Source organism: Oreochromis niloticus, linkage group LG7 (assembly GCF_001858045.2).
Source record: "Oreochromis niloticus isolate F11D_XX linkage group LG7, O_niloticus_UMD_NMBU, whole genome shotgun sequence".
Lineage (NCBI taxonomy): Eukaryota > Metazoa > Chordata > Actinopteri > Cichliformes > Cichlidae > Oreochromis > Oreochromis niloticus.
The window spans coordinates 42,714,039-42,831,213 of NC_031972.2; the positions used below are offsets into that span (position 1 = coordinate 42,714,039).

The 117,175-nt window shown below is 38.8% G+C and overlaps 9 protein-coding genes, 3 long non-coding RNA genes and 1 other non-coding gene across 29 annotated transcripts; 6 read left to right on the forward strand and 7 right to left on the reverse strand.

Annotated features, from left to right (window-relative positions):
• Positions 1-358: 358 nt before the first annotated feature.
• Positions 359-8,274, reverse strand: wee1 (WEE1 G2 checkpoint kinase). 3 transcript variants are annotated; one of them, XM_005459939.4, is made up of 11 exons: positions 7,951-8,274; positions 7,282-7,855; positions 6,616-6,830; positions 6,165-6,231; positions 5,040-5,212; positions 4,473-4,741; positions 3,148-3,237; positions 2,969-3,054; positions 2,710-2,880; positions 2,015-2,160; positions 1,446-1,599 (listed from the first exon to the last, which is right to left on the reverse strand). In XM_005459939.4, exons 2-11 carry the CDS (start codon positions 7,768-7,770, stop codon positions 1,446-1,448), a joined length of 1,860 nt encoding a protein of 619 aa, XP_005459996.1. In that variant the 5' UTR covers positions 7,771-7,855; positions 7,951-8,274. The 3 variants fall into 3 exon arrangements, with proteins under 3 accessions (XP_003455430.1, XP_005459996.1, XP_005459995.1); XM_005459938.4 differs by having other exon boundaries at positions 7,282-7,858; XM_003455382.5 differs by having other exon boundaries at positions 359-1,599; positions 7,282-8,273.
• Positions 8,275-9,424: 1,150 nt separating this feature from the next.
• Positions 9,425-22,095, reverse strand: znf143b (zinc finger protein 143b). 2 transcript variants are annotated; one of them, XM_005459940.4, is made up of 15 exons: positions 21,668-21,932; positions 19,557-19,672; positions 19,120-19,308; positions 18,844-18,924; positions 18,142-18,338; positions 16,393-16,461; positions 16,191-16,307; positions 15,972-16,047; positions 15,289-15,414; positions 14,516-14,695; positions 13,703-13,930; positions 13,396-13,544; positions 12,566-12,718; positions 12,111-12,239; positions 9,425-9,783 (listed from the first exon to the last, which is right to left on the reverse strand). In XM_005459940.4, the coding sequence occupies exons 2-15, from the start codon at positions 19,660-19,662 to the stop codon at positions 9,700-9,702; spliced, it is 1,884 nt and encodes a 627-aa protein (XP_005459997.1). In that variant the 5' UTR covers positions 19,663-19,672; positions 21,668-21,932; the 3' UTR covers positions 9,425-9,699. The 2 variants fall into 2 exon arrangements, with proteins under 2 accessions (XP_005459997.1, XP_003455458.1); XM_003455410.5 differs by having other exon boundaries at positions 9,700-9,783; positions 19,557-19,669; positions 21,668-22,095.
• A 2,466-nt stretch (positions 22,096-24,561) lies between these two features.
• Positions 24,562-27,830, forward strand: LOC100694546 (nuclear receptor-interacting protein 3). 2 transcript variants are annotated; one of them, XM_019361671.2, is made up of 7 exons: positions 24,562-25,069; positions 25,652-25,813; positions 25,937-26,019; positions 26,119-26,258; positions 26,360-26,412; positions 26,626-26,714; positions 27,152-27,830. In XM_019361671.2, the coding sequence occupies exons 1-7, from the start codon at positions 24,854-24,856 to the stop codon at positions 27,180-27,182; spliced, it is 774 nt and encodes a 257-aa protein (XP_019217216.1). In that variant the 5' UTR covers positions 24,562-24,853; the 3' UTR covers positions 27,183-27,830. The 2 variants fall into 2 exon arrangements, with proteins under 2 accessions (XP_019217216.1, XP_019217215.1); XM_019361670.2 differs by having other exon boundaries at positions 24,574-25,069; positions 25,649-25,813; positions 27,152-27,826.
• On the reverse strand, positions 25,357-30,499 carry LOC109202913 (uncharacterized). Its single transcript, XR_002062906.2, has 4 exons — positions 29,510-30,499; positions 26,374-26,496; positions 26,072-26,281; positions 25,357-25,449 (listed from the first exon to the last, which is right to left on the reverse strand). It is a non-coding gene; the product is annotated as an uncharacterized LOC109202913 (long non-coding RNA).
• Positions 28,023-38,717, forward strand: lg7h11orf16 (linkage group 7 C11orf16 homolog). 4 transcript variants are annotated; one of them, XM_025909309.1, is made up of 9 exons: positions 28,023-28,241; positions 32,783-32,959; positions 34,712-34,748; positions 35,143-35,505; positions 35,599-35,723; positions 35,793-35,946; positions 36,434-36,665; positions 36,889-37,368; positions 38,121-38,717. In XM_025909309.1, the coding sequence occupies exons 1-9, from the start codon at positions 28,171-28,173 to the stop codon at positions 38,312-38,314; spliced, it is 1,833 nt and encodes a 610-aa protein (XP_025765094.1). In that variant the 5' UTR covers positions 28,023-28,170; the 3' UTR covers positions 38,315-38,717. The 4 variants fall into 4 exon arrangements, with proteins under 4 accessions (XP_025765094.1, XP_019217218.2, XP_019217217.2 ...); XM_019361673.2 differs by having other exon boundaries at positions 35,799-35,946; XM_019361672.2 differs by having other exon boundaries at positions 28,023-28,237.
• On the reverse strand, positions 38,393-40,597 carry akip1 (A kinase (PRKA) interacting protein 1). 6 transcript variants are annotated; one of them, XM_025909311.1, is made up of 6 exons: positions 40,472-40,593; positions 40,221-40,307; positions 39,544-39,728; positions 39,338-39,412; positions 39,119-39,250; positions 38,393-38,743 (listed from the first exon to the last, which is right to left on the reverse strand). In XM_025909311.1, the coding sequence occupies exons 3-6, from the start codon at positions 39,697-39,699 to the stop codon at positions 38,594-38,596; spliced, it is 513 nt and encodes a 170-aa protein (XP_025765096.1). In that variant the 5' UTR covers positions 39,700-39,728; positions 40,221-40,307; positions 40,472-40,593; the 3' UTR covers positions 38,393-38,593. The 6 variants fall into 6 exon arrangements, with proteins under 6 accessions (XP_025765096.1, XP_003455459.1, XP_013119675.1 ...); XM_003455411.5 differs by having other exon boundaries at positions 39,544-39,773; XM_013264221.3 differs by lacking the exon at positions 40,221-40,307 and having other exon boundaries at positions 39,544-39,773; positions 40,472-40,597.
• A 704-nt stretch (positions 40,598-41,301) lies between these two features.
• Positions 41,302-62,444, reverse strand: LOC109194511 (60S ribosomal protein L27a-like). Of its 3 annotated transcripts, XM_025909197.1 has the most exons (6): positions 62,395-62,422; positions 51,158-51,262; positions 50,491-50,554; positions 50,320-50,395; positions 42,167-42,323; positions 41,302-41,467 (listed from the first exon to the last, which is right to left on the reverse strand). In XM_025909197.1, exons 2-6 carry the CDS (start codon positions 51,257-51,259, stop codon positions 41,339-41,341), a joined length of 528 nt encoding a protein of 175 aa, XP_025764982.1. In that variant the 5' UTR covers positions 51,260-51,262; positions 62,395-62,422; the 3' UTR covers positions 41,302-41,338. The 3 variants fall into 3 exon arrangements, with proteins under 3 accessions (XP_025764982.1, XP_025764983.1, XP_013119669.2); XM_025909198.1 differs by lacking the exon at positions 51,158-51,262 and having other exon boundaries at positions 62,395-62,444; XM_013264215.3 differs by lacking the exon at positions 62,395-62,422 and having other exon boundaries at positions 51,158-51,456.
• On the forward strand, positions 53,721-56,507 carry LOC112847495 (uncharacterized). The gene is made up of 3 exons (XR_003221056.1): positions 53,721-54,030; positions 55,811-56,015; positions 56,269-56,507. It is a non-coding gene; the product is annotated as an uncharacterized LOC112847495 (long non-coding RNA).
• A 1,792-nt stretch (positions 62,445-64,236) lies between the features above and the next one.
• On the reverse strand, positions 64,237-71,006 carry LOC100702758 (60S ribosomal protein L27a). The gene is made up of 6 exons (XM_019361675.1): positions 70,902-71,006; positions 68,656-68,760; positions 67,989-68,052; positions 67,819-67,894; positions 65,514-65,688; positions 64,237-64,413 (listed from the first exon to the last, which is right to left on the reverse strand). The coding sequence occupies exons 1-6, from the start codon at positions 70,989-70,991 to the stop codon at positions 64,285-64,287; spliced, it is 639 nt and encodes a 212-aa protein (XP_019217220.1). The 5' UTR covers positions 70,992-71,006; the 3' UTR covers positions 64,237-64,284.
• LOC112847619 (small nucleolar RNA SNORA3/SNORA45 family) lies at positions 65,871-66,001 on the reverse strand. The gene has a single exon (XR_003221255.1). It is a non-coding gene; the product is annotated as a small nucleolar RNA SNORA3/SNORA45 family (small nucleolar RNA).
• A 3,106-nt stretch (positions 71,007-74,112) lies between the features above and the next one.
• Positions 74,113-83,113, forward strand: LOC102082122 (E3 ubiquitin-protein ligase TRIM33). 3 transcript variants are annotated; one of them, XM_025908563.1, is made up of 10 exons: positions 74,113-74,195; positions 77,902-78,106; positions 78,382-78,565; positions 78,707-78,846; positions 79,249-79,429; positions 79,521-80,092; positions 80,182-80,305; positions 81,196-81,270; positions 81,441-81,593; positions 82,151-83,113. In XM_025908563.1, exons 3-10 carry the CDS (start codon positions 78,398-78,400, stop codon positions 82,352-82,354), a joined length of 1,617 nt encoding a protein of 538 aa, XP_025764348.1. In that variant the 5' UTR covers positions 74,113-74,195; positions 77,902-78,106; positions 78,382-78,397; the 3' UTR covers positions 82,355-83,113. The 3 variants fall into 3 exon arrangements, with proteins under 3 accessions (XP_025764348.1, XP_025764349.1, XP_025764350.1); XM_025908564.1 differs by lacking the exon at positions 82,151-83,113 and having other exon boundaries at positions 78,380-78,565; positions 81,441-82,134; XM_025908565.1 differs by lacking the exons at positions 74,113-74,195; positions 77,902-78,106 and having other exon boundaries at positions 78,431-78,576.
• Positions 83,114-91,727: 8,614 nt separating this feature from the next.
• Positions 91,728-99,125, forward strand: rerglb (RERG/RAS-like b). Its single transcript, XM_013264216.3, has 5 exons — positions 91,728-92,022; positions 95,233-95,289; positions 96,059-96,132; positions 97,528-97,676; positions 98,497-99,125. The coding sequence occupies exons 1-5, from the start codon at positions 91,971-91,973 to the stop codon at positions 98,780-98,782; spliced, it is 618 nt and encodes a 205-aa protein (XP_013119670.1). The 5' UTR covers positions 91,728-91,970; the 3' UTR covers positions 98,783-99,125.
• A 5,573-nt stretch (positions 99,126-104,698) lies between these two features.
• LOC112847525 (uncharacterized) lies at positions 104,699-105,757 on the forward strand. The gene is made up of 2 exons (XR_003221102.1): positions 104,699-105,138; positions 105,350-105,757. It is a non-coding gene; the product is annotated as an uncharacterized LOC112847525 (long non-coding RNA).
• Positions 105,758-117,175: the final 11,418 nt, after the last annotated feature.

Sequence of the window (117,175 nt, forward strand, 5' to 3'; positions counted from 1 at the left end):
GTTATTTTATGCAAAATTTTTGATATAATGAATTTTTAGTTTTTACACAGCGAATTTTTACTTGGGTTTAAAAATGAAGCAGTTCTGATTAAAACTCCAGGGAAATTAGTTTGTGCCAAATTTGTGACCAATTCTAGATGGCCTGAGCTGTAATACCATGTGACTCAGAAGTGTCACATTCTATTGCCCAAACATCTTTGGTGTGAGAAATACTAATGCTGATATATGTATGTATCTATATCACCATGTTGAATGTTGTTTCTTTTTTTGTTAAACACAAATAATCATTTGTGCTTAAAGATTCATTTTCAATCTTTCTGAAAGTTTCTCTCATAAAAATGCCAAACTGAACACAAGGTGACGTGTAGATTGTGAGAATTTATTAAAAAGAACATATGTACATGGTACAACAACAGAACAGACAACAGAAAAGTTACTGTTATGGGGTTACAAGAACAAAAGGAATACTCGCCTAAACAGTAATAGAAGACAAGCGTTATGAAAAACAGACAGAAGAAAGAACAAACCAACAGAACACATGAGAATCGTAAGAACGGGACGATGATTGTAGTAATGCTACAGGCAGGGTTGGCAGCACTGATCAATAGGCAAGATTAAAAGCATGGATCAATTCTAACCTCATAGATAACAAGTTGGTTCACTGGTTGCGGTACTTCACAGACATTGGATAATTTTTATTTATTTATTTTAAGCATGATCCATTTCCATCCGACCAGATACAAAACGATGGAAATAGGGGCTCCTGCTACTTGAAAATAAGAGCCAGTGACAATTAATGACCCAACCTGAAACCGACCGAACCCTGACACACAAAAACATCGATAGCAGCAGGTTTCATTTTCTTTTTCTTTTCTTTTTTTTTTTTTCTCTCTTTTGAAACAATGTGGTAAGCTCCACATGTTACCTCCAAAGTGCTCCATTACAAACACAGAAACTGTAAGTTCTCAGATCCTCTAGTAGCCAGCATCAGGCATGCGACAGGCAGTAAGGTGCGCACGGCTACATTGAGTACATTCACACTGGGGAAGAAAAAAAAAAAGCTTCACTGCAGTTTTGATCTGCTGAAATGCGCATCGACTTAGTCGAGAGAAGTGCAAGGACAGGAACGGAGAGAAGTGTCTGACATCTATGCAAACTTAAAGAATGACAAAGTGTAAAAGGTAAAGCAACTACCTTCCTTTCAAAAAGAAAAAAGAAGTCCACTGGTGAAAGGACTGAACTATATTGGCAAAGAGTCTAGTGAGATGAGTTCAAGTCTGGTGCGTCAACACTCTACAGCTTTGATTGGACAGAGGAGCCCAACTCCTCAACTGACAGGGTTGTCCTCCAAAAAAAAAGTATTTTTTTCTTTTTTAAGTGATCAGGTCTGGTTAAAAGGTCCATAAGCCTTTGTGGTTCACTTCTTATCAGGATGGAATAAAGTCTCAGTAGATTGTGAGGCTGACCGATCGGCTCATTTTTTTCCCAATAAGCCTGGTGGTTCTGGAGTTCTGGACTGTGGAGCGGGTTAAGATCCTGTCCGTGGATAAAACTTTCTCCTCAGCTGCCGCTCTAGCCTGCTGGGCTTTCTTCAGCTCTCTGAGGAACATTAAAAGAAAAAGGGAATTAATGAGACAGGCAGGAGATGGTAGACAACACTAAGAACAGTCCTAGACTTAACTGAAAACTGTAACCAAATGAGCACCTCTGACCACGATGCTTTGGTTTCTCCCTCAAACTCACTATGCTCACTGTTTATTATTTTTTACTAAGGAATACAAACAAATTACTGAATACATATTTCTTCGAATGTGTTTGCTACTTCTATTTTTCAAAATGAGAGAGCAATGATTCCCAGCCTCCTCCTTTAACACTGGTGCAGGACAGATACTCCATAACTGGCTTATTTTCGGGCATCATAACTTGTCCAATCAAACTAGGAATTTTCAGACTCTGTCAAACCACTGACAAGTGAAGACATTAAACACTTGGTAAGCTTCTGTGCTGTACGTACTTTTGAAGCAGGGCGTTCTTAAACTTCTCTGCGTTGAGCTCCACTCTGAGCTGATCAGCACTCATTCTGGCAGTGGTCAGAAGTACCGGGTGTTTCATGAGGTCAGAGGTTGATGGGCGCCTTGTTGGATCAGGGTGGATCATAAGCTGGGGGAAAACAAAACAAAACAAACAAACAAACAAAATCAATAAATAAATTCACCAGAAAACTAAAAGCTGAGGTTGCCAGTGCTCAGATTTACAAAAAAAATAAATACATTAACTACAATTCAATTATTAGATCAATTGTTTGGTTAATAAAATAAATAACAACATTCAAGAAGCTTTTCCACAGGAAGGCTAATATAGCCTATCTGGTTGGTCAGTGACTCATGCCAGAGGCCAGGGTTTGAATCCACGTCGGCCCATCTCATGTGAAATTCCCTCTCACTCACTCCCTACTGACCTGTCTGCTCTCTCCTGTCCTATCAGAATGAAAGCTAAAATTTTAAAACTTTTCAGGCACCCAGTGAAGGTGCTTGAAAAACTTGAAATGGCCTGCACTGTCTCACAGAAAATAAAAGTTTATCTTTATACATTAAAGTAACTGGGAACATGCAGCTCGGCTCAGATTAGCACAAAAGCTAAGACATAATAACACCCATTCTTATAAACTCTAAAAGGATCTAAAAGGAAAGACAAGTGTTGTGGAGTTACCTTTAGAAGACTGAGAAACTCTGGAGAAAGCACTTGAGGAATGGCAGGGAGTTTGCCCCGTCTGATCTCATGCCACTTCTCTCCGTTGGTGGGTAGAGGTTCGGCCCCTGACGCGTTGACAACAGTCAGGGCCAAAGCAAAGATGTCTGCTTTTGTCAGGTTACTGTAGTCCTAAAGAGAAAACAAAAAATATGTTGGAAGTGCAGATGAATAAGTACATGCATTTTTTTGGTTTGTTTTTTTAAGCAGGAAAACAAACCTCTTGTAAGACTTCATTAGCCAGGTATCTGCTGTCGCCCTCTTCAACCTGTGGATTGTTCACTCTTGTCACATGACCGAGATCACCTGGAGAGGGAACGCAGGTGAATGTGAGAACGAGCTATCTAACATTTATTAAAATTACAAATTTGATTTTATAGAACTTTGGAGTGAGCTTACCAATTTTGTAGATAACAGTAGGAGTCAGTCCTTCATCCTCATCACATTCATCACAGCTCACTATGGATTTCCGTGAAATAAAGATGTTGCCTAAAACAAAGAAAGCTTCCATTAGTTTTGGACTAGGAAACTTTAATGTTAAATTCTCATCTGCTTTTCTATAAAATATAAAAATGAAGGCCAGTCGCAACCTCAAATACCTTAGTGTGGAATTTTCCTGTTTTAAAATTGACTTATTGGGGGGCAGCTATGTAGATCAGCATGAATGGGCCACATAAAGCAGGGGTACACATTTCTTAAAAGGGGCAAACTCATTTTACGCTGTGGGCTACATACAACCCACTTTCACTTCTAGTGGGCTAGGCCAGTTCAGTTCAATCCAGTTTACATAGCGCCAAATCACAACAATGGTCGCCTCAAGGCGTGGCCTCTGAAACTCCCCTGCTGTCAGTGTAAACCCATGAGACATTGTAATATAGAAAAGAAGTGCAATTTCAACTATACATCATAAAACAGTTTTTCAACATGATAAAGAAAAGCTGCTGTAGTCAATTAAATAGTAGCCATTATTATACAAATAGCTTAAATAGTAAGAAATATTTGTGTAAAAACTGTAGAAAAGGTTTTGACATCTCATTGCTCAGACTGTCTTGTAATTAGAAAACAAGAGGGTTTTAAGTTGTGAGTTTCTTTAAAGGAAAAAAAAAAAGCTAAAATTTCTAAGGTAGATTTCTAGTCCTAATTATTTAGATGTATCAAGAATATAGGAAAAACTGTAAAACTTAAGAAAATACAGTTAAAAGTCTAAAAATGTATGTCCGCTTTCACATTTTCCAAAGCCATGCAGTGAGCCAGATTGTTTTTCCTGGGCTGATTCTGGCCCCCAGGCCTCATGTTTGACACCCCTGGTCTAGGGTAAAGCTAAGGGACAGACTTTGAACAACTGAACTGAACCAGGAAACACAGCCCTGTCATAAGAGAGCCTGTCTTAATTTTGCCCATTCATGGCATATAGCAAAGATAAAAAGCCTAACGATCAAGTGATGACAGATAACAGTTATTTCCTGTTATTTAATAATAACAAAATGTATATTACTTTTGAGTAACAAACAAGTCATCAAGTCTGTAATGACTGATCGTTTTAACCAATGTGCATGATTTTTCTGGCTGTCTTGAACTTGCCGAGATCCCCAAAACATTTTTTCAAACAGGAAAGCCCAACAATCATACTTCTCAATAAGTTTGACGACCATTCTTTTTTGCTTTAAAATAATACATTAAATATTGCAACTCCCAATATTTTAACATCAAGATCAATTACTCACTTGGTTTGATATCCATGTGCACCAGAGAGGTTGAGTGGATGTACTTTAGTCCCTGTGTGACCTGCACAAGCAGATCTTTCAGCTCAAGCTCCGTCAGGTAGCTGAGCCGTCTGTAGTTCTCTGTGATGACGTCGGACAGCGTGCCGCCGTTGCAGTACTCATTCTGGATGAGCATGTGGTCGTCTTCAGCCCAGGCTGAGTAGTAGCGTACCACGTGGGGATGTTGGCCCAGCACGGCATGAGCATACACCTCCCGTAAGGCATTTTGCCTGTGAAGGAGAACAGACCGTTTTAATTAGGACGTGACTGGAGCTGGCTTTTTAGTTCACAGGAGTGGAGGTCAAAACTTTCCAGTAAAAGAACTTTTCGTGAGCTCCTTTAAAAACATGAAAGTAGAAACACAGGTGTCTTTGGGTATATACACATGTGTGACTTATTACAAACACAGTAGTACAGGTAAGTTTGAATAATCCGGCCAAACCTTCCACCCGTCCAATTTGTATCCAATATTCAACACAAATAAATATGATCTTCTTTTGCGTAGTTTAAACAAATCAATCTACTTACTCGTCTACTGATCCTGCCAGAGGTTTCTTTGACCTCTTGATAGCATACATGCAGCCGTCAAGCCTTTTCACGCACTTAAACACAGCACCGAACTCCCCGCAGCCGATTTTCTCCAACTCAAGGAACTCTGAAGCATACCGGGACGTCATGTTGCTTTCCATCATTGTGATCCTCTGAGGGCAGGAGAGGAGTTTTAACAAAAGAAAATCGGATACAATCACTTAAATCCGAATATCAACCAGCACGAAGCTCACTTTTCCAGTCCAGTTACCACCGAAACCAACAGGTTTACCCAGCTAATAGTTTTGAGGCAATTTACATATGAAATACACATGCGAATGAGCTTTTCTATGTTGTGTTTAGAATAACAACGAGCATTGTGCAACATACTCTGTGTGATACTCGTTTTGGAATTTCCATTTAAATCTCGTTCTACGACATTTATAACTTCAACAATTACCAAATTTTCCTCTTTGTTGTAGATTTGTTACTACAACAAAAGTTACTAAAAGTTTAATCTGTGTGGTTCGTGTGTTTTGGGTTTTTTTTAAACTTTTGTGGTATGTTTCACAAATTGTACATCTGTAGCTACAAAAAGGAACCAAATAAAATTTAAATAGCAGCAAACTTTTCTTCACATAATTTCCCCTATAAGAGCAATTCATTTTACTTATGTTTATATGTGGTTTCCATCCACAAGTTTAGGAACCACTGGTTTCAAAGAAAAAAACAAAACATAACCAAAACAGAATTCTAGACCTTTACTGTACAGATAGAAAACCATTTCTCGAAAAATATTCCCTCATTTGGTGTTCTGACTGATGGTGATGGAAACATGTATTTAACAAGGCCAAAATACACCACACATATATATAAGTTTGATATCTGGTGACTGAAGGCTTCAATATACGACTCACAATTGAGTAATTTATAAAACCTCAAATCTCTCAGACTCCTAGAAAACGCTATTCACACCCGGACAGAATAAAGGCAATTGTTCAGAAAACTTTTCTGGTTTGCAGTGCCAGCAACGTACCCCAACAATAAAACAGAGGCACTGAATCTGAGGTTTCTATAAATTTCACCCGTCTGTAATGACTAGAAATGACAAGAACATCTAAATACCTTAGATGGTGGCACCACTTCCTCCTCTCCTTCACCGTCACTTGCTTCCATGTCTTCTCCACAGGAGCTACAAGTTTAAAGATAAAGAATAATGTGGGTTAGCATTCTGTACAGCAGGGGGCAGTACTGAGGACTTCAAGAGCACATGGCAGAGTTCAGTGAGGTGGTAAACCTCGGGCCTTATACTGCCAAATGTGTAGATATTCTGAAAGTGCTGAAGGAAACAGGTAAAGTTTAACACTGTTCACTGCAGTGCGTGTTTAACGATTGTTGCATAGCTGTATTAACATTAAGGAAATTATAGACTAACTGCTATGGCTGGGAAATCAATAACAAAAATCATTGACACTAGTTTATCGACTCCAACAGCCACATTTCAACTACAATGATGAGTAACACAGGGTTTTTGAGGACGGGTGTAAAGATGTAAGATATAAAGTTATGAGCTTACTCATTCCAGTGTGCTCGCTTTCTGTTGATTCTCTGCTGCGTGGCAGACTGAATGAGGAGGGAGTCAGGGGTGAAGGGGTTAAAGTTGACCAGGGGAGTCTGCTGTCTCCTGCCACTGTCAATAAGTGACTTTCCTGAAACGTCCACTTTCTTGAATAAGGAAACTCTCCTGCTGGAGGACCCTGGGCCTGAGCTTCTAGCTCTGGACAGTAAACTCTGCAAAAGTCAGTTTTAGAGATGAGTGAATAACACAGCAGAAGAACTAAAAAACACTAAATGTCCATTTTTTTCAACAAAAATGCGTTTAAAATAAGTCAAGAACAGTAACTGGTATTTATAATGTAAAGGGACTTTAAATTAAATGCTCAGTCGTTGAAATACATGCCCAGACATACAACTGTTTGGATGACCATAACGTTATGCAATAAGTACAGTTATACATTAGGTAGGTCAGTGGGTGATTAACGGACTCTCCAGGAGTTCAAAATTTTGAATCAATGTTTTTGCTAAAAGGCCTGAACTTTTTCCACTTTTAGGCCTGAAAAGATGGAGAAACGATCGAAGCAGTAAGCTAAACTACTGAGACAAGACAAGAAAATGCACTCAAATGTTCGATTTTGCAAGAGTCTGATTATAAATATTGTCTCAAAAATTAAATTACATTTACCTTTGGTGTGTGCGGTGTGTCAAAAAGCCGCAGTTTCTTGAAGGTTTTGTGCGGAGGTGTGTCTGGACAGTCCGGGATCGGGGAGCTGGATCCCCCGTCGTCCGGAGATCCGGGACGACAGGGAGACCCTCCAAACAGCCGAGAGGTTTTCCGAGGGGATGGCGAGCAGTTGGCAAATATAACACTGCTGGGTGACTGCAGGTGAGTTGGGGATCCAAAACTCTCCTCCTCGTCCCATAGCTCCACGTCTTCATCCCCACCGGACTGATTCAGGGGGCTGCTGCTCCCGTCCAGGCATTTGTCGGCGATGATCCTTCGTACTGGCATCGGGGAATCCATCTCCGTGAAGCCAGACTCTCCCCCTGTGCTGTTGTTGATGTCCTCGATGAGATCGTCCTCTCCGTCGCTGCATGTGAACTGTAATTTCTGACGGATTGGCCGACTTTTTGGAGAAGGAGATCCGTGCCGATGGCGGCTGTAGCTCGACATTTTCAGGATTTAAAACCCGGCTTCGTTGACGCCGTAAAAAACCAACAAAAAAAACCCCTGAAAAGCACGCGGCGGATCCAAAGCACTGCTGAAATGACGTTTTTTGAAATGAGATACAACACTTCTATTTGCCTCAAATGAAAGGTACTGATCCAAAAGTCTGAAAAGAACGACTTTTACCTTCCGAAGCTTCGCCAACAAAGTTAACGTGTTTGCTGAAATCCTACACGCCCATCCAACGCTGAAAAATGGCCCCGTGAACAACGTCCGAAGTTGAGCTGATATTGAATTAATTCCGAAAAATAAAGCCCCCACCCGACGGGTGTGAGTGTCCGTCACTACCTTCTTGACGGCTCGCTGACAGAGAAACACGTCTTTAAACAATTAAACCATTCCAATGTTTACAAAAAGTTTGAATGAGTCAACTACCAACTCCTTCCTATCACGCGCGTGGGAAAGGACTTCCCGCGACCGTTGGTCACATGCCATCGCGCAGCCAATCAAAGCTCGTCTCTAAATTTTGAAAGATGGGCGTTCCAGTGTGGTTTCGGGAGACGTTACGTCATGAATAGCAAAGCAACAATCTGGCGCGAACGCGTGCCTTTACACGCTGATCTGAGACGCTATCATTAAGGACAGTTTATTCAGGCGGAAAGATCAAAGATTCTGCGATAGATAAAGATCAAGTAAACCATTAACATAAACACCAACCCGTTATATACAAGTTATGCGAGTTAGTATGTTAGTGCTTCATTTTAATGCATTAAAACGGATTCCAGGGGTTAAAACCCGTTTTAACCCGTTTAATTGCAAACATTTTTAGTAAAAACATTTTTGTCAAGTTTATTGACAAAGTTTTTTCAATAAATGCCTAATAATTTAAATATCTGAAACTGTCATTAAAAGTGTTAAAATTTTGAAAATAATTTAATGTTTGATCATTTTGAAAAGGGCTCAAGTTATTGTTGTATGAGGATTCTATGCCAGATTTTGTGCATCAAGGTGTCGAAAGGGTGCAAAATGCATCAGCAGAGTATAGGAGACTCGTAAAAGACACTAGATTTTTAAAAAATGTGGCTAAAAAGAAGATTTCGTGCAAAAATCCCATTCCCAACTTCTTCATGCAGCACCATTCTCTCTTGGCGTTGTCTGCTTTATCTACATCCACAAAGACACAATGAAACTCTTTCTGACCTAGGGTCCATCAACAGTCTCGAAGCAAACAACACATCTATAGTGTGCTTTCTCAGAATGAAGCCTCATAAATAATAAAAATTTTTTTTACATATCTTCACTGTATGGCTCATCAACTTTATTCCAGTGTAGTTACTACAGCTCAGTTGTTGCTCTTTGAAAATCAGTACCAGTACACCTCTTCTCCATTCCTCAGGGTACTTGGAAAAACAGTTTTCCATGTACTGTAATGTGTTTGCACAATGCTCTTTTTAACTATTCTGGATCTCTCTCTCTCTCGCTCTTAAAAAAAAAAAATCGTCCTTGTCATTCATATCTTTCTGTAATCTTTTATTAAAAAGTTGTGTTAATACAGTTTCCCTTTGTCCTCTAGGTATTTTTACCTTCTCAACGGAGCAAGGTTGAAAGGAGACAAAGTTGATAAGCATGTGGGTGTGGAAAATCAACTGCAGTCACACAATCACTTTTTTGTTTTTTTAATTAGAAATAGCATTAGCTGTACACTGCAGTACTGTGCACCATAAACATTAGAAAGCCCCACCGCCCCACCCCCCTCACCCTCTCACATTTTATGTAGAGGGACAAAATAGCACACCAGAACTCCAGTTATCAAAATTCTATGTACACATAAAAGCTAAATTATTTTGTGGAAAAACATTGAGGAAGACTCATGATTTCTCCCACTGACATAGTCCATTTGGAATAGTCTTAATTCATAATCACTGTCCTTATCGATCAATCATCCAGGCCTGGTGACTCTCCTTGCTGTATTCTTGATGCTATTCTGATGGCTTCCTCCAGCGAAGGCTGATCACTAAGCTATAAAAAAAAAAAGAGAGAGGAAAACAATGAAAATTATACAATATTGACATTTTGATGACCACAGGTGCTAGATACTAGAACTAGCACATACAACGGTTTTGGTCCATTCAAAATAAAGGAGCACATTTTAAAGGGCTATAATCCCTTGGGCATGAATATCCTTCAAATTACTTAAGAGAGTTGGTACTTTAATTGCAACTTCAGTAAAGGAGACAAAATAAAAGTAGAATCAATATCTAAACACATATGGAAGTAAATGCATTCACACTCCCAACCCTCTCAAAAACAATACCACCACCATTGCCCAACAGGCTGCTGGAGGATGACTGTCACATGATGACAGAAACAGTGCAATTTGTTAAATAAAGACAGTGGAGGGAAATAAAAAGGTTGTTACTAGCCCTTTGATGTAATCATAATACCCTTCAGGGTTTGGCCTTGATAGTAAATTAAGCATGATACTCTAAGACAGTGGTTCCCAAACTTTTTTTGCCAGGCCCCCCTTTGTTTTACAAGAAAAATGTTCGCGCCCCCCACCACCTAAACACCCCCCCGCACAAACGCATCCTCCAAACACACACACCCATATTTTGTTTACAAACTCCATTGCTGTTTATTTCACACCTCAAACATTTAGTAAACAATTAAGCAAATACAAGTAAACGGCAATAAATTACAGGTAGTAATAAAATACACTACTAACTCTTTTACGCTGCGTCCACACCTACACAGGTATTTTTGAAAACGCAGCTGTTTCTATGCGTTTGGGCCTTTCCTCAACACGTAAACGGCGTTGCGATTCACCGAAAACAGAGATTATTTAAAACTCCTTTTTTAAGTTTATGTGTGGACGAGGAATACAGAGTTCGTCACGCAACAACAAAGGTATGCCTCTTTTCACGTCACGCTGTGCGCCACGTTATTGTTTAAATGAGATGAATTGCAGAATGGCAGATAGAGACAAAATACTGTTAATCTGACTATCTGTGTAATAATATTCAACATTGCTATCAATAAATTTTTCAAAAAATGCCTCTCTGTGCAAAATGGGTTCAAAAACAAAAACAGCTGTAGGATACTGTTTGTCCGTGATTTGAACAGGGGGAACAAATCGTGGCAGGATCAGCCTGATATTATTTGTATCCCACTGTAACTTTACTGCATAATGAGCTAACATGTCCAAAATGTCAGGAGTAGTTAGTTATTACAAGAAGTGTTTGTGAACTAAAAATCAAGAATGTGGGATACTGTTTGTCCGTGATTTGGAGAGCCCAGCGCTGCTCCCGACGCAGGGAAAACTAATTTTGCAGGGGAGACCTACCTTGGCACTTGTGCAGGTGAAGCCAAAGGGAAGACATGCTTCACCATATTTTCTAGTCTTTGGCTTGGAAGGAAGTTGGTTTGGAAACATCTTTGGCGATGCTTCACCTGTCCATTATGCTAGCAGTGTCCAAGCTTTCTTTTTTGTTTTTTTTCTTTTCATACCGCGCCCCCCCCCCCCCCCCCTGCAATGGCTCTGCGCCCCCCCTAGGGGGCAGGCCCCACACTTTGGGAACCTCTGCTCTAAGACATAGCTAAAAAAAAAAAAAAAAGTATTTTAAGTGGCTAAATATTAGTGAATTTGTTAGATGTGTCCTCTTTAATAAAAGAAATCACCCTCCCATATGTGCAAAGAAAGAACTTAAAGGTATTTTTTTTAAAAAAAAAACTTTACTTTTCATAGTAAGATAGTGTGTCAATGAAAAACAAACAATTATTTACAACGCTGGGTTTCTTTTTTGCATAACAAGTTAGCAGTCACCATGAATTTGAATAACATGCATACTCACACATTCAGATATGTGAAGTTTTGGTTTGATCCTGAACTGACTGAACGAGTAAGAGGACAACAGCACACCTACCACTCCTGAGATGAACCCCACCTACTCATTATATATACAAAAGCCTTTAGGCAAATATATTTTCAGGGTGGGACAGTATTATTTTGGGAGTGTAACCATCAAGACTTTAAGACCCTTAGTCCTGATTGAAACTGCTGTCAGTATCACATTAAATATCTTTGTATTGTTCTTATTCACAAATTTCCCAACTTTGTGATAAATAATTTCCAATCTTTTCTTAAATAACAAATAACCAAAAGAAACACCAAATCTATAAAGGTATTCATGAATTTTAACATATTCAATGAGCCTCTGTACTGCAGAGCCTGTTCCAACCAGACTTAAAGATGTAACATTTTCCACATTTTTCCTTTATCTTTTTCCTAAAGTGAACAAAATAAATTTACTGACTGGAACTAGGTCCCTCTGATGATCTTTACCAACCTGTACAGCGATGTGAGTGCCGTTGGATGTGGCCAGTAATGTGACAGGATGAATATCATCTTGCTCTTGGCTGTAACCTGCCTCCTCTACAGTTTGGAAGGAAGCCATGTCAGGTGTCATGATGGCCACCTGGGGGCAACAAAAACGCTGTACTCAAATTACAGCTTCATTTTTGAGCCACAAATACATTTTTAAAACACATCTGATTCCATAATGGAAGTTTCCAAGAAAACAGAATAAATAATAAATTAAAATTGAAAACGTGATTTAAAAAAATAAAAATGCAAAAAATAAAAGCAACTGATCTTTCTTAAGTTACTTTTATAATATGTAGACTTGAGTTTCAGCTCAGTTATTTAAGCTGAACAGAACGCCACACAGAAGCGCTCTAAATAGAAAACAAAGCCATTCACATTATTCTGTGTGCAGTCTACTGAGCTATGAGAGTTGTTTACCTGTTCATCCGAGCCATCTGTTGTTACCATGGTGACTGAGTGAGCACCCTGAGTTGCCAGCTCATGGGCTGGGATAGTTATGGTTGTGCCTTCTTGGGTTACCATGGTAATTGTGCCACCCATAGCTTGAAGGTCTGCCTCGGAGATACTGACCTGAAAGAGAAAAGAACATCGAGCTGGAATTACACTGTGACAACTTATGATTACATTGTTTAGCCAGGTCAAAGTCCCACTGAGATTAAAAATCGTCTTTTCAATAGTGGACAAACAGGCATGAGACTTTGCAGCTGTCACCTGATACAAAAAAGCATATGCAATAAAAGTGCAAAGTTTAAACAGGAATAACCTGAAATGAATTTCAATGCTACTGTTACAGAAATCTCAACTTCCTATTACTGTGCTATATGTTCATTTTAATATTCACAAAATCTCTGCTGCAATTATCATCCACCATTAATATGTACGTTATATTTCTTCTACTATTTGTATACATTTTTCTTGCCAATTACCATCCTGGGCTTCCCTCCTTCCTGACTTGTAGAAAAAAATGAATTTAATGTTTTATTTAACATGACCCGACATTGGTGACTGATCCCACAAACTCATTAGGAAAACGTTTACAGAAGTCAGGGCAGAAGGCCGCTTTCCCTATATAGTTTTCAGGGATCAGATGTCATTTTGCACTCGAGGGTATCGCCACTAGTGACCATTAAAAAGAATGTAGTTTTAAGGGATTTCTGAAGCGTTTGCTTCACATATTGTATATGATGAGCATCCTCACTTGTTATTTGCAATATGTTTATATGCATGATGTCGTTGTATTCCCTTACCTGTTGTTGTGTTCCATCTTCCTGTGTTACCAAGGCAACATGCTGCTGACCAACCATATCGGAGCTTTCCACTGGAACCGGCTCTGATCCGGAGTCATCTGCCTCCACCACAGTTGTCGTGTAGCTCACACTGGGGTCATCGATGGCATCTGAATTGACATTTAGGATTCATTAGAATTTTGTAAGTTAATAAATAGACAGTTTTATCTTAACTATTGTTAACATCTGTTTCCATTCTAAATTCCTACATCCCTCACAGACTTATCAAAAAACATTTAAAACATTTGTTCTGTTACATTTTACTGACCTGTTGGGGGTTCAAAGTAGGCTTCCTGCTCCTCCTCAATGGGCTCTGTGTCGTTGTGCGCTGTTCGTTTGTGCATGGCAAGTGTGGAGATCTGCTTGTAGGTTTTCCCACAATGATTGCAGTTGTAAGGTTTACAGGGCGTATGAACAACATGGTGTTTGTAAAGGCTGGAGTATTCTGTGAAGCGTTTTTCACAGCCAGGCACTGTGCACACATACGGCTTCTCACCTGGAGTGGAAAAAACAGTAAGACAATGAGCTTTTGAATTCATTTATTAAACTCCGAGAGGAGTGAAGACCCCCATCTTTATTGGTGTGTTGTTTCAGCACTCAAGAATTAGTATGTGCTTTACTTGTACATCATGTTTCCTTTATATGTGAGATCACAATGTAGTGAAGAACAGTGAACAGAGGGATTGTTCTCGGATATAGTTTACTAGCTTATTTCCATCTGCACATATAGACAACATTAGAGCTAGCATTAAGCTATGAAATCCAAATACATATGCTATAAAGATATAAAGACTAAAGATCTAGATATTCTATAGATATCCTAGATAGTTTTAAACATATATGGAAATGACGTCTGTTTGTTCTTCCTAGTAAAACAGAGTCGCAGGTTTTTCAAACTTCAGTGTTAGACGTGATGATTTAAGCCGTCTTGAAACTTTATCAATTAACAGCTTAAAAGCTTTCTGCACAGATTTTGTGAAAAAAACAAAACTGTGTTGAGATCCAGGGGTTCAACTGGAGAGCACTTAGTGACTCACAATGACTCAGCAAGCTGAGTCATTATAAGGTAATGAAGACTCACCAGTGTGAATCCGCATATGATTCTTGTAGTTAGTGGCACTGGCAAATGACCGTCCACAGCTTGGTTCAGAGCAGTAGTATGGCCGTTCTCCGGTGTGTGTTCGGATGTGAACTTTACGGATGTTGGAGGTGGTAAATGACCTGCCGCAGCCTTCAACTGGGCATTTAAAAGGCTTCTCTCCTGCAAAACATGAAGTACGTCAACCTTGCAGCTTGAAATCTATAGAATTGTAAACCTGACAGAAATAGGACACAAAACTGTAAGCAGCTGTTTAACATGACTAATGCTGGTATGAAACTAGCCTTCATGCCTTTATAAATAATCAGTGTGATTCAAACTGCAAAATGTCTGCTGTATTTTAAAAAACAAGCAGGAGGAACTTGGCGTCATGCTTCTCGTGATGACCATGTGCCTGTGCTCCTGCAGCACTATGGTGGCTTTGAAAAATTTCAGCTCCCCTCATCCGTTGTTCAGGATTGGCTGAACAACTTGACACAACCCCCTCAAGTTGTTCAGCCAATCCTAGCTCTTCACCACCATGTGTTGTTTGTTTCAAAAAACAGTGCTGTGTGGCTAGTTAGTTCAATCCATTTTGATTCCAAACACTCTTTAAACAGCCCCTTCTGTATTAACAGCCCTGAAGCAATGTAGCTTTTACCAGCAGTAGCAAACAACAGTAAATCTCCTGTTTTTGTTTACAAACCTTATCAGGCTTATTGTGTGTTGCAACAACATTGTGACTTGTCACTGAGTTTCTGGGTGTGATTGTTTACCTGTATGTGTCCTTGTGTGTTTTTGAAGGTCTCCAGAGGTTTTGAAGGACTTGCAGCAGTTTAACTCCTGACATCTGTATGGCTTCTCCCCCGTATGTGTGCGTGAGTGACTCTTCAGCCCATAGCCTTAAAGAATCACACAATTTGACATTCAGCTAAATTATTATTCCATGCCTACAAGCAGCCTATTCCATATTTATATTGATCTCAGATATGGTCTTACATTTAATAGCAGGATTTTTTTCTAGCTCAAAACAGACCTTTAGGGATCTCTTTCGTTATATTACAATATAACATAACAGGCAACTGTTGTTGTGATTTGGTGCTATATAAAAAAGAATAGAATTTAATTGAATGGGGACTAAACTTGTGTTAACAAGTGGTAATTAAGGCAGTTTGTCTGGGGTGCTTTACTGAAGAGTCTGCATTTTCCAGACATTTCAAGTCATTTGATAAACAAAAAATGTATTTTTTGCAAGTAAATTAAATCCCACTCAATAACAGCCTTCACTAAAAGGAAAAAACTTACTTACACAGTAATAACCCGACTAGTTCAATTGTCAACATCACTATGGTGATAATGAGATTTTAATCAAGGGTTTAAAAAAAAAAATACATTTGGCAACAAAAATAAAAGAAATTAGCCATGAGTCAATTTGTAAAATTATATTATCCGTTGCTACCTGTTGCAAACTTCTTTCCACAGTTGGGATAGTCACAGATGTACGGTTTGTCTCCAGTGTGGGAGCGCTCATGTACCTGCAGGACACAAACAAAACTGTAAAGCATTGCATTTGAGTAAATGGCAAAATTTTACAAAATGTTATCTTTAAATAATCTATACTTGAGGAGGCAAAAAAAAAAAAAAAAACTTTTTAGAAAAACAAAGCACCCACACTTACCTTAAGATGGTGGGCAGTGGTGTACAGCTTTCCACAGCCTTCATATTCACAGCGAAAGGACTTTTCCCCAACATTTGAGACCCTTCCTGGCCTGTTGTCTTGTCCCTGTAACACAATCTGAAAGACAAGGCACAATTATGTATTCAATGTTAGACCTAATGTAAAGAAAAAAAAAGGAGAAATAAATAAAAAGAAACATTACCCGCATGTGGACACCATTGTCTGCTTCAACTCTGCCATAGGTCCCCAGGGGGTTCTCTATATTCTCCACCTTTAAGGGAAAAGAAAGGGTATTTTTATAGTCTACTGGATGATCATAAAGATATTAAACCAAGGGATATGAAATATGAAACTATAATATTTAAAATAGATAAACCATTATTACAGCAAAAATGGACCATTCAAAACAGGCAAATTTATAAAGCCTATGAATAAGACAATATTTCATCTCATATTCACAAGTGACCATCTTGCCAAGATGACGAGATAATAACTTTTTACATAAGCCAATTACTTGTGCGCAGAACACAATGGTATTAGTGATTTTCTTTTACCTAAAAATATTGTGTGACATGATAAAATGCCACTACATTGCAAGCTCATATCAATATTGCTCCTTGCATCCTCACTGTTACACCTGTCTCCCTCTTACTCACACATGTGTTCTGTCTCACTTCTACTGACATTCATTCCTCTTCTCTCCAGTGCATTCCTCCACCTCTCCGAGCTCTTCCACCTGCTCCCTACTCTCATTACAGAGCATAGTGTCATCTAGGGCTGCCACGATTAGTCGACTAGTCACGATTACGTCGACTATTAAAATCGTCGACGACTAATTTAATAGTCGACGCGTCGTTTGAAGCTTTGTAAGATCCCAAAAGACGCAGGAATAAGTAGTAGTATTTAAGAGTGTAATAACGGACTGAAACAGAAGATGGCAGCACTGCATGTACAAGGATGCCAGCTGCCGTTAAACCCCGAAGAAGAAGAAACTGTGTTCCAGAATTCATAGCGCGGCCCAGCGCAGTTGTCAACAATGGCGGCAGCTAGTTAGTTTTAATATTACAATTATTATTCTTTCTGGGTCACAAAATAAACGTTTAACATATTTTCAGGTGTACATTTTACGTCCAATGGATGCATGATCTGATTAGTCGACTAATCGCAAAAATAATCGGTGACTAGTCGACTATCAAAATAATCGTTTGTGGCAGCCCTAGTGTCATCTGTAAAAATCACAGACCACACAGCCTTCTGCCTGACCATCACCTTTCCAAACAGGAAGGGCCTCAGATGGTGCCACCCCACCCCCATCCTTGAATCCACCTGTCACTTATACTGCATACCCCACCACTTTCTCGCTGTCGTCATATGTGTCCCAAGTCACCCTCACATATGTCACTGCCACTCCTGACTTCCTCATGCAATAACACAGTTACTCTCTTGGCACCCTATTGTATGATTTCTATAGATCCACAAACACACTTTTGTCCTTATACTTCTCCATCAATAGTCTCAAACCAGTCACATCTCTACTGAGTTTTCTTAGCACAAAATCAACTGATCACACAGGGAATAAAAATAAATAAATAAATGTCACTGCAGTGTGGTACAGTATAGTTGCCAAGAAAACACTTTAAAACTAACACCACACTGTAAGATTAAAGAAGAGATATTAACTTTCCATTTTGTAACAGCTAACATGTTTGCCTTTTATGCAAAAGATCCCCAGTTTGATTCTGCAATAGACATAAACCCAGCTTCAGGGGACTCACCCAGATCCACCTGCTGTAGTGACCCTTGGAAACAAGGGTAAATACTGCATTAGCTTTTAATTCTGCATTAGCTTTTAATTTCCAAATTTTCAACATAATTCTGTGTCAACACACACACACACACAAAAAAAATGTAGGGCTGGTACCACACCAGTACAAAGACAAAGCACACGTACCTTAGTGGTATACTGTTCCAGCACGCTGATGGTCTCTGGGTCAATAGCTGCTGCCTCCGCCTGCAGGTCTGCGATGGTGCCATCAGCCTGGATTGCCAGGATGGTGTTGGACTGGGGCATGTGCACAGTGTGCTGAATGTAGGCAGTGCTCCCATCCTCCAGCTGTACCTCCTGCAGGCCACCCTGATCATATGTTTCTGCACAGAAATTAGGAGAAGGATGCAGAAACTGAAACTCACTGATGAAACTGAGCCTTGTTCCAGTAGAAATCTAAAAGTTCAGGGAGGGAAATAATAGTTTTCTGCATGTCTGGACCCAAACTTAATGTTTCTTTGTGGTAAAATCCCTCACCTTAAGAGTTTTTATTTATAAATGTTTTGTACATTTTCTAGTCCAATACTAACATTTACGTAACCATTTTTAATTCCCATGAATAGACAACAACTGGGTTTTTAAAAGAAGATACACATGCACATGAACATTTTTTAATGTCTGTGAACCAGCAGCTTAGCCAACCTCTGCAAATAAATTTATTAAAATTTATAAAAAGGAGTTTATAGGTAGGCAATATAATAAAGGATAAGCAGATGTCTTTTTGTTTATTTTCTTTTACTGATGCACAATAAATGAAACATTAAAATAATAAACTAAATAGATGAAAAATGCTTAAAATTCAATTCAGTTTGATTAGGTGTTATTTACCTTTGGGTGTGTGAATATAGGCGGTTGTTCCATCTTCTAACTGAACAGCCTGTCCATCTTCAAGCTGTAAACTGTCCCCCCCTAAAAATGCATTAAAAATAAACATTACTCACATTACTTCATTAGTGTGTTCTTGGTTACCTACTAGTGAGCGTTTTGTTACATAATATAGATGACATGCAATTAAATTACAGCCTTGCACTGTGCCACAAACACAGTACACAAAGAATAAGCTCTACTCTGCTATTGGTATTACAATATTTCCATTTTATTTACCCGCTTTAGGCATGGGCACATGCTGAACATAGGCAGCAGAGCCATCCTCCAGCTGGATCACTTGGCCATCCATAATCTGTCCATCTGAAAAGGAACCTTTGGTGTCATGCTGGATATATGCAGTGGATCCATCCGCAAGTGTAACAGCCTGCAGACTCACTGTGTCCATACTCTCCATCTGATCTCCATCTGGGAAATACGAGAGTAGTAAAACATAAACTTTCAGTTTAAGGAGTAATGGAGTAGATCGTCACAAAATGAAACAACAGGACTGCGATGTGATGCACTTTGTCCCAGCTAATACCCAATTACTTCTGGACACAGTTTTGCCATCCTCAACCAAAACTGGGACTGAAATTCAAATGTGATTAGATGTGCAGTTCTGCAGTGATGTCAGTACATTTCTTTTTATAACAATAGAAAGTTTAAAAGCTCACCTCCCACTGTCACAGCCTCTGTTAGACAGAGTGTGACCGGCTGCCCATCTGCATCATGAAACTCTGCCATTCCCTGGGAGTCCCGGTTTATCTGGGCCAAGAGCATGCTTTAGCTGCTGCGGGGGAAACAGGCAAGACACTCAAATGAAATGCATACCGACACAGGCACCAGAAATGCAGATACTGTGCAGCTATTTGTTAACTGGATGTAACCATTAAGTATCTTACTTAATGTTGTTGCTGTTGCAGTGCCCCCCATCATCTCTATTCCTCCAATATGTGCAATACATACATATGTAAAGGTTTTTTTCAGTGTCTAAACATACTCAGTAAATACAACCGACAAACTGGCAAACAACCATACAACTGCATAGAAATAATATGTTATAACTTAGTTTTGATTTACTAGAATAACCTAACCTAAGTGTGCAACAAAATAAGTGAAAGAGTAAAACAAATATAGATTTTTTATAAACAAAAAATAACTTGAGATTTTCTGCACTACATGAAATTTTTTGTATTGCCAGTTTCAGCGTGGTAACATGTGTGAACACAAACAACATTAGCACATATTTACCTACGAAGTGAGTCAAGTTTGTTTATGAAATGTCTGCAACATGTATTTCTTATTCTAAGCTCGGCCCCAGACAAATACCCCTCATTCAAACTAAAGATACACCACTTGTGAAATTTGAGCCAATGTAACAACCTGCTTCATATCAGGCTTCATAGTTAATCTATTTCTATTGACTCAATGGAATTGATACCAGCGTTAGGTGTTTGCATTGTTTTATTCATTTTCTTTTTTGTACCAAGGAAACAAAGTAATCTCATATATTTTGTTTCTTTTATCGTGATAAAAAAATAAACAAAATTTCAAATCTTCATCACACCTTTTAACATTTATTAAGTGGAAAATTTATGTTGCATAAAAGATAAACATCTGTAAATGTCATGTGTTTGCCAATAGGTGATATGAGTCAATAAGGCCGATACTGGTTGATAACATTGTTCAGCTGATATATTGCAACATCTCTAACAAAAAGTGAATCGAAACGAACAAAATAACTCTGGGAGTTAAATGAACAGAAAATCTAACACGATGTTCTATATAAAAATACAAAATAAAAATGTCAAGAAATACCTACAACTCTGGTGACCTAATCAGACATATTGTGGCTATTAAACGCAGAAAGAATAAGCATATTAAGATTCGTTATAGCGTTCTTCTGACTTGCTCTGTTTTCAAGTTCAAGTCATAAACATTACATCACTTATTATAATAGTTTATTATTAAACTATAATAAACCAGTCTAACAGTTCTGCTCAGCTCACACTTGGTAATTCAATCTTTTACTAGTGTCTTATCGACAAATTAACGTCAACATTACTTGCTTTTCCCCCCTTAACAGCTGAAGGGTTATTCTTATTTGACCTTACGTGAATTATAAGCATCTAATCTGACAGCTGATGTGCTTTTGGCGCTTGTTGATTTGGACTCAATACTTGGAGCTAGCTACTTATGATATTGCACAACTATGACTTGCCACATTTGTCAAGTCTATTGTATATCAAACAAGTGTATTTAACTGGCTTTGGTATCCCACGATTCAGTTATCACACTAACAGCCTGTCTAAACGCTCAGTTAACGACTACAGCCACAGAAACATGCCGTAATGGAGTAAGCTTGATAGCCGCTTCGTGGGCTAACAACATTGCTAACTATGACAAGCAGCGCTGTCACGACTTTCACAGCGGTTGTTGGCGAAGTGTTTCTCGATGACTGTGGTTATCGAGATCACAAAGACGTTGAAATGGTTTAGTGAAGTCTAAAAGGGCTCTGGAATGACAAATGGAGGGCTAGCTAACTCACTCCATACAGCTTCCAGTTTGACTAACTAGCGACGCAGTTGGAAAACAAGAGCGAGGAATCCGCGAGCTAATTAATGATAACATAAGCATTTTGGCTCGGTGGGTGTCAATTTTATTTTATGATTAAACAGCCGTCTCCCATTTTTGGACTGAATCCCCACCGCAGCCTGTCACTCCCTCTCGCAGAGATGGCTGAGGGAATAATGCACACTGGGTAAAAACCAATTTATATACTAACCTCCGAAAAATTTCCAACAATTCCTCCTGTTCGACCACCATGCAACAGTGCAGGAAACGGTCGGCGATGTTCACAACCCGGGAACGTGTAAGACAGAACTACCCTTCCCGTGTTGTCCCGCCCATTCTCTATTGAGGGATTGGTTACCGACTCGCAAAGCCCGCTCCTATTGGTTTAGGCGTGTGCCTGTTACGTTCATTCGAGTCTATACTGCTGTTATTCAGCCTCCCGGGCCCCTGGCAGACGCCATTCCGCGTCCGTTTTCGTATTGTCTCGGCTTTTTGACTGTAAATGCGCTGCTACGTCGTTCCAAAATAATTATTTAAGCATGAAAGTAAGACGATAGTCAGTCGACATTGTAGATTCCGAGCCACCGTGCTACACAAAATGTGGTTAAATGGGTTCGCCAGCGACATAAACTGCGCTGTGGTGGAAGAATTTTCGGCATCCATGTTGAAAACAAGGTCGTGTGGGTAAAAAAAGGGGGAATGTGGGCAATGCAGTGAAAAGAAGCTCGCTGGGATAAAATGACTCATGACACTACAAACTACACCCAGGACATCAGATAATCATCTTTTAAAAGTTGCACATACAATTTCACCTCAAGAACACCTACAAAAGAAACCGAAAAGATGTACAGATGTAGTCCTAAATAAGGCGAGAATGACTATAGACATGCAGTATTCAGCTCAGGGTTGTCTAACGATTTGCAATTCATGGACCAGATACTGCCCGATTAGTTCTGAAATTGAGCAGTTAATAACATCACTGCATAAGAAAATCCCATCAAATGTTCTCATTTCATTAAATGTAAAGAAGTACATCTGAATGAAAGTTCACCTGGTATAGGTAACTAAGATTTAAAAAATGTAAACCATAAGCCACAGTGACGGATATCGTTTACCCTCCCAAGTCTTCAAGATGACAGGACTGTTTACCAGAATAGATAATTAGCCTTGGATATCTTAAAAAAAACAACAACAAAAAACAATTTTCAAAAATACATCTCAGTTCTTTGACATTCATTGAGTCTACTATCATTACATTTTCATTCATTACAAGAAGACGAATTTCATTTCATTTAAAGATCACAGGAGAAAAGGCACCAAACGTTCACATGAATCATAACTTTGTAAAAATCTAGAAATACTTTTAAAGTGGAGCCGTTAATGACTTGGTGGCAGTTTTCAGACTTTGCAAAGTCATCCAGTGGGCCGCGTTGGACTCTGGTGGGGCAGATTTGGGATGTTGGAATGTTTGACAACCTTGAGTTTGACCCTGACAAAGATGCAATTAAAGTTAAAAAAAAATATCAAAATATATTGATATTACAATAACAATATTGATCTATATGTCATACTGAAAAAAGAAAATAAACTAGTAAAATTAATTTAAAAAGTAAAATAATAAAGAAAACAAACTGCTTAAAGTGATGGATATGGAATGGAGAAAAACTATATGTTAATTACACACATGCACAGAAAATAATGATTTAATTATCTGTAAGACTTTTTTTCTAATACTTTCAGTAAATGTTTTCACACTATAAACTTTGACCTCAGTGCAAAAATATGGAATTGTAAGGACAAATTATTTTTTTAGTCTTGTATTATTGCGTTTAAGTAACAACTACCTGTAGTTGCTGCAAGTGATGTCTATATTTAGGTTTCAAACACAACCAGCTTGGAACCGTTTTGAGCCTTGTTATCCGGGAAAACTACTTCTAACATCAGAGACACGAAACAAACACGAGGGGAACGCTTCATCGGCTATTTAATTGATATTAAGTAAGTATGAGGAATATCAGTCTATCCGGTTAGGAAGCATGAACCACTGTCTCCTGCTCGGATGCAAATGACAGTGACGGCAAAATGAGAGAGGGGATGGCTTTGTGGATATCCCTCCTTATTGGTGAAAGCATGGGTGAGCTGCTCACTGAAAGAACATTTGGACAATGCTGTCATATATATCTATTTTTTTCCCATTTGAATAGAGAGAATATTTTTGAATTATTTGCTGTAGCCCAGTGCTCGCGCTTTGTTTGATTCATATTTTCTAAAAACAATAAAATCTTACTAACAATGGAATTTAGAAAAAATGGATTTGATAAAAAGTTTTATTTCCTGTTATAACCCCTTATACCCCTCACCAAAAAGCCTTTGTTGTGCAAAATGTGAGTTAACTCTTACAGACTTGCTGCTCATAGAGCATCGCATCATTTTGTGCAAGTGGTTTCTCCACGTGAGAGCGTGTTATTGGAGTCACGCTGCAGCAAAGTGACGTATGTTTCCCTGTTTTCTTTCTACCTGCCTCAAGTAAAAGCAAAGTCACGCTAACAGACTGAATGAGACCGGAAGCTGCTGTCAAAATAAAACCGGTGAGAATTCAGAAAGTTGTAAAATTCTTGTCATCCCACTAAAGCGCTGGCAAAAACCCAAGAAATTCATACATGAATATAACATATTGTGGATTATGTGCAAGCGCTATCAGTCATTATTAAACATTCAGTGCACCACAGTGTTTCTTTTACTTTTTGATGTTTGCATCTGTTTTGTTCCAGTGAATTATTGGCCCATCATCTTTTCCGTTTTCTAATCATTGATGTTCTTTGAAGTTTATTTATATGAAACACAATACAAACACAATCTTGTAGTGCCCGCATATGCAGTACAGCTGGTCTTTGCAAAACAGCAAGCTGTAGGCATTTTAATAGACTGTAGTCTGAGTTATCTGAAGCAGATGAACGTAGCTTGCCAGATTCGCATTATAGCAGTTCTCAATCGTTTTCTGACATGCCACACTTAAGCAACCAAAGGAAAAAAAATCTTACTTTTAACTGAGGTATTTTTAATTCAGCATTTTGTACACAGAAAGAAACATTATTTTGAGTGTTTTTAAAGGTTGTAAAATAAAAACATAAATTCAGGGTTGTGTTAGTGGAAGAGCAAAGTAAATCTGCTTATCAGGGGTGAAAACATGAATCTGTAATGCAGCATTAAAAACACCCATCCGTGTTCATTGCGCGACGGGCTATGCAGCGTTTGGCAAATGGGTTTTATTTTGAAAATTCACAGCAGGATTCAGTTTTACAGTTTGGCCTGACTTAACTACCTGTCATGTTACGGGGGAGTCTCCTCTTCTCAAGTGGACTTGACGCATCGGGGATTCCTCATTAGGCTCGGTTGTATGCAGGCAGTCAGGGACCAGGGGCAACACACGCACACGCCCGCCATCATGTTTACAGGGATGCGGACAGAGAACCGCGGAGAAAAGGGGGTCCTGGATGCAGCGACTCTGAGGCAACAGAGGAGGCTGAAACAGGCGATCCAGTTCCTCCATAAGGACTCCGCTGATCTGCTTCCTTTGGATGGACTGAAGAAACTCGGGACCTCTAAGCAGGGGGTGAGCCTCACATCTAAGGCCTTCCATTATTATAGTTATAGACATTATTATCTAGACATTATATAGGTGATGGGGACCACTGCCTGTGTGTGTGTGTGTGTGTGTGTGTGTGTGTGTGTGTGTGTGTAATTTATCAATGATTTATACTCTAAAGTGAAAACCTCAATCTATATTGTTATCAGTCCATCCATTTTCCTAACCACATATCCCTCCTAGCGGGGTGGCTGGAGCACATCTGGGTGAGAGGCAGGGTATACCCTGGAGAGACTGCCAGTCCATCACAGGGCTAAAGAGACAGACAGCGATTTAATTTGCTTCCACAATTACACCTCGGGCCAATTTAGAATCACCAATGAACCAAACATGGATGAATCTGGATTCTGTGAAGAAACCATAACACAAAAATATGTCAAAGTCAGGCGATACAGTATTTTCTAAACTGTATACATGAGCTTAAAGATGGTCTTTATATCATAACGGCATTTTTAGCTCAGACTGTAGATCTGATCGTAGGCTTCGACAACACTGATGATATATATCCAGTAAGTGCGCTTATGTTATTTGTAATCTCTGTTTTAGCAGCCACACAATATTCTCCAGAAGCGCCTACTGGAGGCGAAGCTGTGCAGGGGCAGGATAAACATGTGTGGAGTAACACCAAACAATGGAGAAGTTCATCTGAGCTGTAGCCATGTAAATTCACAGGAGGATGAGGAGGATGATTTCATCCTTGTGCCCTGCAAGGTGGGTGGAAGTTGGGCTACTTAAAAATTCTTTTCAAGCACAAAAAATCCGTGAATTGTTTGTATAAAAGATTTTTTTCTTTCTTTTTTCTCCATCTTACATGCACCTCCCCTGTGTATACAGTGTTTAGGACAGGAAGTGAATTTGCTGATTGATACAGGTTGCAAGTTGAATCTGATGTCCTCTGTGACTGCGGAGAGATTTGGGTGAGATGACTTCACTAATTTTTCATTTTCCTGACACCAGTTCATTTTTCACCTGCAGCATGAGGTGAGAACTGTTGACTTATTTTGTTTCCCTTTCAGTTTAAAAGAACTGGTCGAAGAGATCAAAATGGAGACCGATGGCTTTCCATTTCAGCGCAGGCTCTGCATCGATGGTCACATCAAGGAGCTCGGCCTGACCGTCGGGCAAATCAGGATAACTTGCTCATTTGCCATAGTGGGTAAGGAAGACAACAATCGTTGCCTGAATGAAAAAGATAAGAACACTTTTATATGAAACAGTGTCATCATATTACTGTTCATCTATTACATCTATTTTCAGAAAGTAACAAGCACCTCATGTCCTTGGGCAGCAAGACTTTAAAGACACTCAAGGTAAATCTTCTGCTTTGCCACCACCATCCATCACCACCATCCATCACCACCATCCATCACCACCATCCATCACCACCATCCATCCTAGAGGGGAAACAACACAGTGGTGTAAACAGATACAAGATAAAAGCTAGATGATTAACTACACTAACTAAAATGGCTCTACTATAACCAACACAGTTATGTAATGTTTTGACATTTCTGTTTTTGCAGTGTGTGATCGATACAGAAAAGCAGATCATGGTGATTGGGACAACTGTGAGGGAGCAGATTCATTTTGCCAAAAAGCAGTTCAGTGAAGGGTAAGATGTTTTTTTCATCTTTTAGCTTTAAAAACATTTTTTTCTTGTGCAAATGATATTTATACCTTTCAAAATAAAGTATCATGCAGCTTATCATACCTACAAATTAGTATCATGAGGCGCAATTAAACATTTAAAACCTTCACAAAACTCTAATTTTTAAATTAGGGTGTAATCCACTACTTATAGAAAGTTGTGCATTGCTGGGAGTTTTTCACGCATAAAGAACCAGTGCAAAAATATATCCATACACTGCTTATTTTAAGCTCCACATTTTCACCATTGTAGCAGTATAGGAAAAACATAATAATGTTGACCTTCATTAATGTTAACACTTGTTTACCTTTAATTATGAATTAAGTTGGCAAAGCCAGATCATCTTTGTGTAGGTCTAACCAAATCCTTTCTGCTTCTTCTCCCCCTTTTTGTCTCTCCAGCTCCACAGACTTCAGAGACCTGTGTTACTAATCTTCTTACCCACAAATAAACCCACACTGACCAAAAGCAATAGGAACATTTACTCCTACAACCAGATGCCTCATTGGAGAACTTCAGATTTCTACCTTCACACACTCTCAGTTTCTGTCTGCCGGTTTGCTTACTGCGTTTAGAAATCCTGATGCTCCACAATGACTTCACTGATCTCGTTGGCAGCCGTTCTCACACTGCAGCTGCTTGCACCTGCAGCTGCTCGCACCTGCAGGTTAACATGTAGCGTTCTTGTAGCCCAGAATGTGTGAGTCTCGTATTAGCAGTCGCTACAGTAGTACGTGCTGTGCAGGTAGTTAACAGAAGCTGTAATCTTTAAGATTGTGATATAACTGTGATTTCTAGCTTTTTGTAATATCCAACAAATTAGTATTATGCTGCCAGACATAGTATTCTACAGCCGTGGAGGACAAATGTTAGTTTGCGTAGATTAGGAGCTCAGCACAATCTACTGAATACAGATTATGCGTATTCTCTATTATATTTGATAATGTTGTAAATGTATTTTCTAGTTGAATCGTGTATTTGCATTGAGGTCACTGCCTTTTAATGTTTACAGGATTGTAGTGACACTTGTAATAGGTTTTATCACCCAACGGAGGCAAAAGTGTACCACTGAATAAACAAATAAACGGTGACACTTTTGTGCCTTTGCTCATTTTTTCACATGAGCTGTAGCACCATGAAAATCTTATGTAACTAGAATCAGTGCCATTTTATCTGAGAGCCATTTATGAATGTGGGATCAGCTGAAGGTGACCTAATTAGAGCTTTTAATTAGAGGAAAAATCAAATAGAGTTAGGAGAAGAAAACTCCTGACACATCTGCAGAGATTAGTGTCATTTTTCACACCTGCTGTTTTTGTGTAGCTGTACCATAGCAACTGTAGCGTGACCCGGCCTGCCGACTGGCAGGTAAACAGGCCCTCCAGTGGTTACGAAGAGGGCCAGCTCGGGCTTGAACACCATGGAAACCGACATAAACAATGGGTTGAAGTTGTTGTCTGCAGCTGACTGTAATCAACACAAAAATTGTAGGTAATGTAATCTGTGTTTTAAATGTGTTATATTTCAATTTTAGTGACTCATGTTTGTAGCTGTTTTCTTTACTGCAGGAGGTTAATAACTGTGTTTGCTGTTTTTGCTAAAATAGAAGGAAATGTTTCAAGTTTCTCTGCATATTTGAGTCAACTTGATGGAAGTAGATTTACTTAAGTCCTCTAACTTTACATTTGATTAGACTACATGCTTTTATTCCACTACATTTATCTGATAGTATGGTGACTTTGTAGATTTAGGGTGATATTACAAAGTACAATAAAATAAGAAAAGATATATATAATATTAAAAAGAAAAAATTTTAAAATGTAAAAATCTACTACCCAACAAAATATAAAGTTAGTATATACAATATATATATATATATATACACAGTATATGTTCAGTATATATAGTCACACATGAAAGTAATTAAATGAGTCCCATCTTCACCTATTGCAACATTAAAGAGATGTACACATTAGTATATCAGTTATTCCAATATGATCCAGTGATACAGACAGTTCTAAAGTTGGCCTCTTTGCATTATGACTAATTGGCATAATTATTAAAAACATAACATTAAAAACAAAAACTGTAATTTATCTATAAAGCTATCTAATTTATCTATAGCTTTATAAAAGTGCATAAGCTGATTATTTTTCATAATCACACATGGACTAGTCGGGTGTATCTCGCCCTTTATGAGCCCCAAGACAAACTGATCATGCATGTACAGGTCGGCACGCCGAGGGTCTTGTGGCTCTTTTATCATGACCTATGTCCCTTAAATGTAAAGTGAACTTTCTAATAGGCTCTTCTGGCCTTTGTCTGCAGTCATAAAACATGGCACGCAAGGTACCCACAGCTGTTTTGTCCCCATACAGTTCTTTAAATTGAAGAAAGATCTTATCTGGCGTATCCCGCTCCACCTGCTCCAAAATAAGAATTTCATGTTGTGGTTCTCCTAATGCACTCAGCACAAAATCACACTGCTGTTCTATAGACCACTTTTGAGCATGGAGCATTGCACTAATCTGGCTCTCCCAGTCTTCATAATTAGTGTTAAGGCCACAAAATTCTGGTACCCAAAATGCACCAATAAAAAATGGTTCATCAGCCATATTGATCAGTCTAAGGCAGGTGGTTTTGTATGCTGGTCAAAAATCCTGTCGACAAACGCCAAATATTACGTACGGCTCAAAATGGCTCCCGTACAAGAACGTAGTAAGCTCTAATATTGACCAGTAAGAAACCACCACACTCACACTGCAGTGGGGTACACAAGATTTAGTTTTCTTCCTCCAAGTCAGACTACTGGCTGAGGACACAAGTCTGGCCTGGAATCCAAGGCCCAAAGCCACCAGGGTCAGGATTGTTAGCCTGGTTACAAACATAGAAAGGTGGTCACTCAGAAGAACATGTAGCCAAAAACATATCAATCCTGCATCTTCCTGAGAAACGCTTTCCATCCACTTTATTAGGCCTGGCGTTTGTTGGAGGATGGATCTCTACACCAGATCCTGGGGGTTCCACTCTCAAATTCAAACTTGTCCAAATCTTGACCAATTTCCTTTCCTTGGGCACAGACGGTCTCTAATCCAGTCTTTTTATCCCAGCAGATCCACATGAATCCTAATTAAAACGAGTCCTCCCTCCAGCATCATTAGATTCTTTTAAAAGCAAAACCAGGTTTTAAAAAAAGTCATTTAAAATGTGCACTTTACATCCTGGAGTCTCCAAGGTCAACTGGCTTCCCTGCTGCAACAGTGTCCCACAAACAAACAAAACAAAACAACAACCACCCCTTCCTTCCAGTTTCCTCTGCTCCCTGTACTCAACTCCAAATAGCTGGCAGCTGGACTAGAGTAGAATCTCCACTCCCATGGGTGTGGCCGACACCTCACAAAGACACAAAAACACCAAAGCAAGCAATTAGTAAAAAAAGAAAAGAAAAGTAATGCCAACCCAAATGTTTAGTGGAGAATTCTCTCAGTTCTTTTCCACCATGCCACACTCTGCAACATATACAAGAGTTAACACACCAGACACAAGAGCAGAAGACAAAATTAAATGGCAGTATTGGTAACTCGCTGCTCACTGAATACAAGGAAAATTCAGTCATTTTCATTAAGGTCTTATAGGCAGAGAGAGATTTAAGGTTGAAAACTGATTTATAACAAGTCCCCACACAAGTACAGATAAAGCATTAAAAGCACCTTACCAACAAACAAGAAGTGCAATAAATTAGTGAGATAAGATACACACTGTATGAGTGCAGAGGCCAGATAGGAAAAATTGTTGACAATTTACTTTTAAAATATGCAAAAGAATATCTTTATTGTGCGAGTCTTAAAATGTTAAGAACATTTTTTTTTCTCCTTCAGTCTGAACTAGAGATCCCCGTCACCATTACCATGTCTTCATGACCAGTTGATACCATGGGTGTATCTACTTGGATGATGAGGGGTAGCAGTAGCAGCCACCAATAGTTTTTGGGTTTGTTTTTTTTTTTCCATTATCTTGGTCTCCCAGGAATCATGGAATATGATGATGATGATCTGTGAGGTGACATTAAAATAGCCAGTCTTCCTTTTAACTGTAAACCAAAAGAGAGAAAAACTAAAGAGATGCCAGTTGTGTTCAGTTCTGACCCTTAAACCTGACTATCAGTCGTCCATCTTTAAAAAACTTGTACACAAAACCGTGTCTTGTCCTTGTAACCGTGTATTAAACACAGTTAGCTAATGATCAGAGATATGAGGAAGAAGGCTGTTGGCATCTGAGCAGCAGAGAATTTAAAAGCTTTGACTTTGAAAAAAGTCCAAAGGTGAGGTAGAGAGTAGTGGGTAACAGGCTGAAGGGGACTGCAGAAACTTTAACTGTCAGGTTAAGTATTATTTTCCAAAGACTTCATCTCATGGACATGCACCCAGTTTATTCCCAGGGGGACACAAGCTGTTTAAGGGTTTCTCCCTTTAAGCAAGCAACTAACTACTTTTTAAAGTAGTTAGTTACATTTCTACTGCTCCTATCCATGCTTTCATTCACTCGTCTCAGTTTTGCTGCAGGACACGCGTCACAACACCAGATGCTAAAGGAAAAATGAGACCCCAGCAGGTTTGATTAAACAGCAGAATCTGATGTTCTGATAATGAGAATGCATTAACTGCATCAGTCATGATATTTTAGAAAATGCCTCTTATCAGTGTTACCCAATCCTTAATTCCCCCGTAGAGAAGCAGGTCAGACATTTATGTCACGAAACATGCAACGCCCTGCAGTGAACTCACTGGTTCTCAGTAGTCAGTGTTCATGAAGGTACCCTACATATGCCACGTCGGTTTCAGGCCAGTAGCACAAAGCAGCACAGATTAAGTAAAAGAACAATGGTTATGTAAAGACTAAAGGAATTAGCGTGAAGAGACTCACAACTGCTTTATGGGAAGAAAACAAACAAGAGCATCATTTTCTGTCGCCTCTTTCTGCTCTGCATGTGTTCGATCCTCTTGTGTCAATACTGATATCTGACACGGGCAGTCCTCCACTCTGCCTCCAACCTTTGTCTAAGTCATGTTCTGCACCCATGTTCCCTTCCTGCTGCTTAAAACCTGACAAAAAATACACATGGATGTGGGAACCATCTCTGTTCTTGTTGTGTTTTCATTTCAGCCTTGCCAGCATGAGTGTAACACTCTAGCAAGTCATAAAAAATAAATAAATAAAAACATTCCCTGATATTTTCTTGGTTTCGGATTTTTGAGGCAGATATACAACATGTCCAAACCTACCTCAAATTTACCTCAGGGTGATATATTGATTAACGTGGAACAGAGCAGGGTAAATAAAAAATGTAGCGTATTTATTTATTTGAAGTTCTTCTCAGTAGCTGATGAAGATACAAGCAAAACAAAAACTACAAAGTCACCTTTCCAGCTACTATCCCTGACAACGCAGAAGAGGCTCCTTCTGATTTGTCAGAATGAGCTAAAAATAAAACAAAAAACCCCCCACACCCATTAGGGCAATATAATGTCAAGTCAGTATAATGTCAAAAGCAGTCTTGCTTGGTGATGTACCTCAACACTCTGAAATGTCACTCCTAAGTCTCCTACAATGGCAGCTGAGGTTGTTTTTGATAGTGTTATAATAAGCTCTGGCACAGTGCATTGACATAAACAGCTAAAGTGTTGCTGCGACATTTAACTAAACATTGCAAAGCGTGAATCTAATATTTCTTAATATTTTCTAATTTCATAATCAGCATGTGCTGATGCAGGTGCTCAGTTTAAAATTTGGTAAAGTGTGTTCTAAAACTAAAAAAAAATCTAAATAAAGATTAAAAATATGCTCACAAGATATGTAGATATTTTCATTGTTAGGTGTTTTGTGCTTTTTGATAATATGTTACATTTGGCCTAAAAATAGTTCAAAGATTTTCAGGTGATTCCTCGCCCTTTCTCACTGTCTTTTCACTATTACAGTTTACAAAAAAATTAAAAAATAAAAGAAAACTGTGTGATTCTTTCCCATTACCACAGTGTTACTATGACATCTGGACAGATGGTGACATGTGAGGCTGCACTGATACCACTGCTCCTGGGAAAGCAGGGATGCAACATCACGTTTGTCCTGGAAAGCTCTGAGAACATGAAAGCTGTTCTGGGGTCAGTGAAACACCTGCTGATCCAGACGTTACTGAATAAAGCGTCTCACAGGCAGTGGCGGTCCTAGCCTGTTTGGCGCCCTGGGCGAACACTCCCTCTGGCGCCCCCCCCCACATACACACACACACACACACACACACACACACACACACACACAAACACACACAAAACATATTAAGGATTGTACATTAACATAAAACTGTTGTACACACACATAAGGAGAGAGAGAGTATGCATAGTATGCAAACGGCTATAATGTGTCATACAATGAGAACAGAACAAATCAACAATTGACAATGACTAATTAATATTATAATGTATTGTTTGGAGTTTAGTCTGTTACTGTTACTATTTTTACCATTTCTTCTTGGAGCAACTGTAACCCACATTATTTCCTTATGGGATTAATAAAGTATTGTGGCGTGTTGGGGGAGCAGCTAGTTCTCTCCCATCATGCCTTGGAACATGTGCAGCTGTTTAGATGTTCTTGTTTTATTGTTTATGTTTACGTTACTTTTAACTGTTACCTTGAATGTTGTGTTTATGCTGCAGTATAATTTCAATGACAGTTATTGTTGATGAAAGAATGTAGTACCATGAGTGAGTTCAGGCTTGTAGTTATTGACCCTCTGAAGCACAGTGTGGTATAGGGAAGTATTTTAATAAAGAGTTCTTCCTACCAGCTTGGGGTTGAACAGCAAGCTCAATCTCTCTGTGAGCTTCTTTGTTGAGATTTCTCTGCATGCCACAGTATTCTGATTCTGATTGTTTCAGGATGACCTGCCATTATCCAATGACACCTCTGCTTACCTGTATCTTTTGCTCGTTTCTCCTCTTTTTCTTTTCTCTTTTTTCTAAACTGAGCACCTGATGGCTTTGAACTTTTCTTGTCCATCTTCCATTGGTTTTAATTTTGCACTCCAGTATGAACACAAATCCCCCAACCCGAGGATCACCACAACATAACCTAATAGACCTACACCTTAGTTCACAGATTCACTTTGTCTAAGGTTTATTTCTGGGATTTCGCACAACCCAGGATTCAAATCATGAATACATAATGGGCTTGGATTTACAACATTATAAATGAAATGTGCTCTATTTGGAAGCAGCCGGCCCCTCCCCTTTCAACAGGTTGTGTGTGAGACTTTAAATCATCAAACTGTAAATTTTAAATTGTTATTGATCCCTTTACCCCTGGTCCTAAAGTGTATATTTATTTTCTTACTCTTCTGATATTTATTGTTTGTTTACTTGCACTGCTGTAACTGGAGCCTCGTCGTCTCGTCTCTCTATATACTGGACTGTATGTAGCGGAGATGACAATAAAGTTTACTTTGACTTCAGCAGCGCGCAGGCGCACCGAGGGCTCTCGCGCTCACTTTTCGTGTATAGAATTTCGAAAAAACATCGGTGCAAATTATAAGTCTGTATCATAATGTCTGCTGTTTTCGTGTTTGTTGGTTTGTTTTTATTTTGTTTTATTTTGCGGGTTGGTTATTAGATGCTACTCCAGCCAGCCAGAGAATCCCCCGCCGCCTCGCCCTCTCCTCCCTGTGCCGCAAGCAGCAGGCGCACCTCGCAAACGGAGGGCGCCCTTACTCCCAGCAAATGGGCGATAGAAAACCGATCGGTGCCTACGACATTCCCAAGATGCGCTGGCTGATGTCGGGGCAGCATGAGTACGAGCATTTTTTTTTTTTTTTTTTTTTTTTTTGCCGATGCCCGTGATGCCGCCCCCACCACGATGCCGCCCGGGCAACCGCCCGTGTCGCCCGTATCTAAAACCGCTACTGCTCACAGGGACTCTCTCTTCAACATCATGAGCTTTTCAAGCAAGGTGAGGGGGATCTGGTAATTTGGGGCTTTTAATAATTTCTTTGTATATGCTCATTTCCAGGGTAGAATGGTTGTACAGCATAGTATTAACTTAAAACAAGAATCAGGTGCACAAGTTTGAATTTCTTTTGGAGTTTTGATCCAGTGGATTCACACACAGGGCTTTTGATCACAGCTGTGTATAAAGTCAGTCAAGTGCAAAATTGAGTAAACTCATATAGTATACTACCTCACCTTTATATGATATGATTTTTAAATAACTAATCACTCTTATTCTTTCCTTTTCTTCATTTTTTTTTTTTTTATCTCACCCTGAGCTTTTAGTACTGTGAGGACATTTTTTTTTCAAGCTTGAGCAGAACCTCAGATTTACTGAGTCTTTCTTTCCCTTGAAGGTGACCTGCTGGTCCCACCACATGTGCTCCTGTGCTCCTGACACAGTGTACACGGCTCTGTCCTGGATTCACTCCATCAGCTGCAGCTCAGGCAGAGATCTCTTGTCTGCTCTGAGTATTGCTCTCACCGACCCTGCCTGTCATGCCGTCCACCTTCTTTTCACAGGCTTTCCTGATCAACCAGAGGCCGTGCTGAGAGCTCTTCCTGCCCTGGCAGTTGGGAGGCCTGTGAACGTTTTCTACCTGCAAGATTTAGGAAATAAACTGGACAGAAACACTAGGGACTATCTGCAGTCTTTCACACAGACCACAAGGGGGAGCTGTTATCTGATTCCATTCGATTTGAATGGCGCGCTGGAGAAGGTATAGGCGACTGAGAATTGCTCGGCTGTTCTAAAAAATAGGCCCCACAGTGACTGTGAGTCTGAGTATGTGTGGTTCTATCACTGCTGTCAGGTGATTCCTCTGTATGTTGCTGAGAGCCAACCATCACTGCCAAGCTTCAATCCAGCCAAGTGGTGTTGTCCCCCCACCTCTGTCACAATACCACAGCTGCACCACATATCTTCACCCTTGCTCAGGTCTAGTTGCACAATTATTCAATCTTTTTACATTTTAAGCATTGTTTTAACAACAATTTAACACCATAGGAGCAGTCGGAGTAATCCCAATCTTCCGGTTACCTCCTGTATCCTGTCTGGTCAAACCCTGAGCAGCCCAGAGTTCTTCCCAGGATCCAGAGTCCTAGCCAGGAGAGAGGGGGATGGCCTTTATTATATGGGCACTGTCATAAAACAAATACAGGTGACACATGACTGTTGAATATTGTTTCTACTGCAGCTAATACGGGCAAATATTTTGTCAGCAGTTCAGTTTTTTATTCCCGCATAAGCACAACCGTTTTAAAAATGAAACTATAAATTTACAGTATTTGCTGACTTTAAGTTTAAGGGTATTCAGCCACACCACTTTTAATGTATTACCATCTGGATCTCTCACAGCGCTCTCCTTGTGCCATCCCATTTAAAAAGTGGCGAAAAAGCTCCTGGTCTTTAGAGGAAAAGCAGAATAAATATAGAGCACTTAATCTATTCTGACCTAGCTTCAGTACAATCCAATAAAAACTGATCATAACAATATAACCTGATGAACAAAAAAAAAAAATGTTTTAGTCTCAAAGTCACTGCTCTTATCCAAAAGTCAGAGGTAACGGACTGCAACGGACTAAAAATCTAATTTTAAAAAAGGGACGAGTGCCGCTAAATATTTACAGACTGTCTTCCAATTTTAGGGCTGCAGTGGAATTTGGGTGGTTGACTTTGACCATGCAGAAAGTGCAACGTTTGAGATTGTCTCCTCCCAGCGCCAGCTCGTTTGCTCACTTGACATGGTCAATGACAGCAGAGATCGCACATGCAGGCTGACTCCTGGCGATGCTGTCCTGTCACCATGGGAACAAGATCTGAGAAGATACGGTCCAGGTCAAGTGGTGGCAGCCACAGAACATAGAGATGGTTATGGAGGTACGGCAGAAGTCGTATATTTTATAATATAACATCATCATATGACATTCAGTGGTGTGGATGCAATCAAGGATATTTTTCTTTATAGTCAATAATTCTAATGAGAAGGTTTTCAAATGGGAGACTTGTTTCCTAAGATAAATATTCACATGATAAATCACCGATGTCTGTTCATGACCACCATCTGTAATCCACTCAAAGGGCCCACTTTTCCTTCCTGTAGGTAACGGTGTTAGAAGCCTCCAGGTGCTGATGTGGAATAGTTGTGTGTATGTGCTTCCTGAAAGTCTGGTTTTGCCCATTTCTGCTTCTCGCCATGCCAGAATAGTACGGGAGCTCCAAGCAGTCACTCACAATCAGTGCTGCAGCTGGCTTTGTGCCCCCCAGCTGTACTGCACCGACTGCTGCCATTCAGCATGTGCCTCTTGCTGCTGTTCATCCTGTTTAGTTCCACCCAGTCTTGGAGCTAGCTTTGAAACATCAGATGAACTTGATAAAACAGATCAAGTCAAGCAGGTGGACTGCAGAGATGCAGATGTGAGGACGAGTGACCCCGAGTTGCCATCTTCCTCCTCCTCATCTCTTTCCCATGATGAGACCAGAGCATCAACTTCTCCTTCAGTGAAGATAAGAAGTAAACAACAGCGTCTTCCCTGGAGATACTGGAGAAGAACTGGACCAGAACCACAGCACAGGCAGCCAGGTGAGAATCAGACACACACTGAGTTAATAAGTTCTGATCAAAAGAAAACTGGGCAAAAAAAAAATAAAACTTGTGAATAAATAGATCACAGGGAGATTCCATTTGAGATATCACATAAACAAATGGGTCCTACAGTGTTTGAGGTTAATGACACATTTACTGAGAACACTGGAGTGTTACTGTTAGAAGACAGGAAATATTGAAATTGAAGATTTAATCACATCATGTTTAAAAGCCCTTGTTTTGACATCATCTACTTAAGTGTATGAAATTAAACATTTTAAAAGACACTGTACCTGACCTTATGTTACCTGGTTGAATTTTTGTTCGTAAACTCATAAATAACTTGAAAACAATCGATGTATTTCCATCTGCTAGTCTGTTCTTCTCCAATCTTAAAAACATCCGATCCTCTTCGCCTTTTTTGGGTGTATTACTGGGGACCCCAGTAAGCGCTGTGTAGAGTGGTCCTGAAACCCTTCTGATGATGTTTTTCATATTTTGACTAAATGTTATTCTCTGTTACCTTTACAGCATGCTGCTTGCTACAGTGTGGGCGCACATGAACACATGCATGTTATTTTGGATGTATTGTAAACATAAATGCATTCCCAATCCTTTTACCACAAATAAGTGCAAACTTGTCTCACAAAATGTTAATAAAGATGCAACATGCCATTTTTGATGATATCAGAACGCATACTGTATACTGCTATGTGTGCAATATGCATGCTTCATATTTTTTTGTGCAGGGAGTGCTGGTCCCAGGAGGACAACCCAACCTGTGAGTTTCAGCATCCCTGAACCACAAATTAGTGCCTCACCAAATCACAGCTCCCTGTTTCAGTCACTTCCTGGCACCAGTGGAAGAAGAGCAAACATTAGAGACATTTTGTCAACAACTAGCTTCAAACCTCGACCACCAGTGGGACTGCAGTCTCTCTGAGAACAATGCCATTATATTTACATATTATCTCAGTGTATAAACTCGTGTACAGTGCATGTTGAAAAGACAAAGAAAAAACTGATTACAAAAATATTTTATTTCAATACACTGATGTGGTCTTAGTGCAGGTAAGAATGTGTTTAAGTGCATTACAGTAAAATAAAATGTAAACTCTTAATGCAAAAATCTATATACAAGCAGCAAGAAACAAACAAAGAGCATGTGCAATGGTCAGTTGTTATTGAAGGTTAAGGGTGACAGGTTTGGTCAGCCGATGGGTCAGAGGTCAAAGGTGAGGTTGACACTCTCCCCAGCTTTAACACTGACCAGCTGAGTCTGCTGCTGTGACTCTGCCATACTGGCAGTGATGGCATATGTTCCAGGTGAAAGCTCGATATAAAAATCCTCACTGGAGCCAGACACGTGGTGCTGAAAGCAACAAATAAAAAGATTTTAATGCAATGATTATTTTTTACATTTTAGATGAATTAAAGTCAAACTTTTTGACAACATGTAAATGTAAAACTCAGGCCCCCAAACTGAAATTTCAAATTTCATCTATACAACTTCAAAGGAGTTTCCTGAATTCTGCTATTACTGTCTATTCCACTATAAAATGCTAACTTTCTGAAGCCTCCAACTCAATTTTTTGATTCGCTTTTCCTCATGATCAAGCCACTTTTTTGGCCAACACATTACCTACTGTAAACTGCTTAAATATAAAGCCTTAAATGCTCTGGGTTTGTCAGTGTCTGAGCTTTTCCTATTCCAAATAATCAAAAACACTCAACAATGCAGAATTACTTGGTATTTGTTGCATTTCCTGGTTGGTAGGGCAGCTGTTGTCTTTGCAGATGCTGGCTGTGTGTGAAACCTGGACATGTGTTTCTTTTCAATGTCACTGGGCTCCGTGCAACAGCCAGACTCGTAAAATCTCTGCAACAAAGACAAAATCCACATTTTATTCTCCCAGGTCTGTAGCTGGAAGTCCATATAGAGGTGCTTTAGGACATAGTCACTAACTTTGCAATGACTAGTGGTTTGTGCCATGAACTCAGCGATTTTTGCAAAGGCATCATCGAGCTCTGTGGGATTTCTCTGGAAAAGCAAGAGATGATAAGAGACAAGCGGATAAAAAAAAAAAAAAAACTTTAAACAAAGAATTAAAAGTATTTATATTTAGATTAGGTTATATTATTATAAATATTAAAGGCGAAAGATAAAAGCACCTCATCAGCTATATCTGTGTCTTCATCTGCCATAGTGGGGTTTTGGGATGCAGTGCTTGCCCAGTCCACACTCCGCCTGGAGGCTCGCTGCAGCACCTCCAAGCCCAGACTGGCAGAGCGCTGCAGGGAGGACTCCAGCCAGGCTTGGCTGTCCATGGACAGCTGGAGGGAAAAACTCAGGTGCCCTTCACCCAAGGAACGGGCACAAAGAACGCTTTAAGATCACTTTACTGGACACAAATATTGAAAAGACAAGAATTTAATTGTAAATATACCAATCTAGTTTGAAAAAAATAATACAACAAATGAATTTATCACTTACTGGGACTTTTTAAAACTAAGATGTCAAACTGCTCTGTGGATCCAGCATATCTAATAGGTAACTGATTTTTCTAATCTGATATTGAGAAAACCCTTTTTCAGCTGCTTCGTAAGAAACACAATATGCCAGAAAACAAGTAAATAGAGCTACATCAGTACAAAATAAGACTGTGTTAACAAATTTTGGCCAGTTAACAAAGATCAATGTTATTTTTTCCTCCGACAAGGTTTGAACCAACTATAATCACCTTAAATGCAGTGTGGGAAACGGGAACGTATGGGACGGATATCCTAGAAACAGCGCATGCGTGCAAATTAAATCAGCTGGGCTGTCACTTCTTTCTGAAGCTACTTACTTTCAACTCTTAAATAAGACCCGTTTCCCTCGATGGAAGCTCAGGAACACCGAGACGTGAAACGCTTCGAAGTGCACGCCTCACATTCTAGAGCATGACGTAGTCACAACATGTAGAGCACATTCTGCTTATTCCAGGAACCGTCAACAAACCTCATGTCAGGAGACTATTCGTCTACCTGCTCTGCACGTTTAACATGTACGCGGGTTACTGAATGCAAAGTTAGACAAAACTGTGCTCCGTACACTTACGCTATAATAGGCTTTGACGTTTCCCTCGTTTCAGTCGCATTCACGTCACGGCTTTTAGCTGCTTTCAAATGACACGGCAGGAAATCCTACATGTTAAAGCCCGCCCCTTAGTGGTGGAGGAAGTATTGAAATCATAAACCAGAGTGAAATTTATGCGTTTAAAATGTCTGTACAATCACGAAAATGTTGCTTGAAGTCACTTGTTGTGCTGTACCTTGTTATCTTTTCTGTGCTGTTTTGTGGAATGCAAATAATGATTGTTTTCATTGTGGATTAGTCTGCATTTTTTTTCTCCATCAATAAACTATTTAAGTCATAAAACTTCAAATAGAAAGAATCAAAAGGAAAAGCAAATAAAAGATCAGGACTGTCCCTAACGACCCTAAATCTGCAGTGAAATTCATAACTGAACTTCATAAATTCATGTTGCAGTGTCTAGCACACAGCCAAAGTGTTTCCAAGAAAAGCTGCTAAAATGACTGACAATCTGCATGACAAGAGAGAATTACTGAACTGTTTCAGCTTTGCTTGCACATAGATGCAATTGACAAAACTTTAATATTTACTAATATTAATGTTCCTGTTTTTGACTGTTTTATTCTAAACATGCCTTTTTGTCAGCATTTTGGGCTCCAGACTACAAAACTACCAGTTATATCTGGTAGTTTGTGTTATTTTATACACAAGACCAAGAGTGGTGACCTCACCATGCCCAACATTTCGTTTTTCCTCACACCTTTCAATCAAAATTAACAGCCTTCTCTTCAGTTTCCATACCAATACAATTTCAAATTGGAGGGGGTCAGGGGGATCACACACAAGACACACAATTTCAATTTATGCACTTTATTTCTAAAGACAGGATCATTATGCCATCAGCACACAGGCTCCTCCCACTGCCTTGATCTTCTTCTCGGCCTGTCGGCTGAAGAACTTGGCCTTGACGATCACAGGCTGCTTGGGCAGCTTGCCTTTGCCCAGGACTTTGTAATAGCCCTGCGAAGTAAAGCACAGGTGGAGATCGTTATTTTATTCTGGTTAAATCATGAGTGTACAAATCCAGAATTTATAGCTCTTTAAAAATCCAAACATCTGACTAAACCTTTGTGTAAACTCAAAGCAAACAAAGTAAAGAAAACTAAAAAGTCCTAAAACTGCTTTATTAACACTATGTACATTTATGCACCAAATTCATCAAAAACATATTGAAACTATTAAATTTTCAAGATTCAAGATTCTTTATTTGTCACGTGCATAGTTATACAGATATAACACGCAGTGAAATGTGACCTGATACGCTCCTCGACTGTGCAAAAAAAGAGACAGAACTTTATATACAGTGAATGAGTATATACAAAGAGGACATTACGTGCAGCAAGTGGTTGAGTTATATATGAACTATGAATGTTTCAACTGTATGAAGGAGTCCCATTTAAAAAACAAAACAAAACAAAGAAAAACAAAAAACAGTTTAATCCAGCTGCTCAACAAGAAAACAACCCAATGCCTATCCCAAATGAAATTTTCTAAAGTGATAATCAATGCCAACCACATGCCACCATCTACTCCAAGCTACAGTAAAGTAGAAGAACAAGAACTCCCATAAAGATTGAAAGGTCTGATTATTATGAGAAAAACTGCTAATTAAAGACATTTTCATGAGAGAACTTTTTTTTTTTTTTGGGCAATACTTACAGCGCGCACAGCATCGATGATGGGGGCGGGTCCATCGGGCTTCTTGCTGTAGTTGATCCTGGTCTGCTCACTCACCAGTGTCCACAGCTTGTCCAGGTTGATGGTAGGGCAGTGGGAGGTATGTCTCCTGTGCGCCTTACCAAAGTATCCTGGATGGCTGAGGGCAAACACGAGGAAAGAAAATAAAATTAAATGTTTTCAAACTAGAGCAACAAACACTAATATATTCAGCATTAACATTTAATTAAAGTTCACTTTTGACATTCTATTTTAGTGGAATACTATAAACTACTGCCCCATTTCTGATGTGATGGGTGCATCAGCAAAGTGTATTAAAGTGTTTGCAACTGCCCATGTGGCTGACTGGACTATAGGGGAGGCCAGCTGGTGAGCTGATTACTTCTCTGTAATATATATTTATATATATATATATATGTATGTATATACATATATCTTACCACAAGTACGCGATAATATATTGTTAACATATATGATTACTTGAAAAACCTTGTCTGAGGAAACACTACTGCTCTAAAGGGGTAGGGCGATATATCGAATATATTTGATGTATCGTAAGTTTTTCCACGTATGATGGTTAAAATAGCTTCATCTTTCTTTTTTTTTTATTATTATTTTTCCCTTTATACAAAACAGAAAAACAAAAAAAATAAAAGAAAGAAAAAAAAGAAAGAAGAAAAAAAAAACCCCAAAACCCCCAGCCCCGCAATAAGCAGTCTGAGACATGTAAACGGAAAAGCTTCATCTTAAATAATGAGCATAAACTGCCATGGCAATATTAAGGTATCTGCATGCAATTCACTGGGAGTACTTTTCTCCCGCACGCTGCAAACGCATCATCCATCCCCCCTCCCAACCAGAAAACTTTCTACCCATCCCAAGCATGCGTGTTTTCTGGGGACCATGAGTATGGAAAATGTGGTGTGGGAGTTAAGCCAAAATGTTGTAGTTACGGAGGGGAACATAGTGTCGCTTTTTGTGGGTGTGAAGTAATGAAACAGCAGATGGTTGTTCAAAAGACAAGGGTCATGCAAAAAGTGACATATGTGGAAGCATGTAAAATGGTTGAGAAAGAGAAGCAGACCGGGAATCCCAGGCTGGGAGAGAAGCAAGTGCTGGAAAAGATTATGGAGATGGTAGAAAGGAAAATGGAGGAAGAGAAAAACAAGATGGTGACATTCATTGCGGGCGTAATAAATGCAACGTCAGATGTAAAGTCAAAGACAGAGAGGATCTAGATTATTGTTAAAGCAACATGTCATAGTTTAGAAATTAGGAATATCAGATAGGAGGATATTAGAGGGGAACTCAGTAGTCAGGTGAGCCAGGACGGATAGTGTGGTGGTTAACTTTTCTTATAACCATCTTAATCTGGCAATGGAATGTAAGGAGTCTTTTGGCAAATGGCCAAGATTTTAAACAGTTTGTATATGACCAAATAGAAAAGCCTGACATAATCTGTGTACAGGAAACATGTTTAAAGCCTTGTTTGGACTTTGGGTGTATTGATATATAGTCGTTAGGTGTGATAGGGACGAGGGGAATGGAGGGGGTATCTGACATTGATTAGGGAAGGAATACCATATAGGAAAATTCAAAGGAATGGGGAGTTGGAGTATGTTGGGGTTGAGGTATGGTTGGGAAGGAAGGTGATTATGATTAATAATTTCTACAATCCCTGTAGAAAGCTGGGAATAGGTAAGATGGAAGAAATGGGGATGAGAGGAAATATTATATGGTGTGGAGATTTTAATGCACATCACTCACTGTGGGGGAGTGATGGAACAGGCTATAATGGTACAGTACTAGAGGAATTTTTGGATGATAATAATCTTGTGTGTTTGAATGATGGGAAGAAGACAAGAATTGATATGAGGTCTGGTAAGGAATCTGTGTTAGATTTAACATTTGCATCTAGTTCGCTGGCTCCATTATGTGAGTGGCAAGTAATGAATAACTCCTTTGGTAGTGATCATTATTTGGTAGTTAGTAGAATAAGGATAGGTCAAGTTCAGGTACCTGAAACAATAGGAGGGAAGTGGGTGTTTGGAAAGGCGAGATGGGGGGATTTTAGTAGACTATGCGAGAGGAAGCTGTTACAGGTTTAAAATCACTTGAGTGTTGAAAGAATGAGTCAAGAGATAAGTCAAAGTATTTTAAGTGCTGCTGGGGAGACTATCCAAAAGGACATCAGGGAAAGTCAGGGAGAGAGTAGTACCGTGGTGGAAAGATGAGTGCAAGCTGGCAGTAAGAGAAAGGAATAGAGTATTTAAGCTGGTTAAAAGGTCTCATAATTTTCAACATTTAATTGCATATAAAAAAGCACAGGCAAAAATGAGGAGTACAATAACAAGAACAAAGAGAACATATTGGAGAGCTTTCTGTAAACAGCCAGACAGTGTTGTGGCCTTTAAGGCCCACTTGGGCATGGGATTTCATTAACGTGGATAGAACGTTAGTGGATATCAAAAAGAGGGACGTCACAACAGATCTTTGTCAAGAATTTTATAGTAGATTGACGGGCAAGTACAGTGGCTATGTGCAGGTGTACACAGATGGATTGAAATATCCGGATAGTGAAGCAACTGGTTTGGCAGTGGTAGTTCCGCAATTAAATATCAAGTTTGGGAAAAGAACATCAAACTTTATGAGTGTTTATGCAGTAGAGCTATATGCCATATTGATGGCCTTAGAATGGGTAGAAGACAGCAGAGTTCCAAAAGTAATAATATGCACTGATTCATTGTCAGCGGTGTTAAGTATAGAAAATGGGAATACAAGTAATCATCAGAACATTCTGTATGAAGTTATGTTTGCTCACCATAGAGTGTGTGAACAGGGCAAAAGTGTAGTAATGATGTGGACGCCAGCTCATATAGGCATTATGGGTAATGAAAGAGCAGATAGAATGGCTAGGGAAGTTATTAAAAGAGTAGACGTAGAGGTACAGATCCCATTATCTAAATCTGAAGGAAAGTGTATCGTTTGGAGTGAAAGTAAGAAGTTATGGAAAATGGTGTGGGATAATGGAACTAGAGGGAGACAATTGTATAGGGTACAAAATACAGTAGAAGTTAAAAGAAATAAAGGAATGAATAGGTGGGAGGAGATTGTTATGTGTAGAATAAGAACAGGGCATTGTTACCTGAATGGCACTCTTTTTAGGATGGGGAAACATTTAACGGGGCTATGTAATTGGTGTGGTGTTATGGAAACAATTGAGCATGTATTTATTAACTGCAGGAGGTATGGTAACTATAGGAGAATGATGAGGGTAGAAATGGTAATTACAGAGGAACTCAGTGTGACAGGTGAGACCTGAGTCTGGGAACCGCCCCAGGTAGGTGGAGCTGGTTTTTGTCCCTTTCATAAGCTCAGGTGTAGGCAATTAGGTATTCTCTGGAGCAAACCTGAAGCTGCGAGTGCTTGGTCCAAGCCGGGCAAGTTGGCACTTTTAACTTCTTTTATGAAAGCTTGATGCGGGCCCCCTAGCCTTCTGTTAGAATGGTAGGTCATAGAAAATGTATGACTTGAGCTCTGGCTGTTTGGCAGAGATTTAAAGTTATTTGCACCCTTGTAGGTGGGAAACATTGCGTTCCTGTGAGAAACTTGTAGTGGACTCCACCGCCACTGACCAATATTTATTAGGGTTTGACGCGAACTTGTGGACGGGTAACTAAAACAATACAGTTGGAGGGATACTCCAGCTGCGTTTTACTGTCCAGTGTGAGTCATCTCTTGCTTTTATTTACAGAGTACCGAGCTCCTGCTTTGCCGAGTGGATTTCTGGCTGCGGCCTGAGGACCCGATACAGCAGTGTATTTTAATTTTGTTTAACCTGGTGTAATTTGACATATTGTGACGGCTGCGGCTGTCGATTTTGTTTGGTTTATTTGTTTTATTTTTCTGTATCAGTAGGCACCGCAGATATTGTCTTTTAGTGTTTTACCTTTTATAGATGGATATCATTGCAGACAGTGAACAGTGTTGGTCAAGTTACTTGAAAAAAGTAATCAGTTACTAATTACTGATTACTTCCCCCAAAAAGTAATCCCGTTACTTTACTGATTACTTATTTTCAAAAGTAATCAATTACTTAGTTACTTAGTTACTTTTTAAAAACACGATTTACAACCTGAATAGGTGATAAAGCGATAGATCTTTCAGCCCAATTCTACTTTTTCTGCATAATCCATCATACAAAATGTAATCAAATGGAAAAGTCTCTTTTTAAAACTTGTTTTATTAGTTTTAATCTTTTAACTTTATGCATCAAGCAAAAATTAAATTATATGCAACATTCTCTGACTGGAAGAAATTTGTTTAACATTTAAACCTATTTTCTGCACATTCCAGCACATAAAATAAAATAAAATATTTTTTTGTGTTTACACTCACTCTTTCAAATAGATGCAAGTAAAACACAGCAGAAAATAAATAAAATCAAAGACTAGCGGTCCTGTTGCTCTATTTTCACCTGTAAAGCAGGACTGGGGTAGGCGGAGGTTTACCCTGGTGCAGGTGTGCCGCAGCGGTCAGTGGAAGAATCCGCGAGTTTCTCTGTGAATTTCACATTACGTCGTAGTACACTCGGTGCTTGCTTGGACGTTTAGGGGGTTTTTTCGCTGTAAAAAGAAGTTTTCTTCCCACGCACAACGGACACTAATGTTTTGTCACTTTTTATGGAATCAAACTCAAAATAAGGTCAGTACTTCCACGCTTTAAACGCTGCATGCTACACTCTGTCCCGCACTCGATATATTATGATCTGCACACAGCGACGAACGTCGCACTCGCTTACGTCACTGTCATGAGACGTTCTCGCAAAAAATCACGGTTTTAGTAACGCAGTAACGCAGCGTTCCTACGTGAAAGTAACGGTAATCTAATTACCGTTTTTGCAATAGTAATCCCTTACATTACTCGTTACTTGAAAAAAGTAATCAGATTACAGTAACGCGTTACTGCCCATCTCTGACAGTGAAGGCGCTTTTTGCATGCACCGCGGTGAGCCTGAGTGAAGACTGCACTGAAGATTCGCCTTTTTATAGTGTTTTGCCTATTTGGGGTTCAGCATGAGTTGCCGTCCCTTTTAACGTGTGTGATATGTTGATTTGTTTTTAACAGGTTCCCCGCAGTGCTTATCCTGTCTCACGGGCAATCATACAATGTTATCGGGTTTTGGTTTTGTGTGGTTTTTTTTTTTTTTTTTTTAATTTTATTTTTTTACCGTATTTAGTAAAGTAAAGCTTCTAATTGTTTTTAGGTGCCGCTGTTACATGTTCACTTTTATTTTGTATTAACATTAAACCCAGTTCAACTGACTGTGTGCCTACGGCTCTGTCCTATCGTAATAGGTACCTACCACGGGTCACATCAGGTTTGAAAAGGTGGCTGAATGGCTAGGATGTCATGAAAGGAAAGGTGTGGTTCTTCGGTTTCTGAGAAGTACGGGATTATTTAAGAGGCTTTAAAGAGCTAGATGCAGTCTAAGTAACACCAGAGGATGGCAGTAATGCAACTTCTGTGGATGCAAGCTGCCGTTAAAATAGGAGAAGGAGAAGAGTTTACTACTGGATGGGGAAAAATATGGCTACAGCTAGGGCTGCTCAATTAATCGAATTTTAATAAAACGACTTCAGTGGTGTGGAAACCAATGTTCCCTCTAAGCTGCGCAATTGCGCACTGCTGGCACGGTCTCTGCGCACAGAAAATCTGCGTTGCGCACAAAAAAAGATCTAACCTGAATTGAAATTAAAACTTTAACAATTCTGTTTTGCAGTGTTAGTCAGTAAGTGACTGGCTGCTCCTGTATGGGATTAGAACGATGCCACCTTATTGGCTGGACTATAGGATAATACGATTCACATTCGTATATACGCAGCCGATCAACGTGGTTGACAGGCTATGACAGCGTCCTTATGTGCCGACACCGGAGTTTTAGCTAGCAAAGCGGCGTGGCTGATGTGCAGTGAAGCCACATTAATGACAACGTGTACAACCATTAGAGATGTGAGCAGGACAGACGGAACAATTGACGGAAAAAGTGTGGACTTTATACCAGTTTTTAAATTGTGTTGATAGGCCACGTAAAACCAGAGTTATGATTAAAAATATATGCAATGTTTGGTTTTCTTCCTGAATACTACCGTTGTTTATATTTACTACGGGAAGAAACTGTAAAACGCACTCTCCGCCTGTGAGCAAAACCAAAACCAAAAAACCCATACCCTTTCCTATTGGTCGAAAAATGTACCATGTCGACCAATCAAAAAAATGATATGGCAACGTGGCATCTAGTTAAGAAACGGGGGGAAGTTTTAGGAGTGACGGCGGTGTTCTGAGATGTGAGAGATTTGAGACGTTTAGCGCAAATCTTGTGTAGTTAGTGTGTAGTGTAGTCAATAGTTTTGTTGTGTGTGTCAGAACAATGAGGCGGCTGCTGAATGTTACAGGTGTTACAGGAGTGATACATCTCCTGCTGTCAGGCCTGCAGGTATCAGGCTGCTGTTCTCCTTTATCTCATAGTGGACAGAAATTATTTTTTGGAGTGGCACAAATAATTTGTGTGGCATCAGATTTGATGCAGAACAGCTGATTGTTCTGTAAATAGTTTGAAATGTTTATTTAAAAATGCTTTGGCTGCATTAATAATAATAATAATAATAATAATAATAATAATAATAATAAAAAAAAAAGCTGCAAAAAACTTTGTTGTTTGCCAAACTGAGTTACTTTTTTGAAGTAGTAACTATATAATTAATTGCCCAGCATTGGTCATTATATACTGTATTTTGCAGGCAGAGTTACAGGACTCTCTCCCAGACCACAGACTCATAATACAAGTCAGAGCTTTATGAAGAAAAAAAAGAAAGAAAGTTGTGTTTTCAAAATTGGAGTTCAAGTTATTTTTACTTCCAATAGCATTAACATACTACACAAGTCATGAACAGGATTTTTTAAATTTTCATTGTAAGTGGGCTAAAGCAGTTAATTAAAAGTACTCTAACATAAATGTAAATGCTGTAATTTGATTATTTTAATAAACCATGTAACTTGGATGGATTTGATGCTGCTGTGACCACAGTGCACACGTCTGATGTCGGTCACAGTGGTCCAAGGGACCGCTCAGGGAGTTTGTGCGTTCGCTCAGACACATGAAAAATTAGAGGGAACATTGGTGGAAACATTATGGGTTCGCGGAGTCAGACGTGGATCAAATATTGTGCAGTATTTTGAAGTTCACTAAACATAGATGTTTACATTGCAAACATTTGCACTATAATCAGTATTTGCACATTATTTTATATTATTTTTTTGACAATCTTTAAAGCCATTATTCAATACATTGGTATTGTTAAATAAATATCGTCAAATAATCGAGATTTCAGTGAAAATAATCGTGATTATCATTTTTGCCATAATCGAGCAGCCCTGGCTACAGCGGGAGTTTCAGGTGAGTGAGGGAATGAGACAGTCGTTTGGAATTGACAATCTGCAAATTTCATTAAAAGTTTAATAAACTATCATTTTGTCTTTATTTTTTGTTATCACAAACCTTTAACACTTCAAGCTGTAAGCCAATGTTATAAGAGCAGAAGCATGCTGGTGCAATAAGCTGTACGTTTTACGTCCAACGGATACACGATCTGATTAGTCAACTAATCACAAAGATAATCGGTGACTAGTCGACTATTAAAATAATTGTTTGTGGCAGCCCAAATTTGAATGAGTATACCTGTGCAATTTTAGGTCCTACATGGTTGAAAATAATTTATTTTTGGAGATTGTTTAAACATCGTAATATACATCATATATCGTGAAACAGAAAGAAAATATTACGATATCAGATTTTCTTCATATCACGTAGGCCTACTGCTATAGTGACAAAACCTGGCTTCATCTCTAATGGAAAACAACAGAACAACCCATGCAAATCATTTCAGGCAACGCTGAGGGACATCATCTGACTTTAATATCTGAGTCAAAGCATACATTTGTGTTAAGTATTTTTAGACATATTACCCTACAAAGACTTTTCTGGTCAAATACAGGGAAGCCGGGTTTACTTGAGTTCCACTTTACACAAGTCACATTGTACTCAAATTTCACTGGGATCATTATGAGTGACTTACTATTTGTCGAAGTTGATTCTGTGATGATGCATGCCACCAGCATTACCACGACCTCCAGGATGCTTCCTGTGCTTGCCTGTGGAGAGAGTCGGTAAACGTTTACTCCATCTCCATATTGTCCGTGGATGAAAATCAATCAGTTAAAACTTGTGTCAAAAAGAGTATACTCACCAACGCGACCATGTCCGTGGCTGGCATGTCCTCGGAGCTTCCTGGTCTTGGACTTCCTGGTAGGCTATGAGCAAAGATTTTGCAGTTATTGTTAACGGATGAGGTTTATTTGAAACGTTAGCTTCCGTCTAGCAAAGTAACAGAATTAACAGTCCGGCAGGTCAACTGTCATGTTAGTCTGCTAAGAATTTGTAATAAAGCGAGTATAAGAAGCACGTTTTCCCCACAGAAACGCTAAAGTAAAACCCAGAGTGTCTCCGAGCACTTGCATGCTGCCTAGCAGTTAGGAGGCTAATGCTAGCCCACTGTCTTTACCGGCAGATTTAACGCTTTACGCCAATGGTTGTTTCAGGGTTACACCACCACCTTGCACATTTAACTCTCACTACCGTTGCTAAAAAATTAAAAGTGTTTGTTTTCTGCGTGTGGATAAAACTGTAGGGTTCCTTACTAGAGCCGAGGCCCAGGAGAAGCGACATATCAAACAGCGAACCCATCAAAGTCCTCACAAAAATGAGTAAAAAACGGCAATAACACCCAACATTTATTCCTATAACATCAGCATATTATAAGATGCCATCTAAAGTGGATTATTTTATACAGGTAAGTAAGGATGGAAGTAGATTTAACCCAATTTGGATGGACAGGGATAAAACGTAGAACCTACCATCTTGGAGGCTAGTCGAAAGAGGAACGGGATTCGGAACGAACGCGATTTTGTGCGAGATTTGCCCCAACAATACAAAGTGCAACAATTCCATAGCGACATCTGCTGATTGATGATAGAAACGACACAAGAGTCAAATGAAAATTCACTTTTTTTAGTCCATGCCCCCATCACGCCGCCACCTGCCACAAACTCCACGCTGCCATCACAATACCGCCTGCTGCGGACTCCACACCACCCTTGCGCTGCTGCCTGCCTGTCTCCTGAGGGACACCAGAACCTGAACCCCAGCCACTGGGTAGCCGTCTACCCGAGTGTGGCAATCAATCTAAGCCTTTCTGTGTACCCTGCACAGCCCTAGCCTGTATCATCTGGTCCTGCTCCGTCTCCCAGGAGGTGTTCGCACAGTCTGGTCCTGCTCTGCCAGAACCGGAGGTCTGCACTCTGCCGCTCCATCCTGCTCCGTCTGGTCCTGCTCAACCCAAAGGACTTTCTCTCTGACATTGCCCTTCAACCACACCAAATGGTTTTAATGAATTCTTCATAAATATAGGGCCAAAACTGGCAGAGGAAATAAAGGTTGATGGAATAGAAAGGGACACTGATGAAGATATTGAAAGGAATAGAAGCTCAATGTTTTTAAGAGCAGTGGAAGAGAAAGAGATTTATGACATTGTTAGAGGACTTAAAAACAAAACCAGTACAGATTGGAATGATATTGATATGGTAACAGTAAAGAGAGTTATTGATGGTATAGTAAAACCAATAAAATATATATTCAACTTGTCTTTTCAAAAAGGGTTTTTTCCACAAAAAATGAAAGTTGCTAAAGTTACTCCAATTTACAAAACAGGTGAAAAGTATCATTTTACAAATTATAGACCAGTGTCAATACTCTCCCAGTTCTCTAAGATACTGGAAAAACTTTTCATAAAAATATTTGACAATTTTGTGGAAAAACATGAATTACTGACAGATAGTCAGTATGGGTTCAGAAACAACAGATCAACAACTTTGGCATTCCATCCATCCATCCATTCGGTTCCGCTTATCCTTTCCAGGGTCGCGGGGGGCGCTGGAGCCTATCCCAGCTGTCATAGGGCGAGAGGCGGGGTACACCCTGGACAGGTCGCCAGTCTGTCGCAGGGCCAACACACAGGGACAGACAACCATTCACGCTGACATTCACTCACACATTCACACCTAGTGACAATTTGGATTATCCAATTAACCTATCCCCTCAAACTTTGGCATTGATAGACTTAATGGAAGAGGTAACAGAATGTATAGATAATAAGAGGTACGCACTCGGAGTTTTCTTAGATCTAAAGAAGGCGTTTGATACTGTTAATCATGAAATTCTATTAAAAAAACTGGAAAGGTACGGGTTTAGGGGAGTGGTTTTGGACTGGTTAAAAAGCTATTTAGGCAATAGGCAACAATATGTACAAATAAATGAATATAAATCTAAATTGATGCATATTGCTTGTGGAGTACCTCAAGGTTCAGTATTGGGTCCAAAAATGTTTATTATGTACATAAATGATATTTGCAGAGTCTCGCAGAATTTAAAGTTTGTAATATTTGCAGATGACACAAATATATTTTGTTCAGGTGTGGAATTGCCACAGGTTTTGGAGATGATCACACAGGAATTAACGATATTAAAGAAGTGGTTTGATATAAATAAATTATCATTGAATCTAGATAAAACCAAATTTATGTTTGGGGGGGTGGGGGGGGTCGTGTTCCAGGAAATAAAGCTGCCTCTTTTAGTTGATCCCTTTGTTTCTGAGTTCTGTGTTTCGCTCCTACCTCTGCCTGCCATACAGATATAGATTCCACACATGGGGCTTGATGTAGTGGTCTCAGACTCATGTCGTCCACAGAGCACAAAAGTGAAATGCCGAGTCTTACAAGACTATATAATAATAACTATTTCAACATATAATCATCATATATCAAAGTCAGACTAGAGCGCTTATATAATGTCCTTAACAAGATTATTAGAGTTTTTTACAGCTAAACCAAAACTATTGAAATAAAAAAAAGAACTAGATCTTTAGGGAAAAGAAAACTAAAAACAACAATATTGCACTTACAAAAGAAAATGACAGTAATGCTGGTCTTTGATTAAAAACACAGTATCCTATAGACTCTATTCTCCCACCAATCTAGAGATATAAAACAATAACGTAACTAAATCATTATGTGGCAGACTGTCAGTCAGTGACACGCTCTGCTTACATTTCTGTCTATGCAGATTTAAATGTTGACTGAAACAAACTGAATATGCTGCTTTTCCCCCCTTCTTCATCATTACCTTAGTAAGCTGTTGCCCTGCCCTATCAGTTTCATAGTGTTTGCCAATTATAGTGATGATTTGTACACACTCTGAATAAATAATCAAATCTGACGTCAGCACCACACTCAGGGGTTAATCTTTGACCAGTTTACAAGGACTGAACTCTTTAAACTTGTTAATTACTCAGCTGTTACATGTTGCTCCATTTTAAAGGAAATATTAGTCACTAATGTGTGTGACAAAACAGTACCCTGACACAATATGCAGAGAATATAAACCCTGAGTAAAAACGCACACGCTTGGATCACGTGCACACAGTTAAAGATGATGTGTAGTCATACATGTCCACGTAGCTTTATTTCTGTGGCGACGCAACCACAAACAGACACAGTTAAAGGTGATTTACATGAAGTCAGTCTGTTATTCAAAGTTTGAGTGAATTGTACAGCGTGTAACTTGTCATTGGCCAGAATAACAGGGTGTAAAATCAACCTCTGAAGGAAGATAAGACACACCTCTGCCATGCCACCAGGTTTTTGCAGCCCTAGAGATCGGCACCACTGAACAAGTAAGGACATTTTTTGTATTAATCCCTAATCTGTCTTATGTATATATATTTAATGTGTTTGAAGTTATACTTTTTGTCTCTATTTCAGAAACAAGGAAATTAATAAGGTTAATATAAGAGATAAATAATTCTGTAGAAGCTTGTCCCAAAGTTTTGTTCTGCTTTGAAGTATTTCCATCTCATGCCACTTTACTCACACTAAACCATGATAAAGATTTTAATTTGAAAATGTATGATAAGCATACAAACATGTTAGATTACACATAAAATACTCATTAGAACGTTGCAGGTAACAGTCTGCACAATAGTACAGGAACAGATGCATTTTTCTGCAACATTTTTTGACATACTTTAAGTACATTTTACAGATACTTACATGTTTGTTTTTATGAATTCGGGGCGTTTACTCCACATTCACTGATGCACTGATTGTAAAATTGTGGGCTGAGATGGATAACGATGTTTAAAACAACAGTTGTAAAATAACCAAAATCGCCTCTGAGAGTACACTACAGTCCACTTGGATAATATAAATTTCATCATCAAACTGTGGGAGCAAGACTCAGTGTTAGTGTCTGCACGCCCGACATTCAAGGACACAAAGAACCGGCTGCTCATGTGCCGTTTAGGCAGTCATTAAGTGGGCTTCACAGAAGTCTTTACTCATCGGTTGACTCTGCAATTGTCAGTGTCCACAACCAAGTCCACAGCTGATTATAATTCCTGTCTCATAATTTGCTGCTATCAACTGGGGCCAGTAGTGATCAGAAATGATAATGGGAAGATATAACTTTGTATCCCTATACACTACGATGCATTATCAAAGATTAAAGGAAAAGCCCTGCAAAAAAATCCAAACAAAAGAGACATTTACTTTCTAAACTTGTGGTTTCATTTGGCTTAAAAGGGGAAAAACTTATCATGTCAAAGAGTCCATCTCATGTTTTATTAAATTATCTTAACTTCCACCAACAGGAATAGTAAAATAAGACAGTGAATCAGTTATTTAGAGTCTGATACATGAATTGATATAAGACAAAAACTCCAATGTTGGTGTTTCAAAATTTAAAAGGTTATTTTTTATAACCCCAGTTCCAAAAATATTTGGTTGTTGTGTAAAATGCAAATAAAACAGAATGCAATAGTTGTAATACCTCGAAAACCCATATTTTGTTCACAACAATCAGAATGTAGACAGTGCGTTAAATCTTTAAAATAAGAAAATGTACCGATTTTAGACAAATATTAACTTTTCATTTCATTAATGCAACTTTGTTGAGATGTGTTTCTGCCTTGAAATTCAAAATCATCTTACGATAAATGATAGTTTTTCCCAACTTAATCATTTGATATCTTTTCTATGTAAATGAAATCTGAGATTTGCAAATTGTGCAAAAGTGTAAATAAAAGCAGACTGGAACAGTGTCCCAACTTTTTTAGACTTTGGTTTGTACATTAAAGAGGAATTCCATCATTTATACAAAACAAAGCTTTTTTTAAAAAAATAAAATAAAATAAAAATCTTTTTATGTCATTAATAAAGTTTGAAAATAAAGCATAGGGGTTATTTTGTGGCCAACCATTGATAGAGCTACAGATTTATTAGCAACCGCACACACTGTCACATTGTTTTTGGCTTTACAATATACAAATATTTTCATAGCTGATTTACATGCAGAGCTTTTATTTTTACACCCTCAATATATCTTTTACCAACTGGACAAAAAGGCATCAGATGATTACTTGGAAAACACATTAAATATTAAACACCTGTTTGCAGTTTCTATTTGTGAGCTGTGCTGAAATATCAGGGGGCTGAGGCTGAATCATCACTCCACCAATCAAATCATTTGAGTTCCCCTTGACACTGGACACATGGAACATTTCTATTCCTCTCCTGCTCAGCTCACATCCACCTGAGGACACATTCACCTGACTTTCTGAATCAGACATCTTGTTTTTTCATCACTTGCCTTCATACTGAGGTAATTTTTGATTATAATTCACCTTATACCTGATTCCTTCTGTATGTTAATGTGATGTCACCTTTTGTTATGCTCATAACATCTCTTTTTGTGTTGTAAACGTTACTCTTTGTGCAAATGAGCAGTTATATTAGTGTTACATTGATGATTCTTAATCTACCACTTTTATGGTTTTGTACTTGTACTTTTTTTTCACTGTTAGGGGAAGGATACAGAAAGCTGTCTCAGAGATTTAAGCTGTCTGTTTCCACAGTTACGAACATATTGAGAAAATGGAAGACCACAGGCTCAGTTCAAGTTAAGGCTCGAAGTGGCAGACCAAGAAAAATCTCAGATAGACGGAAGCGACGAATGGTGAGAACAGTCAGAGTCAACCCACAGACCAGCACCAAAGACCTACAACATCATCTTGCAGCAGATGGAGTCACTGTGCATCGTTCAACCATTCGGCGCACTTTACACAAGGAGATGCTGTTTGCGAGAGTGATGCAGAGGAAGCCTTTTCTCCGCCCACAGCACAAACAGAGCCGCTTGAGGTATGCTAAAGCACATTTGGACAAGCCTCATTCTGGAATAAGGTGCTGTGGACTGATGAAACTAAAATTGAGTTATTTGGGCATAACAAGGGGCGTTATGCATGGAGGAAAAAGAACACAGCATTCCAAGAAAAACACCTGCTACCTACAGTGAAATATGGTGGTGGTTCCATCATGCTGTGGGGCTGTGTGGCCAGTGCAGGGACTGGGAATCTTGTCAAAGTTGAGGGACACATGGATTCCACTCAGTATCAGCAGATTCTGGAGACCAATGTCCAGGAATCAGTGACAAAGCTGAAGCTGCGCCGGGGCTGGATCTTTCAACAAGACAACGACCCGAAACACTGCTCAAAATCCACTAAGGCATTCATGCAGAGGAACAAGTACAACGTTCTGGAATGGCCATCTCAGTCCCCAGACCTGAATATTATTGAAAATCTGTGGTGTGGGTTAAAGAGAGCTGTCCATGCTCGGAAGCCATCAAACCTGAATGAACTAGAGGTGTTTGGTAAAGAGGAATGGTCCAAAATACCTTCAACCACAATCCAGGCTCTCATTGGAAGCTACAGGAAGTGTTTAGAGGCTGTAATTTCTGCAAAAGGCGGATTTACTAAATATTGATTTCATTTCTTTTTTTGTGGTGCCCAAATTTATGCACCTGCCTGATTTTGTTTAAACAATTATTGCACACTTTCTGTAAATCCAATAAACTTCATTTCACTTCTCAAATATCACTGTGCGTGTCTCCTATATGATATATTTAACTGACAGGAAAATAATGACTATTAACAAGGTTGCCCAAACTTTTGCATCCCACTGTATATTTGAAAATACAAGCTAATGATAAATATTTGACCAATTACTAATCACTATACAATTAATACAAAAACAATTCATGAATATCCTTCTGAGACCCAGAAGAAAAAACTATTTAGATATTTTCTTTAGATCATTTATGTACAGTGACTGGAAAACAAACAAACAAACATGCTGTAGCAATGTTTTGTTCAATCACAGAATGATGTGATGGATTATAATGATACGGCCTTTGTTCTTCTATGGATTTTTGGCAAAATTAATTTTTATTGCATGAGAATTGGAGTTAGATGAATGGAAGAAATCTAAGATCTACAGAAATTGTAAATTTCTAAAATTTTCTGATACCATAGATGCCGCCACGTGCCACTGACTCCACACTGCCACCTGCAGTGCACTCCATTTTGCCGTCATGCCGCCACCTGCCACATATTCCATGCCCCCATCACGCCGCCACCTGCCATGAACTTCATGCTGCCATCAAGACACTGCCTGCCGCGGACCTTGTTTTTTTAGTAACGGTATAAACAATGAAAGGTGGTGGATTGGCCAATTGGTCATAATCGACTCTGGGCTGAACCAGTTACAGCCGAGGAGGTCGGATGCACCCTCCCCCCTTACTTGGGCAATCTGAAAGCAATCTTATCACAGACAAACAGAAGAAAATGGTATTGAAGTGAAAAGGAACACAGTTTGTCCCGTACTTCAGCCAGAATGAAAAAAAGACACAAAGCAGGAGTTATTCTGCATCTTTATGCTTTCAGCTGCCTCTTCTTCTCTCATTCTCTCCCCTCCCACTCCTGTTCCTACTTCAATCATGAAACTGATCAACGATCAGCTGATTGGCTTTTCTGTCGCAAGTCGCGTATTTCTTTGTTTGTTTATTGTCCACTTTGCGCCAGAAAGAGGAAACCAGTGGATGTTGCGCTAAACAACAGCAGCACGTTTAAGCTTGATAAGCTGTTGTTAGAATTTATTTAATATTACTTTCTAGTATCAGCTGATGTTTGCTGGAGCCACAACTGTAAAAGCTGCTGGTCATGATGTCGGTTTGGATATGTGGTGAGAGGGAAACATGAAGATGAAACCAGGAGATGTCCTTACTGAATCATCAGAGCTGAACAGGTGATGGAGAAACAGGTTTACCTTTTAGGTGACATGAATGAATTGAAGGGAAGTTATGCACCGTTTCTGAGAGACAAATAACACCAGGATCCTTTTCTACATAGCTGACAGCTGGTAACTGTGCAGGGGCGGCTCTAGCAAAGTGTTGCCAGGGGGCCAGGTAGGGCATTAACAGGGAAAGGGGGGCACAAAGACATACTTTTCCTTCTTATTCTCATTTGAAATGTCTAGCTTTTAATAAATAATTATCCGAGTCTTACAACCACAGTGATCTTCTCCTGTAAAATGTAAAGAAATCATACATATATACCAACAAGACAGTGTACATTACTATTACAACAGTGTTTGTTTTCATTCAGAGGCTTTATGGCTTTTCCTATAATACCTGGTGGGCTGGTCTCTAGTCAAAATGCACAGGCCGATTTTTTGTCCCAGTCCAGCCCTGCCAGAACCTGAACCCAAGTCTGTTCATCACACTTGGGCAATCTAAGCCTGCTGGCTTCTGGCTTCATGGATAGATAAAGTTGGGTGTAGAAGTGGAAATGCATGCTACGCCTTCTAATGATTCTGTAGGAAGCATGTATAATGTAAACAGATTTGGTTCTAGCACAGAACCCTGTGGAACCCCATAATTAACCTTAGTGTGTGAAGAGGACTCTTCATTTACATAAACAATTTGGAGTCCATTAGACAGACATGATACAAACCACTGCAGCACAGTACCTGTAATACCTACAGTATGCTCTAATTGCTCTAATAGAATATTATGGTCAACAGTATTGAACGCTGCACTGAGGTCTAGCAGGATAAGCACAGAGATGAATCCACTGCCAGAGGCCATAAAAAGATCATTTGTAACCTTGAATAAAGCTGTATCTGTGCTGTGATAAGCTCTGAAATCTGACTGAAACTCTTAAAATACCCCATTTATCTGTAGATGATTAGTTAGCTGTTTTACAACTACTCTTTCAATAATTTTTGAGATGATAGGAAGGTTGGACCTATAACTACCCCCCTCCACCATTAACAAATTGTTCAGCCCATAGCGAAGAAGGGCTTTATTTTTTGTTTTCAGTAGCAACCGATGCCTATGATTGTGCCAGAGCACATTTTGAACAACACCGTGGGAATTTGGTTGTTACACTCTGTAAATGGAATGAAGGTGAGTGTTATTAACCCTCTGGGGTCCATGGACACGCTGCACCTCCAAATCACATGACTGATTTAAGCTGACATAGCAACAAGCTGCAACCACGCTAAGTCTCAGCCGGTGTTGAAAGTTCAGACTTCAAAGTATACACCGTTTTTTAAATTTTAATGACAGGACACTAAATCCAGAGTTATGATAAAAAAAATATATAAGACATGTTTTTTTCTAAATACTATTGTCACTTTTTTTTTTAAAAGCATTTTCTCAGGACAGCGCGAAAACATTAAAGAAAGAAAGCAAGCCAACTCTTTCCTATTGGCTGAAAAATGTACCATGTCGACCAATTTAAAAAAAAAAAAAAAAAAAAAAAAAGTCAACACATGGAATTTGGTTGTTTAAGAAGGGAAAGTTTTAAGAGTGACCGTAACAGCAGCGAGACAGAGTGAGAGAGAGAGAGAGAGTGTTTTGAGATGTGGGAGACTTGTGACGTTTAGTGTGGAGTGTGTAGTTAGTGTGTTGTCTTGTGTAGTTAGTCTGTTGTGTAGTCGTTGTTTTGTTTTGTGTGTCAGTGAGGGCACTAATGAATGTCACAAAGGCAGATTGCAATGTAAACCCTGTCTCCAGGTGGAACAGAGAAGTGATACACCTGTTATCAGGCCTGCAGGGTTTATCCCTGTGGTGTTCTCCTATTTCTTGTGGCGGACAAATATTTTTTTTTTTTACTGGCACAAATAATTTGTGGGGCATCTTATTGTGACCTCTGATTGTTCTCTCATTTTAGTCATAGTAATATTTTTAAATGGTTGTACAAAATTAACAAAAAAAAATGCCAGGTGTATTGCCTGGATTTTTAGATAACTAGTTGTATATGTTTACAAAAGGTGTGCACAAGCTTTCAAAATGTTTTTTGCATTTGGAGTTATGAAAATAATTTACTGAACATGTCTGTGGTTGAAAAAAAAATACTACTAGGATTTTGTTTTTTGTGTGATTTCAGATCTCAGAACCTCAGAGGGTTAACCCAACAAATCATGAAAAATTAGTTTTAAATTTTTGTTCATGACAGTGCAGATTTCTGACATTTTATGTAAATTTAAGCATGTAACAATGTGATTTTTTTTTCTAACAAAAGTGTGAAACTTAAGTTAGACTTGTGTTTGTAAAGCAACCACCACATGTTGTGTAGCTTTCTGGATTTTATACTTATTGGGCTACAAACTTATTATACAAGCTATAAAGTACATAAAATCCAAATTTGTATGTTTTATGTGACTAAAGTGTTTAATTGTGTGGGCTGGGGAAAAATAATTAAGTTATAGACTATATTTATATGAAAAACATGTATACTTACTGCATTTGCATCATTTTAACCTTATGTAACCAACTGCATGTGTGTTTGGGGAAAAAAAGGCTTTGATTTTCCCACCCCATTTGATTTCCTTGCCACCCCAAAAAGAATTCTCTTGATCCGCCCCTGTCGTGAACAGAGGCGGAGGCAGACATTTGATACACCCGGGGCTTAGCCCTAAAGGTAGTATGCATGTCGGATTTGGGGGGGTGGGAGTTTAGAAATGACTGGAAGATTAATTGGCTCTGTTTTGAGTTTTATTCAAAAAACAATGACTTCATATAGGGAAAAATTAGGGCTGTGCGATATGACCAAAATCTCATATCCCGATATAAGACATCTATCGTCTGATAACGATATAAATCACAAAGATTTAACATTTTCTGTAAATTCTGTGAATCTCGGGCAGCTCGACTTGCGTGAAGTGTTTCCAGCTGGGCGAGTCCATAAGTTGTAACGGCCGCCGTTTTCTTTGTGAGTATTTATTACAGAGTGTGAAAAGCCTGTTCTAACGTTTGAGTCTAAGGTTTATTTTTTAGCACCTGACACCTCTTTTTGGCTTCTCATCCGTAAACACTGCATACTCTTTCACATGATTCAGTTTATTTTGAAAAGTCTCAACAGGATCTTGAGCTTTATTGTGAAAGGTTTATGTGGAAAATAAACAAGCAGACTAGCGATGGTTTTATCGTCGTGGTTGCTAACGACTACGCATAAAAACAGGCGCTTGTCCGTCCATAGTGTGGTTATTTTAAATATAAGAGAAAGAGAGAACTTTAAGAAATTAATATAGCCACTACAGTGAGCATCAAAACAGTGAAAAAATATTGCCGTAAACAGTTTATTTTACAACACCACGAAACAAACGATAGCGTAAAATGCAACGATAGATGTTTTTATATCGTCATCCGATATATATCGTTATATCGAACAGCCCTAGGAAAAATATATATCACATATGCAGGACACCTTAAACTAGTGTTTTAATTAAGCAGCAAGGCAGAACAAAATCAGGGCTGTATCAAGACACGCGGACTAAACCCTAATTCAACCAGACCCAGAACTGACCCGGAATTAAAACAGGACTACAACAGTTCAAAATCAGGACTACTTAGGATTTAACCAAGACAGAACCAGAATCAGAACTGGATGATAGTAGCACTAAAAATCATCATAGACCTGCACTACATTTATTTTTTAATTCTACCAAAGTCCACTATTTAGATTGAGAAAGGTTTATATAATTATTTAGCCTTGTTGTGCAAACAAGCCTGCATAACTTAATAAATATAGAATTTGAAAAATGACAAACCTAAAAAGAAACACTAGGTACGAGATACATGAGTACCTATGATACGGTGATTCTTTTGGTAAACAACCATTTGACTAACAGGTCTGTCTCACCTGGCTCTTGTTCCATCTCTGTTCTGTCCTCATTCTCCATCTCCCTCTCTGTTCCTCTCTCTCCCTCTTTGTGCTGACAATCAAGCCAAACACCAACATCATCAAATATACAGTTGAAACCAGATATTTACACACGCTTCAGATAAAAACAGATACACTTTTTCAATTGTAACATCAAATCAGACTACTTTTTTTTTTTTTAGATTGATAAATATATAAAAAAAACATATTTGTTACATTTAAGAGTAAACAGAGAAACTATCTGTATTTCTTAATTGTAAATGGCACCAAATTGTATTCAAAATTGAGCCACACTTATGGAGCTCCACAATTCTTTTCCTGGTGTTTTGGTTGACATCTCTTGATTTTCCCATGTCAAAGAAACAGGCTCTGTGTTTTGCTTTATATGCATCCACAGGTGTGCCACCAATTTACTCACATGGACTCTACTAACCTATCAGAAGCTTCTTCAGCTCAGAATGGAATCGTCTGGAGTTTTCTTATTAATTAACAATAAACTTAGTGTACATGTACTCCTAAATTTGATGAAAGTGATTAAAATAAACAGCTCCCTCTTTTTATTCTGACATTTAACTAATTAAAAGATATTTCAATATTTATTTATCGAAAACAAAACAAGTTTACTCTAAATTGATGTTGTACAGTAAAAAAATGTTCTTGTGTTCTCCATAAAGTGTATGTAAATATCTGGTTTCAGCTATGAATATACTGCTGTGTATTGAAATTCCTCTTTTTTTTGCATAGAAGTATACTGAACAACATACAAAGCATAATATATAAATTAACATCTACCAGAGTTTTTTCTTTTTTTTCATTTCGCCATTTGTTGATTCATTTGAAGAGCAAGTAACGTAATATGGGTCAAGTGATCAGTTTGATATCAATCTTTCGTGATACACCGTCATATTTACATTATTTGTACAGTACGAATGATTTGATTTGGTACCTGGTCGAACTTCAGTTCTCCTGTCTGCCTCGCTGCGCTTCTCCAACAGGCAGCAGCTCCCCCGCCCCCTCGCTCAGTCGCTTAGTGCCTGAGCTCGGATCATACCAATATTAGGGGGGATTTACGCACAGTCGTAAATTCCCACAGTGTGCACTATGTGCTTCGAATATTGTGTGTAGTTTTTGTTTTATACAGTTGTCAGCTAGGCATCTAACTATGAAAAAATTACACTCCAAAAGACCCCGGGCTTCTGAACAAAACAACCCGGACCCGACCGTTTTATTCTATACATACCTTTTTGTCAGATGCACCATTTTGGGCCTTCAGAGTACAAAACAAGCTGTTGTGTCTGGTAGTTAGTGTTGGGTATCACCGAGCCCCATTAAACAAAATTCTTTTAAATACAGCAGTTTAAAATCAGCTAATTAAGCACTATATAAAAAAAGTACCTTAGAAATTTGAATATATATATATATATATACACATTTCACCTCCAATAGGAATGACGTGCCAAGCCGTTATCAGAAAGAACTCACCTACCATTTCTTTAATGTGTTCAATGTAGTGCTGACTTCCTGTGATACAGTTTCATAGGAAAACATTATAAACAATTAACTTTTCCTATATTTAAAAAACAAAAACAGGAAATCTGTGCATTTTAAAAGATTGTTCAGTCTGCAATTTGGCCAGTAATCAAAAAGCTTTTTTGCAAGGACAAAACCGACAGTGCTGAGGATCCAGGTGATTTCCTCATGAAGACATTTCCTCCATTCCTCACACCTTTCAATCAAAATTAACAGCCTTCACTTCATTTTCCATGGCAATCAAATTTCAACTTCGGGGGGGGGGGGGGAAATCACACACACAAAACAGAGTTTCCATTTATACAGTTTATTTCTGCAAAAAACACACAGACAGGATCATTATGCCATCAGCACGCAGGCTCCTCCCGCTGCCTTGATCTTCTCCTCGGCCTGTCGGCTGAAGAACTTGGCCTTGACGATCACAGGCTGCTTGGGCAGCTTGCCTTTGCCCAGGACTTTGTAATAGCCCTGCGAAGTAAAGCACAGGTGGAGATCATTATTTTATTTGACAATACACTGTAATATTTTCTTATAAGACTAAGAGCTAAAAATACGACATTTAAGCCAACCTAAGATGAGCTGTTAACTACTACAAGCAAAACCACACTAGTGAAGTACAGTGTGTCGACCCAACAAAACTCAAACATCAAAAAAAAAAAAAAAAAAAAAAAAAAAAAAAATTATATATATATATATATATATATATATATATATATATATATATATATATATATATATATATATATATATATATATATATATTGTGAATAATAGTGTAATGGTTTAAAAAAAAAAAAAAATAAAAAAAAATGGCTTTGCAAGGAAAAAGGTTGCTGGTTGAATTCTAGCCTAGAGACACAAATCCACTTTTGGGTTACATCAGGTAGAGTTGCCCAGTGTAACTTTCTGTAAGAAGGGAGCGTGCTTAAGTGAGCACACTAAGCAATATACAGCATAACACAAAAATGTCAAGTTTAAATAGAAAAGAGTAATTATTATATAATGACTGTTTACAAAAAATTATTTTCAATGACTGAAGACGGGAAAATTATCTGGTTAAATCATGAGGGTTCAAATTGAGGATTTATAGCTCTTTAAAAATCAAAATGTCCGACTAAACTTGTGTAAACTGGAGGAAACCCCCCCCCCCCCACAAAAACAAAAAACAGACTCCTGAAAGCAGAAAAATGAAATAAGATCAAAAAGTCTTAAGCCTCCCTTATTAACACCAGGTACACTTATGGACTAAATTCTTCAAAAACCAATCCAAAAAGATTTAAATTTCTACTATGAATGTTTCAACTGTATAAAGGACACCTGTTCTTACAAAAACAAAAACCCCAGTTTATGATGCCTGATTCCAGCAGCTCAACAAGAAAACAATCCAATTTCCTAAAGTGATAATCAATGCTGACCAGTCAACATGCCACCACCTACTCCAAGCTACAGTGAAGTAGAGCAACAAGATCCATAAAGATGTGAAAGGTTCAATGATGACAAAAACTGCTGATTAGAGACATTTTCATGAGAAAACATTTTTAATAATGGCAACATTTGGCAATACTTACAGCGCGCACAGCATCGATGATGGGAGCGGGTCCATCGGGCTTCTTGCTGTAGTTGATCCTGGTCTGCTCGCTCACCAGTGTCCACAGCTTGTCCAGGTTGATGGTAGGGCAGTGGGAGGTATTCCTCTTCAGGTGGTAATGTCTCATGCCCACCTTACCAAAGTATCCTGGATGGCTGAGGGCAAACACGAGGAAAGAAAATGAAATCAAATGTTTTTAAACTAGAGCAACAAACACTAATATTTTAAATATTAACATTTAATTAACGTTCACTTTTGACATTCAAATTTAGTGGAATACTATAAACTACCGCACAAATTCCAATGTGACAGGTGCATCAGCAATGTGTATTAAAGTGTTTGTAACTGTCCATGTGGATGACTGGACTATAGGAGAGGCCAGTCGGTGAGTAGGACCAGTCTTTAATCTAAGAGGACTCAAGCACACCAAGACAGTGATGTCTGTCAAGATGAGACTCTAGTCTCTATAGAAACATTAGATAAGTGCATTTCTCTTCCTACCGCCTTTTTTAAGAGCAGGTAAAAACTAATCAGCACATCTTTTAACCGGACAGCAGAACTAACCCTGCATAAATGTGTTCCGCAGATGATCACATTTCCCAAACAGGGAAAAAGTTGAATAAATACTTTGTGTTCATCATACAGATTATCAGTGCACTCTTCTCCATATCTTTCAATAAAATACAGCATGGCCGTTTTCACTGAGTAGACCTAGGCTGAGTAATAGAGCTCCACAGTGGGGATGGTCTGACTTGTTTCTCATTTACTGGATAAACTCTTTACTCTTATTTTGAAAATACAGCCGTTTAGGTATTAATCTACAGAAAGCTGATTGAGCTTGGCCAGTCGATCTCAACTCTCTTCTGTCTGTCAGGTATACTCAGGGGTGCACATAAGTGGTCCGCAGGTGCGCATTCGCTGTCAAAATAAAAGACGCGCACCAGATAAGAAGTTGCAACGCACGTACATAAGATTTTCTGGAGGAGGACAGACATTTGTTTAGAACTCTTAAAGATGTCAAAGAAGCAAGCTCCTTTAAGCAATTACTTTGGTGTTCCTCCACCTCCAAAGAAATGTCAGAAGGAGTCTGAACCGCAAAAGAAGTGCGCATTCTCGGAAAAGTGGTTGCAGGAGGTGAGCTGGCTTCAAACAAATGATGAACGCGCAGAGATGTGGTGCAGAATATGCCGTGAAAATCCCACTCTAGCGGACAAAAACAGTGCCTTTTATATGTTCGCAAACGCACGTTGCAACTTCTTATCTGGTGCGCGTCTTTTATTTTGACAGCGAATGCGCACCTGCGGACCACTTATGTGCACCCCTGGGTATACTCCATATCCACTGCCCTTCAGTGCTATGAGTGAAAGTAGTCCTTGTTCTGCTGTAGCTCACCAGGGCTGCAGAGCAGAACTGGGACCATCTATGATAAATTGAAAAACCTTGCCTGGGAAACACTACTGCTATAAAGGGGTAGGGCGATATATTGAATATACTTGATGTATTGTGAGTTTTTCCACGCATGATGGTTAAAATACCTTCATCGTAAACAATGAGTATAAACTGCCATGGCAATATTAAGCTATCTGCATGCAATTCACTGTGCGTATTTCTCTCCCACATGCTGCGAACACAGACAATCTGCAAATTTCATTAAAAGTTTAATAAACTATCATTTTGTCTTTATTTTTTGTTATCACAAACCTTTAACACTTCAAGCTGTAAGCCAATGTTAGTTATATAAGAGCAGAAGCATGCTGGTGCAATAAGCTGTACGTTTTACATCCAACGGATACACGATCTGATTAGTCAACTAATCACAAAGATAATCGGTGACTAGTCGACTATTAAAATAATTGTTTGTGGCAGCCCAAATTTGAATGAGTATACCTGTGCAATTTTAGGTCCTACATGGTTGAAAATAATTTATTTTTGGAGATTGTTTAAACATCGTAATATACATCATATATCGTGAAACAGAAAGAAAATATTACGATATCAGATTTTCTTCATATCACGTAGGCCTACTGCTATAGTGACAAAACCTGGCTTCATCTCTAATGGAAAACAACAGAACAACCCATGCAAATCATTTCAGGCAACGCTGAGGGACATCATCTGACTTTAATATCTGAGTCAAAGCATACAATTTGTGTTAAGTATTTTTAGACATATTACCCTACAAAGACTTTTCTGGTCAAATACAGGGAAGCCGGGTTTACTTGAGTTCCACTTTACACAAGTCACATTGTACTCAAATTTCACTGGGATCATTATGAGTGACTTACTATTTGTCGAAGTTGATTCTGTGATGATGCATGCCACCAGCATTACCACGACCTCCAGGATGCTTCCTGTGCTTGCCTGTGAAGAGAGTCGGTAAACGTTTACTCCATCTCCATATCGTCCGTGGAAGAAAATCTTATCAATTAAAATAAAAAAATAAAATTATACTCACCAACGCGACCATGTCCGTGGCTGACATGTCCTCGAAGCTTCCTGGTCTTGGACTTCTTGGTAGGCTGTGAGCAAAGATTTTGCAGTTATTGTTAACGGATAAGGTTTATTTGAAACGTTAGCTCACGTCTAGCCAAGCAACAGAATTAACAGTCCAGCAGGTCGACTGTGATGTCAGTCTGCTAACAATTTGTAATAAAGCGAGTATAAGAAGCATGTTTTCCCCACAGAAACGCTAAAGTAAAACGCAGAGTGTCTCCGAGCACTTGCATGCTGCCTAGCAGTTAGGAGGCTAATGCTAGCCCACTGTCTTTACCGGCAGATTTAACGCTTTATGCCAATGGTTGTTTCAGGGTTACACCACCACCTTGCACATTTAACTCTCACTACCGTTGCTAAAAAATTAAAAGTGTTTGTTTTCTGCGTGTGGATAAAACTGTAGGGTTCCTTACTAGAGCCGAGGCCCAGGAGAAGCGACATATCAAACAGCGAACCCATCAAAGTCCTCACAAAAATGAGTAAAAAACGGCAATAACACCCAACATTTATTCCTATAACATCAGCATATTATAAGACGCCATCTAAAGTGGATTATTTTATACAGGTAAGTAAGGATGGAAGTAGATTTAACCCAATTTGGATGGACAGGGATAAAACGTAGAACCTACCATCTTGGAGGCTAGTCGAAAGAGGAACGGGATTCGGAACGAACGCGATTTTGTGCGAGATTTGCCCCAACAATACAAAGTGCAACAATTCCATAGCGACATCTGCTGATTGATGATAGAAACGACACAAGAGTCAAATGAAAATTCACTTTTTTTAGTCCAAGAAGACAATTGTGAATTAAACAAAAAAGTAATACGTTTAATGTGATTGTAGTCTGATATTGATAGAATTAAATGGGTTCTACATGTTATAGCAATTTAGCAAATAAATTCTCATGTTACATCAAGCAAATATACAGTGGGATGCAAAAGTTTGGGCAACCTTGTTAATAGTCATTATTTTCCTGTCAGTTAAATATATCATATAGGAGACACGCACAGTGATATTTGAGAAGTGAAATGAAGTTTATTGGATTTACAGAAAGTGTGCAATAATTGTTCAAACAAAATCAGGCAGGTGCATAAATTTGGGTACTGTTGTCATTTTATTGATTCCAAAACCTTTAGAACTAATTATTGGAACTCAAATTGGCTTGTTAAGCTCAGTGACCCCTGACCTACATACACAGGTGAATCCAATAATGAGAAAGAGTATTTAAGGGGGTCAATTGTAAGTTTCCCTCCTCTTTTAATTTTCTCAGAAGAGTAGCAACATGAGGGTCTCAAAACAACTCTCAAATGACCTGAAGACAAAGATTGTTCACCATCATGGTTTAGGGGAAGGATACAGAAAGCTGTCTCAGAGATTTAAGTTGTCTGTTTCCACAGTTACGAACATACTGAGAAAATGGAAGACCACAGGCTCAGTTCAAGTTAAGGCTCGAAGTGGCAGACCAAGAAAAATCTCAGATAGACAGAAGCGACGAATGGTGAGAACAGTCAGAGTCAACCCACAGACCAGCACCAAAGACCTACAACATCATCTTGCAGCAGATGGAGTCACTGTGCATCGTTCAACCATTCGGCGCACTTTACACAAGGAGATGCTGTTTGCGAGAGTGATGCAGAGGAAGCCTTTTCTCCGCCCACAGCACAAACAGAGCCGCTTGAGGTATGCTAAAGCACATTTGGACAAGCCTCATTCTGGAATAAGGTGCTGTGGACTGATGAAACTAAAATTGAGTTATTTGGGCATAACAAGGGGCGTTATGCATGGAGGAAAAAGAACACAGCATTCCAAGAAAAACACCTGCTACCTACAGTGAAATATGGTGGTGGTTCCATCATGCTGTGGGGCTGTGTGGCCAGTGCAGGGACTGGGAATCTTGTCAAAGTTGAGGGACACATGGATTCCACTCAGTATCAGCAGATTCTGGAGACCAATGTCCAGGAATCAGTGACAAAGCTGAAGCTGCGCCGGGGCTGGATCTTTCAACAAGACAACAACCCGAAACACTGCTCAAAATCCACTAAGGCATTCATGCAGAGGAACAAGTACAACGTTCTGGAATGGCCATCTCAGTCCCCAGACCTGAATATTATTGAAAATCTGTGGTGTGGGTTAAAGAGAGCTGTCCATGCTTGTAAGCCATCAAACCTGAATGAACTAGAGGTGTTTGGTAAAGAGGAATGGTCCAAAATACCTTCAGCCACAATCCAGGCTCTCATTGGAAGCTACAGGAAGCGTTTAGAGGCTGTAATTTCTGCAAAAGGCGGATTTACTAAATATTGATTTCATTTCTTTTTTTGTGGTGCCCAAATTTATGCACCTGCCTGATTTTGTTTAAACAATTATTGCACACTTTCTGTAAATCCAATAAACTTCATTTCACTTCTCAAATATCACTGTGCGTGTCTCCTATATGATATATTTAACTGACTTTTTTTATTGTAACAACCAACGATTTATACAGGAAAATAATGACTATTAACAAGGTTGCCCAAACTTTTGCATCCCACTGTATATTTGAAAATACAAGCTAATGATAAATATTTGACCAATTACTAATCACTATACAATTAATACAAAAACAATTCATGAATATCCTTCTGAGACCCAGAAGAAAAAACTATTTAGATATTTTCTTTAGATCATTTATGTACAGTGACTGGAAAACAAACAAACAAACATTCTGTAGCAATGTTTTGTTCAATCACAGAATGATGTGATGGATTATAATGATACGGCCTTTGTTCTTCTATGGATTTTTGGCAAAATTAATTTTTATTGCATGAGAATTGGAGTTAGATGAATGGAAGAAATCTAAGATCTACAGAAATTGTAAATTTCTAAAATTTTCTGATACCATAGATGCCGCCACGTGCCACTGACTCCACGCTGCCACCTGCAGTGCACTCCATTTTGCCGTCATGCCGCCACCTGCCACATATTCCATGCCCCCATCACGCCGCCACCTGCCACAAACTCCACGCTGCCATCACAATACCGCCTGCTGCCGACTCCACACCACCCTTGCGCTGCTGCCTGCCTGTCTCCTGAGGGACACCAGAACCTGAACCCCAGCCACTGGGTCCCCGTCTACCCGAGTGTGGCAATCAATCTAAGCCTTTCTGTGTACCCTGCACAGCCCTAGCCTGTATCATCTGGTCCTGCTCCGTCTCCCAGGAGGTGTTCGCACAGTCTGGTCCTGCTCTGCCAGAACCGGAGGTCTGCACTCTGCCGCTCCATCCTGCTCCGTCTGGTCCTGCTCAACCCAAAGGACTTTCTCTCTGACATTGCCCTTCAACCATACCAAATGGTTTTAATGAATTCTTCATAAATATAGGGCCAAAACTGGCAGAGGAAATAAAGGTTGATGGAATAGAATGGGACACTGATGAAGATATTGAAAGGAATAGAAGCTCAATGTTTTTAAGAGCAGTGGAAGAGAAAGAGATTTATGACATTGTTAGAGGACTTAAAAACAAAACCAGTACAGATTGGAATGATATTGATATGGTAACAGTAAAGAGAGTTATTGATGGTATAGTAAAACCAATAAAATATATATTCAACTTGTCTTTTCAAAAAGGGTTTTTTCCACAAAAAATGAAAGTTGCTAAAGTTACTCCAATTTACAAAACAGGTGAAAAGTATCATTTTACAAATTATAGACCAGTGTCAATACTCTCCCAGTTCTCTAAGATACTGGAAAAACTTTTCATAAAAATATTTGACAATTTTGTGGAAAAACATGAATTACTGACAGATAGTCAGTATGGGTTCAGAAACAACAGATCAACAACTTTGGCATTGATAGACTTAATGGAAGAGGTAACAGAATGTATAGATAATAAGAGGTACGCACTCGGAGTTTTCTTAGATCTAAAGAAGGCGTTTGATACTGTTAATCATGAAATTCTATTAAAAAAACTGGAAAGGTACGGGTTTAGGGGAGTGGTTTTGGACTGGTTAAAAAGCTATTTAGGCAATAGGCAACAATATGTACAAATAAATGAATATAAATCTAATTTGATGCATATTGCTTCAAAAGGTTCAGTATTGGGTCCAAAAATGTTTATTATGTACATAAATGATATTTGCAGAGTCTCGCAGAATTTAAAGTTTGTAATATTTGCAGATGACACAAATATATTTTGTTCAGGTGGGGAATTGCCACAGGTTTTGGAGATGATCACACAGGAATTAACGATATTAAAGAAGTGGTTTGATATAAATAAATTATCATTGAATGTAGATAAAACCAAATTTATGTTGTTTGGAAACCAAAAGAAAAATATCAAAGTAGAAATATGTGTTGACAATGTATATTTAGAAAGAATAAATGAAATAAAATTTCTTGGGGTGATCATTGACCACAAGGTCTGTTGGAAACCACATATTACTTATGTTCAAGGGAAACTGGCACGGGGCATTGCCGTCCTGGGGAAAGCAAAGCAAATATTGGATCAGAAAGCACTGCATATATTATACTGTGCTTTACTACTGCCGTATATGAGCTACTGTGTAGAGGTCTGGGGAAACACATACAAAAGTAATACACAAACAATAACTATAATACAGAAAAGGGCCATCAGATTAATAAATAATGGAGGGTACAGGGATCATACAAATGGACTATTTTTCAACGTGTCTCTCTGTCCCTAACTCTCACTCTCTGCTGCTTGCTCTCGCCCTTTCTCTCCATCTTCAGTGTTTTTGCACTTGTCTCCCTAGCCTTGTTTCTGTGGTCTCCCTGTGATCCTCAGTATTCGTTTCCCCTGGCCTCTTGTGTCTGGTCCATCTGTTTCCTGTTTTTGGGTAGCCTGTCCTCAGTCTCCCTCTGCTCATTGTGGCGTCGTCCACGTTTGCTGTGTGGGTCCTCGTGTGTTTCCCTCGTAACTACCTGGTTGTTAATTGGTAGTTGTTTGTTTCTAGCTTATAGTTCCCAGGTTCTAGTTTCAGAATTTTTCATTTTTTTGGGGGTGGGGTGGGTGGGTGTGGGGTGGGGGGGTGGGGTGGGGGGTGTCGTGTTCCAGGAAATAAAGCTGCCTCTTTTAGTTGATCCCTTTGTTTCTGAGTTCTGTGTTTCGCTCCTACCTCTGCCTGCCATACAGATATAGATTCCACACATGGGGCTTGATGTAGTGGTCTCAGACTCATGTCCTCCACAGAGCACAAAAGTGAAATGCCGAGTCTTACAAGACTATATAATAATAACTGTTTCAACATATAATCATCATATATCAAAGTCAGACTAGAGCGCTTATATAATGTCCTTAACAAGATTATTAGAGTTTTTTACAGCTAAACCAAAACTATTGAAATAAAAAAAAGAACTAGATCTTTAGGCAAAAGAAAACTAAAAACAACAATATTGCACTTACAAAAGAAAATGACAGTAATGCTGGTCTTTGATTAAAAACACAGTATCCTATAGACTCTATTCTCCCACCAATCTAGAGATATAAAACAATAACGTAACTAAATCATTATGTGGCAGACTGTCAGTCAGTGACACGCTCTGCTTACATTTCTGTCTATGCAGATTTAAATGACTGAAACAAACTGAATATGGTGCTTTTTCCCCCTTCTTCATCATTACCTTAGTAAGCTGTTGCCCCACCCCTTTTAATACCAGTTTCATAGTGTTTGCCAATTATAGTGATGATTTGTACACACTCTGAATAAATAATCAAATCTGACGTCAGCACCACACTCAGGGGTTAATCTTTGACCAGTTTACAAGGACTGAACTCTTTAAACTTGTTAATTACTCAGCTGTTACATGTTGCTCCATTTTAAAGGAAATATTAGTCACTAATGTGTGACAAAACAGTACCCTGACACAATATGCAGAGAATATAAACCCTGAGTAAAAACGCACACGCTTGGATCACGTGCACACAGTTAAAGATGATGTGTAGTCATACATGTCCACGTAGCTTTATTTCTGTGGCGACGCAACCACAAACAGACACAGTTAAAGGTGATTTACATGAAGTCAGTCTGTTATTCAAAGTTTGAGTGAATTGTACAGCGTGTAACTTGTCATTGGCCAGAATAACAGGGTGTAAAATCAGCCTCTGAAGGAAGATAAGACACACCTCTGCCATGCCACCAGGTTTTTGCAGCCCTAGAGATCGGCACCACTGAACAAGTAAGGACATTTTTTGTATTAATCCCTAATCTGTCTTATGTATATATATTTAATGTGTTTGAAGTTATACTTTTTGTCTCTATTTCAGAAACAAGGAAATTAATAAGGTTAATATAAGAGATAAATAATTCTGTAGAAGCTTGTCCCAAAGTTTTGTTCTGCTTTGAAGTATTTCCATTTCATGCCACTTTACTCACACTAAACCATGATAAAGATTTTAATTTGAAAATGTATGATAAGCATACAAACATGTTAGATTACACATAAAATACTCATTAGAACGTTGCAGGTAACAGTCTGCACAATAGTACAGGAACAGATGCATTTTTCTGCAACATTTTTTGAGATACTTTAAGTACATTTTACAGATACTTACATGTTTGTTTTTATGAATTCGGGGCGTTTACTCCACATTCACTGATGCACTGATTGTAAAATTGTGGGCTGAGATGAATAACGATGTTTAAAACAACAGTTGTAAAATAACCAAAATCGCCTCTGAGAGTACACTACAGTCCACTTGGATAATATAAATTTCATCATCAAACTGTGGGAGCAAGACTCAGTGTTAGTGTCTGCATGCCTGACATTCAAGGACACAAAGAACCGGCTGCTCATGTGCCGTTTAGGCAGTCATTAAGTGGGCTTCACAGAAGTCTTTACTCATCGGTTGACTCTGCAATTGTCAGTGTCCACAACCAAATCCACAGCTGATTATAATTCCTGTCTCATAATTTGCTGCTATCAACTGGGGCCAGTAGTGATCAGAAATGATAATGGGAAGATATAACTTTGTATCCCTATACACTACGATGCATTATCAAAGATTAAAAGAAAAGCCCTGCAAAAAAATCCAAACAAAAGAGACATTTACTTTCTAAACTTGTGGTTTCATTTGGCTTAAAAGGGGAAAAACTTATCATGTCAAAGAGTCCATCTCAAATTTATTTTTCTGGCCTTTGTAAAGAGCCTGGCCCCAGGGGCGGATCAAGAGAAATTTTCTTAGGGTGGCATGAGGGTGGCAAAGAAATCAAATGGGGTGGCAAAATCAAAGCCTTTTTTTCCCAAACACATATGCAGATGGTTACTGCATTTGAATCATTTTAACAATATGTAAGTATACACGCTTTTCATATAAATATAGTCTATAACTTAATTATTTTCTGTAGCCCACATAATTAAACACTTTAGTTACATAAAACATGTGATGTTATGTACTGTATAGCCTGTATAATAACTAAATATGTAGCCCAATAAGTATAAAATCCAGAAAGCTACACAACTTGTTCATTTACAAACACAGGTCTAACTTAAGTTTCACACTGTTTTTTGTTAGAAAAAAAATCAAATTTTTACATGCTAAAATTACACAAAATGTCAGAAATCTGCACTGTCATGAACAAAAATTTAAACCTAATTTTTATGATTTCTTGCATCAACCCTCTGAGGTCCAAAATATAATCGGCCATTTTTGACTCCTTTTGATTTTACATTTGTATTTCACCTTCAAATTGTTTCATTTTATTTTTCCCCTTGCCTTGCTTGGTATCATTCTTTTCAGCTCAACCTCATGTGTCTGAATGTAGTTGTTTTTTCATTGACATACTGTATTAATATTACTGATCTGAAATCACACAAAAAACTTAAACTCCTAGTAGTATCTTTTTTTACTGTAAAAAAAAAACAAAACACAGACATGTTGAGTAAATTATTTTTATAACTTGAACAGCAAATATAAATTGTACATTTTGAAAACGTATGCACACATTTTGTAAACATATACAACTATTTATCTAAAAATGCAGCCAATACACCTGCCTTTTTTTTAAAAATTTTGTACAACTATTTAAAAATATTACTCAACTAAAATGAGAGAACAATAAGGTGTTGCAATAAGATGCCTGACAAATTATGTGTGTCAGTAAAGAAAAAAAATGTGTGTCCACCACAAGACAGGAGAACAGCACAGGGATAAACCTGCAGGCCTGACAACAGGAGGTGTATCACTCCGCTGGTTTTCTACTTAGTGACAGTGTTTACATTGCAATGTGCCTTTGTGACATTCATTAGTGCCCTCACTGACACACAAAACAAAACAACGACTACACAACAGACTAACTACACAAGACAACACAACACACTAACTGTACACTCCACGCTACACGTCACAAATCTCCCACATCTCTCTCTCTCTCACACACACACACTCTCTCGCTCTGTCTCGCTGCCATTACCGTCACTCCCAAAACTTTCCTCTCTTCCTAAACAACCAAATCACACGTGTTGACTTTTTTTTTTTAATTGGTTGGCTCTATTTTCCCTTTCTTTACTGTTTAAGAGCTGTCCTTAGAAAATGCTTTAAAACAAACAAACAAACAACCAAACAACATCAGCTTAAATCAGTCATGTGATTTGGAGGTGCAGTGTGTCCGTGGACCCCAGAGGGTTAATAACATTCACCTTCATTCCATTTCCAGAGTGTAACAACCAACCAGCTGTGTGAAATCTGGAATTCCCATGGTGTTGCTCAAAATGTGCGCTGGCACAATCATAAGCATTGCTCGCTACTGAAAACAAGAAAAAAGCCGGGCTGCGCTATGGGCTGAACCATTTGTAAATGGTGGAGGGGGTAACACTATACAATATATTCAGTTTTAGCATTTATATTCACTGTTAACTGTAACTACGTTCAAAGTGTTAATGCTGTCTTACTATACAACACTGTCATATGCAAAACTAGGGTGGCACTTGGGGTGGCAAGAGATCATTTTAGGGTGGCACTTGCCACCCCACCCTTCTAGATCCGCCCCTGCCTGGCCCTCAGATTGTGGAAAATCTTTACTAAATTAATAAAGTATATAGAAGATGTTTTATTAAATTATCTTAACTTCCACCAACAGGAATAGTAAAATAAGACAGTGAATCAGTTATTTAGAGTCTGATACATGAATTGATATAAGACAAAAACTCCAATGTTGGTGTTTCAAAATTTAAAAGGTTATTTTTTATAACCCCAGTTCCAAAAACATTTGGTTGTTGTGTAAAATGCAAATAAAACAGAATGCAATAGTTGTAATACCTCGAAAACCCATATTTTGTTCACAACAATCAGAATGTAGACAGTGCGTTAAATCTTTAAAATAAGAAAATGTACCGATTTTAGACAAATATTAACTTTTCATTTCATTAATGCAACTTTGTTGAGATGTGTTTCTGCCTTCAAATTCAAAATCATCTTACGATAAATTATAGTTTCCCCCAACTTAATCATTTGATATCTTTTCTATGTAAATGAAATCTGAGATTTGCAAATTGTGCAAAACTGTAAATAAAAGCAGACTGGAACAGTGTCCCAACTTTTTTAGACTTTGGTTTGTACATTAAAGAGGAATTCCATCATTTATACAAAACAAAGCTTTTTTTCAAAAATAAATAAATAAAATAAAATCTTTTTATGTCATTAATAAAGTTTGAAAATAAAGCATAGGGGTTATTTTGTGGCCAACCATTGATAGAGCTACAGATTTATTAGCAACCACACACACTGTCACATTGTTTTTGGCTTTACAATATACAAATATTTTCATAGCTGATTTACATGCAGAGCTTTTATTTTTACACCCTCAATATATCTTTTACCTACTGGACAAAAAGGCATCAGATGATTACTTGGAAAACACATTAAATATTAAACACCTGTTTGCAGTTTCTATTTGTGAGCTGTGCTGAAATATCAGGGGGCTGAGGCTGAATCATCACTCCACCAATCAAATCATTTGAGTTCCCCTTGACACTGGACACATGGAACATTTCTATTCCTCTCCTGCTCAGCTCACATCCACCTGAGGACACATTCACCTGACTTTCTGAATCAGACATCTTGTTTTTTCATCACTTGCCTTCATACTGAGGTAATTTTTGATTATAATTCACCTTATAGCTGATTCCTTCTGTATGTTAATGTGATGTCACTTTTTGTTATGCTCATAACATCTCTTTTTGTGTTGTAAACGTTACTCTTTGTGCAAATGAGCAGTTATGTTAGTGTTACATTGATGATTCTTAATCTACCACTTTTATGGTTTTGTACTTGTACTTTTTTTTCACTGTCAAACTCTGAGCACACAGAAGATTTTAAACCATCGGCTTCTTCTCTGTTTTCTCTTCTGTTCTTTCACCCCAAGAGGCCCAGTCTCCTGGAGATGGCAGACTTGCCTCACAGACGCCATGGCAACTTCCCACAAAGGCGAGCCACCATGTTACCATGGGTAGCCAAGTGTAGGGTAAGGCTGGCACTGGAGGCCATGCCATCGGAGACTGGTCCAAATCTCGCAACCACAGCAGAGGAACCAACCCCCCGGGCAGAACATGTAATATAGATGTAAACAATGTTTTAAAGAAGGAGGGATTTATCACTACAACTAGTAGTAAATGAGAGATGAGTAAATGGGATTTTAGTAAGATGAAAATAATGCAAAGTCTCTTTTTTTTTTCATTTCTAAACAAAATAGGTCAGCATGACTGGATTCCGTGAGATGGAAAAGGAGCCAAACCAGTCTTATGACAGAAAATCAAAAGCAACCTCTCCATCATCTGAAAAATGGGAAAGGCCTCCAGACAAGAGTGTGAAAGCTTTATTGAGAAGATTAAGGTAAAAAAAAAAAAAGGGAGTATGCTGTGGTAAAACCACGTTGATTTTAAAGGATGACAACAGAACAATGGATGAACCTAAAGTTCTCTTTATCCAAACCAATCTATGCTTTGGTACGTTACAGGCTGGACAGCCAGTTTATAGACACTTTTATAAAATTTAAAATGTTCTTATGAATTTTACACACTTAATGCTAACCTTTGATAATCACATTTAAAAGCTAGCCCTATCAATGAACTCCTCCAAAGTCTTGGAAAATGCGGAACTATTTCTTTAACAGTGTTGATTTTCCATTTTTGGGTGAGTCTGGTTTAGAAATTTAGCCTCATTAAGACTTTATGCTGAAAATGATCTTGGTAATGGAATTGAAGACACTGCCATAAGACACCTTCATTTTCACAGGATTCACCCAGAGGCCCAGAGGATTCTGGGTAATTCCTGCATACCTGTAGTGAGCCTGGAGCGTCTGAACTTCCGGTCTGTGTCTTTATCATCACTGCAGCCTGTGGTGTCTTTGCAACGTCTGCCGTGCCAAAAACAAGCTGAGCTCTGCGACAATGTGTCATTAAATATTTCTGAACAGGTACAGAGCTGAAGGTCTAAACACTTTCATGTACAACAAAGATAAGTTCCTTTTTTATTTTTTACCTCTGTGTCTTGATCTCTGCTAACAGAATGGATTCAGTCAAACTGAGGAAGATTTACTGGAGCTAACTGAAGGATCATTCCAGCCTAAACCAGTAGAGCCATGTGATCTCAGTCCAACATCCTGGACTGAACCATATTGTCCTGACAGCTCCCTTTCTGGAGAACCAGAGCAGGACTCAGGCTTTGACTGTGACTCTAATCCAGATCAGCCTTACATCCTGTTTGACTGTCGATCTGATGATGGGGAAGCTGAATCTGAAGCATTTTATCTGGATCCAGATCCAGAGCAGACTCTAGTTATCGAACTGGATCCAGAGGAAGAAGCAGATCAGGATCAATGCCTGCCCCTGGAGGATGAAGTTGAAAGTGTGGTTGATATAATCGAAGTGGACGATGGTGAAGATCAAAGAGGTGAAATTAGATGCTTGGGAGAACAGGCCGACTCATCCACCCAGCAGCCTGGAGCTGAGGCTGGGACTGAGGAGAGTGAAGATTTCTGCGCTGTTTGTCTGAACGGAGGAGAGCTGCTCTGCTGTGACCGCTGCCCCAAAGTTTATCACATAGGCTGTCATATACCTCCTCTCAGCAGCTTCCCGCTGTAAGTGCTGTGTGAACATACAAAACTGGATATATGATATGTGGGTTTAGTGTATTTTTTCATGGACTGTGGTCCTGTGTATCCCACAGAGGTGACTGGGTGTGTACTCTGTGTAGAAGTGAGCAGGAGCCCGTGGAGGCCTACGACTGTGAGATCATGGATTCCTGCGAGGGAGTCAAGGCGCCTTACACACTGTCCAACCTGGACCAGAGGGTAAGCTGGTTTAATTCCTAAATTAAAGGGAGAAAGTACAGCTATACTGCTTAGTTTCATTCTGTTGCTGTGAGGATGGCATTTATTTTGGTTGCTTTTTGAATGTTGATCCTTACAAAGTATACAACAGGAGATTGTTTGGTTCAGAAAAATCAGGAAACAGTTCACTTAGTTCTGGTGAGAGAGCTGCCTGGGGAAGAGTGTGAAGACGCCAGGTCACGCACACACGTTCACTCGCTAACTGTGAAATTAAAGGACTATTAACTGTGCTACTCTCTAACTGAAATTGATCCACCGGTGGGGCAAGAATCCACACAATTTTAAGTTGTGTAGACTCATTTATGACTTTCTCTTTATATATACATGTGTTAAGGTTTAAGCTTTGATTTTATTGCAGTTTTTCAGTCCAGTTTGGGGTGAACAATGATTAACAGACTTACAACTGTAATATTTATTGGTGCAGAAGCTTTGTATTAGACAGTTAATGGCCAAAGTGATGATGAAAACAGCTTGGTTTATTGCCCCCTCTGCCCAGACTGCTCCCTCACGAAACTAAGTGGATTGCGTCCAGATTTTTCTGAAGCAAACAATCTCCTGTGCAAAGCGCTTTGATAGAGTAGAAAAGTTGCTGTATAAGAACCATTTACCATTTATTGAAAACCATAATTAATAACACTTTATAATATCTGTCATAATTAAAGGACACAGTCTAGTATTAATAAAGTATTCCTGTGTGAAATATATTTGGGCCATAAATGACCAAAAATAGCATGTCACATGAGAGTTATCACTGTTTATTACACAAACCACTCGCCTTTATCCGGTGTAATAAATCCGTGTTGTGCTCCACTGTAAAGAAGCTTGAACTGATTTTGCTCTTTTGTCTGCAGAAATGTGAGAAGTTGACTCTGCTGCTATACTGTCAAATTCTCAGTGCTCCCTTCCATGAACCTGTGAGCCCTCTGGTCAGTCCAACAACAACAAATCACCTCAGCAGTAATGTAACATACATGAGCAACAAACGGATTAAATATACAGTGCATATTTGTATATAGGAAATTCTTCCAACCTAACTGAGTGTGTAAAATGTTCCACCTCTGTGATCTTACATCAAATCTATGCTCTCGTGTGCCAGGCTCGAAACTATTACCAGATCATCAAAAGGCCCATCGACCTGTCAGTGATCCGCAGGAAACTGGACAAGAGCAACACTCTCCACTACTTCACTGCTGAGCAATTTGTTGATGATGTCTTGTTGATGTTCAGGAACTGTGCTACTTTCAATTACGTAAGGAATATGAGCGGATTTCCCACTTTGACCTAATTTCTGGTATAATTGAGTTATTCCTGCACTGCAGTCTGTAGAGATAAGTTCCACGTGTATCAGCAAGCTGGGCCCCTTTCTATGTTGATTTCTTCACATGGGGCCTGCCAGTCAAGGTTGTGTTCATCTGCAAATCAAGTATCAATCAAATCTCAGGCGGTATCGCAGATGTGACTGGATTTACTACTTAAATTTAGCAGGAATGAAGAAGTTTACAGCCAAGGCAGTTATTATAATGTATATTGGAGGAAGTCTGTAGTCTTTGATTTTTTTTTCCCTTAGTGCTGAGTACATGGTTATAGACAATATGCCATGGGAACGTGGATATTTGTGTAAACTGTATGGTAATCAAGTAAGTGCTGAGGTATTTTAAAATACGTTTAACCAAAATAGAAATCTGATTTTGAAGCTGGAAGGATCACCTTGCACCTGCTTGGTCTGAAATATTTATGACTTTACTCTGGTAAACTAGTTCATTGTAGGTCACTGTGGGTTCTTTTTTCTCTCCTTGTGCTGTGCAGCCAGACTCAGAGGTGGCTCAGGCTGGTCGAAAGCTGGAGATGTTTTTCTTGAGCAAACTGAAGGAGATTTTTCCAGACCGGACATTCCCATCAGCCAACCAGGGCACAACAGACAGAGCTCGCCTTCAGTGGCTCCACAGGAAGAACAAGGAAAACTCCAGAAAGAAGAGAAATGTTTTTAGCGGGAAAAAATATTACCTATAACTTGCAATTGATTAATTTCCTTGCAGCTTCTCATTTTAATACAAAACACATTGAAATGTGTGTCTTTAAAAAAAGCTGTGACAATAACTTTAATAACTTGTGTTTTTTTATATTAAAAATACATGTCGTGGAACTGACAACTTGTCACATTTTTCAGGTATGTTCATGGAATGAAACAAAGACATATTTACAGTTTTTAAATGAAATCAGTCAAATCAGATCAGTTGCATGATTTATCATTTTCATATTAAAGTGCTCATATTAAATAATAATATCAGCTTATGTAAAAGTTATCCTGATCACTTCCTTAAATACTCAGTTTCAGGCTGTTTGTTTTACTATTGGCTCGGTATAATGTTGATTAAAGGGAATATCTTTAATATAGTAACCTCAGGTACACATCTCTGACATCTCTGACTGGCTGACCTCTGTTTATGAGTGGTAGCCAACCAGAAGAACATTAGCTTGAAGGGTAGAAGAAGTAAGCTAAGTGGCTTATTTGAGGAGCTGCTCATAGGCCCAGCATTACTCTCGTAAAGTCTAAAAATAAAAATGGAGTTGTAAATGAGCACAATAGGTCTACTTTAACTCTGTTGATGTTAAATCACTGCTCAACACTGGTTTTAGGTGATGCTAGTATACTTTATAGCTTTATACAGTAGACAGAAGGCTTTCCACCTTTTCATAAAAAGTACTCCATAATGGTGTCATACATCCCAGCAATGTGGGTTTGATGACAAATAAATATCATTAAAATTGCTTTGGTTGATTGTTGGTTATTGTGCTTCTGCAGTTATTACACACTTTCCCCAGCAGGGGGAGCCCGTGTAAGACTTAACACTGGAAGGACATCTGTTTTGAATGTACCCTCAGTGCAAATTATACTATTGACAGTGAGCCCATTATAGCACAAGAGGCTTTTGTGTCCCCTTCTTCTTATCTATCAACTTTCATCTTTATCTAGCCACTTTCTTTCTTAATACCTCTACCTTCGTCTTATTGTGTGGTTAGACTTCACATAAAAATAAATCCTCATCCATGACAGCATTCAGTTTCATAATTTATGACAAGTAAAAGAAAAAAAAGAAAGATGTAAAGCCTGAAAAGGCAGCAAGTGATGTATTTAATCAATAAAATTCTGCCCCAAAACTAAAAACAGTTAATATAAAATGGAGAAAAAGTAAAACTAATGTCTGGATTTTTACCAGTGTGTTTAACCAGAGAATTGCACCTTTGGAAATATTAATCTAAATTATAAGCTAAAGCTTGATTATATTACCAGCTGACAGTAAAAGTAACAAATAAAGAATAAAAATAAAGAAATCAAGAAATGAGATTGGAGCTGCAATGAAGAAAAAGCCCAAACAAAAACAACAGAGTTTCAATCATTAAGTTACTTTATTATGTTTCTTAAAAAACTACAATTACAGCACTAAAATAGTTAACAGCAGCTAGCCAGGCAAGCGAGTGTCCATGGCCTTAAACTATAGTACAATAAGAGGTTTAGTCAAGACAGCAGCAGAGATAAACAAGTGTGTGTGTGAAGGAGGAGGGGGGGTGTTGTATCTGGGGTCCACTCTCCTACAGTCTGATTTGCCACCTTAATTGCTGCAACCTTACTCACCACCATCAAGCAGAGGGCAGCAAAACATAGGGTCACCACAGGGTGAACCTCCACTGGTCCACAAACACCAGGAACCAAAACAAAAAAGGGAGTTACTAAACATACTTTGGATAATGAGTGTATAATAAATCAACTTCCCCACAAAAATACAACCCGAAAGCCAAGGGGGGATTGAGCAATGGGCTTCAGGTGTCTTTTATTCAAGCTCTGATTGAGGAATTAGAGGAGGAGCCAGGGTTTAGGGATCTAAGCGCACGTTTCAGTCTACAACTCCCCCTCAACACTATGAACACTGATTAGATGATATCAAAACTTATTTTAGTACTATAACTTATTTTTCACAGTAATCATTTTGATTAAACCTGCTTGACACTAACTGGTAAAAAATCATGCTGTCTGGACACTCTGCACACAACAAGCCGCCAAGTGTTTCAGAAATATGAGACAGCGGCTCGAGCTCCTTAAATGACATCATGCAGAGCCAAGCTAGTAAAACCCAGTGAAGGCTGGAGGAAAGTGCTTCAAAAACACACACACGTTATCTGCTGTACTATCTGCCAGCAGGAGTTACCTCAATACTTTTGCAGCATAAGTTATGCATAGTATGTGCATTTTACTTTGAAACAGCTGTGGTTGTGTCAGAGTACAAAACAACTTTTGCATTGCATTATTGTAGTGTTTCAACCTCTATGTTTATCTGATCATTATCCATAAGCATAATTACAAATATACTGCAGGGTAATTTTTTTCCACAACTTGGAAATATAACAATTATTCTTGCTAATTGACTGATAAATAATAAATATTAATTAGCAAATTGTTTATTAAACATCAATTGATCCATTGCTGTACTTCTCTATGTGAAGGGAGACTTACCATAAAAACTGAATAAAAAAGTAACAATAACATGAGACATGTTGTTAAAATGAAGAACAAGTTGTTGTAACATATGCAACAAAGAGAAGTTCGGTAGTTGTATAACTGTATGATTGTTAAAACCAAAATTGTAAAATTGTTATGTTGAATTATTTTGCAACAGATGTTTGCTTGACAATAAACAATCAGATGTCAGACATGCTAAGACTAAGATTACTAGCCCTATCAACAACTAGCCCTGCGTCAGATTGCCAACCAGTCCAGGGTGTACCCCGCCCCCCTCTCCCTATGGTAGCTGGGATCGGTTCCAGCCTGCTGGCAACCCTGATAAGGATAAGCACAAGAGAATGGATGGATGGATAAATAGATGGATGGACAAGCAGCATAAATAAAAGAAGCTACAATGAGTCTAATTTCAAAATTCATTCATGCCAGTACTACCCCCTAGTCATCCTGAATTATGATGTCACTGCAATTTATTCTCAGTTCCTTGCTAATTCTTTTCCAAACCCTTATTCCCTTGACTGAATACACTGTTTTACAGCAGACTTCACTAATTCTTTTTGACCATATACATTTTTTCTTAAATGATACAGACAGTCTTTGGATACTTCCTGGTGATTTTTACATTAAAATCATGCTGTGGATCCGTCTGCCAAACCTGACAGCCTGTGTTTTTCCTGCCCTCTGCTGCCCTGCTTGGTGGCTGGCTCGCTCTGTTGTTGTCATTTTCTGATTGTGGTTTTCAATTTTTCAGCTCTTAAACGTGTCATTTTTTTTTAATGTTTCAGGACATTTTGTTCTTGCTGTTCTTCCTTCCTGCAGCTCATTGTAATTTGCCAAACATAAGAGAGCATCAAGCTCATGCTTTTATAGTCTATTGTCAAAATGCTCTTATGTATAATCAGTGATGAAAGCAGCTCCGTGAGTGCTGCATGAGTGCCTGCACTCTATAAACCCAATGAAAGACTTTCAAATGGACAAAATCTGTTGCAACCACTGATAAAACCCACTGTGGTCCCATTATAAACAATATCTTTGATCTGTGTGCACATCTAAAATTTGTCAGCCACTGAAAGAAAGCATACAGAAAGGGATGAGAGCGAGCTTTTCAGGGTCGCCATCGCTGTGGCTAATTTAAGATAAAATAGCATAAACTGACCTTGGGATGTCCTTAACGGGAGGTTTAATGACTTTGGAAATCTACTTTGTTCAGTTCATTAAACCTTAGTCACGTGTCTCCTTCTTGTTTTCATTCACTCGTCAGTTCTTCTTTCTCCTTCTTTTTTTCCCCGTGTGCAGATGTTTCATTTAATAACATCAAAGCCGTCATGCAAAGCTCCCCTCACTCTGTCTGTCTGAAGCTGGGTGAATCACCAACGCATAAAAAGGAGGAAAATGCTGACATACCTCCAGCTGCAATGGAGAATATCGTCTCTGAGATAAGACCTACATCTAATGTTTAGATCAAACTCAACAGCAGCCATTAGCCCTGATTGGACCTCTGATAGTTTTGATTCATCATAAGAGCATTGTCACTTTAGAACAGTTAAAGATGTATCGTTCCTCCAAAAAGCTGCTGCATGATTTGCTCTTGCTTTTTGTGTTATTTAGAGTCGTTTAGACCCACTTCCTCACTCACATTCCTGGTAAGCTACTGCATGAAAATACTGAATTATTGTGTCTGGGAGTGGAGTAAGTGCATGCTGTTGACTTTGGATGCTACTGAGAACATAGCTGATTTGGTTTATTACACCCTCTTGGAAAGGATGTACCACCTTTTATGAAGACAATGCTGTAGTGGTCATCAAGCTGGCTGTGTAAAGCCAAAATTTACCTAATTTTTTTATGTTGTCCAGGACAAAGGAGATCCTGCTGCTCATCATCTCTGACATTTTTTTGGGCTCAGCATAGATATTTTAATGCTATAAATTAAAAAAAAAAAAAAGCCCACAGACCAGTAACACACCATTAATCACCATTGGCCATCTCACTTCATAATTCAAACCTCATAATGGAAACATTATGAGGATTTTTTTCTTATGACTAAATTTGGGAACTAAACTTTGGGGGTAAAAGGAGAGGAAAAAGAAGCAGGCCAGTACAGAAACATCATATGAAGTCAGTGGGTTGGATAACCGCTGCCTGTGCACTTCATCTATCCAGTCTGAGCCTGATGTTCAGTGCTGTAACATATTCAAGATGTTTAGGAGAATTTGTCTGACTGGATAACTAAAACTAGACCAACAGACATTTGGCATGTCTGGATTTATGGGTATTGTTTTAAACACCAAAGTCACTCTGGTTTCTTGAAACAATCACTAAGTGAAACCTCTGAGAGAAAGATTGATAGTTGCCATCTTACCCCATTGATGGTGTTCCTTTTGAAATGAGAACCATGTTTTCCACAAGCAAAGTCAAAGGATTTTGCTGTTTCTCCCCCGAAAGGGATGAATCAGCACTAGTTTTATTTAGTTTTTTCCCCAGTGCCATCAGTTCTTCCACCATCTGCAGCTGCGTGAAGCTTTTGCACATTTTGATGGAATAGTTTAGTAGATCTTGACAATCCTGTATTCATCTGCTTTAAAGTTAAAGTATGTGTTGATTTTTAAATGTTGCTTATTTATAATGTGTGGCAGGACTGGCTGGAGGTCAGTATATTATCTCACAAGTGTCTATTAATATCTCTGCCTCTTAGCCAATTTTTCCTTTATTATGCTTCAATATTTGACACATATTTGGTTAACCTAATACTAAATGAGTTAAATAAATTAAATAAATGAAACAGACTAACTAACAAACTAACATTTTAGTTTAATATTTTAATTCTGGACATATTACTAAGTTACTGAGTAAAGCGAAGCTAACAATAAAATTTTCAGCCTTGGATATAGAATAAAATGTAGCCTAATATTAAATAAAACACACCAGCTACTAGTTTTATATAATCCAGTCTTTACAAATAGTAAGCGTAAAAGCTCGAGGGGACCCAAGACGACCCATTAAGTCTATGAGTGAAACTGTAAAGGTTCACTAAAATTAAGACAGCAGGCTGTATTTTAAAGTTTGGTGTATGGGTAACACCATAAACATAAACACCATAAAGAGTCACAGAAATATAAATGTAAAACAAATGTAAAAGATACAAGGTTAAATATCGATCACTGTAGATTCAAAGCACTTCCCTAGAAACTGAGAAGGCTGTTTCACATGCCATGAATGTCATTGACTGGTTGCCAAGTTGCTGTTAGCCATGATGCGATAATTAGCAGCATGGCTAAATTGAGCTAATTAACTACTAATTTGCTATTTTGTTTCCACTTATCTATATCAGATTAGTCTAATTAAATTAATCCAAGACACTAAACTCTACATATATAGAGAGAGTTTAAAAAAAACTATGCTACATGAAAATAAACCTAGCTAAACAGCTAGCTACAGATATGAATCTAATACCATAATGCAGCTGCAACGAACATTTTAAATTCATGTTCTGGTTTAGTATTTTCATTTTTTTAAAATACATCTAAACCCTTTGAACTTTATTTTGTCAAGATGACATTTTCTAAGCATTTAAAGAAAGCTAAGCTAAGCTAAGATAGCAAAGCAGCTCCAGTGAATATGTTCACGTTTTTATTACTTGTCAATAGGTGTATTTATACATCTATTCATCATTTAGTTGCAAATAAGTAAGGTTTAAGAATCTAAAGTGAAGCTAAGATACGCAAATGATTTTTTAAATAGCTCCCATAAAGCTAGGCCATGCTGATAATAAAAAAATAATTTTGTTTGTTAGTTTTTTTCTGTTTCCTTTCTTGCTCAACGATGATGATTGATGACACGCATTTGCCAACAATAACTAGACGTCAAAACCTAAAATGACAACTGGTTTTGGTGGTTTTATTTGTAAAATCAAAATGGTTCCCTTCCTCAAAACCAGCATTTTTGGACTACAGCGCCACAGGGGAGCTTTCATTCTGGACTTTCTTATGTGCAACTCCAATGAAATCAAAGTACAGAGATTGTGAGTTCTTGAGACTGTATGAGTTCTTTGTATAAATGAAATCATGCTAAGCTATGATGACTAAAGCGTCAGGAGAAGTCTAAGTATATTTCACAAGCTAAACCAAACCAAATCTAAAATGCATGATGAATCAGGGTCATATAAATACTATGCCTACAGAGGCAGATCACTGGAAAGTAGGCTGCCTAACTGCAATGGCTTTCAGCAAGCGCCGACCTAATTTATCCGACAATTAGTTCAACAGTTCACCAGTTTAAGTTCAACAAAAAATTTCCCATGTCATACATAGCAGATAATCTTATTTCACAGAATCAACAGAAATCTTCTAGAAGGTTTCCTCGTGCACAGTCAGTATATAATGATGTTGCTGACGGTGCTGATGGTACCCTTTGAAGTTTCATGTGTGTACCCAGCTGGGGAGAGTAACGTGTTTCCTGGTATGTGTAGTTTTGTGGGCACATGAAAGCTTCTTTACAGCCACGTGTTGATCAGCTCAGGAGAAATGGTTTTTGATTAAAAGCTGCCATGGATGGCTGGGTCCTTCACTGTGTGCTCACCTTGGAAGTAGAATAGAGGAATTTCTATCTCATTGCTATGGGAATGTCCACTGTGAATAAGAAGCATGACAGAAAATTGATTTTTATTTAAATTGTATTTTTTGCACTGATGAATAGCTGATGCATCAAATGTTCAGCCACCAATGCTTATTAGATTTCTAGCTAATGGTTTGGGATTAGGAGTGATTGGGGCTAGCAAATTTCCCCAGTATGAAATATTAATCTCTCCTTTGTTCTGATGAGTGAGTTAAAGAATTTCTTGCGATGTGTTGGTGATTTCACTCCTCATCTAAATTCCCAAAACATGAAGTTATCTGGTTCCAATTATTTTTTCCTCATGCAAGCTGATTTTCTGGAAATGTGATCTCCAAACATCACTGAATGGAAAGAGGATAATTTAGTAAACATTCCAAAAGCACATTCAGTCCATATGCCATGCAATATGAATAGATTTGGACCCACATATAGGAATTTGGTCAGGTTGTTTTCATTTCATTGTTATGGCTTTTTTTAAAAATGGTATAAATCTACAGTCCTCTAGTAAACAAGATGAAAGTACTTTAGAGTCTGGAAAAGGTGATTTGGAAAAATTGACTGACAGCGCTCACGAACATGGACGTTTTGAATGCATTTCAAAATATAAAAGTCGAGTTTACATTTGTAATGTTTAAATGAAACCACATGACAATCCTGGATTTTTTTGTCTTTAATCAAATCGCCACAACAATGAATAAACTTATGTAAATACCCCAAAGCCAATACGACCCCAAATTAAGGCTTTAAACAGTGTCGTAACTGTTTTTATAAAAGCCTGACAATACAAGTGCAGCCAAGTCTAGACAGCCTTCACCAATAAAACACAAGAACATGTGACTTTTTAAAAAAAATAGAAACAAGATCAAATAAATGGACCTAAAATGCCCAGAATGAACCAGCGAGAGGGTCTGTGGATACAAAAATGCTGTTGTAGTCTGAAGAATATTCATTGTTGTTGGCTGGAGTTAGTGCCTGTGAAATCGAAGCTACTGCAGGGTGATTTACAGGCTGTAAGTGTCACATTTTGTGTGAAGGCTGACACTGAAGGAGATGGATTGCTTGTCTGAATCAATTTCACTGGATGTGAGGAGTATGACTGATACTCCAATCAGTGTTTTTATTGCTGCTATATTGCTTCAGTGCTTTGAGCTGTGCAGTTGATAAAGTGTGTAACTAAAAATCAGCAAAATTTTTTCCACATCATATCACTGCCATTCCTTTTCCCTGAAACCAAAACAGGAAAAGATCAGAGTAAGCATGGCAAGAAGGCAAATTATGGTTTATATGGAAGGCCAGTCCTGGCAGAAAAAATAGGTTTTTGCTCTTTAACTAAGTTTCCTTAAGCTGACTAACCACAGCAATAAAAATATGAATCATTCTTCAGTCACAGTTACAGGATGGGCCAAAAACAAGTCAACGATAAATGTGAAAAATCAACAGCTCGCACACCGCAACCCCATTGTTGCCTATCATACACTCACTCTTCACATGTCGCTAGTCACATGATCCAGTTATAGTGTCCAATCGGAACAATAAATCAACCTTTCGTGAACAAAGCAATCACAAATTATGTTTTAATATGGGACTATATAGAACCATGTATACTGTATGAAGAGAAAAGAAATGAACATTTTTATGTATGGACAGAAAGCACTGATGTTCCCTCAAAATTAGTTTCTCTTGTAGATAAACATTATGTAAATGGTATTCATAGCAAAAGCTTTAAAAATATCAGCTACAACGTGTTAAAATATAAAACTGTAGTTTTGAGTTTTCTTCACAATTTTCAAAGCATTATCACTTATCATTATCATGATAAGTGATTTTCACTTAACATTATCACAGGTTTTTGTCATTTATCTTTAAAAATATATTTTCAGTACCATGTAACTCATTGCAGTCATGCATTATTTTTGCTTCTTGTAATTCTATATTTTCTTATATTGGCTATTTCTTGGCAAACAAGCATAACTGACTTCCATACCATGATACCATTACCCAATGAAAACTAGCACTAAAATCCAGAGATGAAAGCAAGACCACGGTTAAAATGTTAAGAGAAGGACCGGCACAATAGGTTTAGTCAGTCATGACCTTTGAGCAAGCTCTGCATAGGAGGGGGCAGAGACAGAGGAGAAATAGGTCCAAGAGAGGAATGAAAGAAGGAAAACAGACAGACTGAGGGGGAAAAAGAGAGAGAGAGAAAACAGAAAAATGAGAGGTGTGTGTGTGTGTGAGAGAGAGGGAGGGAGAGCGCAAAAGAGCTCCTGGCAGAGAGACAGAGACCGAAGAGGAGGGTGCTTGTTTTCCCCACTCTCCTCTGCCTCTGGTTTTAAAATGTGAAACAGCTCTTTGAAGAGAAAGAGAGGGGAGGGCAGTCATGTACTTCCACTCTGCTTCAACGATAAGGAGTATTTAGTGAGCTGAGGCTAACCTAAATACCAACGCAACACAGAACTGCAGCTAGAGGTACAGCTGAGGACCTGACACAACACAGGCATGAACGACATCAAGCTGGCCCTACTGGGAAGTCAGGGGGCTGGGAAATCAGGTAAGTACTTGAGAGTGTTTTAGTGATCTATAAGGGAGAAAAGGTGTCTGTCTTTATACTTGTATCTCAATAAAAGCTGTAAAAACTGTCAAGTCTGCTGACAAGGAAGTTATGATGCCTTAACTTCAAACCACCTCATTTAACTTGTTTATTTTGCTTATTACCTGAATTTAAACACATGTCTCTGATAATGTAGCAGTTTGGCGTGTTTTATCATCATTTTATTTTTTAATCAATTGGTCAACAAATGTCATCATGTTCTTAATTTTATGGTTATATGCTACATTGCGTTGTTTTTGCTTAGCTATCAGTCAAAAACTCAAAAAATTCAGTTTACAGTACAGTGCATAAGACAACTTGTAAATCAGAAGAGTTGGTATGTGTTCTTGAAAAACTGATAATTAAATATTATCAAAATTGTTGCTAACTAAAATTAAAAACAATTAAATGATAAAGTGACAAATTGTGTCTGATTTAACGTGTTTGAATTTCGTCTCAGTTATATTAAATTTTGGGCCAAAGATTTTGTAATTATTATAGAACATATACAATGTAGCTTAACACACTTTTCTGAGGTGAGCTAAAGATTTTAAAGAATGTGACTCACGGCCCTATCTGAGTACAATCCTGCTCTGCATAGTTTGGGCGAACTTATCATGGTCTCCATCAAAAAAGACGCTGGACCAAATTATGTGCATAAATACTTCAGAGGCGTTATTACATATGTGCTCTAAACAGCAATGCAGATGCATAAAACAACAAAAGCTCTCCATCATATAAGGATTTAACAGCTATTTAGTCCAATTCAGGTTTCTTTATATCGCACCAAATCATAACAACTGTTGTGTTGAGGTGCTTCAATACTTCCAACAGTATTCTGAAGAAAACCTCAACAAGCAAGCAAACTCCTTTGAGCAAGAGTTTGGCAACAGTGGAAAGGAAAAACTCCCTTTTAACAGGAAGAAAACTCTGCAAAAAACAGGCTCAGGGAGGCGCTGCAATCTGCTGCAATCTGGTGCAATCTGCTGCAATCTGCTGCGATCTGAAAAGAATTTTTGTTTTTTTGTTGTTGTTTCTGACTTTACAGTCAAAACATGATGATACTGCTGAGACTGTGAACTATCTGAGATCTGTCTATTTTTTCTTCTACCAAAGGAAAGTGTAATTTCTGGATAGATCTCTTGATTGCAATATGCTAACACTTGAAAACATGTCACTTTAACCACAAAACAAGTTTTGTTTAAAGTTTTTGAAGGCATACTTTTTAACTAGCTAGCCATGGAGCATGAGAGTTGATTTTTGATTCAATTCAATTCAATTTTATCTATACACCTCAAAGCACTTTATATTGTAAGGTAGACCCTACGATAATACATACAGAGAATAACCCAACAATCATATGACCCCCTATGAGCAAGCACTTTGGTAACAGTGGGAATGAAAAACTCCCTTTTAACAGGAAGAAACCTCCGTCAGAACCAGGCTCAGGGAGGGGCGGCCATCTGCCGCGACCGGTTGGGGAGAGAGAAGGAAGACGGATTTTTGTTCTTGTACTTTGACAAGAAAAGGTGATTGAAAAGTGTAATTAACTATGAATATTCCCACAGAGCCCAACCACAATCAATTCACAGAGTGGAAAAATCTCTTCTTAGTGTTTCTCGACACTTCTACAGGCTACAGCTAAAACTTAAATCAGAGCTAAGCAAATCACCAGGGTACATGCCGGGTTTATGCTGGGTTCATGTCATGTCATACGCATAATGAAAACAGCAGAAATTCCTGGGTGTGTGACTATTATGGTGCAAGTACAGCTCATTCATAAACACGGTAAACAAAAAATAAATGTTAGGTTGAATGATAGCAGAAATTAATATTAATTAATTGCATGTCACTTTGTTTGGGATGAGATTGTAACTGTTATTTGGCGTCCAGGAAGAGTGGCCTTGAGAAACGAAAAGTAATTATTTGTATCTTTCTAGCTGTGGACCGTTTGAATAAACATGTTTCTCTTTTCTTCCAGCATTGTGTGAGCTCTGGCTTTGTGTTACATAACCAAAGACAACAGTGGATTATTGGCTCCATTCGCTGAGGTTTAACTAAACTAATAAGACCATTTCTCCCTCCAGAGATTATCTGCCTTTGTTTTAAAACTCCTCAGTCACAGGGCTTAGTTCAAGGCTGGACAGAGGAAAGCACAACATGTTTTATCAATAAGTCAATCGGCCTGCTGCTTCACCTGTGGTGTTGTTTATAGTGTAATTTGATCTTGGCTTTCTCTGGCTTTGTTGTGTCGCAGTGATAGTTTGTTATCTTGTTTTTTTTTCTATGTCTATTTTAAGTTTCACGTGTGCATATTGGACCATTTAGTATTTTTTATAGGTTCTTCGGAAAACCAGTTCATGCGACCGTACTTCAGTTCTCCTGTTTGGACACACTTCAGATTGGATTTTTAAGCTCTTGTTAAAAATGCTGTCTAGGAGAAAGCATTACTTATGATCCTGCTTCTGTCTGCGAGAGGGTGGTGCAGACTGTACTGTACAAACCTTTTAAAACAATGGGACATGGCCATTCTTGGTGCTTGGCAGTGAAGCAGAGCCGTTACTGTGGAGATGCTGTAGCGTATGGAAGCTGTATGTGGGTGCTTGAGTTCATTCGGCATGTTTTTCTGCTCCCTTCTGCTCTATTTGTTGCTTTCAACGCAGGTCTTTGAATGTATCTTTGTGTGACAATGGAACCACGACAATTCCTATTGTGTTAAGTCCTAAGTGTTGAATGTCCATATCCATGTTTGTGTGTCACCGTGTCCTAACCTCTGTACAACCCCTCAAGAGGCCCACTATTAGGAGCAAGCTTCCAGAGTTCAGCACTTGAAACTTCAGCCTTTAATTGAAATTGATTGTCTTGTGGGACCAAAACTGGCCCAGTCAGTCAGTTTTATGTGTAGCTTGCAGTGTAGAGGCAAAGCACAGGCTGGGGGGGATTTAACTATTCAGCTTGCCAAATATGCACACAGACCTTCCAGGAAAGCCGTGCAGCATTCTTTTATGTGGGGCTTCAGTTTCATCGCTCCAATCCTGGAGACATTTAACACGGTGTTGTGCCTGCTGGGGTGAACAAGGATCTTTTTTTCCCCCTCTTCACTGTGAGGGATGAGTGTGTAATGATGCCATGATTCATTTTATTGTTTTCCATTTCATCTCCTTTCTCCAGCTGTCCTCGTGCGCTTCCTGACCAGACGCTTCATTGGTGAATATGCCTCAAATACCAGTAAGTGTTTCCGGATTTCATATAATGGCACTTTGATGAGGTTTTGGTCTAGATGACTGCCTTCAGCCACTTAGAGATGCAACATTTTCACCTGTGTATTCATGGACAAGGAAAAGATTGTCCTTTTGGGTAATAAACCTTTTGCAGGCAGGTAAGCATGTAGACAATCCTCTCGTGTAGCTGTTCTGACACAGCTTCCAGTGTTTTAGCTCAGATCAACACACCATTTTCTGATAGTACAGTTGGATATCTAATGGATTTGTGTTTTTATACTATTTTCCATTTGTGTTTATCATAACGATGCTGTTATCCTATATCCTTTACTGTAATGATGTAATTGTGGTTTTCACTGTTTTCATTATCGCTTTGGGCATTAAGGCTTCTGCAGCAATAATGCTACTCTAGCTCTGTTAGGCGTGATTACAAGTCATGCAGTGATTAGACACGGAAGATTAAAATACAAGTCAAAGTATATACGTGTATATGTATGTATGTCTGACCCATCACAACTTTTTAATTATGCTTGCTACACTAGCTGTCCAGTTCCTGTAAAAACAACAACAACAACAACAACAACAAACTGTAGTAAAAGTAGATTCATGACAAATTCATGGTAGGTAATGTTAATACCTGGTAATAGATTGGTATCTTGAAAGTCTTACTAAAAACTGATGAAAGTCCCAAACACCACATTTTGGGACATGTTCCATGTGTAATTTTGACATTCATCAGTATTTTGCTATTTATGGATTTTGAATCTCCTCCACAGACTCTTTGTACCACAAAAGACTGTCGATCGATGGCAGGCAGCTGAATTTGGAGGTTTTTGACCCCTGCTCTCAGGTAAGACTCTTGTTTTTAGTATCAACAGAAATATATTAGAAAAGCAGAGCTGCAGCAGGACCACCAACTTTTCCTGTTGTTCTTCTAAAATTTCGTCTGGAGGACCACCGACAAACCACTGACAGGAAAAAATTAAAATCTGACACTGATGAGAATAATGTCTTTTCAAGAAAAGGCAGCTAAACCACTCGTAAAGAAGGTCAATTTTTACATTCTTGAGTAATTTTGTTTGACTGACTGTCGGGCCATAACCAAAATTCGGTTTGCCTTCATCTATCACAAAAACAGTGGTTTGTTTTCAGGCTGCTGGAGAGATGCCTGTGGCTTAGCTGTGGTCATGTGTTCACTTAGAGTTAGCACGTGTGGAAATATAAGGATTTATGAGAGTATCCTGAGGAGATGAATGTCCCTTTGAAAAAAAGGGGAGCCATATAAACCTCTTACTTCTCCTTCAACAAAACTAAAGACCTGAGAGGGACTTTACTACAGCGTTAGTGTTTTATTGGAGTACCCTGGCTCAGGAGAACAAAAACCAGTCATTGCCTTTGTCATTTAGACCCCCTGTAATATTGCTGTCCCATAAGGAACACAGAGTCACAATCCAGCCCTTCTGACCTGGACCGCATAAAAAAAGTCAGTAAAAAGAAAAGGTTTAAAATGGGGTTTTATAGCACTCAGGTGTGTCCCCAGGCCTCATGCCCTTCTTACACTGTTTACGTCAAGGTCACAAACGCTTGTAGGCCCACTCTGAATTTATTCACTGGTGTTACTGATATTGTTAAGGCACCACTTTGAAATGCTATCTGGTGTTAGCGACTTTCAGCTGCTCGCTTGTCACAGAGGGTTGCCACAGCAGGTAGCTCTGTGAGTTTCCTTTGGCAGAGTTTTACACCAGACGCATTTTCTGACACTTTCCAAAAGGGATTTGTATCTACGGATGGAACTGAACCAGCAACCCTCCGCTTGCTGAGCAAATTTGTAAACCAATACGCTATGGATCCATAAAAGGAAAGTGTTTAAATATTACAGTTATGAAAACTAACAGTAAGATGCTTGATTAGCAAAAAGAGCAATAAAATCAAATCTGTAAAATCAATGGGAAGACAGTAATGCCAGTGTGCATTTGTCAAAAAAGTCTAAAAGCAACTCAGTTTTGCTCAAAACTGGGAAATAAAAATAAAAATACAAGGTGTTTTCAGCATTGGAACACATCTATAGAAATAATAATGGTACCCAGCTATATTATTATAATACCATCCATAGAAAGTGACACAGTGTAAAGGATACAGGCTCCAACTCTTTTTTCCTGCTCCATAGCAAAAGCAAGCCGGTCGGCACGTTGACCCGGGACAAACTGGATGATACCAACATAAAAGCACATGTTCTCCTTGGCAGGGCTCGGAGGCCAGGTGTATACTTGAAGAGCCGGTGGACTGGGCAGATGGCTTTGTGGTGGTGTACAACATCAGCGACCGCACTTCCTTCATCAATGCCAAAAACATCCTGCGGCAGATTCGGGAGACACGCATGGAGAACTGCAAAGGGTCAGCAGAAACTTAATAACAGATGCTGCTGACGTATACTGTACTGGATGTTTGGATTGGTTGTTATTTAACAGTAATTCTGGGTGCTACAACAATGTTTGTTTCGAAATGGAGGCAAAATCATTCATTCAATTTTACAATTTCAAATGTTAGGTGAAATGCAAATGCAAAGAATCAGTAATCAGAGGGTTAAAGTGAAGTAGCAAGTCCGGAAAATGATATACACCCACTATATGAACTGAACATGCTGAAAACGCTGTAGGAAAACAACAAAACAGCATCTGTGCCCTAGGTTCGTTGTAACTGGACATGAATCTACATGCACTTTTGAATTCGAGGAATGCTGGGAGTCCTGACTGCCCTCTTACAAGCTCAAACTCATAAATGATTCATGATTTACAGGGATTGCCAGCGCAGGTGTCTGATAAATTTACGTGTGAAAAAAACAGACAAAAAACAAACAAACAGGCCATCCACATCCATCAGGCTGCCTGGCAGCATGCCAAGGCATCCTGATAACACGGAGGGAAGAGCTGTGTAGCCTAATGACAGGTATTTGAGAATAAATGTAGGTGTAGATCACAAGTGGAACTGTTGGATTGTGTGAATGTAAATGAAGCACAGCTAGCCAAAACATCTGCTTTACACTCAGAAAGGTAGGATAGGTTGCCTAATAGCCAAAATTGTTGCAATGTTGTGAGCAAAAGCACTCAAAAGGTGTAAAATAAAACGCCTTTGCCACTGCATCCTCTTCATCTTGCTATCCTCAATAATCTTGCAGACTGATGGTGTTAATGCCTCCCTGCTGTCTTTTTCTCAGGGAGATGGATGTTCCTGTTTGCCTGGTTGGCAACAAGCAGGACCTCTGCCATGCTCGGCAGGTGCGTGAGGATGAAGGCCGTGGTCTGGCGCAGGAAAACCGCTGTAATTTCCAGGAGGTCTCGGCAGCCGAGAGCTACCAAGACATTGCCAACCTCTTCACACAGCTCATCCGGCGGGTGATGGAGCACCTGAAGTATCGCGCTGACAGACGACGCTACAGCGGCTCAAAGTCTATGGCCAAACTCATCAACAATGTTTTTGGCAAGAGGAGGAAGTCCGTATGATGATCCCAGTACAGTTAGCAGCTAATCGGAGACTGAGATGTCCCTGCTGTACGTGGCCCTTAAGGGGATACATCCTTAATGTGTTGGGTTTGATCTGTGATGTGTTGGTCTATACACTCAGCAGAAAACTGTTGAGTGTATAGACAATGATACAAACAGTGAGCCTCTTTATATCATGAGCAACATGAATGGTTGGTGGAAAGATTCAGACGGCCATAGTTACTAAATTTACAGGCAAATATATATTTTGGCAAAGTTTTGTTTTTCCTTTGGTTATTTTGACTTTGCCTTGGATATGTTTCTCTGATGAAAGGGCCAAATACAGTGAGGCAATAAAAAAAAAGCAGGTATGTTGTAGGGCAACACTATACAGGAGAGGGAAGCATAAAAAGATATTTACTTCATACACTTTTTATTCTAGCTTTTCTCTTAATGTGTATTAACTGAACCTTTGGTAAAATGCCTACTTTTTATATTTAAAGGACCTGTGTGTAGTACCGGCATCTAGAGGATAAAGATTACAACTAACTGAATAGCCGTCACTTTCTAATCACGTAACTAAACCTAATTTGGCCCCAAAAATAGCTTCTCTATAGAAACAGTTCCACATGCCCATCATGGGCTGCTGTAGAAGCATCAATATGAGGAGCTATGTGTAGAAGCACTTGCTCCCTGTATAAATATGCAGAGGTCAAAAAACATGTTTATTGTTAATTATTAGACCATGGGTTTCCAATCACTGACTGTACTTGGTCACGCTTTCCAAAAACAGATCGGATCAGGCTGAAAGACTGAAAACAGACGTGGAATGTGGACATTCCACAGCAATCAGCGGCTCTTGCAAAAATGGTTTCGTTTGTTTTATTTTAGTTGTTTTAACAATTTTTAATACTTTATCAGGTTTTTAGTGCAACGATATCAACCTGTTACATAGCTACAGCTAATTTCTAAGCAAAATTTCTGTCTGATTTATTGGTGCAGTTTAAACGTATGAAAAAAATCTCCCTTAACACTTTATCTTTTTATCTTATTCCAACAACACAACACAGGAGACTGATTAGCTGTTGTTTATTTATCGAACGCTTGCACTGCATCACTGACTCCTGCACCAGTACAGTGTAGGCCAACAGTGATGACACTGAATGAAACTTTCAACACCATATTGCATGCCTTCATTGTGTGTTCGGCAGTGATGGGAATAACGGCGTTACAAGTAACGGCGTTACTAACGGCGTTACTTTTTTCAGTAACGAGTAATCTAACTAATTACTATTCCTATCGTTACAACGCCGTTACAGTTACTAACAAGGAAACGCGGTCCGTTACTATTTTTCAACAAACAGACGGTTAAAGCTGTGTTCAGCTTACCGCATCTTATATCAGCTGCACGGAAGTAGCTGTAAGTAATCTGGACGCTACAGCTTTAAGCAGCTGCGCGCTCCCGCGGACGCTAATCACGATCACTGTCTAGCACAACACCTGGAGCTCAGGGGGCAAAACAATCGAGTGCTGCTGTTTGACTGAGGAAGAATAAAGTAGTCGTGGTAAGTCAATCACGTGACCACTTAAAGACAAAGCAACAAGGTGATATATATACCAGTTTTTAAATTGTGTCGATAGGCCACGTAAAACCAGAGTCGTGATAAACAAGATATACGCGACGTTTTTTCCTCAATAGTTTCGCCACGTTAGCGCTAGCAAGCACTCTCTGCTTATGAGCAAAAAAACTAAACAAAACAGGGGAAGTTTTAGGAGTGACGTCGAGAGAGAGAGCAGAAAAAGAGAGCGAGTTTTGAGATGTGAGATTTGTGACGTTTAGCGTGTTTGCAGTGTGTAGTTAATGTGTTGTCTTGTGTAGTTAGTGTGTAGTGTTGTGGATAGTTTTGTGTTGTGTGTCAGAACAATGAGGCGACTGCTGTCTCCAGGTAGAAACAGCAGTGATACACCTGCTGCTGTCAGACCTGCAGGTATCAGGCTGTGATGTTCTCCTTTATAGTGGACAGAAATCATTTTTTTGGAGTGGCACAAATAATTTGTGTGGCATCTTATTGAAGAACAGCTGATTGTTCTGTAAATAGTTTGAAATGGTTATTTAAAAAATCAAGGTAAATGGATGCAAATAAATTTGTTGTTTGCAAAACTTGTGCATAGGATTTTAAAATTGACAATTAATATTTGCATTTAAAGTTATGAAATATGATTCATTAAAGATGTTTGTGGTTGTTACAGTAAAAATATAACTTTTTCTACTCTGATTTTATGGTTTTTGTCTGATTTTTAGATCAATTCTGGTTATACAGTATGACAAAATGAGAACATAACTGTAAATTCAGGCACGCAAGGTTGTGCTAAAAAGAATGATACCAAACAAGGCAAAGTGAATAGTTTTTAAAGGTAAAATGTGGAGGGAAAATCAAGAGTAGTAAAAAAATGGCCAATTATACCCTGGACCCCAGGGGGTTAAACGTTCTTTGTTTTTTTTTAAAGTAACGCAATAGTTACTTTTCCAAGTAATTAATTACTTTTAGAATATTGTAACTCAGTTACTAACTCAGTTACTTTTTTGAAGAAGTAACTAGTAACTATAATTGAATTACTTTTTCAAAGTAACTTGCCCAACACTGGTGTTCGGTTCAGTTAGCTTTACCAGAGTATTGCCCCTTCAGTTCAGCGTTGTGTAGTCTTTTGCTCAGCATCTTTTATACTATTATAATATTTTAGAGACAGTCTAATTGATATTACATGGTTATTTTAAATGCACGTTAAATGTATATTCTCATAGTAATGCCACTCTTTGGAAACCATAATGTTTTATTTACTGGATCACTGGACTGTGACTTGTAATAGGCATACTGTGTAAATCCTCTGATTGTCTAATACATAAACACTTAGTTTAGCCATGGTCATTATCACTAAAATGCTGAACGTTACATTTAACACAGTTTGTTTAGTTGAATGGAAAAAGTCCAAAGACATGAGCGAGGTTAGGTTAACTGGCGATTCTTCTGTGTTGGCTTTGGAGTCTTGAGATCTGTCCAGTGTGCACCCTGCCTCTTGCCCTGTGATAGTGGGGATAGCTGTGTGCTTTCTCAGATTCTCAGGTCTTTTTTGGAGATGATGAAGAAGATTATAATACTTAGGGTAGTGACTTGTCAAATACAATCAGTGTGTAGTGTCCCTTGGCTTCTCGGTTCGCTTCGCTGGTGATGTGTGGTTTAAATAGACGAAACAACACCAACTTCACAAACCAGTGGGTGATATCACAGCAGCTACATCCATCAGTGTCTGTGCCAAGTGATATATACCTATATCAGTGCATAGCTGTGTCGCTTCTTGAGTTTGGCCACGGTGTGTTCTTTAACTGACACTAGGACTCTTCCTATGCACCCTTTAGTCTTACTTTACTGTAAAGGTGGAACCTGTATGTCATATTTTGTTGTATCCTGTTTGCTTTTAATGACAGATAAGATAAAATAGTCTTTAATTGGACTAGAAAATAATGCATCTATTACCAGGTGATATCAATTTTAATTTAACATTGTTATTGTTGCACATTGTACTCAGCTTCGGTTGTATACTGTATGTATTTTGTGTAGATCCAGTATATTAATCTTGTATTATTTGAGTTTAAAAAAAAGAAGAAAATCCCCTAAAAACTAAACACCATACTGTACAAATAACACATATGAAGTGAGGGCATGAAATTTATTCAACACAATACTGTTTTTCTTCTTAAAGAAAAACTTCTTCTCAGTTATGTCACCATGATTTTGTACAGAACGAATGCACTGTGTATCATGAAAATCTTCATCTATGCAGTTTTTTGTTGATGAATGCTCTTTTCTGTAAATGCTGTAAAAACACTGGTTATTCCAGAGGAAATTAAAGTTAAACATTGATGGCTGTTTTAGCTCTTCACGGGGACTGCTGTTTCGCTTTGAGCTTAATTTTAATTAGATGTCCATGAGAGGAGGCATTACTCTAAAGCCTTTAGTAAAAAAAAAAAAAAGAATTTCCTGTGCTAAAAATAGGAAGACTGGAGGCAGAGAAGTGGGGGAAAAGCTCCATTGTTATGCTGAATTTTAGCCTCTTAAACAAAGCAACGCTCCCTCACGTTTCCACTAGATGGCAGCACAGATCACGATGACGATATGGCCTTGAGTTGAATCATTTCCTGCCCAGGGGAGGCGACAAATTTGCACACAAACCAGATCAATTATTTATTTATTTTTTACAGCAGAAATGTCCTTTTTAAAATTTTTATTAAGGTAGGAAATGTACATAGTAATGTAGATGTCATAAATAATAGCTGTGTTGCCCTTAGTGTTCCACTCTGGTGTTTTACTGCTAAAACTTAGGAAGAGACAAAAGCAGAAAGCAGGTCTCAGATGAAGGTGAGTGGCAAATTTAAGGAAAACCAATATAAATAGACTTTGTTAGATATAATTTCTGGTGTCTCAAAATTTTTCAACATGTGAGGGAAACTCTACATTCACTTATAGGTGTTTTTCTTTCTGACTGACTCGTTTTGATTGCTCATGTCTTTAACATATGAGTAAGAATGTGTATTCGTATGAGCCTGAGCTATTCAAATACAATCTAACTCCAGATGTTTTTGCTACTTTCATTTGTGATGCAGTTAGAAACAATTACCCAGATAATACATAAATGCCACCCGGGTACAAGTTTGCACCACTAAGTAAGAGGTAGAGATGAGATACAGTGGTATCTGTAATCCTTGCAAAATATAAATTAGAAACTGCTTCATTTGCCAATTAATGTTATGTAAGGAATTTGCCTTTGATTTCCTTGTCAGAGCCTCTCAAAGAGGACACTGTTAACATTTCTTGTTATGAAGTCAGTCGAATGATTACAAACCCAGGGGAAAGGAACATTTCAAACTCTCTGCTTTTTTCAGCTGTTTTCTTCTAAATGCACCTCAGAGGTTTTGATCATTTTTGTTCTTCTGACATTCCTTCTTCTCATTTTGGCCCTTCGTAAAAAGGACAAGCTGAATGTTGCTGTACAGAACTTTGTCTAAAATTAGCCTTTCTTGAGATAACACCACATTGTTATCCTGAAACTAGACAGGATAATTAGTTTGACCATTACTTTGTCTTTTAATCCTTATTTCTCCAGATTTCAGAGAGCAGGTCAGTATCCAGTTATCTCCAAAAAGAAAAATGATTTCTTCCAGAGGAGACAAAGAACAGGCCTTTGTGATGGACACAATTTTCAAATGAAATGTTGAGATGTGAGTCAGCATTATATGCAAAGACCACAAAGAGAAGCAAAACATCTGCTGAGTGATGCAAAACAAGGGATCTGGAGACACAAGACAAGCTGAAAAAATAAATAAATAAAGTTATGGAAATGGAAAAAAATACTATACCAAGGGATGCATTGGGACAAAAGAGTGCTGCAAAATGTCCACAAAAGGATGGAAAATGATGACAAAGAGAGTGATAAACACACTGACATGTAGATCTGTGTCAGCGATGGAGAGGTGAATAATGCTGGAAAATTTGGGTAAGAATGCCCCTGTGTAACACGTGGCTTTGGATCCATACATATACCCATCTGAAATTTTCCCATAAATGAACCTTTCTTACTTCAAGAAATAATCTAAATTAAAAAAAATAAAAATAAAAATGTATTTATTTAATTTACAATCCGTGCCAGGTCAAGAAAACTCACACTACTTATTAAAGCTATATTTTAAATACCCATCATCAGCTCAGCCAAGTAAAATCAGGGCTAAAGCACAGATAGATGAAGATTACATCTGTTAGCGTTTCAGAGTTGAAGTTTGAAGTTTCTGAATAAATCGTTTCCTCTGATTGTTCTGTAACCTTTTGCCTCACCACATCCAAGCAGAGGATATTTGGTGAAGAGCAAACAGAAAGCAGTGCAGCCTCCTCACAGTGTCCATCATTGCAACACAGGAGGCAAATGAAAGCCAGGTCTCTGCACGAGTCTTTTTGATACAGCTGTTTGGGATCAGTGAACATTTTTCCTCATCAAATATCATTTCGCTCCATCGTGAGGATATTTCCCGAACACGTTTATACTCTTAGATACCTACAGGCATTCTTTTACGCCCAAGAAAGACTGCCCCCCCCCTTTCCTAAAAAAAAAAGAAAAAGAAATCATTTGACGCACAGGAAGTCATGAATTTTACATTTCGAGCAGCAGCTAAAGCTGTTTGTTTTGAATAAAAAAAGCAGTGGTAGGCAGAAACAGCTCTCGATGTGGCAGAACAGAAGAGAAAACGAAAACAGCCCCACCTACAGAGACTCGAAGCAAATCTGAGGAAAAACACATCACAGTGCTTCCCACCTGAGTTTGACTGACAGGTAATTTCTGGAGAGAGCAGTGCAGAACACAGTGGACATTAGAGCTTAATAACAACAAAGGTGTCAGGAAAATGCAGATTGAGCAAAAATAAAGTGTAAATGTGCGAAGGTGCAACTTGCCTTTCATATAAATTCTAATTTTATTCAATCTTTTCATCTCTCTCCCCTCTCCTCTTCCAACTGTCTCATTTTTTTTCTCTTTTTTTTCCAGAGAAATGAGGAGCGCAGACAAATGGAGACAGAACCTCCAAGCGTGGCCTCGAAGCTTCAGGTCAGTGATCTTATTTGGCCCCTGCGCGGAGGAAGAATTGCTTTTGGCTCGGCCGTGGACAACCATCCGAACCAAGGGGATTGGATGCTGCTGGGACACCCCAAGAGCCAATCAGAAAGGCCATCGATCAGTTCCCCTTAATCTCACAGCTGGTGAGCACATCCCCACTCCAATCTAAAAACCGACAGCTTAGTCAGAGTGACAGGGGATTGGCTGTCTTCCAAAGATTTGAACCTCCAAGGAAACGGATCCACATTAGAACAGAAACAGGTGGTACTTCACTCACCTCTCACCACCAAACTATCTGGCTGGAATAATTGGCTACAGAAATAAATAGAAGTGAAAATGTTTTGTCTGACTGTTTTTTAAAAAGCAATTAAAATGCATATTGATGTGGTAAGTTGTTATTTACAGCTAGTTATCTTTATTCAGACATGTTTTCTCTTAAGATGCTTATGAAAACACGAGTTTAAGTTGATCTGAGCAACACTGACTTGCTCAAGGACAATATTTTTTTCTTTTTCTTTTTTTTTGTTGTCATGTACTGTGCACTGTGTGTCAGGCTGCATGAGTGCACACAGTGATTGCCTGATGAATGTATGTGAAGAGCTTGTTTCTAAAACGAGACATCTCCTATCTGAGAAAATAGAGATACAAAAATTTAAGGTTAGTTTTTTTGAAATTGGTCTGCTATTTTCATATTTTTAATGTGTGGATAGATAATATGAATGAATGTGACATTTTTTTATGCATCGAGGACAGAATAATGAAATCCTTTTCACATCATCTGAGTTGTTAATAGTTTATTAAGGTATCCTGCTGTCTCCTCTTACACTAAAAATGATGTCCTGCTGTCTGTGCACTAAATACTGCTATGCAAGATGTTCTTATCTGCCCGTGCTAATGATGCAAAATGAGCTAAATCTAATGAAATATTTGATATTACTGCAGTATCAAATAGCCTCTGACTCTTTGTGTCAGCTCGATCAGAGCTTCCATGTAAAATTACACTACAGTGAATAATAAAAAAAATCACTGGTTGTATTGCCTTAAACAAAGATCTTTATAGACAGCATAACGTGCAATTTTATGTATGCTATGTATGAGTAAGTCTGCTTACGTAGGCCTATTGCTAATATTCACTGTATATGCAAATACAATACATATATACGTATATATATAGTGCACTGCCTGGATTGATTACAAGAAGGCCTATGACTCGATGCCCCACACCTGGATCCTAGAATACCTAGATCTATACAAGAGCAATATGACCCTAAGAGCCTTCATCAGGAACTCAATGGGAATGTGGCGTACAACACTAGAGGCCAAATTCAAGCCAATAGCTCAAGTCACCATCAAGTGCAGGATCTACCAAGGAGATGCTCTGTCCCCAATGCTGTTCTGCATGGGCCTGAACCCCCTCAGTGAGATCATTGCCAAGACTGGCTACGGATACTGACTACAGAATGGAGCAGTTGTCAGCCACATCCTCTACATGGATGACATCAAGCTGTATGCCAAGAGTGAACGCCACATTGACTTGCACCACACCACCAGTATATACAGCAATGACATTGGAATGTAGTTTGGACTGGAGAAGTGTAGTCGGATGGTAACGGAGAGAGGGAAACTAGTCAGAACTGAGGGGATCGAACTACCAGAAGGCAACATTGCAGACATAGAGGACAGCTACAAGTACCTGGGGATCCCACAGGCAAATGGGAACCATGAAGAAACTGCTAGAAAAGCTGTAACCACCAAGTACCTGCAGAGGGTCAGGCAAGTCAGCTGAACGGTAAGAACAAGATCCGGGCTATCAACACCTACGCCATGCCCGTGATCAGGTACCCTGCTGGGATAATAAGCTGGCCAAAGGAGGAGAGGGGTAGAAGCCACTGACATCAAGATTAGGAAGCTCCTTACCATGCATGGAGGGTTTCACCCGAAGTCCAGCACCATGAGGCTGTACACTAAGCGGAAGGAAGGAGGCCGGGGACTGGTGAGTGTCAGTACCACAGTCCAGGATGAGACAACAAACATCCACGAATACATCAGGAAGATGGCTCCAACCAACCGCGTGCTCAGTGAATACCTCAGGCAGCAGAAACCTAAGAAAGAGAAGGAACCATCATGGAAGGACAGGCCCCTGCACAGTATGTACCACCGGCAGATAGAGGAGGTGGCTGACATCCAGAAATCCTACCAGTGGCTGGACAAAGCTGGACTGAAAGACAGCACAGAGGCACTAATCATGGCAGTGCAAGAACAAGCTCTGAGCACAAGATCCATAGAGGCTGGGTTCTACCACACCAGGCAAGACCCCAGGTGCAGGCTGTGTAAAGATGCCCCTGAGACAATCCAGCACACAACAGCAGGGTGCAAGATGCTAGCAGGAAGGGCATACATGGAACGCCATAACCAAGTGGCTGGAATAATATACAGGAACATCTGGGCCGAGTATTGCTGGAAGTCCCGTGGTCAAAATGGGGGATCCCCCCTAGGGTGGTCGAGAATGACCAAGATCCTGTGGGACATCCAGATACAGGGGGACAAAATGGTGGTGGCTAACCAACCAGACAAAGTAGTGGTAGACAAGCAGAGGAAGACGGCCATAGTGATAGACGTATCGATACCGAATGACAGCAACATCAAGAAGAAGGAACACGAGAAGCTGGAGAAGTACCAAGGGCTCAGAGAAGAGCTTGAGAAGATGTGGAGGGTGAAGGTAACAGTGGTCGCAGTGGAGCACTAGGGGCAGTGAGTCCCAAGCTAGAGGAGTGGCTCCAGGAGATCCCAGGAACAACATCCAAATCTTGGTCCTTGATCTTGGCAGTCCTTGGAACAGCTAAGATACTGCGCAGGACCCTCAGGCTCCCAGGCCTCTGGTAGAGGACCTGAGCTTGAAGGATAGACCGCCCACAGGGGCAAGAGGGGATTTTGTTTTGTGTGTGTGTTTTATTATTTTAATTCAGACTTCAGGAGACAAGCCTGCAGCTGAATGAGATGACATCTTTTGCATTACAGCCTCAAACTGCACAACACATGATACGCAAACACATAGATGCAGCTGAGCTAGTGTTGCTATAATAAGTGACTTTAGTGCCAATGATAACAAGCTTTTCTCACATTGGACATTTGATTTGACAAACACAGATGTAGCTAATGTTAATGATTGTATCTCACTCATGCTTTGGACCAGGATTTGTTGTTGTGCTGGCACCGCTGGAAAGTACAGTTAATTATTTGCACATTTCCATTTCAGAAGGCTCTACTGAGACCCAAACTCCTGAGTAGACCCAAGAGTTTGGGCTTAGTCTACTCATTTTAAAAAATCCTCATATTTACTGTAATAAATGGATGGTATTAATACTGGAACAGTGGATTAGATACCAAGATACTATACCAAGATCTTTTAATCTTGTCATCCTTCCAAAATATAGATATTCTACTCTGCCTGTAAGGCAATGTAACTAGATTATATGTGTTTAGGCTCCTTTAAAAAAAAAAAGAAAAAAAAAAGAGTATATTTAAATATATTAAAGCATTTTGCAGCTGGACAGGGTTTACTCAAATAGAGAACAGACATATGTAAAGAGACATATGCGAATACATTGTGTTCCAGCTTTTCCAAAGCAAAACTGGAAAGGTTTGTGCTTGTACAACTGTTGTTGACGTTTTCTTGCCAAGTTTTAGACTCACAGATCAAAGAGATACCCTTCAAGTGTGACAGGCTGCATCTGTAGCAGAGGAACACTGCCCAAACACTTCTGAAAGTGGGAAAGATTCTTTCCAACATATAATCCATGGAAAAGGAGCTATTCAGTGCTGGCTTTGAAGTTATTTGAAATGGACAGTGTGGTGAAAAAGCATTTGTCCCCTTCCTGATTCCTTCTTTTTCTTCTTCCTCTTCTTCTTTTTTTGCATATTTGTCACACTTACATGTCTCATATTGTCAAACAAATTCTAATATTAAACAAAAATAGTTAGAGTTTTTAAATGACCTTGGTAGAAGCTGAGTTTAATTTCACTAGCCACACCCAGGCCGATTACTGCCAGTCTTTCACGTTGCTGTGGAGAAAATCTGGCCCACTCTTCTTTGCAGAAGTGCTTTAATTGAACCATACTGGAGGACTTTGAGCATAAAGGGCCTGTTTAAGATCAAGTGTTTCAATTGGATTTCAGTCTAGACTTTGACTTGGCCCCTCAGAAACTTCCAATGTATTTTTGTTTTTTTGAGTCATTCAGAGGTGGACTTGTTGGTGTATTTCAGATTATTGTCCTGCTGCATAACCCAAGTGTGCTTGAGACACAGGGCACTGATGAACGGACATTCCCTTTCAGGATTTTCTGGTAGAGTGCAGAATTCGTGGTTCCATCAAATATAGCAAGTTTCCCATTTCCTGAAATAGTAAAACAGCCATCACACTACCACCACTAATTTTGATTGTTTGTCACACGAAAGACAAAAAAGAAAGATGATGGAGGGACAGAAAGGAAGCAGAGGGAACTAACTGAAAAAAAACCCTCTACAAATTGATCTTAGGTGTTGGAAAACAAAAACAGGTCATGGATGTAGACAAAACACAGAGAAGAACAGATTTGAGGGTTATGAGGTTCGATTAGAAGATGGAGCAGGACTCGTCTGGAAGATGCAGTGGTGCTCAACAGTGAAAGTGAATCCCTACTGGAAGGCAAACGGGTTGTTGGGAGGTTGCCAGGAGAGATCTGCTTGCTACTTGCCTGCTTGTGACAAAGACCCTTCCAAAGATGAGAAGATGACGGAGTAAGCTCAGGAGTAAAACCTAGGCATTGGACTGAGAGGCAGACAGAGGTCCAGCGCTGGCAGACCCAGGTGGAGTATGAAGACTATCAGAGTAGGTGAAGAATGTCAGAAGGCAGAATTCAGGAAATCATTTAACCTCTCTGGTGAAGTTTAATCAGTCCAGCATTTTTCTGAGCTTGCTGACACACTCTTCTCACCATTCCTTCTTTGTACCACTCATGGAAATGACTCTATAGCAACATGAGCAAGTACTTGAAATGTTCCAGCTGCTTCTTCAAAGCAAAACTTGAGTCTGCAGAGTCAGTGACTGATCAGTGTTCTGATTGCTTTTTCCATTAAGAAATGAAATCATCATTTAAAAACTTCATCTTGCATTTACTCGGGTTATCTTTGTCTAATATTAAAATTTGTTTGATGGTCTGAAACATGTAAATGTGACAAATATGCAAAAAATGTGAAAGCAGAGAGGAGACAAATACTTTTTCACAGCACTGTAATATCACTGCGGCATTTCTTTTGGGTTATGATACTTGAAAATATGGACTGATGGTGCTCTTTTTTGTGGTTCCCTTGATTCTCTGCATCTGTTTTTGATGTTTTAGCGGATGTTTAAAAAAAGTACTGAAAAAGATCAACTTTTAAAATAAATATTCGGAAAACTACCTGACCTTTTTAATGAGGTGAGAGTGTCCTCTAAACATATCATCCTAACTTTAACGGCTTTTCTAAAAAACAGAATGTCAGTTCTCATTTTAATTTCTTGTGATTAATATGCACAGTAAAGTGTCAAAATGTTGTTTACCCCTGGGCAGGATGAAACACCATCTGCTGAAAAATATGTAGACAAAGTGAGTCAAATGCCCTCATTGCTCTTGAATTGTTGAGACAAGAATCTAAAAACATCTTTTTAAAGTTGATATTCACTTTTTGCTTTGAGGCAAATGTTTTATGCTCTGTGTACTATAGATAGTCCTTTTTCAACAATATCACTATTAAAAATAAACTATTAAATAAACACCATATTCTTCTCCATTTCCACACATGGATCCAAACACATGCTTTTATATGCATTGTCTTTTTGCTGACTTTGATATACACTGCCCAAGTCAATGGCGAGTTGCCTTTAACCTGCATTCCCTCTAATGGAGAGCAAATCCTCTGGTTTTACAAAGAAGTTTGGTTTCACAGAAGTCTATGGGGAAAAGACCACAAGGATCTGTGTTGTCTGACCTCGGTAAATGTATCGTTTCAATGGCCACTTTTAAGTGTTACTAAATACTGCATAATGTTCATCATGTTACAGTCTCAACAGAGTCAAAGAGAACAATCACGAAGGGTATCTTTTTTCCCTACCTTATGGTTGAGGAGTATGTATGAGGACGTGAAGTTCCTAAGTTTCTCACTTGGAAGGTAGTGATGGATAAAGTACTCTGCTTGCGCTCAGATCACAAAGGCATTACAATGGGACCTAACTAAACATCCATCCATTTATCCATCCATCTATTATCTTTTGGTTATCTAAAGTTGTGTTGCACTGGCAGCAGGCTAAGCAGGATATTCTATATGTTGTTCTTTGAGCAACACTTTGCAGTTTCTTTTGAGAGAGACACACTGAAGTGTTCCTAGGACAGAAAAGATATACAGTCACTCTAGTGAGTGTGCAATGGGACAGACCAAGAAAACCTCAAAGGTTGCCAATCGGATGCCTGAACTACCACAAAAAATCCAAGCTCCCCACCCCATTTCCAAGGTTGATCCTAGCCACCCTATGAAGAAAACTCGTTTGAACAGTTACATATGCTATGTTACTCTTTCAGTCATTTCCCATATCTCATGACCACAGGTGAAGGTTGGAACGTTGATGGACTGGCAAATCAAATGCTTTGTCTTTCTGCTTCATTCTCTTCACCACGGCAGTCTGATGCTGCTGACGTTGCACCAGTCCAACTAATGCTCTGTTTTCCTATGACTCATAAATAAGAAATACTTGAACTCCCTCCTTTGAGGCAGTGCATCTCCCCCAACTCACAGAGAAAATTTCACTGTTCTGTTGAAATCTTAAACCTTAAAACTTTCTATGCTTCTCTTACTACTAGACCAATCTCTATACCAAGCTGCCTTAAATGTTGACTGTTAAAAAGACCCAAATTGTCAGGTACAAGATGACATCTTAAATTTCCTAGGATGGAGCAGTGTTACTCGGATTCTGCTCAGGCACAGCAAAAACCTGTTATCAGCATATAGTATGGTGATATTTATTTAATTCTGTAACATTGTGATATTAAAAATATTTATTAGGCCTCCAAAAATAGGTTTTCTCTTAATCAACACAAATTAAACCTGATTACACATCTCTGAATTGGTTGGTCCTTTATTCACAACATGACAATAAACACATATATATTTGTGATTTCTGCATTTGATCCTGACATGACCTGAATGCAGCAGTCACAGAATTTTCTGGAGGAGTTTGTGAGATTTACTTGCTTTGTTTAAAAGCACTTTATGTCCTAAAATCTGAATTTCTTTGGCAGATTTCCCCATCCAGCCCAGCCAAGGAATCAGAACAAACAAGCTCACTCTCAGAAATCTAACCTCTTGGGAGTCCAGGTGCAGCTCTGTTACAATCAGCCAAGCCTGTCTGGTAAAGCACTTTGCTTTGTGGAAGAAACATAAAAATGTTAGTGTTATCGTCCAGTTTTCAAGAAATTCATCTTGCAATTTTCACATACTTTAGTGGAATTCAAGGTACCACAATTGTGTATGCTACCAGGAGTGAAGGATTTTGGGTAACCTAAACAGTCCTGCTTGCATGCATGCATGCATGCATTCAGTATCATGGTAAGGCTGGAGCCTATTTGGAACACAGAGAAAGATAATCATTCACGCTCACATTCACAGCCTGGGGAGAACATGAAAGGCCTCACCGGCTGCTTGATTCAAACCCAGGACCTTCTTGGTGTAATGAAAGAAGGTGTTAAAGAGTGCTAACCACTGCACTGCCAGGCCACCCTGCTAGCATAGAGTTGTTCAAAACAAAACAAACAAAAAAACCCACCTACTGTAGAGCAGTTAGCCCAATGGTGAAAGCACTAGGTCTAGGTAGAATGCTGACTGGTTAGCCAGTAGGCTTGAATATAACTATTTTCTGTTGTTGGAGCTAAGCTAAAGGACCAGCAACAGCACAAACATAAAAGCTGACCAAAGACTGCTTTCTTCAAGATTTCTGACACCGCCCCCTGGTGACAGCACATAGCTACAGCATGTGGATGAAAGTGCAAAGCTCTTTTTACAAGCTCTGTAAAGAAAGAAAAGCAAAACAAAAAAGTGCGGTATGTGTATTGTTAATTAGTTCTGCTGGCATTAAATAAATATTTGATTTTAATTATTCTATTCGTCATGAAAGTTTATTTTGAACAACACTTCCACAGCTTGTTGTTATGTTACAATTACTCTTTAAATGCTGATTCTAGCTGCTTAACATCTGCGCAACAACCAAATTAACATGATGAAATTTAACACTGTCACATTTTAGTTTAGCATTTTAGCATGCAAATTTTGCTGGTGGAAATGGTACTAGCTTTGCAGGTGTAGCCTGGGAGCCTTTTGCTGTGAGGCTAAATGCTGACCACTAAGCCAGCCTGCTGCAACATAAATATAATGTAGAAATTTCTGCTAGATGATGTCATGAGAAGTTATCGGAATAACCAAATAGACGCACCATGATTGATCATAAATGTATACAAATGATCATGGAGATCTATCAAATAGCTGCTGCTATAGTTCATTCTGGACCAAAGGGTAGCTTTTCATTTTGCTTCTATAAAGAGAAACTTCTATCATGTGTGTACACAGGTTGGTTCTTTTAGATTTTGTTTAAACATCCGACAAAGTTACACATAAAAAATACCTTCACAGCACAGTAGATGTTTGAAAATTAGTCCCAAGCCTAAATAACCCTTGTTTTTCCTCCTTTAAATCTGAAACGAAAACACAGCCTGTGGTTTCACATGCTGAACTATATACAGCATCCCACAAAATGCAGCCGCTTCCTGGTATTCCCTTCTCTAAATTCGGCTTTTACTTTTAAAAAATGTGCTCCCTGCAGTGGCCCCTCATGGCACTTCATATATGAAAACAGCCCTCCTAAAAAAAAAAAGGCATTACCTAAATTTGTATCTGCCCTTTTCACACTGAAGGCAGGATGGCAAGCTGTAGCAGATGGCCAAAAGACTTCCCATTTTCACAGACTGCTAATTAGAGCCCTAACCACAGCTCACCTTTAATGTCAGCCACAGACTGCTTTTAGTGCAATTAGCCTAATGGGGTCCGGGCCTGTGAATAGCCTGTAATGTTTAGTAAGGGCCAGGCATTGCACTGGAGTTAGTGTATGTCAAAATAAAGGACAAAAGAGGTCTAACACATCGCAGAACCATTTATTACAGGAACTGATGGAGGGCGAGACTGTAACCATGATTACCCAGAGAAACTATTTAATTAGATGCATTAATAATTGAACTAATTAGCTCCCATGTGTCTCGCAAATGAAGAGGGAACCTGGAGCTTCACTTGCACCTCATCAGCTGATTAATTAGTCTGTTGATCGTTAGCTGTCTTGATGGCCTATATGCGATCAGATGAGAGGGTGGATAATGAGGAATAGTCGGTCGATGGTGCTGGTTAATTAGTGTGACCTGATCCAGGGGCCATGTTAGAACAGTTGTTGATGCCACAGCTTCTAATGAGGAGGATTTAGGGCCGGATGATCTATTTGGAAGCAGGCTGCAGTGTTGTTTGTGGATTTGGATGTGTACCAGCCTTGATAACCCCTTTGAAAATCACTACATTTTTCCAATAATCTGTCTACAGGGACTATGTCCAAATGTTCAATATTAACTTTAAATAATGACCTTCCCATGCCCTACTGTATTTCTAGTCATAAAACTTCAATATAGTGACTTACAGCAGGTCTGGGACTTAAAAATTGCATTTGAAGGCTATTCACAGTTCATCTTTTGCATTTATATAAGGAGAAAATTGAATGCAGCAGGCTTATGATATAGCTATTTTAAATGGTTCCATAGCAAGAATTCCTATAACTACCCTCTATAAATGTCTTAAAGATTAAATGATTTACCTTAATTAACTTATATAACATGTTCTTATAAGAAGGTAACACTATCAGTCTATTACTGAGGTTGCAAAGACATATAAATGCTCTACAGCATAATTAAAGTATCATATCATCTTATAGTATTAATCAAGACTGTGCAGTATGTCAGAGGAAGTTGCAGGACTATCCAAAACTAATTTGTTGTTCTTATTGATGTTCTTAAATGGCTTTAAAAATGTGTTTTCTTCAAATGCCTGCAGTATGATTCATGACTATATTGAGTTTAATGTCCTATAACCAATTCACAATATGACATCTCTTTCAATAATATAGTATCACACATAAATCAATCAGTTCTTTATCAAACACCTTCGCTTTAAGATTCTTTCTCATGTTGTAAAGTCATTTGAAAAACAGTTTTCACAGGACTCTATGCTGTCCTGTGAAAAACTGAGTCAACCCCATGATTCAGTGGCTTGCAGACACACTTTTAGCAGCTGCAACTTGAAGTAATAATTTTCTGTATGACCTTTTCAGTCTTTCACATCGTTGTGAAAGAATTTTTGCCCAATCTTCTTTACAACATTTGTTCGGTTCATTCAAGTTTGTGAGCATTTGTTTGTGCACAGCTCTCTTAAGGTCCCCAACAGCTTTCAATTAGGTTGAGGTCTGGACTTTGACTGGGCCATTGCAACACCTTGATTATTTTCTTTTTCCACTATTCTGTTGTAGAGTTGCTGCTGTGCTTGGAATCATTGTCCTTTTGCATGCCCCAATTTTGGCCTATCTTTAGCTGTCAGACAGATGGCCTCACATTTGACTTCACAATGCTTCGGTATACAGAGGAGTTCATGGCCAACTCAGTGACTGAGTGCCAAGGTCCTGTGGCTATGAAAAAGCCCACATCATCACCTCTCCACCAATGTACTTAACAGTCAGCATGAGGTGTTTGTGTTGATATCCTGTGGTTGGTTTTCATGCTGTGCATCAATTAATATCTTCATTTTGGTCTCCTCTTACAAGAAGTCTTGTTGACAGCTCAGAGAACTTTGCAAACATAAGCTAGACAAGGCTTTCCCCCTGACAAACCTTCCAAAACAAGCCATATTTATTCAGTCTTTTTCTAATTGCACTGTCACAGTGAGATGTGGCTCTTGGGTTTTTGCACTTTCACTTAACATTGCATGGTCTGATCTTGGCGTGAAATTGATGGGACGTCCACTCCTGGGACAAGTGACAGCTATATCGAGTGTTTTCCAGTTACCAATAATCTTTCTCACTATAGAGCGATGGACTTCAGATTATTTGCAAATGGCTTTATAACCCTTTGCAGACTGGCAGCAACACTGTCAGTTAAGCAGTTGCTGATGTCTTTCTTCCTTCTCTTTGTGTTCACACACCTGAATACTACAGTCCAGCAAACTGCCAAAACATCAGCTAAGTTAATCAAGTGCATTTAATTAACAGCATCTGGCCCCAACATATTCTCTACATTTTTAATGACTCCTTGCTTATGATATCTGTATTATACTCGAGGAGTCAGAAGGTTATAGCAGCCAGTCTGCTGACAAATGCATTGATACATTAGTATGATAGCCTGGATAGGATCTGAGCACTTTATTTCATTACCATGTGTATCGTATTTATGCACCACAAAGCATTTGTCTGCATGCAGCGGCTCTATTCCCCAGCAGTTTGAGAACCACTGCTTATCACCTATTAACAACCTGTGGTAATAGGTTTGCCAATTAGGTCATTGTGACCTTTAGCTAATGTATATTTTTATGGTTTTTGCTTAATATTTCAACATGGGGCTGCACAACCAATTTCATTGTCAGTTTTAGCTACTTTATAGAGCTTAGATTTC

Coding starts and splice junctions, on each gene's coding strand:
- wee1 (XM_003455382.5), bottom strand. CDS start 7,770: ATGTCGAGCTACAGCCGCCATCGGCACGGATCTCCTTCTCCAAAAAGT. Junction 5,213..6,164: donor AAGTGGTGCCACCATCTAAG/GTATTTAGATGT, acceptor TCCTGCCCTCAG/AGGATCACAATGATGGAAAG. Junction 3,238..4,472: donor GCACATGGATATCAAACCAA/GTGAGTAATTGA, acceptor TCTTTGTTTTAG/GCAACATCTTTATTTCACGG.
- znf143b (XM_005459940.4), bottom strand. CDS start 19,662: ATGCTCTTGGCCCAGATAAACCGGGACTCCCAGGGAATGGCAGAGTTT. Junction 16,048..16,190: donor CCACTGCCCACCATCTTAAG/GTAAGTGTGGGT, acceptor TGTGTCCTGCAG/GTACATGAGCGCTCCCACAC. Junction 14,696..15,288: donor ACACACAAGGACACATACAG/GTAAACAATCAC, acceptor CATGTTTTGCAG/GAGAGAAGCCTTTTAAATGC.
- LOC100694546 (XM_019361670.2), top strand. CDS start 24,854: ATGCAGGCAGTCAGGGACCAGGGGCAACACACGCACACGCCCGCCATC. Junction 25,814..25,936: donor TCATCCTTGTGCCCTGCAAG/GTGGGTGGAAGT, acceptor CTGTGTATACAG/TGTTTAGGACAGGAAGTGAA. Junction 26,020..26,118: donor GTGACTGCGGAGAGATTTGG/GTGAGATGACTT, acceptor TTTCCCTTTCAG/TTTAAAAGAACTGGTCGAAG.
- lg7h11orf16 (XM_025909309.1), top strand. CDS start 28,171: ATGGAAACCGACATAAACAATGGGTTGAAGTTGTTGTCTGCAGCTGAC. Junction 35,947..36,433: donor CTGTCATAAAACAAATACAG/GTGACACATGAC, acceptor TTCCAATTTTAG/GGCTGCAGTGGAATTTGGGT. Junction 37,369..38,120: donor ACCACAGCACAGGCAGCCAG/GTGAGAATCAGA, acceptor TTTTTTGTGCAG/GGAGTGCTGGTCCCAGGAGG.
- akip1 (XM_013264221.3), bottom strand. CDS start 39,699: ATGGACAGCCAAGCCTGGCTGGAGTCCTCCCTGCAGCGCTCTGCCAGT. Junction 39,413..39,543: donor ACACAGATATAGCTGATGAG/GTGCTTTTATCT, acceptor TTGCTTTTCCAG/AGAAATCCCACAGAGCTCGA. Junction 38,744..39,118: donor GGAAATGCAACAAATACCAA/GTAATTCTGCAT, acceptor TGTTGCTTTCAG/CACCACGTGTCTGGCTCCAG.
- LOC109194511 (XM_013264215.3), bottom strand. CDS start 51,328: ATGGGGGCATGGACTAAAAAAAGTGAATTTTCATTTGACTCTTGTGTC. Junction 50,396..50,490: donor CCACGGACATGGTCGCGTTG/GTGAGTATACTC, acceptor CTCTCTCCACAG/GCAAGCACAGGAAGCATCCT. Junction 42,324..50,319: donor AGAATCAACTTCGACAAATA/GTAAGTCACTCA, acceptor GTTTGCCCTCAG/CCATCCAGGATACTTTGGTA.
- LOC100702758 (XM_019361675.1), bottom strand. CDS start 70,991: ATGGAATATGTGGCAGGTGGCGGCATGACGGCAAAATGGAGTGCACTG. Junction 68,053..68,655: donor TTCGACTAGCCTCCAAGATG/GTAGGTTCTACG, acceptor CTTTGCTCACAG/CCTACCAAGAAGTCCAAGAC. Junction 64,414..65,513: donor TCATCGATGCTGTGCGCGCT/GTAAGTATTGCC, acceptor TTTACTTCGCAG/GGCTATTACAAAGTCCTGGG.
- LOC102082122 (XM_025908563.1), top strand. CDS start 78,398: ATGGCAGACTTGCCTCACAGACGCCATGGCAACTTCCCACAAAGGCGA. Junction 78,847..79,248: donor GCTTTATTGAGAAGATTAAG/GTAAAAAAAAAA, acceptor TCATTTTCACAG/GATTCACCCAGAGGCCCAGA. Junction 80,093..80,181: donor CCTCTCAGCAGCTTCCCGCT/GTAAGTGCTGTG, acceptor TGTATCCCACAG/AGGTGACTGGGTGTGTACTC.
- rerglb (XM_013264216.3), top strand. CDS start 91,971: ATGAACGACATCAAGCTGGCCCTACTGGGAAGTCAGGGGGCTGGGAAA. Junction 92,023..95,232: donor TCAGGGGGCTGGGAAATCAG/GTAAGTACTTGA, acceptor TCCTTTCTCCAG/CTGTCCTCGTGCGCTTCCTG. Junction 95,290..96,058: donor TGAATATGCCTCAAATACCA/GTAAGTGTTTCC, acceptor TCTCCTCCACAG/ACTCTTTGTACCACAAAAGA.